The sequence below is a fragment of the Tiliqua scincoides genome, chromosome 11 (assembly GCF_035046505.1).
Source record: "Tiliqua scincoides isolate rTilSci1 chromosome 11, rTilSci1.hap2, whole genome shotgun sequence".
In the NCBI taxonomy this organism is placed as follows: Eukaryota; Metazoa; Chordata; class Lepidosauria; order Squamata; family Scincidae; genus Tiliqua; species Tiliqua scincoides.
In genome coordinates, this window is record NC_089831.1 from 22059921 (window position 1) to 22203674 (window position 143754).

At 44.2% G+C, this 143754-nt stretch overlaps 4 protein-coding genes, 2 non-coding genes and 1 pseudogene across 7 annotated transcripts; 5 read left to right on the forward strand and 2 right to left on the reverse strand.

Moving 5' to 3' along the window:
• Positions 1-29102: 29102 nt before the first annotated feature.
• CLMP (CXADR like membrane protein) lies at positions 29103-39292 on the forward strand. Its single transcript, XM_066639704.1, has 7 exons — positions 29103-29115; positions 30187-30344; positions 32045-32246; positions 32354-32518; positions 33258-33380; positions 34914-35055; positions 38825-39292. The coding sequence occupies exons 1-7, from the start codon at positions 29103-29105 to the stop codon at positions 39117-39119; spliced, it is 1098 nt and encodes a 365-aa protein (XP_066495801.1). The 3' UTR covers positions 39120-39292.
• A 7086-nt stretch (positions 39293-46378) lies between these two features.
• HSPA8 (heat shock protein family A (Hsp70) member 8) lies at positions 46379-53694 on the forward strand. Of its 2 annotated transcripts, none has more exons than XM_066639344.1 (9): positions 46379-46458; positions 49177-49386; positions 49829-50034; positions 50136-50288; positions 50372-50927; positions 51190-51392; positions 51756-51954; positions 52217-52449; positions 53316-53694. In XM_066639344.1, exons 2-9 carry the CDS (start codon positions 49182-49184, stop codon positions 53499-53501), a joined length of 1941 nt encoding a protein of 646 aa, XP_066495441.1. In that variant the 5' UTR covers positions 46379-46458; positions 49177-49181; the 3' UTR covers positions 53502-53694. The 2 variants fall into 2 exon arrangements, with proteins under 2 accessions (XP_066495441.1, XP_066495442.1); XM_066639345.1 differs by lacking the exon at positions 46379-46458 and adding an exon at positions 48245-48330.
• LOC136662673 (small nucleolar RNA SNORD14) lies at positions 51027-51115 on the forward strand. The gene has a single exon (XR_010794992.1). It is a non-coding gene; the product is annotated as a small nucleolar RNA SNORD14 (small nucleolar RNA).
• Positions 52599-52693, forward strand: LOC136662672 (small nucleolar RNA SNORD14). Its single transcript, XR_010794991.1, has one exon. It is a non-coding gene; the product is annotated as a small nucleolar RNA SNORD14 (small nucleolar RNA).
• Positions 53695-96334: 42640 nt separating the features above from the next.
• BSX (brain specific homeobox) lies at positions 96335-102833 on the forward strand. Its single transcript, XM_066639775.1, has 3 exons — positions 96335-96596; positions 100509-100705; positions 102591-102833. Exons 1-3 carry the CDS (start codon positions 96335-96337, stop codon positions 102831-102833), a joined length of 702 nt encoding a protein of 233 aa, XP_066495872.1.
• A 10325-nt stretch (positions 102834-113158) lies between these two features.
• On the reverse strand, positions 113159-141991 carry JHY (junctional cadherin complex regulator). Its single transcript, XM_066639705.1, has 7 exons — positions 141651-141991; positions 138183-138702; positions 125448-125947; positions 122991-123282; positions 116849-116929; positions 114165-114293; positions 113159-113362 (listed from the first exon to the last, which is right to left on the reverse strand). The coding sequence occupies exons 1-7, from the start codon at positions 141989-141991 to the stop codon at positions 113159-113161; spliced, it is 2067 nt and encodes a 688-aa protein (XP_066495802.1).
• LOC136662694 (5S ribosomal RNA) lies at positions 139666-139785 on the reverse strand (annotated as a pseudogene).
• Positions 141992-143754: the final 1763 nt, after the last annotated feature.

Genomic DNA, 143754 nt, shown 5'->3' on the forward strand with positions numbered 1-143754 from the left:
GTAACCGTTCTTGCATCCTGGGAGGCACAGAAATGATATATTTTTATACAACTGGATGTGTACAACATTCCCAATTTCAACTGGGGCCCCAGATAACACACACATTAAGACAGGAAACCCTTGATTTGCTTCCTTGGCTGTTTCTAAGGAGAAGTATCAGGAGAGGACGGTGGCACTTCACCATTCTGTGCATATTTATGAGACGTGCTGCTAGCTGATTTGTACAGTTGAGTCTGCTGAGGACGTATCTTTTTTAAAGAGCTTTGATAAAATTTTAAAGGCAATGGAAATATTTAATAGAGAACTGAATTCTCCATCAGAGCCAGGATGCAAAAGAGCACCAGGAAATGGCATAAAAGAATGGCTCCAGCCTTGTTAACAAGCAACAACATATATCCAGGCACTCTTTTCTTCCCTACCCCCCAATTCTATCCCCAATTCAAAATTTAAAAAGAAAAGAAAAAAATCACAGAGTTTTCAACCCTGAAGGCAAATCACTTTGTGACTTCATTGTTTAAATTTAGGTTTGCAGGGGGGGGGGGGGGATCGTTAGACTTCAAGCAAAAGCCTCAGAGCCCAGGGACTGTCACTTTGGATTACTTCCAGTGCCACTTCCAATTATTTCCAATCACCATTCCAGGGACAAGGGGGAAAGGGAGCCAGATTCTCCAGCATCAGGCATTTTTTCCTCCTGAACAAAACGATTGTTTGCCAAACTGCTGCCAAGAGGCGGGTACTGGATAAATTCTGTTGCTGGATATACTGGGATAACCCAGAGAAAGCCCAACCAAGAGAAATTATACCAAACAGGCATGGTAGTTGGGGGGGGGGGGGATGTGGTCTAGAATCTGATATAAGCACACAAAACAAAATCTGATCAATGTTTCACGGTGGCTTAATTTACACTTCCAATGACACTGGGGGTCTTTCCTCACAACGGAATCATAACCGGTCCCCATTCCTTTCAATCTTACTTTAGGGATTCATCACTTTGACTTTTTAGAAGAATAAAAGCTTTTGCAATTGAAAGTATTACCAATGAGGTTCCATATAGTTAATACGGTAAGGCTAACTTTTAATTAAAATTGACCCCTTGTGTACTGTTAAAAACTCATTCTGCATGATGCCACATAATGCCACAACAGTAATTTACCTCAGACTGGCATCGCCTTCTGCAACACTGGTATCACTTCTACAGTTGATAACATATGCACACTAATGAAATTCTTCCACACAACCAACCAATACCATATAATTTGATTTTCTTATTATAATGTGCTTATATACTCTTATATCCTTTTATTATTTGAGAATACGTATCCAGTGTCTGGAGAACCAAATTAGGCAAAACCACTGGCCAATTCCTTTGCCATTTCTTGCAAAGAATGCCAGACTCCAGGCACTTTGGTCTGATCTGTTCAGCAAGCTACACTTGTTCTTCAGCAAGAGTGTATCTCAGGATAATTGAACACAGGTTCATTTTGCCTTGATTTAAGAGATCCTAAGTAGATAGTCTTGTTTTGCAAACTGAATTACAGTGGTGGACCATGGGGAAGTCTTCAAAAACAAGTAAATAAATACTAGACTATATAAGACACCCTTGCCTTAGAAGAGTGATATTTCAGAAGAGCATGAAGCAAGACAGAGTGTTGTGACATCTTACAGATAATCCAGCCTAATGGTAGCATGAGCTTCAGTCGCAGAAAGCCTACATCACCAGGCATGCTCAAAGATTCTTTATTGCACAACATTTACTTTCAATTGTCTAACTAACCCAGACCTGATGTACTGCTTGCTTTATAGTTACTTTTCAATAGTGCAGGCTCCATGTTGGGTGGGAGCCAAGTCATGGGAAACAAGACTTCAAAATGGTCACCTCTTCTGCTGCTCTCATCCTGTCAATTCATTTGCGCTCTCTTTCTGCACCTAGGTAAAGGTAAAGGTTCCCCCTGGCATTAAGCCTAGTCATGTCTGATTCTAGGGGCGGTGCACATCTCCATTTCTAAGCCGATGAGACGGTGTTTGTCTGTAGACCACTGGTTCTCATGCATTTAGCATCAGGACCCACTTTTTAGAATGAGAAGCTGTGGGGACCCACTGGAAGTGATGTAATGACTGGAAGTGATATCATCAAGCAACAATCCTAGGTTGAAATCCTACCCAGGATTAAGTCCCATTGACTATCATTGTTAAAAGAATATATATAGTAGCTTGTTTAATGAACAGGTCTGTAACATTTCCCCAAATGCAGTCACATACGATGGCAGCATCAAGTCTAATATATTAAAAATAAAAGACTGAAATAAATGAGGACCCACCTGAAATTGGCTCGCGACCCACCTTGTGGGTCCCGACACAGTTTGAGAAACACTGCTGTAGACGGTTTCCGTGGTCATGTGGCCAGCATGACTAGATGCCTAAGCGCACGGAACACTGTTACCTTCCCACCAAGGTGGCACCTATTTATCTACTTGCAGTTTTACATGCTTTTGAACTGCCAGGTTGGCAGGGGCTGAGACAAGCAATGGGAGTTCACCCTGTCATGCAGATTTGAACAGCCGACTTTGCAGTCATCAGGCTCGTTGGTTCAGCGGTTTAACTCACCATGCCACTACACCATTAACCAAAGGGGAGAAGGCAAGCCACTGCCTCTTCACCTTGTTCCTGTCAAGGGGCAGCAGAAGTAGGGCAAAAGGGTTAGAAGTAACCCACTGCTGGCAGGTGCCCAGGGATGCCAACCACTGACATTAGCCCTGAAAATGTTTAACTATTTCAAAAAAGTAGCCAACTCAGGGCCCAATCCTATCCAACTTTCCAGCACTGGTACAGCCGTAATCCAGCCCTGAGGTAAGGGAACAAATGTTCCCACACCTTGAGGAGGCCTCTGTGATTGCCTCCCCACCACAGGATGCAGTGCATGCTCCATTGGCACAGTTGCACTGGCACTAGAAAACTGGATAGGATTTGGCCCTCAGATACTAGAAGATCACCATTTCATTTCTTTAATCCCTCAGGCAGAGAAGGAACAAAGACTCAGGCCTGGCTCCTGACATTTTCAGGTGCTTTAGCAGAGAGAGAGAGAGCAGATCTTTTTTTTAACTGCTGCTTGGGTGCTACTCTCTTTATCATCACACTTTCAGGTGCTTCTCCAGGCTGCGTCTGAAGCAAGCTGAAACCTGTCAGGAAAGTTGGAAACAAGTATTAGCTAATGGCAAACTGGGAGATCCAAGCAGAAGGAATAAAACCTGGACTCTGTGTGTCAGGAGTCTTCTAAGCTGGTGCTGTTACTTGCTTCTGTAGGATCAATGTAATCAAAATAGGTGGGGGGATGCAGCTTCCTATCCTACTACCGTATCCTCGTTTCAAAATTAAACTCCGATGTGGGTCCTCCTCTGCACTGTATCCCACTTTAACAAACTTCACACATGGCACAGAGTGTAAAAGAAGTTCAAATGTGTTCTTTTAAGTCCAGTGTGTGAAAACAGTAGTGTGTGAAAACACGAGAGGTGCTAAATAAGCACAGAAAGGACACGAACTGGGCAGTGGCAGACAGGTTAAGGAAAGTTCTCTTCATTTTTAGGGAGTAAAGCTTCCATACTACCTGACTGTCATCTATTTCATAAAGTCAGGTGAAAAATTCAACAAATGGGAGCCCCTGAATAGAGCTATTTTCACCTTCAGGTCTCTTTTGATCCACCTTTTTGTTGTGAGCAAGCAAAAATGGGCTTGACTAGTATATAGGTTACCTTACTCTTAAGCTTCAAAGCATTGCTCCAACACTGGTTTCCTGGCCTGGTTGGTCCTCCTGGCCACTTGTCAGAAGCCACCTTGACTCTTTTTCTTGTTTTAAATATTCTGTGGTGTCTGAGAACTTTGAATAGCAAATGAACTGAGTGAAAACAAACCATTTTACGTAGATATATTGAATTAAATGTTTCAAAATAAGAGACATCAAACAGCTGCAAAATTTCTCTTGTGGGGGCTGGATCACGGACAGTTGAAAGCTTGAAGCATGGAACGTTCACATGAGGTCCTAAGGGCTCTTCCAAAAGTGAACAGAAGGAATGTATTTTACCATAGGGTACATAACCTATGTATCTTAATTCAGAATGGAAAGTGGACGAAAGCCATGGTCAGTATAGCTCTAACAAGATGTACTAAAGATGTAAAAAAAAAAAATTAAAGTATCAATTTTAGAATCACTTGTAAACAATTTAAATCTCCATCAAAGCTCTTCCCAATTCAACTCACCATAGATCAGTCCATCATGTCACATACAGTTTTGGGAAGGGGAAATGAGAATCGGTCTCCCAAAGACTCAGTTTCTCCACCAGTAAAATGAATTTACTGAAGTTTAAAATCCTCCTGCTAGCCAAATTTGTGATGCTTGTAGAGAAGACAAAAAAAGGTTCTAAGAGTTCTAAGAGTACGAAATCATAGCAAGAGAGGTGATGCTGAAAATGTTAGTCACTGCAGAAACAGGGTGACCTTTTATGAGAAAGTTTGAGGATTCCAAGGTCACTTGCTTTGAAGCTAATGATTCCATAATGCACAGTAATACTCCCTCTAATTACTTGGACTCATTCTCCAATTCAGTAATGCCTTGGGCAGGCTGTTATCCTAGGCTAGTGAATGCATATCCATTAGGAAGCAAAGCTACTGAAAGGAATAGGGTGCATCAATTTCTTGCTGCAGGTTTTTCAGCATGTCACCAAGGCTTTTAACCATTTATGGAGAGTGGACATTTTTCTAAAATCCTAGAGGCAACACAGAGATCATGGTAGTATCAGAAATAACATACTGGCAGAGGCTGCATGCACTGCTGAGTTCACAACACGGAGACAAAAGAAGGTTAGTGATTTATTTCCAGTATCACTTGCCTAGACTATTGTATCTAAAGAGTCAACCAATCAAACAAAACTGCATGACATTGATAGTTCAAACTCTTTAGTAGCATGACCCACCAGACTAATCATACAAAAACCCACAAAATGAGGGCACCCATTTCTCCAAGTTCCATTCACTTATAAGCCTTTGTACTGTGCCCTACCTTGGATCCCTTATGTAAGAGAAAATGTGATCTCAATTCTTACTTCAACTGGAAAAGTGTTTCTCAACTAGTGGTATGGATACCACCAGTGGTACTTGAGGTGGTGTCTGGTGGTACTTAAAGGACCCCAGACACCTGCCGCCCAGCAGCGAGACCAGGAATGTGATGCAACAGACAGTGGTAGGAGACTCAGCTCAGCAGGTAAAGCTCCAAAGCCTGCTTTTCCATGCTCGAAAAAGTCCTCCTGTCCACCCTGAGCCGCTTACTGGTGTTTGTCACATTGCATCTGGCCTCCCAACCCTGAAGTAACTGGTGATATCATCGCCAGTTGGAACTTTGAATAGGTGGACCATGTGAAGAGGTGGAGGGCAAACCTTCAGAAACACTGATCTGGAACTTCCCTCCTAGGAAGAATGGAGGTGGCCTGCAGACTAGCTGCTCAATGATCCACAAGGAACAATGCCATAACTTGTGAAATAACACAATTTATTCTACTGACTGTGAATGTGAAAGAAAGAATGTGAATCTTTCACATATACTGCACAAGGGTCCAGGGTCATTGTGTAAACACATAATTTTTCATTGCCAATCCACTTTTGATTTACTCACTTCTCCATTCTCAGAAAGTCCCCCATATACACATCTGCAAGATTATTAAAGCTTTTTTTCAACTGAATTAAGCTAACTGAAGCTGCATTAATAGTCTTCTTTCCCTCAGTAGATAAGCCTCCCATGGAAAAGCTTTGATAGGAGACAAACATAAGAGAAAGAGAGTTGATAACATTCATGCATGTGGAAGGATTTATTTAACTGGCCCGTTAAATAAATTACTTGAGATGCCAATATTGTCTTCTTCAATGATGAGGGGGTAAGAGACGCAACTGTTCCCAGAGCTCTCCAACTTGTCTATTAAAGGCACAAGACTAAATCTTGCAGCAGAAACATCTTCCCACACTGCAGACCCAAGCCCAAACTAGGGACAAGCAAGTCTTGTTATTGTTTCCCCCAGAGAAATGAAGGTATTATGGGAGTGACATTGCTGCTTACGATGTGTGCACATACATTCCACTCTGGTAGAATTTCATAGATCATATTTTATGGTTATTGCTTCAAAAATCTGTAGAACATTTGACCACGGACAACAGCAGAACAAAAGAGTATGTCCACTCTAGGAAAATCACAATTTTACACCATCTCTTAAAAATAAAAACAAAAGAACAGATGCTTATTGACAGCTGACCATGGAAAACCATGCCCTGTTGTATCTTTACTCACTTTTAGTCAATGAATCTTCTTTGGTAGTGATTTTTTAACTTAGATTTATGATTAGATTCTTGTCCCACACTTTCTCTAGGGAGCTCAGACTGTTGTGCAAAGTATACCCGCCACCTCCTTATATCACTGCAACAACCCTGCAAGGTAGATTAGGCAGAAAGACAGTGAATGGCACAAAGTCACCTGGTGAGCTGAATTCACTGCTTGCAGGGATATGAATTTGGCTCGTTCTGCTTGTGATACTCACTACTATCCCTCTAACAAGCAGCTCCAGGGGGCAGATCTGGCAAGCCAAAATGATGTACTCAACCAAACCTAGTCATGAACTTCAAGCAAACCCCCACTTCAAATTCACAAGTGGTCACACCATCTGGTTGCAATTATCCTGTGCTGAGTCAGAAAGATATGCTCTCTCCAGATCCAAAATCTGGTTTTGAAGTCATTTTTGCTAGAAGGGAGGCAGAGCAAGAGATAAAAGACATTAGAAAGGGGAGCAGGTAGGAAGCCTGTTTGGATTATCTCCTCCTGGAACTTGGGTAATGTATACCTCATGACCACTTTCTCAGGGCCAGATCTTATCCAATTTTCCAGTGCTGGTGCAGCCATGCCAATGGGGCATGCGCTGCATCCTGTGGTGATGGGGGTAATCCAGGTAAGGGAATGTTTGTTCTCTTTCTTCAAGGCTGCACTGCAGCTGCACCGGCACTGGAAAGTTGGATAGGATTGAGTCCTTAGTAAAAGTTGACGCCCAAGAAGTGTTTTTTTAAAACAATAGCACTAGTTCAACCAGTGTTACTCCACAGTGTGGCAGGCAGTATTTGGGCCGCCTGCTAGAGAGACTTTGGGGCACTGCAACATCCAGCCAGGCAGAGATAGCTGGGCGGGTATGCACCATCCATATCTGGTGTGTAGCTCTCTGGCCCTTCAAAAGTGGCAGTTTGGGAACAAGGTTGCAAGGGAAAGCCCCAACTAGTGGTGGTAGTGAAAGGTGGTATTTGGAAAAACTGTACTTAAAAATATAATAAAAAGGTTGAAATGCCCTGGCCCAGGGTATCTCCTTTTTCCAGACTCCAACTTCATCATAACAATGGGCAAGAAAAAACAATTGGCCTATCTGAGAAAACCCAGAATGTAAATTCTGTGATGCATTATGTCCTGCTACAGAAATCAGCAGCATTCCTATAGTTGCATTTGCAACTTCTGTATAAAAGCCTCCCTTCTGCTTTCCAGTTACTGGCATATAAAGGTTTTGTTCCGGTTTTAATGGTATCTGCAACATGCAACAGGAAACCGGCAATGCTGTATTTATAAACAATGAAATACAATAATTTGAAAACAGACTGGAAACACTGAGGAGGACTTGAATGACCAGAAAAGTGCATTTTCACACATTATACACAATGGCTCTTATATTGTGAACATGCTTTTGGCATTCTGAAATGGGAACATAAAACCTAGTGCCTAGAATGTACAAGAAATTTAAGAAATGCTTTCATCCACTTTCTATTCTGCTTTCATACATGGCACAAAAGGAAGGAGATTTGAGCTGCAATCCTGTACTCCAGATGACAAGCTGCACCTGCTGAAATTTTGTCTCCTATACAATTGTTAAAGGTCCAGGATCCCTAAAGTTGAAAAGTTTGCCCACCAGGCAAACAATTGCCTGGGAGCAAGTCCCTTTGAGTTCTACAGAACTTATGTCTGACTGACATGCTTAAGTGTGTGCTGTTAGAAAGGCTTTTTCACCATTACATGTGAAAACAGTCTGAGGGCCCACTCCTATCCAACTTTACAGCAGTGACAAAGTCATGCCTACAGGGGCGTGAGCTGCATCCTGCAGTGGGGGGACACTTACACAGGCCTCCTCAAGATAAGGGAGCTTTTGTTCCCTTACTTCAGGGTTGCATTGCAGCTACAACTGCACTGGAAAGTTGGACAAGATTTGGCCCAGACAGTGCAATGTAGGTGCCCACTAATTCTCATGAGTCCAAGAACTTCTCTCATTACACCATCACTTGGGGAATCCAATACAACAAACATGTTAGAACATGCGGTATCTAAAAAGATGACAACCCCTTTCTTCTACCTTAGAGTAGATGATTCCAGATTTCAAAGGGGTCTAATACCATTAACAGTAATTGGCAGAACAATTCTCGACAAGTATAGCCCTTACAACTACAGTGATACAAATCAATTAAGTTTTAAACTACTGTAATTTTAAATACTTTTCACTTGACCTCAGACTAATGATAAAGGACCCAATCCTATCCAACTTTCCAGCACTGGTGCAGCCATAATGCAGCCTGGAGGTAAGGGAACATTTGTTCCCTTGAAGAGACCTCTGTGACAGCCTCCCCAACACAAGAAGCAGCGCATACCCCATTGGCACAGCATCACCGGCACCGGAAAATTGGATAGGATTGGGCCCAAATTTGTCAGACAGTATACCCAGCAGGACAGTCGCATGAAGGAGAGAACTGTGGCAAATGCTACTTCCCCAAAATGTTACAGTTGGAAAAGCATATTTTGCTTCTACTGAACTTTTAGAAGATAACAGGATTGGAAACCCACATTGGTCCAGGAAATCCTATTAGAAAAGGAAGTTCTACCTATCTTCTTTGGTATAATAACCATCAACAAGAATGTAGATGATTTTTGTTATGCTGTTCCATATTCTCTGAAGATCAAATAGGGCAAAAGTAATAATTGTGCAATGTAACAGAATTACACTTCCTAGCACTATCCAGACCTACTAATTTACATCCCCAGCTAAATATCTCCTCAAATTAACACATTTTATGCATGTGGGCTTTGAAGTGAAAATTAATTTAACATTTAGCACAGTTCAACCTCTTTTTCGGCAGTGGCATTTAGGGAAGGTTTTCAGACCACATGCAATTATTTCTCAGGAGTGCTAAATCTCTGGTTATTATAAAGTATAAAAAGCAACCACAACAAATGTTCTTAGGATATGCTGGGCTGAGGATTTTATAGTTGTTGTTTTGCAATTTAATCTTAAATATGACCAGGAGCAGTTCCTTTGAACCTTGCTATGAATATTACCTCATGTGCACTGAAATCTTTCTGCATCTCAAAAATCTGAAATGCTGCTCTTATGAGCCCTGATTTATCATTTTCACCATTTGCAAATTTTCTGTAGCAGGGAAACTGCCTGTCACACATACTAAGCGACACAGAAAAGCCTTACTTGGGGCACAGTGAAATTATTAGAAATCTTTTAATAAGTAATTTGAAACACCCCCCTCCCCTTTATAAGGAAATGCACCCTTAAAGGGAATCGGACTGGATGAGAGCTATGCAGTAACAGGCTAGGAATTTATATTAGCTGAACATTCCTGATGTTGAAGGGAGAACCCTCCTTGTTCCTTTAAATCACTCCCAATTTTACTTTTCTGTGTCATCACTGCCAGTGCCTATAAGACTCAACCAAAAGAGGCCATCCTGCCCTACCAATGGTGGGGGGGAGTTGAAAGTGAGGAATCCCCTTTAGCAAGGATGTGGCAATCAGATTCATATGTTAAAATGAGGGAGGAGGAGGTGGGTGGAGAAGGGGGAATCCTGGGATAAAATAGTCAGGTCCAGATTGTGAAGGCTGCATTAGGCATTCAGCACTACTTGAGAAGAGCACCTTAGGATGCCATATCAGATATCCATTCCTTGTTTTAAAGGACTGGACCTATATTTCAAGGGTCAGTGGTGAATAGACTCCACAAAAAGACATCCCACAGTGAACATGCAACAGCTCTAGAAAGTCTCAAATGTGAAGGCTATCAAGTCTGGATTGTGGTTTTGGCATGAATAATTGTTATAAGGAACAAACGTGAAACCCTAGATCCTATTGCAAGATCTTTCTTGCTTCAGAAAGCTTACCCAGTGAACACTAATTTTTGTCTAGTCACATGTCCTTGTAATTCAGCAGGTAATTATGCATATACTATGAGCTCTTGCAACTGCTAATCCTTATGTTTTGTGTGCAACAAGGCACTATGTAACTGCACATGTCTAGTAATGTAACCAACAATGTTACTTTTGAATGCATTATAAAATACCTGTAGAAGGCTCTGGAGAGGAATAAAATATTTATTAAGTATGCATAACTATGTTTCATTAAACTTAGACTACAATCCTATGCACACTTTCCTGAGAGCAGGCCCCACTGAACACAATGGGACTTCTGAGTAGACCTGCATGGGAGTGGGCTGCTAGTTCCATTCAGTTGCCATTAAGATTAGCAAAAATCTAAACAAATTAATAGCTCAATGAAATCCAAAGGTACTTTTAAAAAGTATTCATTTTAAAAGTAGCAAAATAGTTTTGTCAAGATAAAATTCCCCAGCCGCCCTCAGCCAGATAAATTCTTTTCTGAAACTTTGTGTAGAAGATTTGCTCATTCTTCCTTCCTGGAAGCCTGTTTGCAAATCCATAAAGAAACAAAATCCAGATGTTATAAACTGGAATAAGGATGTTGTTTTGAGTGAAATGGTCTGAACTGCAGCTGTAACTTAAAACAAAAAACATCATCTGGCACTTTGCAGATTGAACAAACTGAAAGTGTTCTGGCACTGGGTGAAAGGGAGCAATCCAAGGAGCTTCACCAGACTATGGTTTCTCATAAAATCGGTTTCTCAGTCTATAGCGTCTCTGTAAGATTTTTAATTAGGCAGGAATTTTTAATTCCCTTACTGGCAATGCCAGGGATTGAACCTAAGTCCTTGGACATGCAAAGCAGGTGCTGTACCACTGCCACATCATTTCAGGATGCCTAACATGCTAACCCTTTTTAAGCTGTAAAAAAACGAGTGAAAGTGCACCAGTGTGCCTCTCTAAACTTTTCATTTATGCTCCTCAAGTTCACAAATTTATCCGGGTTGTGCCAGTGGCACAAATCAAATCAAATCAAAACCTTTATTGGCATTAACAATAAAACTAGGAGCCAGTGGCACAAGTAGGAGGTGCAGGGGGTGCAGACTGCAGTGGGTGACAACCTCAGGGGGTGTGTGACATCACTAGTGGCCAAAATTTTGGAAACCTGTGGGAAATTTGAGTTTAGGAATACACACCATCATGTTATATATTATTGGAAAAATAATTTCATGTGGAATGTAATGAAACACACCATGTTGAATTATCTGTTTTCCATCAAAGGTTATGTCCAATTCATTAGAAAAATAAAACACAACTGCCTCATGTAACAAAAAGTGGATTTTCTCAACTCAAAACCGATCAATGAGACTGATTTTTTCCAAGAGCCAATGAGTTGTTATTATGATACAGCAGGGAACCAGTAAGGCGTCACTATGAGTCAGTTCTCATTTCCATGTCTCAGAGTTAATGCTCTTATTGCCAGAACTAATCCTTATCTAGCACTAAGGTTGTCAAGAATGTACAAGATTTTAGCTGGACGAATGTATACATTTTCATTACATCCAAAACATGAAACCGTATGTTTTGTTATGGACAAGTATATTAAATGATTTAATTAAAACAAGTTTTAAAAGAAGTTTTTTTCTTCGTCTAAAAGGTATGCACAGGGCTCAAAACTGGCAAGGGAAAATTACTAAAGCTCCCTCTTTCAGCCATAGTTTTACTTACAGCCCCCTCCACTTGCTATTTAATTCTAAAACATCCCACCCCTGCACCTCTGACTTAAGCATACATCTAAGAGCCCAAATCGATGCATGTCTACTCAGAAGTAATACCATTATAGCCTATGGGGCTTATTCCCAGGTAGGTGTGGACAGGATTGCAGCCTAAGCTCTCAGAGATGTGCTACCCCATAGCTTAGGAAATTTTTACCTCTTCTGAATAGCGGTGCCAAAATCAGGCTGGCTTTTAGGCAATTGGGGCAATTTTACACAACTGGGCCACGTGCAAGGTGAGGGCCCTGCATTGCCCTTCCCGCCCACTGCTGCTTCCAAATGGCCTGAAATTGGGTCACTTTTTGAGAAACACTGCCCCATATTATCTTTTGTTTTACACATGCTTGTGCCTATTTATGATCCTTATTCCCATCATCTGCTGCTGTGTAGGGCAGGGAATTCATCTCTTGCAGTGAGATATGCTCCTAAATGAAATTAAAGCAGCAGAGAAACAAAATCCCCATTTGGATGAGCATTCAGCTGTGGATGTTCTCCTCTATTCATTACTTTAATTGGGATGCATATTTGTACCCCAATTCCATCTTTCTCCTGGGGACCCTTGCAAAGTTCCACACTTGTCACAAAGGGATGTGACAAATTTCAGGAGGGTTGGGGGCTCATTTCATGCAGTAGCTGGGTAGGAGTGTTCATGAAATGGCACCCCAATTTGAGCTCAGTGCTAATTAAAGCTTGCACAAGTTGTCCTTGAGCTTGTGATAGGTTTCTACATTAGTTCTTGGTATCCAACAAGATAAGCACCACTGCCTGATGCAGACAGACAGTGAAGAAAGTGGTCTAAGTGTTGACATCATGTGATTTGTGACACTGGGGTTCCACTCTGATTAGCTGACTTTGCTAGTCTCCCTGGAGTCCAGGAGATTTAATGATCTCTTCCTGCCTGTCTCATAATGCAAAAATGTGTAAACAACCAGAGGTTGGCGTGTGGCGTTTTGCTGGGGAGGCTTGTGCCTGGAGAGTGCCGGGGTTAGGGAAAGAAGTTCCTGTATTAAAACTTTGGCATGGGTTTCTTTTCAGTTTGTTTAAACAACACGGCTGTGTGGAGTTTAGCTTGGGGGGAAAGAATGTGAACTGTTTGGGACTGGAGGTTTCTCTGGGCTACGGTAGCTGTCAGATGTATATACACAAGCTATATCAGAGTGAGATGCCTTATTTCTCTTGGCAGTTGTGTGTATTTCACCTGATTACCATTTATAGTAAATGTTTTTTAATGAGCGCTGATGTGCCTGGGCCTGTGCTGACGCAAGAGCAAGATGGGAACTGCTCAAAATTGCAAGGGACTGTACAAGAATCTCATTTGTTGAGGAATTAAACAGAGCTTAGAGAGCAATGAGGGTTCCTCCTCTTACTGCTTACAGTTTTGAATGAACCACAGAGCCTGATAGTCACTGACAGCTATAGCTCAGATCATGACGTAACTTGCCCCTTTTCTAGAGGAGCCCAAGATCAGGACATTCCCTGCCACTGGCAGAAGAAGTCACAGAAGGTCAGCCTAGTATACTGCATAAAGAAGCTAATTTCTTGTTGTGGATGTATATACTTGGATGATAAACTGCTTAAGTGCCTCATGAAGAATGGGATAAACAGATGTTTAGATAAATAAAATTCTATTTACATAAAACAGATTCTTTAAACACTTCTGCATGCAGTTGATTTAATGCAAGACTTAAAAAGGCCTTGCAAGGCACAAAAGCCTACATCAAAGCAGAGACAATACTTTGAAAGCAATTTTATTTGCCAATGCCCCTTGAAACACAATTCCATAGATCAGAAGGTTTGCAACAGAAGGGAGCTATCAGGCAACTGGATGCTTCTTCAGAACTTTTGTCCCACCACTTTTAAGTTCTTGAATAAAACCTATAAGCCAGCAATAACAACATTGCTGGATCAGCAAACAGAAGGCGGTGACATTAAAAGTAATTGACATTAAGATGGCTCTGACATTAAAATTAATCATGTTTGATGGATGCTAGAGACTGAAACTAAAAGGCTGCAGGGTTCAGACCTCACTACATTCTTGCATTCAGACCTCCCCCTATTTTTTCCTCTGTTATGTAGTTTATTTTTTTCCTCTCTCAACTCTGTCCCTGACCATTGTTACTGTATGACTGGGTGACTGTGAATATATACCATATGAGATACTAAGCCTATTTCAAGATTAAAAGGAACCCTATTAAAACCACAGACACAATTTACGCTTGAAGGATTGAAGCCAGATTCCTAAATTAGCTATTCAGAATGCAATTAAATGAAAAGTACTGGGGAAAGCTTCCTGTTTCACTGGTTAATTCCTTTGGTGCAGGGGTGTCCAAAGTTTTTGGCAGGAGGGCCACATCGTCTCTCTGACACTGTCGGGGGCCAGGGGGAAAAAAAGGAATTAATTTACATATGTTTACATAAATGAATATATGAATGAATGAAGGTCTTGCAATAGCCCAAGGCCTATAAAAGGCCTTGCACAAAGCAAGGCTGGCCTCTCCTTTGCTGCCGCTACTGCATCACAGATGTGAAACAACAAGCAGTGGAGGGAGCTCTCATCCCACAGCTCACACGAAAGGTCAAACAGTCATCCTCACACTGAGAGCAGTTGCGTCCGGCCAGTGTGTGCTTCAACAAATATTCAGAGGGCCAGAGGCTCATTGGAGACTGGGGGCTCCCTGAGGGCTGCATTGAGAGACCTCGAGGGCCACAAGTGGCGCAAGGGCCGGGGTTTGGGCACCCCTGCTTTGGTGGATACAATCCAACCTTATAGAAGGAAAATAATATGAGGTTTAAAAAGCCTTTTCTTTTTTCCATGTGATTGTCATACCTAGAGGCTGTTTCTCATCAGATTACAAATTTAGAAATTGCTTACGTGAGAAATCTTCCCTGATTCAGTCTAAAAACACTCCAATTCCATTCTATATTTATTTAAGTATCCACGCTACAAGACCAAGTTTACATGGTGTACTGTTAACCCAGCCAAATTTGCATTATATTCACCATAATTATTCTTTCTCTATATGGTTTTGGCTCTCTGAGGGACATGAGGATTTGGAAAAGGGAAATGATGCATCTTACAAGAATCCACAGCCACCTACACACTGGTTCAGCTTTAAGACAGTTAATGCAGGGGGGAGGGGCAAGTTGCAACTCAGCCAAACTTCTATCTTCTTCCTTCTCCTCTGCTATAGAATAGGTGAGCATGTTTTAAACCAGAAAACCCCTACACAAATTGCCTTTTGCAGTCTTTGGTTCTCCTAGTTCTGCTGGCATATTTGGAAAGCAATCTAACCACCTTTTGGGTTTTTTCACAAAACAAAATGAAGCCTTGGACAGAAATGGGCTTCTCGTTCAGACTACTCTGTAGAACACCCAGGCCAGTACACATCAAATTTGGCATAAACTCTTTTAAGATGTTTACAATGTGAGCTTATGCAGGTCAAGAGGCTGAAGCTATTGTTGTTGGCAACCTTCAGTCTCGAAAGACTATGGTATCGCGCTCTGAAGCTAATGTAACCAGAAAGTGACCAACAGCATCTATCTTTAGAACATAAACACCCACCTAGGAATGGGTGCAGATACTGCTAAAGATGATGCTTGCCACATCAAATTGCACCACTTTGAAGAGGATACTTCTTGTTAAAAAAAACAAAAACATACACACACACACACCATTTAGGAAGGTATAAAAATATTTGCAGACAGACATTTGAGGTTTGCTGTCATTTGCCCTTCTCATGAATTTATTCTTCCTGGCACTGTTGAAAGGGGGCTAATTAAGCTTGTTTGACTCTTGGTTAAATAAGACTCTGCAGATGTGCCCTTTTTGCACGCTCTCTGTATCTTTCTACAATAGTACAATGTGCTCTCTCTCTTTTTTAAACATCTCATAAACTGATACAGAACTATTTAGGTTGAAAGGTGTATCAATTGCTACTAGCAATGATGGCTAACCCAAGGACAACGATATTCCTTTCTCTCTTGCTTGGGACTTCCTAGAGGCAGCTGATGGGTCACTTGCCAAGAGACAAGACACTGCACTAAATGGACCTTTGGTCTGATCCAACAGTGCTTTTCTTATGTTGTTGTATCAGACAAGCAAGATTTAAGATGCTAACAGCTAGAACAGGCAAAGAAATCACATACAGAAAGCCTGGGGACTGCTTGCTGTAGAAAGACATATCTAAACAGCCTAATCCTATGAATGCTTACTCTAAAGTAAGTCCCATAGAAGTCAATGGGGCTTACTCCCAGATAAGGGCACATAATATTGCAGCCAGGCAGCCCAATCCTGAGTATCCCAGAACCCAGGGCTGCAGTGGCACCAAAATGGCTACCGCAGCATCCCAAAGAGCTGGGAAGTACTACGAAGTTGGCTGGGAAGCTTACATTCCCTACCCCATCTATTGACCAGGCATCCCGGATGGGTCTCCTTGGATATGCACCAGCTATTGAGCGGACAAAGATTAGAGAAGACCTGTGTCAGATCTCCCAGGCCTGGAGGGGGGTTAGGACATGGCAGCAGGGGTGTCTTTCCACACCTCCATGGATAATGATCCCTTGGAAGATCAGTATTGGGAAGTGAGGCAGGAAAAAAAATGAAAACCTTCACAGATTTTCACCTCATTTTCCATTTTCAGTTGCAAAGGTTATTAAGGAGACTTGAAGTCCCAATCAAGGAACATCCCACAAGTTATATTGGTGACATAAAGGCTTTAATACAGGCATCACTCTTGCCTTAAAGATGTTGCCAATACCATGGGAGTAAATGCAAAGTCTGGAAACATGTAGCCATTGTATCTCTCTCCACATGATAAAAGTTGGAGTAATTCCTTAATCTTACGGAGGGACTCTAAAACTGGTTTCACTGATTGCTTTAAAAAAGCACGTTACAATCTCAGCATGATAGTATCTCAAACAGTGTCACAGCTTCTTTTCAACAGCACAAAATGTACTGATTTTCCAACACTGAAAGACTTTATGAGAGTAATTTTAGCAAAGCCTTCCCTGAGACAAACTTCATTGGCTTTTGCATCTGCAACTTGAAACTCTGGGCTGGCTCTGCTGTTAGGCAGATGTTGAATTCCTAACTCAGTAGGCAAATGTTGAAGAGGCTTTTTTTTTCCATGCAGTAAAAATGCTGCAGGCAGAAACACACACACTCTCTCCTCGCCCGCCCCCCCCCCCCAACTACCTGGATTTGAAGCATAGTGGGGCAAAATACTAAAGCCTCCTGCCACACTTTCACCACATTTCATAACCCTCTCCCATACACTATTTATTTAAAAAAAATCACTTAAACATCTAGCATTTTGTTTTATTTATTTAAAAAAATTATATACCATCTTTAGGTCCTATGTTCAAGGCGACATACAATTAAAAATACACAATAAATGAGTCAACTCAAAGAATGACATTTTAAAACATTTTAAAAACTATTTTCTCCCAACAAAATTCCAGTGCAATTTCAAGAAGCATGTGTATTTTTGCACAAATGTTTCAAAACATCGAACATTCTCCCTTTTTGTGAGTGTTGATTTATCAAATTAAAGTTTTAAGTTTTCAACTGATTTCAAAATGAAGTGGGGGTGTGTGTCCCCAAATAATAAATGTCTTCTCAGTAGCCATTGGGCCTCCAAGTCACGGACAAAAAAAAAATCTCTACTTTGTATAGGTAAATCAGAATTTAACCTATAGAGCATCGTAACAAGGACTAGGACTTCTCTCAGTTCTAAGTGTGCATGCCAACGCAGAACAAAAAGCAAAACTATTACCCTTCAACCAAAAGTCTGGCTCCTCAGGCTGCCAATGACTAAAGGGTGCAAAGAGTCTAACGTACCTCTTGCAAGAGGTTTTCCTGGGCACAAATGAAACTTACCCCTTCTTCCTGCACTAAGCCTAGCATACACTCCCTTTGACCTTCAGGAGTGTGCCTTAATAACATGGCTGGCCTTTTCACATTTAGTTAGTAGATCTACCTCATAGTTGACCACATGCAGCAGCATTTGTTGTAGTTCAGCATGTTAAAAACATGGTGCTCACTCACCAGAGCTCAATGACATCGTATAGCTCTCAGCTGGAGAGCATCCTTCTGTTCAGGTCACTGATATCAAGATGGTTGTTTGTTCAAAGGTCTCTGCAGCTTCAGCCAGACCTAGGGCAGCCTTCACTCTAAAACTGGGACAAATGCCCAATGAATGCTGTCCTATCCTTTCATGTAAAGGTCACAGAAATACTTCTTGGACATAGGGCGCGCGTGTGTGTTCCTTGTTCAGGGCTTCCCTCAACAGCAGCCTTGGGCTTTTTAGCTTTTACCAGAGGACAAAAACGTCAGAGCAATGAGTGTGCAAAACAAAGCAAGAAAGAAATAGCTTAGAATAAAGACTATGCAGAAGAGAAAAAAGAATGAGACTATAAGAAGATACACTTCAATGAGAGAAATGGGCTTTGAGAAGAAATTTAAATTGGATAATAAGGTCTTAATGGGATACGTAGCTTAGACAGACCAAGATCCAAATGCTGGATAACCAGTATTTTTCAAAAGACCAGTTTAGTGGTGCTGCCTCTAAGGCCAACAGTTGGACACAGAACTTCTGCAGTAAAAGGGACTAGAGCAGTGGTTCCCAAACTTTTTAGCACTTTTTAAAATGACACTCTATTGGGACCCACCTAGGTTTACCAGACTTTCAAAAAAGGAAATCTAGAAAGAAATATTTTGTTTATAAGCAATAATATCCAGAAAGACTCACAAACATTTATCTCCCTATATTTACACAAGCTTTCAAACTGCAGGAGCTCAGCTCCTTGCAGGGCAGTTAGCAGCTACAGCAGCTGATTTTTGAATAACTTTAGAGCTTGAGACAATTAATTATCTGATCTTTCCATCACCCTTTGGTAACCCACCAAAAATCAAAAAACCCAAAATCCAAAAAAATAAAAAATTTCATCATGCTTTGACAACTCACCAATGGATCCCAACCCATTGTGGGAACCACTGGGCTAGAGAATTTTCAGTACCTCTTGGGCATCCCTCATTGCAGTGCCAATCAGACTTGGAGAACCTGAGTAAAGCCCAAATATGACACATACTTTCCTACATCTATAATGGATGATAAAGTGAGACTTTAAACATTAAAGTGAAATAATCTTGACAAAGATGGGCTCACTTTTTGAACTGAACATGTTAGGAAAGACTTTTATATGATCATTCAGGAGTGATGAAAAGCCCCATAACCCCTTTTCTACAGTTCCTTAAATTCTACCACATAGAAGTACTTGAATGATTCATATTATAGCCTACAAGGACCATAAGGCAGAGGCTGTTGCTGTTGTTCAAGTATTTGAGTAGAGCAGTGGTTCTCAAACTTTTTAGCACCAGGACCCACTTTTTCGAACAAGAATCTGTCAGGATTCACCAGAAATGATGTCATTAACCTGGAAGTCATGATGTGATGTCATGGCACCTCCCCCCGTACAACAAATAAATTATAATTAAGCAAATAAGGGCGCGATCCTAACCAAGTTTCCAGCCCTGGCACAGCTGTGCCAATGTGGTGTGTACTGCATCCTGCAGTGGGGAGGCAATCAAGGAGACCTTCTCAAGGTAAGGGCATATTTGTTACCTTACCTTGGGTCTGCATTGCAGCTAGATCAGTGCTGGAAAGTTGGTTAGGATTGCGCCCCAAGTAAATTAAAAGTTTACAATAAGCATAAGTTCAATAACTTATTTAAAATAAAGAGCCACCTTCCTAACCCCCCCAAGCAGTTGCTGATGTGGTTAAAAAAAATTCCCCAAACATCCCAAAGGCTGCAAACCTATCTACACTTATCTAGGAGGAAGCCCCTTTGACTGTCATTGTTAAAAGTATATACATAGTAGCCTGTTCAAAGTACAGATCTGTAACATTACCCCAAATACAGTCACATACCATGGTAGCATCAAATCTAATGTATTACAACTAAAATACACATTGAAATGAATAGGGACCCACCTGAAATTGGCTCGCGACCCACCTAGTTGATCCCAACCCACAGTTTGAGAAACACTGGCCAAGAGGAAAGCTGTGGTCGTGCAAGGATGTTTCCGGTTATGGGGCAAAAAGGAAAGCGACGAAGAACTAAAGTATCAGTCATTCATTTTTATTTCATATTAGTAATGCATATAGTGGGTAAGTTAATGTCATATCCTATGATGCATAATTAATGGAACACAACTGAGCACTTTGCTAGGGTAATATGGAAGTGGTAAAAAGGAACAAGGCTTGTATCTAAGTTCATTAGATTTCAGTAAATGTGCCGAGAAGCAGCAAGATACAATGCAATAAAGTTACTTCTCAAGAACTACTTTACCTGTTAAAATAAGACGTTTCAAAACAAGACATTTTCTAATAAGGAAAGGCAGAATAAACAGCAGTATATTATGATTTTGGATAGAAAACTTGTCTGGCTTTCTTATTTTATCAGTTCCTTGATATAAATTGTGATTTGTCCAGAAGTTACAGCAAGTCCTCACTTAAAGTCATTTTGTTATAAAGTTGATAAGGAAAAAAAAAACATTCCTGGCAGGGGCCACTGTCTGGAGTTTGCAAATTCTCCCCAAGTCTGCATAAGTTTTCTCCAGGCTGGAAAGCTCATATTTATTTCATGTTTAATATAAGAAGTGTTTTCAGTCTTTATTTAGAACGTTGGTAATGTTTTTGTGAACAAAAATATACATAAACAAGAATTAAGTTCCCACAGCATATCTATTGGCATATGGCAGGGCTTTCAAACTAGGGTGTCGCAGCACCCCAGCCTGAGGGCCCTGGCCTCTGCCCCTTTAAGCGGCGGGGGCAGGAGGGAAGGCAGAGATGCGATCCCCAGGATTGCCTCGCTCAGGGGGCTGCAAGGACTGACATGTACTCACCAGTCCCTGCAGCAGCCCTCCCGGGGTGTGGGAAGCCCTGCGCGAGCATCTGCAAGGCTCCCCAGGCTTCTAAAAGTGAAAGTGGAGACTTTGTCCCAGTTACATGGAGAATTCCCCCCAAAGTTTACCAACAATATGTAGCCAAACGTCCATGAAGACCCAGGCGAGGCTCTGACTAAGTCCAATTAACCACAGGCAGATAGAGAGTTAAAAGGGTTTATTAAAGATAGATGGTCACGGGTGAATACATAAGGAAGAAAGAATAAAATAAACATACTTGAAAAATGACTTGGGGATTGGCAATGCCCAGGTGCAGATCTTAGTAAAAATATAAGCAGGCAATTGCAGGCAAACAGAAAGTAATATCATTCCCTAGCACATCTAAATCTCATTGTTCCTTAATTGTACTTATTCCAGCATCAGCTTGAATGACCAATTACAGCTGTCTGATCCTCAGAGAGGCAGGTGAGAACCTGAGCAACCACAAAAGCATTCTTTGAGGGAGCCAAATTGTTAACACACCCAAGCAGCCTCGCACTTCACCTTGAGCAGCCTAGGCTTGACAACAGAACCTCAGTCCCTTGGCTGTTTTACAGTCACCTTGGCACTCTTACTTGCCCTCTGACCTGATCAGGTTGACTCAGATGCCCTGTTGACTGACACATGCCAATTCCAGAATATGGGTTGGCTAGAAACTACTGTTCTTGGGGAAAACAGAAGAAGATAACATAGAATACACAAAGCTACCTGCCTGCTTGATTATGCAGTCTTTCTGCAATGACACAGATTTCAAAGTGTCAAATTGGGAGAAAAACAGGGAGTAGAAGGGCTCAGTCATCACACACCTAGAGGACACATCAGAAGCTAATACAAGAAAGCCTATAATGTCATTGGAACCAGACAGGTTGTTGTACCAGAGTTTTCCCAAGAGGTAAAATACGTCTGAAAGCATTAAATAATACCACAAAGCAACAAGCCTTCTGTATATAAGCAGAGTCATTTTGTCATTCTGAAGAGACCTTTACTGCTCGTGTTGCAGAGTGGCAAGGTTTCTCTACAACAGCTTACAGGACAATTGGGAATGAAGGGAAAAATTTGGAACCATTATTTTAGCATACCTGTGCAGACAAGACTAATTAAATCAGGCCATAGTGCTAGTCAATGGTAATACTGACATAAAACAGAATACAGTTTTACTTCACATGTGTTTGTATTTTGTCACAACACAGGTGTATCACATACTATTTTATAACTCTTCATTGTCCTCTACCCACCTAAATTTTCAACAGCAACCTGAAATGCCTCTACAAAGCATCAGGGAGGCCTTCTGAGGCATGGGGAGGCCATGTGCAACCTCCCTTGACTCAGTCCTCCCAGAAGCAACCAGAAGGCACTTCCAGTCATGTCCAGGAGATCCCTGAGGCCCTCCAAACACAGGATCGGCACCTGCACTAAGTGAAATCTATGGGTGCCAAACCACACAGATAAAGAGGGCCCACTCTACTCAAGCACATACCTTTTTTATGTAGATCGGAGTTCATTGTAGCTGCATAGAGAGTTGTAGAGGTGGTTGCAAGCTTCCAGGATCCCCCCCCCCCGGGAGGCTGCGGGACACTCCCAGGGATATGGGGGAATGTCCCTGGGTCCCTGCAGCGCCGCGATCACTGCGGTGTGGTCAGAGACCCATTCCTGGGCAACTCTTCTTAAGGGGGAATGGTCCAGGTTTGGCTCCCAATAGTGGGTCGCGACCCATGACTTTGGGAACCACTGCCCTAAAGGATTTGAAGGTTGTTCAGATATTTTCTAGATGAGATCATATTTTTTATTTATGGTGCCTTGCCAAAAACTAGCCCTCGTCTCCCACAGTAATACCAGTGTAAAAATGCATTAATATGCCCTCAAAGTTTCCCAAATGTTCTGTACTCGAATAGCAACTTTTGTGATGGAGCCAGGAAAATAGTGATAAGTTCCCCACATACATGCTGGTAAGTCATCCATGTTTTAGACTACAGTGAACACTAGCACAGGACATCAGATTCTGGCCTTATTTCTTCTTCGAATTAGTTTACCCCAACTCTTAGTTCAACTGGGTTTTCTCCCCTAGTTTCACTTGGTTCTTATTAATCCCATTACAGTTCAGATTCCAAATGCCTCTCATCACTGACTGAAAGAGCAAAGAAATGCACATTCATTGTATCTTTGCGCAAGGGGGCCTTTTGAAACCCCAAGCCCAAGCACATATGATTCAAATTAGGCAGGGCTCTGAAACACATTTCCATTGATGGGGCTCAATTGACCTCTGTGTTGAGCACAGCTAGCTGCTCCCTGTGGGAGCTGACAGCAGTAAAATATTTTTTATTCCAGACACTTCTGCCTCTCGACCAAATTCCTGAAGTCTACAGAGCAGCCTAAGAGAGCAAGCTGCAGGCATCATGCATGCAAGAGCGGGTCTCACTCACTCCAAGCGCCCACAGTCTCTGGAGAAGGTGACCTATAGCCTTTTTCCTCTTGCTAGCCAAAGAATACAAAGAGCAGATGTCCCAGTGTGTACACAGTCTGGGCATAACAGACTGATTATCCCACACACTGTTCTAGTCAATCTCCAGTCAATTTTTTTTCAAGAGGAGGGAAAAACCTCTTGAAAAAAAATGTAAAAAAGGATGCCATTTTTGCATTGGCTTGGCTTACAAAATTGCTAAATAGTAAAAAAAAAAAAAAAAAAAAAAAAGGTTTGTAAATGGAAAAATCAAAATGAAGCATGTAAGAATAACTTTTAATGAATCATTTCCCAATAGTGCAGAATGCGGGCCAATGAGTGTTACAGAACTCTTCCAACAGGAACATTCTCCTATATAACTTAAAAGTTTACATACTTCAAGCAAGTCGAAAAGTTATTTTATCCCAGCAACTTCCTCACATTGACTTTACACCCTATGCTGCAACATCTCCAAACACTCATCACATGATAATGGCATCATCTCATAAGTTTTTCCACTCCCATCTGTAGTCATGATTGATGTGGTGTGGGAGTCTAGCAATATGACAGAGCTGCATTACATTTCTTCTTCTATGCATTACAGCACAGGGTGGAAACACTGGGGAGACAAGGTAATGTCTAAATCACTTGGTTCAACAAAATAACCCTTTACATTGTCAATAACATCTTGGATCAACACAGCAACTAGACTGAAAGGGGAGGCATCTAAAAAAAACAGTGCTGAATGCTCCGAAAGACCAAGAGCCAGCCCTCAATTTCTATTGGGGCTGTAATGTCAGCCACCAAACGTCCACTTTCTCTTTCTATTAAAACAGATTGGAACCTATTATTGTCCATGAAAAGGAAAAATAAAACCCAGTTCCTAAACTTTTTCTCCCATTTCCCACTTCATAAGAGTGAAAATTTTCTACATTTGCATAAAAATACTTTAAAACTGTCTCATGACAGAAGCCAGAGGGTGCATGAGTATTTGTTTCCTTTGATGAATACTCTGTTATAAAAGTGCATACTTTGACATATGCAATTTCAAGTGAAAGCAGATAAAGCACCACAGGGCACCAACTTGCTTGTACGAAAGTCCTATGAACAGCAAAATGATTTTTTTTGTTCCTTTCTCCACAGAAGACTTTCTTTAGTGATTTCCTATAGGATTTTATGGGATCAAACTCCCTGTAGATGAAAAGAATTTAAGATGTCTAGGCTGCTAAGGTGAATCCAAAATGCATGCTGACAGAACATTAGTTTGCATGGTTCATTGTAATCCCTCCCCCTTTCAGTTAATTTTTGCAAACATGTTTTGCAGACTCAATTGATCAAGATCCTTATACACTACTCAGAGGGTGGATACAGATTAGTGCAGTCCTTGGTCTTTATGTTTGTTCATCTAGCACTTCCCCACACCTGCAAACTGTTAGGCAAAAATGCTTGGCTTCTTGCCCTCAGCAGGATATACAGACTTCATCAGCATTAGTTATTATCTACTCATATTTTGAGGGGTGGGCAGGCAATGTGAAATATTCCAGCCCATCTATTTATATAACTAACGCTGAGCAGCCCTTACCTCAGAATCACTACAACAGCATTAAATTTATATACAAGTTCTTCAAATCATGAGATTAGCTACAATTAAAAGGAATCTTGTATATATGCAGGTGGGCATGCATGTGCTGATTTGGGGGTGAACTTTGATTTTTGAGACCGTAAAGGATGAATTCACATACAAGTGTGTACTAGTTACTAGGTTCTGCCTTTCATTTTCCAGTATGACAATGGGTGGGCTTGTGTCAGTGAACATTTGGAGATACACAGATACCTCTAAAAGGCTGTCACTGCATCAGCTGGGCATGGTAAGGAGGCAGCTGTCAGAAGCACCTGCCCTCTAGACAAGGCTCCCTCACTCAGACAGTACTGCCGAAGTGCCCTGTAGCAGAATGCTTCTCCATCCCTGTTCATCATAATGACAAACATTTCACAAGTAAAAAAATAAAACATGAAGTTTCTGCTCTTTGCTTTCTTAGTTTCTAAAACATCTTGTCTTGTTTAATCTTGCACCTTCACAATGCTGCAGGCAATTTTTTTTTTGAATGAACACAGAAATCATAATTTTAAAATTTCCCCACTGTCAGCAATTTAGTAAAAGGAGCTTTACCCGAGCGAAGTGTATAGGACAAAGCAGCCCTTAATGCCAACAACTGATACTTTAAAAAAAAATGTTACCTCCTCAAAGACCCATGACATCTGTCCTTTGGGTGAACTCTGCCCTCTTGTGGCACAACTCCTTAAAACTATACTACACTTTTTAAAAAATTAAATATCTACGTCATTGATTTTCATCTTCTCACCCTCAATGCCATCCATGCAGATGCTTCTGGGAAGTAAAACTGCCCAGTGCAAAAAAGTGCTTTGATTTCAAGGGCATCAACTCTCAAATGGCAAGTCAGGGCCCAACTGTGGGAATAAAAAGTCTCATGGCTACATTGCTTAGCTACCAGAAATCTAACAGGACAATGCAAATCCAAGAGCTAAATGCTCGCTTGCTCTCTCTCTCTCTCTTTTTCTCATACATGACAGAGATCATATTCTCTGTTGGAAAAAAATGTACAACCATGTGAACCATCATGTGTGATAACTACATACTATTTTTGCCCTCTCTTTTGGGGGGGAAAACCACTGCATGCTGATTTGCATGAACAGTATGTAGTTATCACACATGATGGTTCACATGGTTGTACATTTTTTTCCAACAGAGAATATGATCTCTGTCACGTATGAGAGAGAGAGAGAGAGAGAGAGAGAGAGAGAGAGTGCGAGCATTTAGCTCTTGGATTTGCATTGTCCTGTTAGATTTCTGGTAGCTAAGCAATGTAGCCATGAGACTTTTTATTCCCACAGTTGGGCCCTGACTCCGGCCTGAATTTATCTTTGACATTTATCCCTCATGTTTTTGCCCTCTCTTTTTTTTTTTGGGGGGGGGGGGGGGAAACCACTGCATACTGATTTGCATGAATTCAGGCCAGAGGATTGCATTTCACTTGATGATATACCTAACATACGTAGTTTATAAGATATACACATACTTTCAGGAGGAAAACGGTAAACATAACTGAGAATGGCAGGGCTTTTTTTCTAATGGAACGCGGGGGGATGGAGTTCCGGCACCTTTTTGCAGGGGCCCCTCCCCTTCGAAGGCATTCTGGGGGGGGGGAGCAAAACAGAGGCAGATTAGACAGGCACAGGATTGGACTCTAAGGCTGCCATCCTATCCACAGTAAGCCCCATTCACTAAAGTGGACTTCTGAGTAGACATGCATAGGATTGGGCTCTTAGGCTGCAATACTAGGCACTTTCCTGGGAGTAAGCTCCATTGACTAGAACAAGACTTACTTCAGAGTAGACATACCTAGGATTGGGCTCTTAATCCTGGCAGAGATAAATATCTGCACCCGTTTTCACATGCTAAGGCAGGTGAAAAGGGATTCTACGTGTGTACAATGTGCTGTCCAGCCTTGCCAGAGATCCTCCTCATCCTTCCCCCACAAGCATGCCCTCCGCCAGCTAGCGTTTGCAGCTCCTCTCCAGCAATGCACAGCAGCTGCTCAGGGCAGCAGAGAACATACAATTGCATGCCAAGCGCCTTCCCAAAGACACAGAGTATTCTGATACCTGAATTAAACCATATTTAATCGCTTGTTTGCAAAAGTAGCTGTTTCTATGTGCACCTAACGACCCCTCTCATGTAAGAATTCCTTTTTTGTTCTTACTCCCACAGTTGCTTAGAGTAATTTTATTACATGGAACTCATGTAAGCCATTTTTTGGAATCCATTCACTGCTTCCTCTCCTTGAAGTAGTGCCACACTACATACTACACGCTACAAGTGCACCTGTACAGTATTTTTCCCCTTGTGTAGAAAAAGTAGCTAGGGGGAAGGGGATGTGGAGATTGACAGCCGAATCCTATGCATGTCTACTCAGAAGTAAGATCATCTTTAGGGGGGGGAAGCACATAAAAAATACTTATTTCTCCAATAAAAAATGGTTTAAAAATAAATGAATGAATGAATAAATAAATAAATAAAAGATTAACAAGTTGTGAGTTCCTGCACCTTTTTTTCCACAAAAAAAGCACTGGAGAATGGAATAAAAATATCCACAAGCAACTCAAAGCCACCATCTTCTTTCTCAAGTCCATGAAGTGCCCCCTTTGTAAATCAACTGATTGCTCTTCACACAAGCAGTCGCCACATGCATTTTGAGATAGTACAACGATGAGAGAGGAATGTACCATGCAAGATATCTGAATGTTAACGTTATTTGGTTAGTGGTTCAAAGTTAATTTAAGCCACTGTTTTGTTAGGAAGCTACCTATTTTGTTAGGAAAATACAAATCTAGAAGAGCTAAGCAAGTACCAAGGAATCGCCATTGCTACTTTACCAAATGACAGCTCCTCAATGAGTAAAGTTCTGTAACTGCCTCTGAGATTAGGACATCCTCAAGTTAAATGCAAGGAAGGGAAATATATGCCAGCATTGTTATTGTCCCTGTTGTCCTCCAAAAAAGGGAAAGAGAAACACTAAGTAGAGAATATTTTCTAGGGTTTTAAAAACAGTGGTCTCCAAATTGCAGACCGTTGCATCCTGGAAAAGCTGACCCCATGCAGCACAGTGCTTTCTATTCTATGCTGCAGCCTCTGTTTGTCGTGCTCCATCTTCCCCCCAGCCTTGTGCCAGCCAGCTGCTTCTGTCTCCTGTTGCCCCAGATGCTTCTGGGCCCAATTTCCCAGGGGACATGGCTGGCCTGTGTGAGACTGGGGGAAGACTGGGCACAATGAACAGAGGCTGCAGTGCAGAACAGGAAGTGCCACACTGAGATGGCTTTTCCAGGATGCCGGATCCAGACCGTGGGCAGCGCTTGGTGCCTGCTAAATTAAAACATACATGAATTAACTCATCAAGAACACACCAACCAACCCTGTTAATGGATCTGGGTTAATTCCTTTTTCCTTAAACAATTTGGCCTCTCTACCTTTTTGGCTGTTTAAAAAAAATAGCAAAAAAAAAAAAACCCACATAAGCAGTTACTAAGGGAAGCGATGGTAACCTTCTCTTTCAAAAAGCAATCTTTTAGAATCAAGGCATACAAAGAAAGCTAGGCCAGGCCCTTCACCTTTTGGTTCTATTCATATTAATTTTCTCAAGCTAAGCATCACAAAAGCATTTGAGGCCCTCTAGCTGTCAACACTGAAACACCAAGCATATATATAAGTGGCAAAATTATCAGCCCCAGATACTTTTCTATTAAAGCCGTTGTTTCCTTTTGTTAAAAAGAATTGGTTGAAATTTTCTTTTTTATTAGATTAACAACTGTAAACAAAACTTGTCAAAGCTTGAAACCTTTGCATATGCCACAATCACACCACACAACAGGGGAAGGGGTTGCTGCCTCAATGAGTAGCCAGCACACTGAACAGTCAAAACAGCCAGTTCCTTCCACACAGCCCATGCGATGAAACAGAATTGCTTCTCTGGGCACAAGTTTCTACCAAAGTGAATGAAGTTAAATGAGCAGATCTAGCTCTAAAATTCCAATAGAGTGAAGAAACCTACAATCAAAACCTATAGTGTACACTTAAGAAGTCCAAGAGTTACTTGAAATTCATGAGTAGCAAGCTAAGGGCGCAATCCTAACCCATTTTCCAGCTCTGACATTAGGATAATGCAGCTCCGAGGTAAGGGAACAAACATTGCCTTACCTTGAGGAGACATCCATGATTGGCCCCCCCCCAACTGCAAGATGCAGTACATGCCCCACAGCACAGCTATGCCAGTACTGGAAAGTTGGTTAGGATTGCGCCCTAAGTGTCGTTGCTTCAAATTTTTCAATTCTATTCTGTCTCAACAATTCAAAGCAATTCACCCCTTAGAACACAGTAAAGTTCAAACATCAATAAAGATGGCATGACAAAATGCACAAGAAAAAGATCATAAATTTAAATCATGAAAAAACAATAATCCCTTCAAGAACCTTTCTTGTGGAGAATGAGAGAGTGGATTCTCTACAGCACTGTTTCTCAAACTGTGGGTCGGGACCCACTAGGTGGGTCGTGAGCCAATTTCAGGTGAGTCCCCATTCATTTCTATATTTATTTTTAATATATTAGACTTGATGCTACCATGGTATGTGACTGCATTTGGGGAAATGTTACAGACCTGTACTTGGAACAGGCTACTATGTATATGCTTTTAACAATGATAGTCAATGGGATTTACTCCTGGGTAAGTGTGGGTAGGATTACAGCCACAGAGGATTGTTAAAAATTCCTGCTTGATGATGTCACTTCTGGTCATGACATCACTTCTGGTGGGCCCTGACAGATTCTCATTCTAAAAAGTAGGTCCTGGTGCTAAATGTGTGAGAACCACTGCTCTACAGCATATAAATTTGCTTGTAAGTCAATGAAGGAGTTGGAATAATATCCTATGAGACATTAAACACCTATGACTGAGTGAGAAATGGCATTTTGTGGTCCTTTAAAAACATTCTAGAACTCCACAGCTAGAGAGAGAAGGCAAAAATTCAGTATCTAAGTGCTGAAAGTAAGATAACAAAGCATCACTCTGAAGACTGAAAAGGAAGCAGTGTGGCCTGTGGTATTTCAAAGATGAGGAAGAGAAGATTTCAGGACATAGAATCCATATGCCTTCAACCGACACAATTGCGGCATGGTATGAAAATGTGAGGGCAACTATTTATTGAGTTAGGACCATTGGCAATATTCAGCTTGATCTTTGTCTTTCAGCATCCTGTTCGACTTGGATGTCACAGGCTCAGACCGAATTTAAGAAGGTGGCTGGAGCAAATGTTACTTTGCCCTGTCACCACCGCTTGCACCTCCTGGAGTCAACAAGCTTGGATATAGAATGGCTGTTACAGGATTCAGAAGCCAAGCACAAAGTGGTAGGTCTGACTCAGATTGCTATAAGTTCACTGTAGGTGCTTACTATACCCAGATAAATTCTAGAATTAACAAAACAAAACCAGTTTGCCCTAACTTATGCTTAAATATGAAATAGATGTGGAACAATGTCTGGCCTTTCCACACTGTGAGCCTCTTGTAAATGCAAAATGATACATGACATCCACACCTTTGGTCACGTTAATGTAAAAAAAACTAGCTAAACAGTGATTATTTTCAATTCACTCCTGACTCAGCACTAGACATTTTAAAAGGCATTTTTTCCATAGTATACTAGCAACACTGTATTTTAAAAGAACTCTTAGTAATGAGCTGAACTTTGGAAGTTTAAATGAGTTGGACATGACAGATACATGGTGGTTACAGATTTAGTAAATGTTCTTTGTTAGCTGATGGGTAAGTTATATGTGTGTGTGTACACAAAAATTTTTCTTGGAGGTATCATTCAATGAGCTCAACTGAAAGTATTTTATGAATAAACAAATCCAGTAGTTATCCACCATCTATGTCAGCAGTTCTCAAACTCTTAGGGAATTTGAGGATTCCCTAAGAGTCCTTGTGGGGGAGCAGGGAAGGCAGTGGGAGTGGGGAGAAGGCAGCAATGCGATCCCCAGGACCGCGTCGCTGCCTCCTCCCTGCACCCACCCCCTAAGGGGAAAAGAGTCCAGGGCCCTCAGGCTAGAGCGTCACAACACTGTAGTTTGAGAAGCCCTGATCTACGTGTAGCGCCATTCCCAAGTTTCAAAGGCCCAAGACAATGCCCAAGTCAGAGGACCTTTATCCCAAGTAACAATGCTCATAAGCAGTAACTAGTCTTAAGCATAACTAGTCTTCCCAGCACAGATGTTAATAGGTATGAACTTAAATTGTCCAATACTATACTAACCACCAAGAACCTAATTGAAAATCCTAATGCCATCTTCTATGCCTCCAGCTCCAAGTATGACCATACTGAAAATCATGGTACTGAAGTATAAAGCTCCTGATGAACTACTATTGGACTCTAATCCAAGTATTGACCTCTTCCTAATACTCCTAGAATTCTTCCTGCAGGGTTTGTTTTTCACAACAGGAAATATAATAGTAAATTATTCTAATCTGATTCACAGTGACTACTTAATTACAATTGAATCAGCAATAGAAAGCACCAGAAGAGGTACATCAGTCATGCTCATTTAATCCAGTCTATCCACCTAAAAACTGAACTAACCACAAAGTATAGTTCTTGGTGGTGGACAAACTCACAGGGGCACCACAGGATGTTCCCAGCAGCCTCTTCTTCCCAATTGTCCTGGGTGCCATCATCCTGCATCACACAAGATCTTGCACAATCCAAGATGACAGCACCTAGGATTACTGGGAAAAGGCTGCCACAAAAGAAGAGCACCATGACCATAGTAAATTTTGGAAACCGCTACCATAAGGCATTACGTAGTTTTAAGTTCTGCTGGTATAATTAAACTGATCCAATACAGATTATTGCTATCAAGGAGGCATACCATTGCAGTTCTCAACAACTTATTATAAATTGTGTGAAAGAATAATATTACTACTGAAGGACAGAAGCTCAAACGGCTGTAATGCCTCCATTATCAGGAGGTTTCCCCTCCACATCCCTACTATAGTAATGGCAAAATAAGAGACAGAGAAATCAATTACTGCCTCTCTCTCTGCCTCTCAGGTGATCACTTCCTCAGGAGGCAACATCTACAAAGATATGAATGAAGAACAAAAGGGTCGTGTTTCATTTGCCTCCAGTTTCCTGAGTGGAGATGCCTCATTGGTGATCTCTCTCCTACAACCAAGTGACGCTGGGCAGTACACATGTAAAGTTAAAAACGCTGGACAATATGAATGGACCCATATCACCCTGAAGGTTCTGGGTAAGGCTGCTACAAAATTATTCAAAATAATCAGTCTTCTGTTAAATATTAAGTGTTTCTAAATTTCAGTTAGTGCAAGGATCTCACATATTTTCTTCTCCTCCCAGAGAAACCTTCCAAACCTAAATGCTGGAAAGAAGGAGAGATGTCTGAAGGCAGAAAAATCAGTTTACAATGCAATTCCATTTCTGGCACTGCACCAATTATGTATGAATGGAAACGGATAGATGAAGAGGGAAAACCAGGGTCCCTGCCACCCATGGCACATATCAGTAAGTCATTGCTGCTTCAAATCCATTCAACTAACTACATAATAACTCTAAAACAAGTTCTCTTGTGGCTGGTAATAGTAGTGGTAATCAGATGCAAATTGACCAGAAAATGGGGTTGGGTCTTCAGTTCAGCAAGGTCTTAACCGGCAAAGCACCTCTATTCCCTATCAGAGCTCCAGAAGGCCTTCTGCACTGAGCCTTGTAGGTGCAGTATGTCAAATATGGAAATGCACAGGGACCAGAATAAAGATAGTCTCCTTTCCCTCTTCTGTTCTCCAAGCTTTAGGGTCCATTCTTACAACTCGTAAAATGACATGCCAAGATAGAAGATGAATAAAAGTGCATTAGGGGCGAAGATGTCGCCTGCTTTTTTCAGTGTATATCCTAGTTTGTTGCTCAGCTCATGGATTGGTGCTACAAGATGACAGAATCCCCATACACTCAGTTACACTTCAGATCCATTTCCCTCACCTCTTGGCATGTCAGTGGCAGAATACTCAAAAATATTTAGAACAATCGCTCACACACTGCAGGGAACAGTATGTGAATGGCAAATAACCAACAGAAACATGCCAATGAGCAATCTAGCCTCTGCATACAGAAGGTCTTCAGGGGGATTCTGAGTGCTTTATTCAGACACAGCAGGATGCCTGACAATTACTCTGTAATGTATTTCTTAATATAATTCCAGATCATTTATGTTTTCTAATTCACTAAAACTTGATTCTTGATTTTCCAGACTTTTCCAATCCTGCACAAGTTCTGATGAAGAATCTCACATGGGTGGCTACAGGTTTATACCAGTGTACTGCCTTCAATGAGGCAGGAAGGGAAAGCTGCACTGTTGAGGTGACTGTGCAGTGTAAGTGGTAATTAAAGAATGTTTTCAGCAGCTACAGCAGCATCTCTAATCAGTTGCTTCAGCTTTCACTAAACAGCCACTGCTCTGCTGCAAAGGTTACACTTTCAATTGCATACCTGTATAACATTCTTCTGAACCTCATTCTATGCTTCCAGAAAGTATAAAATACATGAACAACTGGAAGTGGGGGCAGGGGTTGAAGAACACACCTTGTTTCCCACAATGAGTATATTTTGCTTTCAAGCCTAGGATCCTAATAATCAGCATCCCCTAACAAGTCACTTAAGATGTTAATTTTTTTTCCAATTCACCTTTTCTGTAACATGGATAATAAAAGGTAAACCAAATGTGTTATCACTGCAGATCACTTAGTAAACCTTTGCCACATTACCCACAAACCTATTTGTGCAACCATGATTATTTAAAAAATAGGTGGAAGAACAAGAGCCCCTAGGTTAACCAATAACAATATTGAAATCACACACAGCCCACTAGACCAGGGGTCTCCAAACCGCGGCCTGGGGGCCAAATGCGGCCCGTGGCCAGTATCTATCCAGCCCGCAGCCAGCCTGTGATCTACTGAGAGCCTCTGGTCAGTTGATCAAACACAACCAGAGTTGTGCTTGTGTGGTGGGGGTATGGGGGTCTATTTAAGTGTGTGCTTTATTTCTTGGACTTTGTTGGTGCTTGGAGAAATCCTGGGCATTTAAGCCCATTCATCCACTTACTCATTCATCCAAGTTCCATCTCTAATGTATTTATTTAAATTTTATATTTTTTTTTCCGGCTCTCGACACTGTGCCAGATATTTCAACCCTTGGGTTGAAAAGTTTAGAGACTCCTGCACTAGACAAAAACTGCATCTTCCTATGTACTAAAAAGTTTAGGAAATATACAAAAATGCCCATTTTAGCTACATTTCCAAATCTTTATAGATTGAATGAATAAGCAGTATAGAAAAAAATGACCAAAAGTGCATAAAATGAAAGTTTATTTTTAGTGCATAAAATGAAGTGCATAAAATGAAAGTTTATTTTTATCCTCAAGGATTTTTTTTCTGGTCAGGTATTTCCTATGAAAATATTTACGTAATATATACTTTAGTATTTTTATATTATATATACTTAGAGAATATACATTTCTCCTCTTTAACCCTGACCAAAGCTGATGATCGAGGCAAGAGGGTATTTTCCTGCAAATAAGTAAAAGTGTTAATGCCTTGTATTATGTTGCTTATATTATTTTGTTATTTTATTACTATTGCACTGTTGCTTGTTTACTCCTATTTTTGGGAGTGTGTGTAGTTCTGTTTTACATGCTTAAACATGATTAGACTTAGCAGGGAGAGAGCAACTCCCCCCCCCCCCTCAGTTGCTTGCTGCTGTTTAGATTTAGTAGTAGGGAACGACCTTTTCATTTATTTTGCTAGGTAAACAACTTTGTTTTCCTGTTGAAAAGTAATACATGAATATTTTTATTAATAAATATTGCTCAATGGAAAATATAACACACCACACATTTGTGTATCAACAGATGCATTAAACATGGGCATAGTTGCTGGAGCAGTCTGTGGAATGCTGGTGGGGCCCTCTATAATTTTCCTGACTGTATGGCTTACTATCAAGAGAAAAGAGAAGAAGAAATATGAGGAAGAAGAGACCCCAAATGAAATCAGGTAATTACCTCAATAATTCCCCTAGTTAAGCCTCTACAAACACTGGAAGGCTAAATGTATTTCTCTATCACAACACAGCAGAACAGCCAGGGAATACTGTTGAGCATCCCAGATTCAATCTCTGGCACCCCACGCCCCAGCTTAAAAAGATATCAGTGTTATGAAAGCTCTCTCTGCTCTAGATCTTGGAAATCAGATATAGCACTGAATTACATGGACCAATGGTCTTGTTCAGCATATGTCAGCTTCATATATAACCTTAATCAGCCTCATACTCAGAGCTTACATTTACAGTTGAAAGAGATAATGGCCAGGGAAAGAGATAAGCAATCCTGCAGTGAACACACAAGCCGTCACTTTTTCTTCACATGTTGTCACTAAAACATGTTGTCATTTACTATAGTACTGCCCATAATATATAATTTCTATCCACAGGGAAATATGAACCTTGCTGCAGTGCTGTGTTACAAACCCAGTATGAGCAGACTGAATAAATTATTCAAGACAAAAGTTTCAGGGCTAGATAGTCAGTAAGGGAATGTTTGGGCTGCTAATTCAGGAATGTATGCTCGATGCTGCATGCTTACATCCTAGACCAACTTTTGTAAACCAGTAGGCATTCCTCTGAACTACAGAAGAATTAAGTAACATGTATTGTATGTCACTGGTCAATACCAGTTTAAAACTATTTTTAAAAAACTCTAGATGTTCAGTAACAGCTACAGATGCAGAAAATGGCAACATAATACAGAAAATATATAAGCTATTTGCTCTTTCCCCCAACACAGCTCTTACTATTTTATGTGAAAAGGTCTTACACCCAGAACTAAATCTGAATCGCCTTAGAGTTTCTCAGGGCCAGATTATCCATGGGGTCAACTGAAGCAGTCAATCCAGACAGTAAGCTGATGGGGGCTACTCCTTCTTGCTTGCCTCCACTTCTCCTTTTCTTCCTCCTCCCACTCCATGGATTGGAAAAGGAAGAGGAAAACAGAAGAGGGAGAAATGTCCTGAGTTAGAACTCTGAAAGCAGCAGAGGTTGGCACATCACTGGGTGAAAGGAGTCAGCATTTGGCATTTTGCCTCAGTTATCAGGATGCCCCTCTCTGAAGTTACTGCAAGATAACATTCTTAGCATATGTAAATTAATACTTCAGCTCTCTCCAATCTGGCGCAACCTTTGCTAGATGTTTCTTGAACTTCTGCAGTAGGGCGTTTTCGGAAGTCTCTGAAAGAATGATTCAGCAGACTACACCCTTGGAAGAAAAAAATGAAACTGCTTGCTATCTTTAATTCTACTGAAGACTGCTCACCCTGAGTTCAACTCACGTTGCCATATAATCAAGAAGATGATTCTTTATGTCCTTTTCGTTAAAGAAAACAAAACAGACTCTTTAGCTGAAGTAAATTACTTCTTTAGCTAAGCCCCAGTTTCAAGATACATATTCCTTTCCTATGTCACTCACCTGCACATTTTTCTGTCCCTTGCTTTCAACCTCTCCTTCCTCATTTGTCACTCAGCTCCAACCTCCTTGGACATTTGTCTTTTGTTTCATTTGCATTTTTTTGCCTCTTTCTGTACCTGAAAGCCACAGGGCAACAAAATTATGATATAGAAAGACAGTTGAGATAGGGTGGGGGACAGAAGCACCTAAGCAACCTTGGGTACTTTATATGAAAGTGAGATTAAAATAATAAAATAAAAATAAGCTTGAATGGTTGACTGGGGGCAGAAATACTCTTTCAGAAGTTACAAAAGTGAGTGTAGTACAGGATTTGATGTGAGAATCCAAGACTCACTAGATAAGATGCAAAGCATCTATGACTAAATTTCCTGCAATCTCATCTAGTTGCACCCTCAGGTATGAAATTTACTTGGGTACAGGCAACACACTCTCTCACAGCTTACTTCTCGTAAATTACCACAACGCCTTGGAAGGGCGGGAACCCATGCAAACAAATAAAAGAGTCAGTCAATCATCAAATTATTTTAGCAACTAAATACACATCAGATTTGCTCAACTAAACCAAAAAATGTCGCAATGACTTAAAGTAGTCTGTGGTCCAGTTACAGCAGCAAGTAGTTCAAATTTCACAACTGACTCCACTAAACTAATTCACACACCAAGGAATGACTTATTTACACAACCTATCTTCCTTCATCTTGACCGTTCAGGGTTGCAGTGCCTAGCAAAGTGTTGAGCTACACCCCAGAAACTGTGTTATTGTGGAGCCTTAAAACTTGATACAAATAGGCCCTGCTTCAATACTGGCTAAAAATACAAGGGTACTCTTCTTCTTCTTGCTCCCAGTCCCCCACAAGATTTGTGATGTAACTTACCCTGGCTGATGGGATAAAGTGGCAATAGGTGGCTCTCTTGACTGAAAGAGCCACTCCATCACCATTGCACAAAGCCTAGGTACACAGAGTGGCCCCTGGAAGCTGCCTAACCATGCCAATATAACACTGACCCTTCTCTACCCAGTGCTTTCTGTACTGGACTACTGCAGAGAATGTTAACAGCTTAAAAAATACAATTTTGTATCATATGAAAGACAATTAAGTAGTTGTCCATCAATTACCATTTTCATGCCTAGGGAAAACAACCATATTTTTAAGGAATAAGCTGTAAGATGATAATTCCAGAGACTAGATTGTTCAACAACTTCAATATTTCTCAACTTAGCCTAAAGCTCCCAGTATTGGCCTTACTGAAAAACAGGATTGTTGTGTGGAAAACCCACTAATCCAATTCAAAATGATGGTCATGGCATTTTGGGGGGTCTGACAATTATTGAAAAATATAGTATTGATGTTACAGTACACAGCAGCACAAAGCATGCAGCCTGTAAAATCTCACCAACTGCAAGTCAAAGGAGACCCCTAATAAAATTGTTTTACAGAATGTGGGCAAGTAACATGATGCCCTTCGAGTACAACTACATGAATTAAAACAAGTGTGTGTGCCCCACTGTGGCTCAGATTAGAATATGCAGCAAGTAGACATAAGATGGAATGAAAGTGCATCACACCAGATCAGCCAGTAGTACAAGTTTCTCAGTACTGACAAACTCAAGCAGTTTCTGTTGGTACCCAATCACTAATATGCAATTATAGTAATTAATATACCAAATGTTATGACCAAGAGGAATAAATTATATACCACTGATACTACTTGTTAATTTTGCTAACAATTGATGCTTGATCACACAAACCTCCTGAAAGCAGGTACCCAGTATTCTTTCATCCTCTTAATTTTATAACACTTTGCACACAAACTTAGCATTCCTTCCAATGACACTCTTATTCTTTGTATTAAAAAATCAAACATGATGTTTTGATATGGAAATCAGACATGAGGTTCTGATATAAACATTACAACATTAATTGTGCTCCTTTCACAAATTGTGAATGATACAGAAATATGCAATAACTAGAGATAAAAATCTGATAAAAGCTCCTGAACCTTGTTGAACTTCAAAAGCATTTAGAAATCTCTGATGTAGGACCAGCTCCAGGTTTCAGAAGACCCTTGGCAAACTGTAGAACCCTCCTACTTGGGTGGACCCCAAAAGTGTTACTACACCACCACCACAAAAAGCTGCAGGCCCAGAGGGAGTCTTAGGAACAGCATGGAACCCTTCTAAGGGCTCTGAGCCCTCAGCAGCTACCCAATGATGCAAACCCTGATGCAGATTCTGCTGTGAAATATGGATGTTTCTGGTGCTCATTATTTAGTATGTTAATTATGTTGCCTCTCGATTACAGAGAAGATGCAGAGGCACCAAAAGCTCGACTAGTCAAGCCTGGGTCCTCCTCTTCTGGCTCCAGAAGTTCACACTCTGGTTCCTCCTCAACTCGATCAACAGAAAACAGTGCCTCTCGCAGCCAACAGACATTGTCAACAGAGGCTACCCCTCACATAACTCCAACACAACACTGCCAGGTGGAGACAGATGGCAGGGAAGCTGAGCCAAAGAAAATTAGTCACACCAACTTGATGAAAAAAGAAGCCACACCAACCATGGTGCCTGCTCAGAGTCGGGCTTTCCAGACAGTTTGATTGAGTTTCATCTATGCAGGCTCCAGTCATGTCCAGAACTCACACACACTACCAGCTATGTATGACTAGATTAGCTTGTTTATCTTCCAAGACAACTTTTTTCCTTGCACTCACGCACTGTACAACAAAAACCTTCACTCAGTATTTACTGCATATTCCTGTTCTGAGGCATAGACACAGATTTTTTTAAAAGGGAACTCATGTTGAGTGATTTTCAGTTTGCTTTTTTGTTATTACTTTTTTAAAAGGAAAAGAGAGGGGAATGTTGATTTTTTTATTTTTTAAGCTGCAGATGTAACATACTGGAGTCTGGAACTTTTGTTTGCTTTTTAGGAAACACAAAAAGCATAATATTCCAAAATAATTATGAAAAGAAAAATTCTTTTGTACAGTTCTTTGTGAAATACATAGATGGACAGTTATGTTCTCAACTATGGCACCAGTTTCACTTGTGAACTCATTCTGATCAACTTCAAAGAAAATAGATAGCTGCTTTGCATGAATTACACACAGTGGAAAGCTGTAACACTGAGAGGCAGCTCCGGACTTTGAATTGCTCTGTCTCTCTGGAGGAATTTTCTTTGAATGTGGAAGGGCATTAATCCAAGAAGGTACATAAGCCAGAAAGAGTACACACATTGCCCACTGAGACCAAGCCCAATGCAGCCCTTATTTACACCTATATTAATTGAAAGCAATTCCTAAGTCAAGGGACTGCTATTCATGTGGCTCACTAGAATGGGAGATCAGAACCAAATTCCAAGTTCCCCTTGCAAGTTTGTTAACATTTTTGAAGGTAGATTACTTCCAAAGATTTTTTTTATCCCACACATGAATGCAGAAATCTCTGGGGGGAAAAATATAAATGGTGTATTTCCTGTCTCTATATGGAAAATAGTGACATCCATTTTTAGGATAAATACTGCCAAAGTGTCTTTTCCTTTTGTTCTTTTTCAATAGAGAACATAACAGACAAGGTGGATAAGTTAAATATCCAGGTGAAGGTTTGGAAAATCCTGTGGCAAATAATGATGAAGGCAATGGTTACATACATAACTGTTAACGGCAACACAAAGGCAATGAAAGAAATTGTGTTTGCTTGTCTCACGGGTAGGTTACTGATTTTAGGAATTTAGTATCTCTCTTACAAAAGAAAAACACTTCCTTGGAAACTACTTGTATGACATGATAATGAAGACAGAAACATGCAACTGGCTTGATTTCAAATGTTAGCTGAACATAACCGATGGTCTAAATGTTATAACTGATGGTCTAAAAAACAAAGTTATGCTGTGAATTATTCCATCACAAACTTTATCACAGAATGACTGCCACTGTCAGGAAAAAGTAACTGGTAGGATCACAAGTCTAATTCCCAAATGGTTTTGTTCCCAAGTCAGTAAAAGACCGATACCCACATGGTTCTTTAGAGTGTACCTGTGGATCATAGGGGAATTACCAATTGGTTGACAGTGAATGCTGCAAACAGTACAAAAATTTATAAGGAAGCTGTCTTCTCAAATGACATCAGAGCTAAGCTCTCTTTCAAATAAAGGAAACCCTCTACTGCGGAGAATCCTTCATAAACAAAGTCTCTGCAAATATTTGAGGCATGGAAAGACCAAAGCTCTAGTATGATTAAAATCAGGTCTGTATGAATACTGTTTGTTTCCTTGCCCTTCAACAAGTAAGTCTTATTTTCTTTTTCAGATAAATTAATTAGAAGCTAATGGCATTCATGTTTGCACTTCATTAAGAGTTCACGTCACGAAAATTCTTAATACGAAAAAGTCCAATGCAAGACTTACGAACCACTGAAATATTTAACTAGTGCATTGGCTGTAGGTGATGACAGGGTAGGCAGAAGATCCAGATTTACTCCAAGTTGTTTCTACCAAATTCTTAGTGAGAAAATTCTACAGGCCACATTAGCCAAGGTTTATTGACCCAAATAATGGCAAGGTATGATAAGATAATTTACCAAAGAATGAAAGATATTGAAATTGGCCAAGATACACCCACAAGGTACTATGTGTATCCTTTGAGCCTTATCGTGATATTAAGTCAAACTGCCATTCTTTAATAAGGGAAGTACATGCTATAGTCCAGTGTTTCTCAAACTGTGGGTTGGGACCCACTAGGTGGGTCGCGAGCCAATTTCAGGTGAGTCCCCATTTATTTCAATATTTGCCTTTGAATATATTAGACCATGCTACTATAGTATGTGGCTGCATTTGGAGAAATGTCACAGATCTGTACGTTTAACAAACTATTGTGAAGATGCTTTTAACAATGATAGTTAATTGGACTTACTCCAGGGTCAGTGTGGGTAAGATTGCAGCCCAGGATTATTAAAAATTTTCCTGCTTGATGATGTCACTTCCGGTCATGACATCACTTCTGGTTGGTCCTGACAGATTCTCATTCTAAAAAGTAGGTCCCGGTGCTAAATGTGTGAGAACCACTGCTATAGTCAATACTATTAAGGGAACCCTCAAATATTGTGTAGACCTGAGTGAATTTCAAATATATTAAATGAGAAAAAAATGAATTTTCTGGATATAAGGTGAAGATTATTTCAAGGTAGAGATTATTTCAAGACACCAGGCATTTCATTTTCAAAGGGAATCTAGGTGCAATGGCTTCTGAACTCAACTTTGTACTAAAAGCTCTTTCAGAAGGGAAACTACGCTCGTTTTATGAGAAACCAAATGTTGTTTTGTAAAATACTGTATTTAAGGCATTTACTGTAATCCTATATACCAGTTACTATTTAGCGTGGTTGCCTAAATCTTCTCTAGTTTCGTTTTCTTGATTGATATACCAAGGTTACTTCTCTTCTGCTTGCTATTATTGCTGTACTTGTGCTCAGAATGAGCAACAGAAAGGGAAGCAAATATTTATTATAGATTCCTTTGAATCAACAATTTAGTAAAACTGTTTTCTTGTTTTTAAATAAAGAGGGTGCAGTATTTATACTGCAGTTCAACCAAACATGGACAAGTGTCATTATTTCTACAGTGCAACTAGATTTTCCAAGATAAACTCTGACCTTGCAGCTCTTGCCATTAAGGGATAACAGCTCCTCAAAGTACTGTACTTCATATACAAGCCTCATTAAGAGGGTTGTCCTGATTAACTCCTGGCTAGTTGGTGGAGGAAGATCTGGAATCTGCACTGAACTAGAACAGAACCTGGTTGCACCTCAAAACAGTCTTATTATGCAAATCCTTATTATGCAAATATTATGTGGAACTTTAAAGGTCATGAAATTCAGGGACTGCCATAACATTTCTATGCAGAACTGCAATCCACAAAAAATAAGAATAGAGAGATCCAGTCACAACTGTCGTTACTGTACTAATTTAGACTATCATGTTTTACAGTACCTGTATGATTCATTACAGAATACTGTTTAGACCAGCGATTTTCAACCATTTTCATATCATGGCACATTGACAAGGCACTAAAATTATCTAGATACACCATCAGGTTTTTGACAATTGACAAGGTACACCATGGTGCCAGTAGGGGCTGACATGCCCCATTGGCCCTACTAATAAATGACCTTCCCCCAAATTCCTATGGCACACCACTATGCAATTATTTTTCCTATGTAAAAATAATTATGCAAGTAGTTTTCCTATGGCACACACACCTATGGCACACCTATGGCACACTGTGCCATAACACAGTGGTTGAAAATGGCTGGTTTAGACAAAACTAGCAAGAATAGCTGCAACAAAATGGAAACTGAATTTACACAATCACAAGAGAGTTCTACAGATTCTATACAGTTCTGCTAGGGGAAAAAATAATTGCAAGATGCAAATTCCCATAAGGCCTTATTAGCAGTTATAAACAGATCCTAGCTAAAGTAGTTTTACTATGTCTAAAGAATAACAAGTATAGCAAACACATCTGAACATAAAAAACTAAAAAAACAAAGCCCCCCCCCCCAACTGTGAACAGACCATTCAGTACAGGGAGAACAAACAGAAATCCTAACCAGGCATAATTTTATAATTATGAGTTTGAAGAGCACTACGTTTTATAATGGGCACTCCTGACCATTTGCAGGAGGCATTTTTCTCCCCTCGCCTACAAACACAATAACACAGAGCCCTTATGCCAAGGGATCAGTCAAGTTGCCTGTAAAAACAGGATAAAAAAAATATTTGGGGTTGCACTCCCTCTGAAGGAGCAGGTCCGCAGCTTGGGGGTCCACCTGGACTCGCAGCTGCTCCTGGATTCCCAGGTGGCGGCTGTGGCAAGGGGGGCCTTCGCTCAGCTTCGGCTGGTGCGCCAGCTGCGGCCGTACTTGGATCGTGCAGACCTGGCCACAGTGATCCATGCCTCGGTGACATCGAGATTAGATTACTGTAACGCGCTCTATGTGGGGCTGCCCTTGAAGACGGTTCGGAAACTGCAACTAGTGCAGAATGCGGCGGCCCGTGTGGTTACTGGAGGTAGGCGGTTCGACTCTGTCGGTCCGCTTCTCCAGCGGCTGCACTGGCTGCCCATTCGTTTCCGGGCCCAATTCAAGGTGCTGGTATTGACCTTTAAAGTCCTATACTGCTCTGGACCAGGGTATCTTAGAGATCGCCTGCTCCCGTACAATCCGGCTCGCCCTCTCAGATCATCAGAGAAGGCCTTTTTACAAGTGCCGCCGCCTAGGGAGGTACGTGGGGCGGCTGCAAGAAATAGGGCCTTCTCAGTAGTGGCACCAACGCTATGGAACTCCCTTCCCCTTGACTTAAGAATGGCTCCCTCTCTTGAGACCTTTCGGCAAGGCCTGAAGACCCTTCTGTTTAAACAGGCCTTCTGAGTTCTTGGCCTTTTAACATCTTTTTAACATCTTTTAATATTTTTTACAGGCCTGATTCTTTTATGACTTGCTGCTGCTCTATGCTCTTTTTACCTATTTTTTTTACTCTGATTGCTGTTTTTAGTATGTGTTAATATGTTTTTATTTGTTTTTAAATTGTTTTTAATTATGTTGTAAGCCGCCTTGAGTCCCTTCGGGGAGAAAGGCGGGGTAGAAATAAAGTTATTATTATTATTATTATTATTATTATTTAAATGAAACTTACACTTTTAAAAACAAACAAAAAAGCAACAAAAAATTACAAATAAAACAAAACAAGAACATAGAAAAAGCCTGAATGTGCAGCAAAGATTTGGTGGCAAAAGTAGACCTTTCTAAGAACATCAGAAGAGCCCCACTGGATCAGGCCAAAGGCCCATCTAGTTCAGCTTCCTGTATCTCATAGTGGCCCACCAAACATTTCAGTGAGCATAGAAGACAACAAGAGTTGCACATCTTGGTGCTACTTCCTTGCATTTGGCAGTCAGAGACAGCCTGCTTTTAAAACCAGGAGGTTGCATGTACCCATCATGGCTCGTAACCTGTGATGGATTTTTCCTCTATCAATCAGTCAAATCCCCTTTTGAAAGCATTTAGGCCAGACACCACCACCACATCCTGTGGCAAGGAGTTCCACAGACTAATTACATGCTTGGTAAAGATGTATTTTCTTTGGTCTGTCCTAACTCTCCCAACACTCAATTTTAGTGAACATCCCCTGGTCCTGGTGTTGTGCGATAGAGAAAAGAACACCTCTCCATCCACTCTATCCCCTGCATAATTTCGTGAGTCATGTCCTCTCTTACGCATCTCTTTAATAGACCCAAATACTAGCCTTTCTCGTAAAGGAGGTGGTCCAGCTCTTGAAGGCATCCAGGCCAGATGCCGCCACCACATCCTGTGGCAGGGAGTTCCACAGACTATTTTCCCACTTGGTAAAGAAATATTTCCTTCTGTCTGTTCTGACTCTCCCAACACTCAATTTTTGGGGATGTCCCCTGGTTCTGGTGTTGTGTGAGAGGGAAAAGAGCAGCTCTCTATCCACACTGTTTTCCAAGAGGCAAAGAAGATTGTGCCTCAGCACCTCTCATGTCCAAGGCCAGGAGCCCCAGTTTCTTACAGGAAAGACAACTAGGGGGCGGGCAGAGGCGGCCTAATCCTATGCACTTCCTCTCACAAGTAAGTTCAATTGCAGTCAATGGGGCTTACCCCCAGGTAAATGTGGATAGGATTCTAGCCTGAGAGCCCAATTCTAAGCACTTATTATTAACTTCTACTCAAAAGTCAGTCACACTGTAGTCAATGGGGCTTACTCCCGAGTAAGCGTGGAGAGGAAGGCAACCTCAGAGCCTAGCCCTGTGCATGTTCACTCACAAGATCCATTGTAGTCAATGTAGTCATTGTAGCCAATGGGGCTTACTCCCAGGTAAGTGTGGAAAGGAGGGCAGTCTCTGAGGCCTGTGCAGGTCTACTCAGAAGTAAACCCCATTGTAGCCATAGCCAATGGGGCTTACTCCCAGGTAAGTGTGGAGAGGAAGGCAGCCTGACTCCCCACCATGGGGGCTCCTTTGGGTGAACGTTATACATCTACTTCAGGAACAGGGCCTCTCTCCCCGCCCTGCCTGAGGCCACGTCCTCAGTTGACCCGATCTTGGCCCTCAGCCAGCGCCCTGCGCCAAGCAGACGCCATTTTGTCTCCTTCTCTTTCGCTCCCTAACGCGCTCCCCCTCACTGCCCCCCACTCCACTCCTTCCCGCGCTGAGGTAACGAGCGTCCTGATTGGCTCCTTCACGTCCCGCCTTCCCGCGCGTGAACCGCATTGGTCCTCCTTTCTGCGCGCTTTCCCGCCTTTCTTTCTGCGCTCCCCTCCCCCAGCCTTATCCATGCAGGACCCTCATTCTTAAAAATCATTGGCTGATCCTCACCGCTCTCCTCTCCCCCGCCCGCGCTTATGCAAATAAGGACTGCAATAGAGACAGCCCATTGGTTCTGCCGAGAGTATGCAAATACGAACTGTAATAACGAAAGCTCATTGGCTCAGCGAGGGATGAAGCATCATGGGCTGTCCCGCACTTATGCAAATAAGGACCCCAACAGAGAAACCTCATTAGCTCAGCGAGAGATGACGCGCCATCGCGTGTCCCCGCCCACGCACGCTTCCACCAGCCTGGGAGGGATGAACGTTCTAGAAGGAAGGAGGACAAAAAAGCCGGCCGGCTCCTCGCCTCGCCTGCTTTGTGACGTCACACGCGCCGCGCCCCGCCTCTGCAGCTCTGATTTAGAGGGGAGGGAGGGCAAGTTGACGTGGAAAGAGGCTCAACGCGATTGGTCGGCGGGGCGGAAAGGGGCGGGGCGGTTCTGGAAGGTTCTCCAAGGGTATATAAGCTCAACGGGCAAGCCGGGGAAGTGGCTTTTCTACAGCAATACAGTGAAGGGTGAGCCTTCCTAGTGGCTGGTGTGCAGACGAATCAGGTAATTTTTTGAATTTATATATATATTTATATGTGGTTTTTCATATGCATTTTACTAGGCTTTACTCCTAGCACCCCTCCCAGACTTTGTCTTTGGTTCCTAAATTCTAAGAGGTGCCTGGTAGAAATGCCAATTTTTATATTTAATTGCAGGACTATTTTTAAATGGGCAACATGATATACATTAATGTGTCTCTTTTTGCATTACTTTCCTCGAACCCAGTGGTTCCCACCCTGGGGTTCATGTAAACCCCCCCCCCCCGTACTTGCTGGCACATTTTTAAAGATACTCAAAAAATGATTAAATGGTTAGGAAAAAGCAGGTCTGTATCAGAATACCTTGTGGGGCCGGGAAGGCAGCTAGCCGGCTGCAAAAGCCCCACCACTGTCGACTTTTCGGTCACCAAATGTGGATCACTAATTGGAGAACATAAATTGTTTTAGTTCTTCCAACTACTGATCCATATATGATAACAGCAACTGTATTAGCCCTTTTCTGCCCAGCCCGCGGTGTATACATTTGATCCCTGTTGCAGAAACGTTGGGCAGAAATGGCTTTGTTGCAAGCATTTTACTAATATGAGGGGTATAATTTCTAGAGGTAGGTTGCCAAGGTGTATGAAAAATGGGGGGAACTGCTACTCTCTCTTTAAAAGAAAACCGCTGCACTTTTGTCTTCTAAGAGAAGCTAAATTGTACTGCTTGCCTTTCAATTTCTGTGCAATGTGGAAGGAAGCTGTATTGCAACATAATGGAATCCAGCAGGGCTGGGCAAGGGTGGTGGAGCGAGTGCCTTGGGCTGAAGGGGGGGGGGAGGTAGAAGATAAGATGGCGATGGCTTTATAGGACTGGGGAAACGAGGCTAAACCTCTCAAAGACGATTAACTGCGTAGTCTCGCCTGCTGGGCGGCGTATCCTTTGTTCCTCCCTCAAGTGGGGTGAGTGGGTGGGTGAACTAAGCTGGTTCCAGCCTTTGTTCTAAGCTCCTGTAAGGGAGAAAGGAAGGGAATGGGGGGGTCGCCTTAAGCTGACTCAGCCTTGGCTCTTTTCCTCCCTTCGAGATTTAATACAGTGGCAGTATTTTCAGGCTTCCAGGTGGCTTCCTCTTCGCCCTTCTTTACAGGCAGGGCTCACCCTTCAGGAAGTAGAGCCTCTGCAATGGCAACCTGCCTTTTCGTAGTTGTACAGTTGAAAGGGACAGGAAAAGGGGAATCTATTTGAACTGGCTTTGGAGAAGTGGGGTGGGGGGGAGCTAGGAATCCTTGCTCTCTGAAATAGCCCTGACCTGGGGGGAGGGAAAGAACCATTGGGGGGTTATAAAGCATCCCTCTTGTACATGAGTACAACAATTAAAGGCAGTTTCATGCAAGCTGAAAATGGTTTACAGCCCTATCCTAGGCAGGTCTACACAGAAGTAAGCCCCATTGTGTTCAATGAGGCTTACTCCCAGGAAAATATGGATAGGATTGAAGCCTTGGTTCACTCTTTTCCTCCTTACCCCACACCAAAGGGAGAGGCTTCTGCCTTCCCTTCCCCCTGGAAGGCACCAGTTGCTGCAAAGCAGCTTACCTAATCCGTCTCCATTCTTCCCTCCCACGTGCTCAGCAGCGCGCTCTGCCGGTTCCGGGTGGCACAGGGGCACGTGGTCCAAAGAGGCTCCTCCTGCTTGCTGCTAGAAGCCCCCTCCCTTCGGATAGAATGCCGCAGGGCGTGCTGGGAGGAGTCATTCATTCCCACGTGGATGGTAGCCATTGCTTCCGGCTTAGCCACGTGGTCCCCCTTTTCAAGGTCATCCCATCTTGCCGCATGGCTCCTGCCGTAGACTAACTGTGAGATGATCAGGCTGGAGGGTTGGGAAGCAGCCCAGTGCATGGTGAGATGGAGTAGATGTGGGAAGTATATATTAATTTAAATAAAGTAGAGAAATGTATTTATCTAAATATGTTATATTTAAGTTAAATAATTAAAAATATTTTAATATGATTACGTTTACATTAAAATTTTAATATAACAATTAAATATATTGTATTTAAAAATACTTAATTCAAAACTTGCATTTTTAAAAAAAAATCACAAGAAAATTTCTTTTCCCTTTGTTAAAATTGACTAACACAAAGCAACAAAACCTTAAACATATAATTCAGAGGTGGGCAAACTTTCAACTTTAGGGATCCTGGACTTGTGTAGAAGTGTTTCAGCAGGTGCAGCTTGTCTTCTCTGAAATGAGAAGCTGCAGTTGCTGAAATTCTCTTTTAAAGGTTCAGGATCCCTAAAGTTGAAAGTTTGCCCACCCTGATCTAATTACACACCCAAAAACATGCAGGTAATGAAAATGTACTGTGAGAGTTAATACAGCAAGTATAGAATCATAAATCTCCTAATCAATTACTTAACTGAATTATCTTAACAAAAAATCTTTCATGAGAAGCAGAGAAGAACTTTTAAGGCTTCTCACAACTTTGTATCCATACTGTTAAAATGCATTTTCTCATAAAAAGAGTAAATTTTTAAGCAGGACTTTTGCTAGCAGTACTGCATATATAAAATATGGGTAAATTAACTTGAAACTTTTGTGAGAACAAGGTCTCTTTTGCATACTGAGGAAAGAATTTTAACAATGTTTTAGGAGTGAAATTTTGTAATGGGGGAGGGAGGCTTTCTAGTGTACTTGTTTGAAACTGCTTGGTTAATTTTTGAAAATGTATTAATCTGTCCACAGCTACAATGTCTAAGGGACCATCTGTTGGGATTGATCTGGGCACCACCTACTCCTGTGTAGGCGTCTTCCAACATGGGAAGGTGGAAATCATTGCCAATGACCAGGGTAACAGGACCACGCCAAGCTATGTAGCTTTCACAGATACGGAGAGGCTTATTGGAGATGCTGCTAAGAACCAAGTGGCAATGAACCCCACTAATACAGTATTTGGTAAGAGATCCTATAATACTTATTAGTTATCTGCAGGGCTCTAAAATAACTTTACTAGCATTTGAAACCTCCTTATTCTTGGTTGCAGCAATACTGAGCATGTGGAACTACTCAGCACCAAGTTCAGCTATTAGTCAGGCCCAAATCTTAACCAATTTTCTAGCACTGATGTAGGTATGCCAATGGGGCATGTGCTGCATACTGCGGTTGGGTGGCAGTCCCAGAGGTCTCCTTAAGGTAAGGGATAAACAGCTGCATTGCCCTTACCTTGCTGCTGGAAAATTGGTTAAGATTGCACCCTTAGTTGACATATAGTACTAGAATGGTAGTTTTGCATGTATTTCAGGGATTCTCTACTTTTACAACCAGCAGATATAAATTTGCTTGTAGCATAGAAGTAGCAAGCATGGTAATTGACTCCTGATCAAAATTTCTTTTACAGATGCAAAACGTCTGATTGGTCGCAGATTTGATGATGCTGTTGTCCAGTCAGATATGAAGCATTGGCCTTTTACTGTAGTGAATGATGCTGGCAGACCCAAAGTTCAGGTGGAATACAAAGCAGAGACAAAGAGCTTTTACCCAGAAGAAATCTCTTCCATGGTGCTGACCAAAATGAAGGAGATAGCAGAGGCGTATTTAGGAAAGGTAAGGTCATTAAGAATCAGATGAGGCAGTTCTAGCAGCAGAATTAGTCTGGCACCCTGTGAACTTGTGCACTGTTCTAAACTTGTGTGTTTCTTTTATAGAATGTCACAAATGCAGTGGTCACAGTCCCTGCCTACTTTAATGATTCCCAGCGCCAGGCAACAAAAGATGCTGGAACCATTGCTGGTCTCAATGTGCTCCGGATCATTAATGAACCAACTGCTGCTGCTATTGCATATGGCTTGGACAAAAAAGTGAGTATAGCGAAGGTGATGAGCAAAGGGGAAGACTTAAATAGGATCAACTTTGAGATTTAACTTTATTTCCTTGTTTTTAGGTTGGTGCTGAAAGAAATGTACTGATCTTTGACCTTGGTGGTGGCACTTTTGATGTCTCCATCCTTACCATTGAGGATGGCATCTTTGAAGTAAAATCAACAGCAGGTGACACCCACTTGGGTGGAGAAGACTTTGACAACCGAATGGTCAACCATTTCATTGCTGAATTTAAGCGCAAGCACAAGAAAGACATCACTGAAAATAAGCGAGCTGTTCGCAGGCTTCGTACTGCCTGTGAGCGTGCAAAGCGCACACTTTCATCCAGCACTCAGGCCAGTATTGAAATTGATTCCCTGTACGAGGGCATCGACTTCTATACCTCAATTACCAGAGCTCGATTTGAAGAGCTGAACGCTGACTTGTTCCGTGGCACTCTGGATCCTGTAGAGAAGGCCCTGCGGGATGCCAAGCTAGACAAATCTCAGGTGCATGATATTGTATTGGTTGGCGGGTCCACCCGAATCCCCAAAATCCAGAAGCTGCTTCAAGATTTCTTCAATGGGAAAGAACTTAACAAGAGCATCAACCCTGATGAAGCAGTAGCTTATGGTGCAGGTAAGTGGGACATATACACAAGTCAAAAGTGTTTCAACACTTACTAAAATTGTCTTGCATAGAAGTTGAGAACCCAGAGCCCATTTTAACATTGCCTACTTGCAATGATGACCGGTTCCAAAACCATTCGTAGTTTCCACCAGAAGTCTACTAATGATGGCCTAAATCTTCCTTGGATGTCTGAGCGAGTAGAAATGCAATGTTGCATGTTGGAGATCAGTCTGGTATGAATCACTCATGCAACTGTCTTTTTTTTCCCTAGCTGTTCAAGCTGCAATTCTTTCTGGGGACAAATCTGAAAATGTCCAAGATCTGCTGTTGCTGGATGTTACTCCTCTGTCGCTGGGTATTGAAACGGCTGGTGGTGTCATGACCGTCCTGATCAAACGCAACACCACAATTCCCACCAAGCAAACCCAGACATTCACCACTTACTCTGATAACCAGCCAGGTGTGCTGATTCAGGTATGGACAAGCAGTGTCTAAATCATGCAGTGTTTGACTTGAAGATGTAGCTGTAGTTGCCGCTTAGGGGGAATTTATATATGATTAAAACAAGTCTTTGAGTCATTTTTAAGACTTTTTTATGGTGTTGGTAGTTATGTAGAGGCAGCAGAGGAGTTTGTCTGGCTGCAGTGATGAAGATGATCCAAAACCATTCGTAGTTTCCACCAGAGGGTGAAAAACCAGTGTTGGCAAAAATACCTTCCTTGGATGTCTGAGCGACCAGATGATTCACATACTAGTTAAATGTTTTCTTGCTTTGGTAAAGTACTTATATAATCAACAGTGCTCTTTATTTAACCTTTTATTTTTTTCTCTCATCAGGTGTATGAAGGGGAGAGAGCAATGACTAAAGACAATAACTTGCTGGGCAAGTTTGAATTGACTGGCATTCCTCCAGCTCCAAGGGGCGTACCTCAAATTGAAGTAACATTTGATATTGATGCCAATGGCATCCTTAATGTGTCTGCTGTGGATAAAAGCACTGGCAAGGAGAACAAGATCACAATCACCAATGACAAAGGTAAATTGCACAAGTTTTGCAGTAGGGAAAATGACCTGCACACCAGAAAGTTGGTTTATTCTAGCTGGGGTGTGCCCTTGTCTTCACTTAAACTATGCAACACCTGTTATTTTGGAATGCCTGATGTCATTAGTTTCCCCTACTAGGTGGCCTTACTTTAGTCAAAGAACAGCAATATTCACCCAAGTATAGCTCTAATATTTCAGTGCTTCAAGTAAATGCAGCCTTCGATCTAAAGTGCAAGTACTTTTTCTTTTTAAAGGACGTCTCAGTAAGGAAGACATTGAGCGCATGGTTCAAGAAGCTGAAAAATACAAAGCTGAAGATGAAAAGCAGCGTGACAAGGTGTCATCCAAGAACTCCCTAGAATCCTATGCCTTCAACATGAAGGCAACTGTAGAAGATGAGAAACTCCAAGGGAAGATTAGTGATGAAGACAAACAGAAGATTCTGGACAAATGCAATGAGATCATCAATTGGCTGGATAAGAACCAGGTATGTGGTTTGGTTGGTGACTCAAATGCTAAAAAAAGCTTAAAGATGCTGATATGCAAGTGTTTTTTCAGTCACATGTATGTGTTAAGTGACTACAGGCTAGGGCAGTGGTACAGAGAGGTGGAGTTGACATAAACTGGATAATTTGGTCGCAATGATGAAGATGATCCAAAACCATTCGTAGTTTCCACTAGAGGTTGAAAAACCAGTGTTGGCAAAAAACCTTCCTTGGATGTCTGAGCGACCATTTAATACTAACACATAATGGACCTGGGGTCACAACCTTGCTTTTGCTACCCAGTATAGACTTGTAAGTAAAACTTGTACAAAACGTGGGAGTTGAGGAAGCACTCTTGGTGTATGTGCCCCTTTAATTTTTTTAAAACTTTCTGGGTAGTCCCAAAGTTGTCGCTTCTAGCAGTGTTGCAGTTGTACAAGTTGGCATGAATGAATGAAGAAATTTATTATATAACCAATTGGTCATTACAATATAAAAGTACATATAAAACAAACGATAACAATCCGACCCTCCAAACGCATACAATGAAATTGAAGAATTGAAACCCAACATAGGCTAAAAATGTAGAATATTAAAGTGGTTCCAAAATTGAACAGGCTTCAATAATTTTCAAGATCTTACCGGCTGATAAAAAAAGGAAAAAACCTTTTTTTAACAGAAAATTAGCACGGATCTTTTCCATAAGGGCAAAGCTAGCCATACAAGTTGGCAAGATACTTGATCCCTGTTTTAAATTGATGACTGGTGACTAGGCAAACTTGGTGATAGAGCATCCATGGCTTTCATATTAATGCATAATAATTATGCATTATGCACATTAATGCAAGTTTCTTCTGTTTATATGTAGACTGCTGAGAAAGAAGAATTTGAGCACCAGCAGAAAGAGCTGGAGAAGGTCTGCAATCCCATCATCACCAAGCTGTACCAGAGCGCAGGTGGGATGCCTGGAGGCATGCCTGGTGGGTTCCCTGGTGGTGGAGCTCCTCCCTCTGGAGGGGCATCTTCTGGACCAACCATTGAGGAGGTGGATTAAGCTCTGAAGATGGCATTCCATAGCTGCCCTTGAGGGCTGTGAAGGACTAAATGCAATTACAAAGGGCATTCTTGATATTTTGATCATGTGCACAAGGAGGGGAAGGGCAAAATGTTGCACTTTACCAGTACTGTAAAAAAAACAAAAAACCACAGACTTGACTCCAATAAACTTATTTAATTGGCAACATTAAGATCTTTGTGTGCGTGTGTTTTCTAGCCCTGAATATCAACTCTGCTGTTGTGCTTCCTAGTCAAGCTGGCAATGGCTATGGGGGAAAAAAGCCTGTCTCAAATAAGTCTGCAGTGGTTTGTGTTGAAGGGCTAAACTTCTGGCAATTGCACCAGGCAATCCTGTAAGCATCATAAGATATAATCTGTAGGGTTTGTTAAAGGCTGTCATTTAACGGTTACAACCAGTAACAGTCTTGAGGGGTTAAATAACAGTGTCTGTACACTTTACCCATAGCAATTTGCTACATCTGTACACTACAAAGTTAGGTAAAATTTAATTTTCAGCTTCAACAGATTTCAGAGAAAGGCAGGCAGGCTGAGGTTACCCACAACATAACCTTATATGGAACAACTGGTACCACTCCCTGGGATGGGGCCCAATTAAGCTACTTCATTGGGTGTGGATCTAGTAAATGTATTGATCTAACAAACTGCTAATGAAGGGAACTGAGCTATGTAGTTTGGCCAAAACTCCCTTCAAAGGGTGGAATTTCTTAGTAGTTATGTCTGCTTCTGTGATGCAAATTTACATCCTGCCTACTCCTGCTTGCTTATGGGTCAGATTTTGTGAACATTGGTTGTTAGGCTTCATTCCCTGAGATATTTGTTCCAGAAGCTGCACCTGTAGGCAAAGGGGGTCTGGTGTAGTTAACTCCATAGAATATTTTTGCATGCTGAGAACAATGTCCCTTGCGAAGACATGTTCTGCATGCATCCCCAAAATGATCTTGGGAATGAAAATACCATACGTCTCAGTTTTGGAGACCAGCTCAAGGGATGGAGTACATGCTTGTAGAAATGTTTCTATTGGCGTTATCAACCAGGTTGTCTAAAGAACTAAATCTTACCACTAGTAGCTTGTAAGGAAACTAGCCCTCCCCCCAAGTATTGGATCCATGTTACTGTGGGTGGAACGGGGTGCTAAAACAGGAAGTAAAGCTCCATACAATGCCTATAAGTGAATCTTTGTTCAGTGTGTTTGACCCTAGCTCTGGGAGATCACCATTCTGGAGCAGCTTATGCATCAACTAGCTGACAAACAAGGTGCTATAGTGCTTCAGCTGCCAGTAGATGGAGCTGTTATCCCTCTAAAATAGTGGTGTCCAATGTTTTTTTTCATGGTTTTTTTTTTTAGTACCCCTAAAGGTCTTAGCAAGTACCCCTGGGGCAGAGTGACCAGGTACAATGGAGGACAGAGTACCTATACCTTTAACCATTGTATAGAGGAGGGAATTTTGGCAGGTGCAGCTCAACAGGGTCTAAAAAGCTGCACCTGCCAAAACTCCTATGCAGTGGTTAAAGGTATAGGCACCTGGCCTAGGGCTACATAAAAAATGAATCTTCAAGCCAAGGGTTAAATCATGTTTAAGATCTAGACCTAATGTTTCACTTTTCAACTGGAAAAGCATCTTTGGGGGTTACAAAGAATTTTATATATTTATAATCTGGATAACATCCATTTTTGTATGTCACCTAAGTATGTAATCTGTCTCATCTGTTAGCTGGCCACAGTCTTAATTGCTGGCACCTGCTTAAATTTTAAAGACATACGTATGCCCCTGCCTGTTCATCATTGCCATTTCTATATAGGTATCTCAAAAGTTATATTGTTATAAAAGTTTTATATATTCTAATAAAACTCCTGAATTGGCCTTTTCAGCCACACTAGACGATGTTCCAAAACCACCTTTCAGAGCGCGATACCATAGTCTCTCGAGACTGAAGGTTGCCAACAAACATATATTCTAATATATTTCTGGAAGGCAGGCATTTATTTTGAGTCTCTTGTTTTTGAACTCGAATGGCTTCTCTATAAACTAGTATGGTACTGTTGCAGTGTGGAAAGAACCTGAGTTTGATTAAAATTTATTTGGTAACCAGTTCTCACAGCATGCTCTGCCACTGCTGATTTTTCACTTAGAACAAAGTGGCAGTAGCAATATCATGCCCCTTTTTGTGGTCCTTATGTAGGCTTTTCCACACTTGCAAGGAATAGAATATACAGCAGCTGTGGAAAGTGATGGTCTTTTATCCTTCAGACCAAAACACCTTAGATTTTTGGTAGGCCTATAAATGGGTCTGAAGTTGGCTTTCTGCAATCCAAACTTATCCATGATGTTCAGATATAAGGCAAAAATATTTTTGTTGCAGTTGTCATCTTGTGAGGTTGCTTTTCATTTGGGTCACAATATTCTATTTCACTCTATATCCATTTTGTTAAGTTCTGGATACATGTGCATATTCTCAATGTACAAGACTGCACAAGAAGATGAAAGCAAATGCCCTCCCATTACCCCAGTATTCACAAGCACATTGCTGCTGAACTTGAAGCCTGCACATATAGACCTGCCTGTGGATTTGACCAGAAAATGTTCTCTTTACAACTGCATGCTGTCCAAGCCAAAACAACCACCTCCCCAAAAGTATAAATGCACACCTTTGTCATGATTCCTGTGGTTTTTATGCCTCCCTCCTCAACCACTTTGAAAAACAAAGGAGAAGCAGGTGAATTTGTCTGCCTGCCAGCATCACTTGCTCTCAAACTTGCCATTTGCCCAGCCTGCTGGCTAGGATTATCTCTTCCCCCCCAACCAGGTGGCACAAATGATCCTGAAATTGTGACAAAATGAAATAACCAGGTGTTGAAATGTGACTCCTTACTGACAACTGCCACTGAGGGTCTGTACTCTTCCTCATGCTGACATAATTGGTGTCCCTAGCCCAGTGGTGCTTCCCACGCCCACTTGCCCCTTCTAGTGGAGTTGCCATTTGAAGCTTTCTACATGCAGAAGTATGTACTCTGCAGTTGAATTATGGTCCCTCAGGTGTTTAATACATTCCAGAAAACCAACATCAAAGCCACACCTGGAGCAAAATGTGAATGTCAAAGATCCTTTGGTGTCATTTGAAAGCCTGATTGCAATAGATTCAACCTCCACGCTCAGGCCCCAGTTTAATAAAAGCTTTGGTTGCAGCAATTTTTCATACCTTGCTATAATATTCTCTGTACAGGTCAGACTTGCCCATTTCCTCCTGTGCGCATATCCTTGGACATGCACAGCTAATAGTCCTGTTTTAATTGCTTTAAGCAATGATGATGTAAACAGCCAATGGGTGACCAGGCACACAGGAGTGCCTGAGAAATAATTGCATGCACTTTGAAATACCATCCCCGGATTTAGAGCTACTGTTTTCTAAAGCAGCAGTCAAAGCCCAAATGCTAGTTTTGTCCACCAGGTGTCAGCAGTTGTTAATCTACATGTTGTCTATATAGAGCAGGGATGTCCAAAGTTTTTGGCAGGAGGGCCACATCTCTCTCTGACACTGTGCTGGGGGCTGGTGGGGGGGGGAAAGAAATAATTTACATTTAAAATTTGAATAAATTTACATAAGTTTACATAAATGAGTATATTAAAGATGAACTTATATGAATGAATGTTGGCATCCTTCAGTCTCGGAAGACTATGGTATCGTGCTCTGAAAGGTGGTTCTGGAACAGAGTGTCCTCTCCAGTGCACGAAGCCTGGGTAAAGTAGATATGGAGGATAGACTGTTTCCCAGGCAGCAAATCCCCCCTCTCCACATCGCTGAAATGGTCCAATGGAAAGGCAGAGGCCAATACGGTTGGTTCCAGCGACGTCGCAGGAGTTGCCAGAACAATGACTGTGTTCAGCCATGAACTGCCTCAGGGACTCCGGCTCCGGATTTTGCCTCGAGGTTGACTCCTGAAGCCTTTTCCATAACTGGATGTAGCCACAAGGCAGTGGGGGTTTGGGATCAGAGTTTTCCTTCTCTCAGATGAGCTGCCTTCCCAGGTTAACGAGTTCCATCTACCCAATGAATGAATGAAGGTCTTGCAATAGCTCAAGGCCTATGAAAGACCTTGCACAAAGCAAGGCTGCCCTTTCCTTTGCTGCTGCTACTGCATCACACACATGGAATAGCAAGCAGTGGAGGGAGCCCTCATCGCACAGCTCACGCTAGAGGTCAAACAGTTGCGCTCATGCTGAGAGCAGTTGTGTCGGGCCAGTGTGGGCTCCAACAAATCTCCAGAGGGCCAGAGGCTCATTGGAGACTGGAGGCTCCCTGAGGGCCTCATTGAGAGGCCTTAAGGGCCGCAGGGCCAGGGTTTGGGCACCCCTGATATAGAGAAAGAGAGATTTAATTTGCCAGAACCAGGGTCAAACATACACACAGGTCCAACCTCCTAATCTACAGCTTCAGCACCCGTGGATTGAACTAACTGCAGGTTCTGAACCCATGGTGGAGGGAGAAGAAACCTGAGCTTCCTGACACGGAGGCGTTCTCCAGTCATGTCCAGCAGCCTTTCTGAGGCCCACAGAGACGTGCATGGCTCCTGTGGGCCTCAGAAAGACCTCCAGAGGTGCTGGAAAGGTGCACAAAAACCATAAAACATCTCTAATTACATCCAGAGGTAATAATGGACTGACCCACAGATTTGCTTATCCGCATGTTTCAGTATCCGCAGTGGGTCCATGTATAAGGGATCTGAAAGAAATCCAGTCCTGCTAGTTGGTGATGCTGAGGTTAGAATGTTATAGAATGCAAGACAAACATGGCCAGGGTGACATACACATTTTGCAACAATAATGCTTGATGATCTAGCTAATGATCAGATCCTTGCATCTAGAATGAATATCCCTACTTTTGCCATAGACTCACTGTCAAATTTGGGCAGATCTGTTTTTCTGCCTGTTTCCACTCCGTAAAATGAGAGCCGTAGTGGCCTACCTTACAGGTACATGTTATGAAAACAGATGCAAACAAAGATTGCCAGATGTGCTAGTGATTAAAAATGATGTATGCATGATAAACTTCAGTGGCACCTTGATCAGTAATATGTTCTTACACTCAGTTCACCATCTGTAAAATGGGTGTATTTTATTAGTAAGACCTGTAATGGGATGAAAAGTGGTTATACAGCACAATATGGAGCCTCTTCACGTTTATATAGGTGTACACTTTATAAACTGTGGTGTTTGAAAGCACATCATATGTCATGCAGGTAAACCCATCAGAAAGCCAGAATGGGATCCATTGCTCATGAAGGTGGTCAACCTGTACCTGGGCTATACCACTGCAGGAGGCTCTTACCTGACTCCTGTTTACAAAACAATTTCCTGCACACAGAAAACTAGCATCTCAGGGAGGTCAAGTCGGAACCTTTCTCCTTGATGTTTAATTTTCTAAGGGCAGGTTTTTTGTTTTTATATAGAAACACATTCAGTCTTGTGACACAGATACAACTCCTTGCCACCTGAAGAGGTATAACTCAGACACGGAAGTACCACCAGAATTAGGGGTTTGCTGAGGCTCCCTGTTGGACAAAGCTAGGCTTAGAGCTACACAGCAGACCTATTCACACATCACATTCAATGCATGTACAATCTGTATCCAGTACACAACTGCTTCTTGATCCGTATGTGCGTACACTCTTTTTCGTGTTATCTTCAACACACATACAATAGTACCTGCAGCCTGTGTGCTGTGTTTCCAAGAGGCCCAGTTCCCATGTTGATTTTTAAATGAATGCATTCAAACACAAAATATATATAGACACCTGTACATGTGTATATACACGATAATGTGGGAACAGCCTTCAGTATGGGGGGGGGGGGGAATTCTTAAGATAAGCAGGCCTGGTGGAGCCTGTAAAGGACAGTCATTTTCCCCAACGATTCACCTCCTTGGCAAGAAACAGTCAATTAGCCCCCTCCCCACCTTTGTTTGCCAGGCCAAAAGAGCGTAGTCTTTATATCACCAGCTTCAATTATTGCCTGATTGAAGAGGGCAAAAAGCTAATTCCTTGTTTATTCTGAGGTCGAGAAGCTATTTGATCACATCTGTCTGGGAAGTCTCCTAGACTTTGATTCCAGTCTTCAATCCGCTTCGACACTGCAGAGCCCGTTCCTTTTCCTGGGGATAAGTCTGGCCAGGCGCCTCGAGGATCGGATCACCTGTTTGATCTGGAGCCATTTAGACCCCCTTAGCTGCGTCATAATCTTCATGAAACTCCAAACAATGCACAAACTGAGACTCCCTTTTGTGTTTTACAACCACTTTGGGTCGGCGGCAATATTCTCCCCAACAGTGTTGGCATTACTTTCTCCTCCCTCCCATATTAGGATTATGGCCATTAATTTCAGATTAAAGGCGTAACAGCATTCAACTGGCCAGCTCAGAAGAGGACAAAAGACTGCTGGAAAACAGCATCTTAAATTGGACTTGACTGTTGACTGAATAATTTCCATGTACAATTAAACTTTTTTTTTTTGTTTAAAAAAAAGGAAAAAATAGGAATTTGAATGCACAAGTGTTCCTTGCTGCTTCCTATTCCACAAAAGCAAATTAATCTAGTCTAGGAGTACACTAACAAATGAAAGAATGACTTGGCTAAGAGCTGGTTAAAGTTTCCTTTCTGTTTGGAATATTTTTGCTGACTGAGGGCATTTCCAAATCAACCTGAACAGACTGACAGCCCAATCCTATACACACTTTCCTGGGACTCTGATGGGACTTACTTCTGAGTAGATATGCATAGGATTGGGCTCTGAAGTTCCTCGCTCAGGCATGGATGAATTTGGGTGAGCTTGAACTTGTCGCTATTTCTCAGCTCAGTCCTTCCATCTGTAAAATGGGTATACAGGTGGGGCCTCTCTGTCTTCACTCCACCGTCCCCAAGCCCCTATGCCACTTGGTGCTTCACTCACTTTCACTGTTGGCTGTACAAGTCATTTCAAAAATGGATTATGGCACATTTGCACCAACACTAGCAAAGGTTAGGATTGTTCTGTAAATGTGTTTTTGAAGGAGAAGACATTGTATTAAGAATAGCAAAGTAAAGGAAAACAGGATCACCCCCTAGAAAGATCTAGTCAAGGAAAAGGGTAACAGGATGCTCACGGGGGGGGGGGGAGGGGGGAGATAGGAAATGAAATGTGAACCTTCTTAGTCAGAGTGACTTTACTGATTCTGCAAATGGAGTTTGTGCACTGGAAAATGGCAGAGGTCCTATCAAGCAAGGATTGACACTGAAATATCATTGTTCTTTGTACAGCTTCAGAAGCTGATCCCAAAGGTCTCCTAAGGTCCAAACTGGGGGTAGGATTCTGTTCCAGACTCAGAGGTCCCCGCAAAGCCCTTCCAATCTGAGCCCAACATGTATACTTGTTCGTGCCACTCAAGCAGGCAACCTCAACACCTATCATGTTTTTTAAAAAAATTGAAAGGAAAAAAAGGAAAAAAATTTTCTCTCGTCACTTGCACTAGAAGAAAACATCAAGCACATATAAATGACTGTTGTTAACATAAAAATAGATCATGTCCGAAAACCCAACAGTTTCACATAGCGCAGTGGCTCAGTTATCTTGCAGCTCCATATAAAATGGTGAGACCACAAGCATTGACTTGTTTGTACTGAACTTTTTTATTTTTTTAGAAAACAGTGGCTTGACTTTCCCCAACCCTCGAGAGAGGCAAGAGGTTGATTTCTAATTTCTGCTGCTTAAGTATGATTTATTAATAATAAGGCCTTTAATTAGTAGACAAATGGGTACTCAGGAAGGCGAGGAAGGGAAAAAAAATATGTTCCTTACTTTCCTTCTGCCAGCTTGTTCTTGATTGATTTCCCAACAATACCTAATTCTATTATTTCCAGTGATTTCCCCACGGGCAGTAGTTTATTTCGGTCATCAAATATCTGATGAAATCTTTAGATATGAAATATTAACTGCAATAGCAACAAATCGCATATTGCGCTAACAAGTCACAAGCTACCCGGAGTTGGCGTCAGAGTGTAATTTGAAAGCGAGTGAAGTGATAAAGCCATGTGCACGGCTTTTGTGAGCATGCATTAATGTGCCTTTGACTCGGCTGCCCATTGACAGCAAATTGACTTGTACTAATAGTGTGTAGGAGGGGAGGTGAAGCTTGGGAAGGGGAGGGCTGAGTGAGCGGGGGTGGATTGATGCGGCAAGTAAAGAATATTGACTGGCAAACTGCAGTGCCTTGGTAGCCTTTAATCTACGATTGCCCTCGATGGGAATGTTTTAATGCAACTTTAGCATCAATTGCATTTGCAGGCCAACGGCCTGCCCGCTGCGGAGCACTGCGCAAGCGGCAGAGATCGGAGCCCGCGGTTGCTTCAGAGCTCATCGCTATCGATCACACAGGGCTCAGGAGCCTGAGTTATAATTATTTCATTAAGCTGCTTAATGGTGATCAAATATGAACCCTTTTATCACTCTGTTTAGAGAGAGATAATAAGTTAAAGTTTTTTATTGTTAATCTGGATGGAACTTAAGTCACAGAAACTGCCAGACATTTGCAAAGCATTGTTATTTTATCCTTCTTGAAGGGGGAGGAAGTTTTGCAGAGGGTTTCATTGGGCCTTGGATGAGGAGGCAACTAGATAACTCCCTGAAAGTTAAAGAGCCAAACCCTTGATTCTAAGGACATGATCAGCCCCAAAGTGAAACCAAATACACTGTGGCTGCAATCCTAACCACACTTTCCTGAGATTAAGCCCCACTGAACAAAATAGGACTTACTTCTGAGTAGACCTGGTTAGGATTGTGATTTCCTAATCACATGCAGGAAGGATCAGGAATGTCCATGCCATTCCCCTCCACTCTTTGGCTTTGTTAATATCAATAGCACTTTTGTCCTTGTCTTGCTTTGATCTAGGATTTGTCAGGACATTTGATCATATTCATCTAGGGTTCAATCCAGATAGCAGTTGTGTTTCCCATTTCAGGTGTTCAAGTAACATAAAATGAGGGAGGACAGAGAGAGAAGCCATCTTCATCTTGAGCTCTTTTAAGTAATGGCAGGATTAAATGGAATGACGGATGCTCAGCTTAGCTCTTGGGTAAAGCACACGTCATGCATGTGAGAAGTTCAAAGTTCATCAGCCCATCTCCAATTAAAGGCTCTCAGGTGGAAGATTTCACCTAAGGCCTGCAGAGCTGCTGCCATTCAGCAGGCAGCACTGGGCTAGGTGGACCAGTGCTCTGACTCCACAGAAAGCAGCTTCATGTGTTCTTGTGGGAAATCCTGTAACTGCAGCAGCCCAGAGCAAAATTGTTGGGTTTGGACCCGAGTTCAAATTACTGCTCAGCCATAGACTTGATGGCAGGGGAAGGATTTGTGTAACATCTCTACGTCTGAGAACACTAAGTATACACACGGGCACATCTATATTATGGGCTACCGTTAAAAAAATTCCCAGAACTACAGTACAGGCCACTCTTCATTTTGTCACAGAGGATATATCTCATTATATATATGATTCAAAATAATTTCCCAAACAAAACAGAGTTTCCCTGATTAAAGCCTAGTTTTCACACCAAATGTGGTGGTAAAGCAGTATCTGGTCTGTACCAGTTTAGGCTATAGGTAGAAACTCACAGGTTGGAATACACCTTAGTACAAATCTCCTAAGTATCCCTAAAATCTTTTAAATATAGAAAATCATGCAGAAAATTAGCATCATCCTATTTAGGCTCACACTAGAATGGAAAGTATCCTGTGCGTACCAAAACTTGCTTCTGCAGCAGCTGCAGTCCTGCAGCCGTGTCCCTGAGCTCCTATACACTCCTTCATGGTAAGCAGATCCACAAGCCAAAGGGCTACTGTAGCAAGCCCATTTCCTCCTGGATTTGACTCTGTGTTAAGGAGTGTCATGTATGCATTTCTCAGCCCAACATATGTGGCTTGCCAGTAGCATTCTTATTATTTATTATTGTTTAATATTTGTGTACTGCTGTTCAACAAAAAGTAGTTCACAAAGTGGTTTACATAGCAAAACAAATCAATAAATGACTCCCTGTCCCAAAAGGCTCACTGTCTAAAAAGGAATAGAGAAGACTCACCAACAGACACCATGGTGGGGGGAAGAGGGACAGTCGCACTCCCTCTGCTAAATATAAGAGGAGCACCACTTTAAAAGGTGCCTCTTTGCCCAGTCTTGGTCCTTACACCCACAACTAACAGGGTACACAAGCAAAGCTCTTTGAAGCAGCCAATGCTCCTGGTGGTGGACCAGGGCAAATGAACAAAGGTGTGACTCTGCTTTTTTTTAATCCTGGTTGTTACCAGGTGGGGTTGGATGCTTAGGCTCACCTAGGTTTCTTGACTGGGGAAATTAAGAAACCTAGGTGACCCCAAGCATCCAGTTTCACAGGAGTCAGGAATCTTGGGAATCAGGTGAGCTTCATGGTCCCATGAGTTGACCTTGAGGTCGGTTTGTGGGGGAAAAGAAGGTCAACAATACAGAATAACCTCAATAGGACTAATGTTGCTAGCACATTGGAATGACTCAGCATTCTTGTCCAGATGCTGTGTCAACCCAGGAGCCTCCTTAGGGCTAGGAAGGTTGAAAGTAGGTGGTAAGCAAGAGGGAAATCAAGGATTTTTCACAGCACCTTTCAGAGACTGCATTGGTATTCAAGCTGTGTTTGAAAGCCAATGTATTCATTTTCACCTTTATGTTTTTACACTTTGGCAAGGCTGGGTCCTAATTTTAACTACCTGATTCCTGGTTTTTTTTGTGTTTTTTTTCCCTGGGTAGGTAATGCAGTTCTGTAGACTCCTTTATCAGTATTCTCTGCTGCCTTCCGACAGATGCTCATTTTCTGTTGCTTCAACCCGCGCTGACCTCATTTTCTATCATGGAGCAGCCAAGGAGTTGGTCAAAATTAGTTATATTAGTGGCTCCTGATACGCTCAGTTTATTTGTGAGGCGACAACTATTTCAGCCATTAGGATCTTTCCGTCTCTTATCAGCTTAAATGCACTCACTTATATTCCAAATCACTTCCTAATTTAAAAGCCTATTTGTCTAGATTGTCAGAGGCATGGAAGGAGAGAGCCGGGGAAATAAATAAATAAACAAACAAGCAAACCAAAACACAGAGCACTTACTCTCTGAATATAGGGCTGCACTCCTACGTGCCCGTCCTAATCGCTTTGTCTGTCGTGGAGGCATGTCACCATTCCAGAGATGAAAAATGCAGGCCCTTGCTGAATAGGGAGTTTGGAAGTCCTGGATTTGTGGGGAGGGGAGGAGGAAGGGGGCTGCAGCCTGTACCTCAGTTTCCCCCACCTGAACAGAGAGGCCGAAGAACCAGTCTGCGTTTGGCTGTTGGGCTGATGCTTTAGAACTAATCCAGAAGGGTAGGTAGCCTACTTGAAAAAGCAGGTACCTTTTGCCAGGTCTGGAGTGATGGTTTTGCCAAGGATGTTGCAGTGGAGCTCACAAACTGCAGTTTAGCTATCGAGGTTGTCCCTGTCTGAAGAGGGGTGGTTTGGTTTGATCTTGGTGGTTATGCTGGTGCACAATATAATCCCTTCTTGATGTCCTAGGTTGAGGAACATCTTCAGCGCTCTGAGAAAGGTAGGATATAACTCATTGCAATAAATTAAAAAAAAAAATTGGAGATGCCAGGGATTGAATTTGGGAGCTCCTGAAGGTGCTGCGCTATTGACTGATGCTCTCTTGCCCAAGCTATGCCTCTTATCCTTATATACTTTAACCCAGTGGTCCCCACTGCAGCATCTGAGGGTACCATGGTGAACTCATGGGACGCCACAGGATGTCCCTGGAGTCTGAGAGCCCAATCCTATCCAACTTCCCAGCACTGATGCAACTGCAATGCAACCCCAAGGTAAGGGAACAAATGTCCCGTTACCTTGAGGAGGCCTCAGTGACAGCCTCCCCACTGTGCAGGATACAGTGCACACCCCATTGGCATGGCTGCATCGGCGCTGGAAAGTTGTATAGGCTTGGGCCCTGATTCTTCTTGGCTCCTCTGGGGACTACCATCTTGGCTTGCACAAGATCTTGTGTGATCCAAGATGGCAGTGCTCAGGACAGCTGGGAAGAAGAGGTTTCCTAAACTGAGAGGCACCATGACCATGGTAAGTTTGGGAACTACTGCTTTAACACAACATTGTTTCTCAAGCTCACATCTCAAATGTAGCTGATGATGCAATTGCCTTGATCTTACATGTGGGGGACCAGTGCAGCTTGACCACGAGCACATGTGTGCTGAAGAGGAATGCAGTCATGAGGACTAGAAACTTGTTCACTCCATTAGGAAAAAAAAATCAGCCCATATCCTCAGGATTCTGCAAACATCATGGGATTCCATGATCATAGCAGCACAGATTCCCAGGCCCATGGTTTATGCCACTTAAATGAAATGATAAGGAAGAAGGACTCAAGGCCGATCAATTCTTGTAGACAACCATCTGAGTCATTATGCACACAAAACCAGTTAGAGTGCAATCTCCCCAGTGTTATCACTATTGATCAAATTAAAGGCTGTCCTGGACATTGAGTCAGTTACTAGAGGCCAAGATGGAGGTCAGCTCACAGCCTGACAAACCTAGAATGATTGCAGCCTTGTAAGGAGGAAGTAAGGGCAACCAAGCCCCCCTCCCCCCCAAATTATTGCTTGTTGCTTATATCAGTTTGCAAGCATCCTCTTTAGAGATGTGAAATGGCTTTTGAAACATTTGCCAACTGAAGGCGTTTGCTTAATAGTTTGCAGTGGCTTGTGGCTCCTAGCTACCAGATCCACCTCATTTATTTTGACTAGCAAAAGAATCAGTTTGGAAGTTTGCATGTAGCCAGTGAAGCAGATTGAAAGGTGCATCTGACTTGGAGGAAGGAGGCTTGGACTCCAAGGGCATACTGCTTGCTTTGGGGGAATGGTTGTGGCTTAAACTAGCAGAGTTCTGAGAGGGGCCTTGCTTGCTTTCTTATATGTGCTCTACAGTTCTCACAGTATATTAAATTACTTATTATGGCACCACAAATACGCATATATAAAAAAATAAACAGAGACCACACTTCATAGTATTTGCTAAGCTTCAGCATTTGGTTTGCGAAAACACTGGGAGTTCAGCCACTGATGGAAATGTATTGATTTTTGTTCCCATATTGAATGCTTCAGAATGAAAAAAAGAGAGAAAAAAGATGCAACTCCCATGGTTCCAATTAAAATCACCTGTTAACTTTTAAAAGTCCCTTTTAAAAAGGGTTTAAAAGATTTTCATTTAATTGATTCCATGTAAAATGCCCTTTACAATTACCACTATAAACTAGTTGGTGCCTGCTGGGTAAAATCCTATTTGAGATGTTGATCAAGACTTCTACCCTCCCCACTTTTCATACTGAGTTTTTAAATTTCTTATTGATAGCTTGCACCTGTCAGCAATGGATATTTTTAGTGGCTGCAAAAAAGAAGAAGAAAAGCTTTTAAAAGATTGGAATGGCTTTATTTTGATTGTGTTTGCAAGTGTTAGCTCAGCTGTGAATCACCTTGGATATTCAGGCCCCTGGGCACACCTTAAATCACAGTCAAGCTTAAATTGCTTGACTTCCCCTATCACCCCCCTGATCTCCTTGTCTTACCACATTTCAGTCCAAATATTTGAATGAAGGCTATAATATTGTAGCATAGCGGAACAACCATATATTATGTCCATAATCAACAATTTTGAGATGTTTCTGCTGTTGTGAGCCCAGCATGTCTCCTATAAATCTCCTGTGCTGTTTGAAGGACATCCGAATCTACATCTGTGGATACTGCCTATTCTAAAGTCATGTTCAGCTTTTCTACAGCAGCCACTTTTCAGCAATATTTTGAACACAAGCAGAAAGGCCAGCAACACAGTTCAGCCAAATGATTCTGTCTTGCACCAATCAAGACACACAAACGAAGGACTCTTTAAGACCTCTACACATCCATATGAACAGCATCTTATGCACCTCAAATTCTAAATCCTACTGCATAAGCCTATGCATGCCTACTCAGAAGTAAGTTCCATTATTTTCAACAGGGCTTACTCCTATAGATTAGAGCCATAGTGGTGTAGTGGTAAATTACACCACTATGTATTGATGTATTGGCAACCTTCAGTCTCGAAAGACTATGGTATCGTGCTCTGAAAGGTGGTCCTGGCACAGCGTCTAGTGTGGCTGAAAAGGCCAATCCGGGAGTGACAATCCCTTCCACACCGGGAGCAAGTGCAGTCTGTCCCTGGTCTGTCTCCCTGGCTATGGGCCTTCCTTCTTTGCCTCAGACTGTTGGCCAAGTGTCTCTTCAAACTGGGAAAGGCCATGCTGCACAGCCTGCCTCCAAGTGGGCCGCTCAGAGGCCAGGGTTTCCCACTTGTTGAGGTCCACTCCTAAGGCCTTCAGATCCCTCTTGCAGATGTCCTTGTATCGCAGCTGTGGTCTACCTGTAGGGCGCTTTCCTTGCACGAGTTCTCCATAGAGGAGATCCTTTGGGATCCGGCCATCATCCATTCTCACGACATGACCGAGCCAACGCAGGCGTCTCTGTTTCAGCAGTGCATACATGCTAGGGATTCCAGCACGTTCCAGGACTGTGTTGTTAGGAACTTTGTCCTGCCAGGTGATGCCGAGAATGCACCGGAGGCACCACTGTGTAAACTTTAGTAAATTCTAAAGTTCAGAAGCTTGCTATGACCCCTTCATATGCATATGTCTGCATAGCCACATCCCGTTTTTGGTTGGCAACCTTCAGTCTCGAAAGACTATGGTATAAGCCTACAGCACCAGTATTCCCAAGCAACTTGTTCTCCCATCCAAGTACTAACCCATTAAGATGTACCCTACGCCCACACACAAAATCAACTTTAAATATCATTATTAGAGCATTTTTCTTCTCTTACCACTTATTTCTACTTTGAAACTTAAGATACTCCATTGAAAAAGCTAGCTTTCATACCATCGTTTCATATCCTTGTGTCATTCCTGTTTTAAATCAACGTATGAAAATTGAGAAATGAGATTTAAAAAAATATCTCAGATAAATTTTAAAAGGTATATGTCTCTCCATGCTCACTACACTGTGTACAATAGGACTAACGTAAATTGGCAGAGGATTGTGGCTTTCATGTGATGTCAGTTACATTCTGTCTCTCAAGCAGCTTGTGGGGAAGATGATGGTCTCAAGATTAAGGGTGGCCCAGGCAAATTTTTCAATTTGCCTCCTGCTGAGCCTGAAGAAAAATTCAGAGTTGGCACCTGAGTGCTCCTTCTGATGACATCACTACTCCTGTTGTAGGACAAGTCCTGGAATTCTGCTCCCTGTGCAGCTCCTTCTTGATCTTTTGCACTTACAGTGTGTAAAGGGCAAATTTTGACATTGCTCCTGTGCCTTTCACATTGGAAGAGAGAGAGCGGGAGGTTTACAAATCCTTTGCTTGGTCTTGATGCATGTGAAAAACAGCAGATAAGCCACACATTAAGGACCACCACTCTGGAATTGATGCCAATGCTGGAAGTTGGTTGCGAAAACTAGTGTTAGATTGAGTTCCCAAGACTCTAGTTGCCTCTCCCTTTTCTAAAGAATGCAGGTTTTGATTGTGGAGACATAATTAACCCCCTCCCCAGAGGATTTAAGATGCTATGGGTTGCCCATGATGTACAGTCGCTTCTTTCATTTATTTTTTCCTCTCATCGTCTCTGCTCAAACAGGATTTGCACAGTTTTGTAGTGCTTCAACTAGGAGCTGATAAGTGGAAGAAAAGAACAGAGCATTTCATGGCTCCTTTGCTTCAGTATGTTGTTCCCTGCAAGGAAATAAGGACTAGTAGGCATGAGCTTAAGCCATTTCTGCCCAACGCTGCATATATGCAGCAGGGATCAAATGTGTAGACCTGTGGGCTGGGCAGAAATGAGTTAATGGCAACCTGTGAAGGAGTCCTATCTTTGACAACTGGATCAACTTTTAAAACCAAATTCTCCAGTGAAAATCTCCCTGGATTAGGTTGCTCATTTGGCAAGTCTGACAACATTTGGTCTGTTCCCGAGTGACAACAGATGCGACCCTGTGATCCCCCTTCTTTCTTGTTCATTTAGGGGTGAAAAATTACCAACAAGAACTCAATTACCCTCATACTCTGCGTAGCCTGGCTTGAACAAGAGCCTGCAAAGCCAATACCTTCCTTACATGATCTCACAATAGCAGCATCTGTTTTATTATGAGTGCCTAATTAATCCCAACATTGGCCCTTATTTTATAAGATTGCAATATCTTCCAGGGTGAATCACATTAAACAAAAGAGAGAGAGAGGAATTCACTCTTCTTTCCTTCCCATTTGAGGTCCCATTCCTCAAGTTTCCCTCCCACACACCCATGAACTTTGCTTGTTTGCTTGTTTCTTGTGCATAGAAACAAGCAAACTGCAAAGCTCAGGTGCATATTTTTTGTCCTTTTGCTGCCCATCTTGCTCCTTTAGTTAAATCCTGTTCATTGTTTTCTTTATCGCATTTCAAGTTCTGTTCATTTCTGCAAAGCAAGATCATCAGCATTTCGGCAAGACCATCCATAAGAAGAGCCCCGCTGAATCAGGCCAAGCCAAAGGCCCACCTAGTCCAGCTTCCTGTATCTCACAGTGGCCCACCAGATGCCTCAGGGAGCGCACAAGTCAACGAGATACCAGCATCCTGTTGCCACTCCCTTGTACCTGGCATTCTGAGTTAGTCTACTTCTAAAAACCAGGAGGTTGCACATACTCATCATGGCTTGTAACCTGTGATGGACTTTTCTTAGAAGAAAAGTCTCCAATTCTCTTTTAAAAGCATCTAGGACAGAAGCCATCACCACATCCTGTGGCAAGGAGTTCCACAGACCAGTTACATGCTGGGTAAGGAAATATTGTCTTTTGTCTGTTCTAACTCTCAGCCCGATCCTATCCACACTTTCCTGAGAGTAATCCCCATTGACTCTAATGGGACTTACTTCTGCATAGACATGCATAGGATTGGGCTGCCGCTCAATACTCAATTTTAGTGGATGTCCCCTGGTTCTGGTGTCGTGCCAGAGGAAAAAGAACTTCCCTCTATCCATATTTGCAACATAGGAAGTGGTCAACTTATCTTCCGCATGGGTTGATGGGAGATTGTCCTGGTTCTCTTACATTGTGAAACCTTATCTGAAGTTGACCATTTCATTGGCATGGTAAAGTTCTAGCAGGGGAAGCAAAGGAGCATCTTCTGGGAGATGAGTTTGTATAAAAAAAAGTATTGGCTTTTGCACTGCATCCTGCAGTGGAAATGGAAAAGGTGCAAAAGAGAGCGACTAAGATGATTACGGGGCTGGGACACCTTCCTTATGAGGAAAGGCTATGGCATTTGGGCCTCTTCAGCCTAGAAAAGAGACGCCTGAGGGCGGACATGATTGAGACATACAAAATTATGCAGGGGATGGACAGAGTGGATAGGGAGATGCTCTTTACACTCTCACATAATACCAGAACCAGGGGACATCCACTAAAATTAAGTGTTGGGCGGGTTAGGACAGACAAAAGAAAATATTTCTTTACTCAGCGTGTGGCTGGTCTGTGGAACTCCTTGCCACAGGATGTGGTGATGGCAACTGGCCTGGATGCCTTTAAAAGGGGTTTGGACAAGTTTCTGGAGGAAAAATCCATTATGGGGTACAAGCCATGATGTGTATGCGCAACCTCCTGATTTTAGAAATGGGCTATGTCAGAACGCCAGATGCAAGGGAGGGCACCAGGATGAGGTCTCTTGTTATCTGGTGTGCTCCCTGGGGCATTTGGTGGGCCGCTGTGAGATACAGGAAGCTGGACTAGATGGGCCTATGGCCTGATCCAGTGGGGCTGTTCTTATGTTCTTATGGAGGAGTCAGGGAGGCCTCCTCAGCATAAGAAATATTTGTTCCCTTACCTTGGGGCTGCATTGTGGCTGCATCAGCACTGGAAAATTGGTTAGGATTGGGCTCTAGGTAAATGACAACCTCTTGTCTTGTGGCAGCTCATTTGTATGGCAGTTCAAATTCAAACTAGAGATGCTGCTCTTCCAGTCTTCTGGGAGGCTGCAGTATAAATGTAAGAATTATATAAATATCTGGTTTAAAATTTTTTTTTTCTCATGAAGAAGCTGGTCATCATTTTTACTTCTTTGAGGTTTTGTCCATAAAGGTGGTGTAAACTTTTAACAGTTATGTGCCAGTGGCATGGAACATAACAATTTTAAAAGGGAACCGATGACTCAGCATTCAGATGTCTTAACTGTGCAAAGAAATATTAATAGGGCAATTAGAGAGATTTTCTCAATGACTTAGTTGCCAAATACGAGTTGCCAAATATTGCCAAATATTTGCATGGCTGGAATGCAGATCAACCAATCAGTGCACTTTCGTTATTAAGCCATTTTTATAATCTTGAATATGTTTAGAGCTGCTCTCTGCATATCTGATTGGAATTAATTCCACTGAAGCAATATAATGTTGTTTGACAGCATGTCGTGACCAGGATACTGTGGTCGCCTTGGACTTTCTTGGCCACCAGAATTGTCTGTAGCAAATTATTATTATTTTATTTCTGATTATTATTAAATGTGTTTCTATATTGCCTTTCTACAAAAATAAAATGGCAGGTTGACACAGCAAAATAAATAAAAATGATGGTTCCTTGATCCCTGAAAGAGCTTACAATCTAAAACCAAAAACACAAAAGAGACACCAGCAAACAGCCACTAGAAAAGATGTTACATTGGGATGATTAGAGACAGTTGCTCTCCTCTTGCTACTTTGTGCAATGTAGGCCCAACTTAGGGCACAATCCTAACCAGGTCTACTCAGAAGTAAGTCCTGTTTTGTTCAATGGGGCTTACTCTCAGGAAAGTGTGGTTAGGATTGCAGCCTTAGAGCCCAATTCTGAGGTCGGCACACTGGCTTACCTCTGAAAGTTCCCTTCTCCCGAGGTGCTGCTTTTCGGCGCCGCCACAACCCCGCACCTTGGGCAGCCAGGATTGGGCTGTTGGTCTTTTGATAGCCATAATTTCTTTCATTTATATTCCTCCTTTCTTCCATGATGAAACTCAAGGCATTTATGGGGTTCTCAGACATTCACCCTTGCTAAACTTTCATAGATGTGCTTAGCTTTAGCAAGTGTTGTGTTCTCAGTCCACACCATGGGATTCTGATGCATCTACTGATTTTATTTTCAACTGAATAAAGGACAATTGGAGAGGGGAAGGAATATTGTTCATGCCTTTGGAGAAAAACAAAATTTACTTATTTACCGTAGATATCGCCTATAGTATATGAAATTTCTGCCAAGTAATCAAGCTCCAATTCTCACTTCCCCTTATCTCCAGGTCAGAGGGCAGAGCCTTTCAACTCTGAACAGTTTCCTTTCTGAAGGACAGACAAGGCAGGTGCCAAGTTTCTCAAGCAGCAGGCAGGCACAGCTCCTTAGAAGTAATTTGTTAACCTTTTATTCTCCTTCTGCTGCAGCCTGGTTCTGCTTGGCAAATGCTTGCAAAGCAGGTCTGTTCTTTGAAACAACAGGATGGGACCTTCCTTCCCAAGCTACAATTCAGTGCACCATTACTTAAGAATAACACCCATGGAAAGCAGTGGGTCTACTTCTGAGTAAAAAGGGTTGCAAATGTATGCAGCTGCATCTCTCTGCTGTGAATTGAATTGCACACTCCTAGTTATGTGTTATGGGTAATATGTTGTACATAGAGCTTCTGGCTTAACACACCAGACACCTTAAAGGTGGATTTGATTCATGGTTCTCCTGCAGTGGTTCCCAACCTTTTTCACTTCCCTTGGCAGCCCATTTCCATAAATTGTACCCTTCATATTAGCAAAATGTTTGTAATTAATAATACAAGCCCTCATCTCCTCTCTATGAAAGCCCAGACTTCATGTATTTATCACAGTGCTTTCTCCTTTTATCTGTTTGAAGAACAGAAGACTCTGCCTTTGCACTGTTTTGCACCAGAAGTGTGCTGAGAAATTCTGGGTGATTGATCACTTTCCATATTATGTTTCAGCTTTTTTACTGTGCTGGTTTTCAATCACTGGTGCATACATGAATTGATGACCAAAAACTAGCTATTGGTGGGGCTTTCACAGCCAACTAGCCACCTCCCTTCCTGCCTTGCTGGTCCTTGCAAGGCATTCCTGTCTTGCAAGGCATTCTAGAGGCACACCTGCCTTTTTCTACCATTATTCCATTCTTTTTCAAGTACCCCTAAAGGTCCTGTTGAGTGTCCCTGGGAGTACATGAATATCAGGTTGGGAACCACTGTTTTACTGGTATGTTGTTTACAGTGCACTTACTCTGATAGTGCTTACAAAAAGGTGATGAAGACCAGAATTTAAAAAGAATAAAAATGTATCTTATGATCTTTTATTATGTTTTTAATAAATTAGAGACTACAGTTCTTAGGTAACAATTAGTGGTAGGTTATTTTTCAGGATCTGGCCTTGAGTAAAATCAGACAGAACTATAGTCAGACACTCCTCCTAAGTTTACCCCCGACTTATCCAAGGGTAATAGAAAATTCCATGATTGTTGGCTCAAAACCTGCCCTCGACTTATCTGTGGGATCGACTTATAGGCGAGTGTCCATGGTATTTATTTATTTGGCTTATACTCCGCCTTTCTCCCCAAAAGGCACCAAAGGCGGCTAACAATCAACACATTAAAATACAGAATAAAATGCCCTGAGTTTAACCAAAATGAGATGAGGTCTGTCATGTCTTCCTTTATCCTGCTTTTATATTGCAGATGCTTCATAAGAGCTTCATACGTAGTGACCAACGCTAGGCTAAAATCTGTGCAATCCAAATTCTGCATCAAGAAAATACATATTCTGCACTGTGAATAACAAATACTGGACACTGTCTATTTCCATTGCACAAAGAAGCATGCCATGATGTTTTCAGAGCAATTCTGCTAATGAGATCCATACAAAGGACTTGATCTACAATCAATGACTCATGTTGACTACTGTTTTGATATTTTGTATTGTTTTGTGCTTGTTGATAGTCATTTTAGGGTTTCTTTTGGAAGAAAAAAAATCAGGATGTACCAGGTACTGTAATGCATGACAATAAAATGTTTACTCAGAAGTATGTTTATTCAGTGTTCAATAGGGCTCACTTCCATGAAAGTGTGCACAAGATTTCAGCCTTTATTTTTTAAGAAAAGGACATAATGCCTTGAGTTTAGCCGAAAACGAATGAAAATGAATTTGCTTGAAAGCAAGTCCCAATGGGACCGACTTCCATTGCATCCAGTAATTGCAGAGAGCAAGAACTTCAATCCAAACAAGAACCTCTCCTAACCATGAAGATGTCTGGGCTTTTTCTTCTTTTTTTTTGCCCCTGCCGGTCTATTCACACATCCAGCCCAGCTGAAGCGCTCCATCTTGTGCAAAGTCTCACTAAATAGGCTGAGGTGTTGCATTTCCAGTGGTTGTAAGCTAAATGAAAAAACTGTACCTGTGCATGCCATTTTAAAATGGTTTTCCCACTCTAACAACATTCCCAAATGATGCACTGTAGCCCTCAGGGCCACTGAAAAACTGGAATTGGGCTTGGGGTAAGATACCTGAATGATCCTCTCCCATCCTAAATGCATTTGGGTAGAGTACACTGAAAGTGGATTAAAGCTGTAGTGGAAACGTAGTCCTGGGTCAGCTGAGATTGAGCCTAACCAAATTTATTTTGTAATATACGTATTTGTTTTGTTGTGGTCCGGGCCTGCTGGAAGCCTGGGCCCCAGGGACTTTGCCCCCCCCCCACCTCCTTCCTCTGATGTGGCAGCCCTATACTGTGATCTTAGATACTCTGAACACAGTGAAGCTTACTTCTGAATAAGCACACATAGGATTGATTGTGTTGTAAAAGGTATTGCTCCACCACACCTGAAACTATACCCAGTTTCTGATTCTGTAGAGAATGGACATGGTAACCATGAACATAGTGAATGGGGGTGTTTAGGTGTAAAGCCTGATCTTATTATGCCTGTTGCTTTGGAACAGGTTCTCTCTCAGTCTCCCTTGCAGGGTATTTGTGAAGAAAAAAGACGATAAGGCTTATGAGGCCCTCTGCCATGAAAAGTGCTGTGGAAATGAAGAGTAATGATTAAATTCAGTGCGACTAAATTGGCGTAAATCTCAGTACTTTCCTTTAACTGCATTGGGGTTTATTTGTTCAGTTTTTGAACTCTGCCCATCAGTCGGTGAGAACCAGGCACATTCTAAAAGTGCTAGCAATCTGATGTGGGAAAAGCAAGGGAATTGAAATGTACCTGAAGCAAATGCAGTGGGCAACTCTGGAAGGGGGGGGGGTGTGCCTTGGGCACAAGGGTCTCTTAATGGCAACACATATTGATGTTTTGTTCTGATGGACTCTGAAGTGTCCTTGCATTTTGCGAGAGGTATGTTATTTTGGAAACAGGGTTAAAAGTTGTTACCTTAATTGGAACAAATACTTAAATAGGAAATAAAATAAAATAAATGAAGGCTATGGGGCCTTAATGGAGGGATGAGTGCAGGAGCAAGATGGAATGGCACATGAGTAACGAAGCCTCCCCTCCTTTCCGCAGCACTTAGGTAGTCTCAGCCCCCCACTTCCCAATCACTACAGCTAAATTAGAGGAGGCGGGCACCCTTAATTCCCCCAAACAATCACTTAATGGGAGTCGTATTATTCCGCAAACTAGACGTACTGATCCATTTTATGAGCCATCAATAAACTAAACCTTGGGTGCTTTTAAGATTAAGCCAAAAAGAGGCATTGCTGAAGCACAGTGGTGCAGAGTGGGGGGAGGGGGGGAGAGGAGGAAAGGGGGAAAGAGAGAAAGAGAGTATTTATCTTTACACAAAATTTGTGCCCCAGCAAAGTGCAGGCAGTGAGAGGAATTTCAATTATTTAATCAGAACTAAAATGGAAGCACCTTTAAGTGTTGTGATTGGAGCTAGAGAAGACTAATGTGGGCTGACACTGAAGATGAGTGAAATGGGAAGGAAATGAAAGCAGCTCCTACTTAAATCATGTGGTTACAAACGATAAATTAGTTTCTCAATGCTTTCATTTAAGTGTTTAAGTGGAAGGTTTTATTCTTAATGTAGTGTTGTCACACGAAATAAAGCCCTTACCGGCCTCTAGGCCTGCCTGCTTCCTCCCATCTCTCTCTTTTCTCTTTCTCCTTCTCTGCATGGTGGGTTTGGATGCAAGTAGGCAGAGGGGAGGGGGAGAGGGGAAGGGGGGCCTCACCCCCTCCCCGTAGCATTTTGTATTCTTTTATTAAAACAGAAAAGCAAGATGCTTTCACCACATGCTCATTAAGGTAATAGATGAATGCATCTATTAAAATGCATGAGGCTAAATGAACATAATGTGAGGGCTGGGAAGAAAATTGTATTTGCAAAAAAAAATAATAAAAGTTATTTGGAAACAGCCGTGATGTTGACATAGGATTCGGTATGATGCAAACAGAACGGTGAGAGAGAACTTCTTCTTCATAATACTAGTACCAGGAGGTTCGTCCCAGAAAGGTACTGGTGGGTGATTTAGGATGGACGAAAGGAGATTGTATTTCACACAGCCCATTGTTAGGCTGTGGAACTCATTGCCACAGGATGTGGTGGTGGCCACTAGCTTGGATAGCGTGACTACTAGTCATAATGGCTGTGGGTTCTGCATCTCTGAATATTAGTTGCAGTGGCGTGAAGGATGCCTTTGTCTCCTGCTAACAGGTTTCCCAGACAGCGTGACCAGAATCCTCTTTTTCCAGGATATGTCCTCTTTTTTGACCTCATGTCCTGGAAAAGAACTGAAATATCCTCCTTTCCCTTATTTTCCCTTTCCCTCCTTTCCCCCTGCAGGCGGCGCATAGCCTTCTCGCAATTAATAAATTATATGTAATTTATATAGTTTTGAATTTAATAGTAATATAGTGTTTAAAATTAACCACATGAAATCAATACACAAGTATTTTTAGCTTTTATTTTGCCGTGTCCTACATTTTTTTGATGTCCTACATTTTGGGGTGCCTTGTCCTCTTTGCAGTTATGACATCTGGTCGCTCTATTCTCAGAGCCAGTTGGAAGACCACTGTGGGAAACAGAGAACTGGACTAGATGGAACTTTTGTCCTGATGCAGTAGGATTTTTCTTGTGTTCTTATGTATGTATTGGCAACCTTCAGTCTCAAAAGACTATGGTATTGTGCTCTGAAAGGTGGTTCTGGCACAGCGTCTAGTGTGGCTGAAAAGGCCAATCCGGGAGTGACAATCCCTTCCACACCGGGAGCAAGTGCAGTCTGTCCCTGGTCTGTCTCCCTGGCTATGGGCCTTCCTTCTTGGCCTCTTGGCCTCAGACTGTTGGCAAAGTGTCTCTTCAAACTGGGAAAGGCCATGCTGCACAGCCTGCCTCCAAGCAGGCCGCTCAGAGGCCAGGGTTCTTATATTTTTAGAAGTATATTTATTAAAAAAAACAAAACAACACTTAAAAAAAATGTATTGCCCAGTTAACCAATAATCTGCACCCTGCCCTCCGTACCCTGGAATGCCCCCAAACCTCCCCCTCCTCACAACCAATTTTAAGAGACTACGTAGCATGCCACATTTCTGCCCATTTGTGGCAGTGGCCCAGAAGCACAACACAGTGACCTGACTTTCACCCAGCCTCAATGGGCCTTGCACTGCTGGAATGTGAGTTCCACCAGATAGGACTGGGCCATTTGTGAATTCTTGGTTGATGGAAGCCTAAGAGTTCTTGGGTCACAGCTCATATTTTTAGGTTCAAACAAACATGATCATGCAGCCATGGAGTGAGGTGCTGTCAAAAGGGCATCCCCCCCCCCCCAGCTAGTCTTGAGCCCTACCTTTCTTTTTGACTTGGAGGAAGGTGGCTTGAACTCCAAGGGCATAATGCTTGCATTGGTGGTTCTGGTTATGGCTTCAACTAGCAGAGTTTTGACTGGCTTCTTTCTTTCTTATATGTGTGTTTGTGTGTGCATGTGTGGTGGAGGGCACTTACAAAGAATTTAAAAAACCCACTGGCTCCTATGCAAGGAGGAGCAGTCCCAAGTCAAATTTGACACAGAGGAAGGGATTGGGGAAGAGAAGGCAACAATCAAATGGGGATGGATAGGTGATCATTTCGTTGGCACATATTTAGACTAGTCCTAAGCACCCTGAGAGTCAGACTAGACCTACTATGCCCTGCAGTCCTAATTCTAAGGTTTAATTTTATTGATAAATAGCAGGGGGGGGGGGGGTGGTCCTTGAAAAGTAGCAAAACTGCCTTGGTTAATGTGGGGTGGACTTTAGTACTTTGCATCTGCTGTTCTGATCCTGATTGCATCCCTCACTCCACAAGCTATTTTTAGTAAAAAGAACTTTCATTCACAGCAATGGCTTTCAGTTGAAGCTTCCTCTTCCCCCACACCCCACTAAAAATAGTCCAAAGGGGGTCTGCGATCAGAATCCAAATGATGGCATGGCAGAGGATGAAATCTCCCACTACCTTACTATAGGGCAGGGGTGCCCAAACCCCGGCCCTGGGGCCACTTGAGGCCCTGGAGGACTCCCAATGCAGCCCTCAGGGAGCAGCCAGTCTCCAATGAGCCTCTGGAGATTTGTTGGAGCCCACACTGGCACGACGCAACTGCTTTCAGCATGAGGGGACTGTTTGACTTCTCGCGGGAGCTGTGCGATGAGGGCTCCCTCCACTGCTCTCTGTTTCACGTCTGTGATGCAGTAGCAGCAGCAAAGGAAAGGCCAGCCTTGCTTTGTGCAAGGTCTTTTATAGGTCTTGAGCTATTGCAAGACCTTCATTCATTCATATAAGTTCATCTTTAATATATTCATTTATGTAAACTTATGTAAATTTATTCAAATTTTAAATGTAAATTGATTCTTTTTTTTCCACGGCCCCCTGATGCAGTGTCAGAGAGATGATGCGGCCCTCCTGCCAAAAACTTTGGACACCCCTGCTATAGGGCAATCCCAAGACCTGACACCTGAGGCAACACACCAAATACTGTCTCTTTACCTGGCTGCTCACCAGCTGTTGCCTCTACTCTTTCTCCACTTCTTCCTGTTGTCTGGATTCAAAAAGGAAGAGGGGAATGGAAGAGAAACACACGCTGTAGCCCACCACTCTCCTCCCCTCCAAGCATCCTCTCTCTTTCTGTACCCCTCTTCCTTTTGGATGATTGGATGATGGCCGGATGATGGCTAGATCCCAAAGGATCTCCTCTATGGAGAACTTGTGCAAGGAAAGCGCCCTACAGGTAGACCACAGCTGCGATACAAGGACATCTGCAAGAGGGATCTGAAGGCCTTAGGAGTGGACCTCAACAGGTGGGAAACCCTGGCCACTGAGCGGCCCACTTGGAGGCAGGCTGTGCAGCATGGCCTTTCCCAGTTTGAAGAGACACTTGGCCAACAGTCTGAGGCTAAGAGGCAAAGAAGGAAGGCCCACAGCCAGGGAGACAGACCAGGGACAGACTGCACTTACTCCCAGTGTGGAAGGGATTGTCACTCCCGAATTGGCCTTTTCAGCCACACTAGACGCTGTTCCAGAACCACCTTGCAGAGCACGATACCAGAGTCTTTCAAGACTGAAGGTTGCCAACTAGTCTTCCTTTTTGAATCCAGGGGACCTGAAGAGGAAGAGAAGCAGTGGAGTCAGGGAGATAGAACTAAATGCCCTCCACCTTCCCTCATGGATGGGCTAGCCTTTTGCCCCCCATCCCCTCACTATGGTTTTATTTATCAGTAAAGCTAACTCTGCCATCAACAGGCCTTGCTGAGGGAGAATCAGCATGGCTTCTGTAAGGGTAAGTCTTGCCTCACAAACCTTTTCGAAGTCTTTGAAAAGGTCAACAGGCATGTGAACCCATTGGCATTATATATCTGGACTTTCAGAAGGCATTCAACACAGTCCCTCACCAAAGGCTACTGAAAAAACTCCACAGTCAGGGAATTAGAGGACAGGTCCTCTCATGGATTGAGAACTGGCTGAAGGCCAGGAAACAGAGAGTGGGTGTCAAAGGGCAATTTTCACAGTGGAGAGAGGTGAAAAGCGGTGTGCCCCAAAGATCTGTCCTGGGACCGGTGCTTTTCAACCTCTTCATAAATGACCTGGAGACAGGGTTGAGCAGTGAGGTGGCAAAGTTTGAGACGACACCAAACCTTTCTGAGTGGTGAAGACCAGAAGTGATTGTGAGGAGCTCCAGAAGGATCTCTCCAAACTGGCAGAATGGGCAACAAAATGGCAGATGCGCTTCAATGTCAGTAAGTGTAAAGTCATGCACATTGGGGCAAAAAATCAAAACTTCACATATAGGCTGATGGGTTCTGAACTGTCTGTGGCAGATCAGGAGAGAGATCTTGAGGTGGTGGTGGACAGGTCGATGAAAGTGTTGACCTAATGTGCAGCGGCAGTGAAGAAGGCCAATCCTATGCTTGGGATCATTAGAAAAGGTATTGAGAACAAAACAGTTAATATTATAATGCCATTGTACAAATCGATGGTAAGGCCACACCTGGAGTATTGTGTCCGGTTCTGGTTGCCGCATCTCAAAAAAGACATAGTGGAAATGGTAAAGGTGCAAAAGAGAGCGACTAAGACGATTACTGGGCTGGGGCACCTTCCTTATGAGGAAAGGCTACGGCGTTTGGGCCTCTTCAGCCTAGAAAAGAGGCGCCTGAGGGGGGACATGATTGAGACATACAAAATTATGCAGGGGATGGACAGAGTGGATAGAGAGATGCTCTTTACACTCTCACATAACACCAGAACCAGGGGACATCCACTAAAATTGAGTGTTGGGAGAGTTAGAATAGACAAAAGAAAATATTTCTTTACTCAGCATGTGGTTGGTCTGTGGAAGTCCTTGCCACAGGATGTGGTGATGGTGTCTGGCCTGGATGCCTTTAAAAGGGGATTGGACAAGTTTCTGGAGGAAAAATCCATTATGGGTTAGGCTTCCTTACCACAGAAGTTGGGGACTTGGGTCAAAGCCTTCATGAGACAGGTGGATGTTGAGAACAGAAACTCATTTCCTTCTCTCTGTTTCTGTGATGTTTGATATGAGAACTTGTTTGCCAGCCACTTTCAATGCTCATTAAAACAGAAAGGCAGAGAACAGACATTCTAAAATGAATTAAAAATAATATCTCTCCATTGTGTCTGAATTCCTCCCCTAAGCCCCAACAACAGTATGGAGTAACTGAGATCAAGGAATGGCACAAAGATTAAACACCCCTTTCCAGGAGTAGAACTGCTTTTCTATTTAAAAAAACAAACTGGAGCCCTCCCACAGCCGCATGGGGGGTGATGTCAAGAAATCAGATCCTGGCTCTATATCACATCTGGTTTTTTGGTCCTTACCCACTTTGCTCCATCAGAAGAAGAAAACTTTTTAGGGCTCTTCTAAGACTATGTAGCGAACGTGCTTGATTATGCAGCGATCGTGTTATTTGCTGAGACTGCCGGAGAGTGTATCAATTTAACCTTGGGAAAATTTTTAAGTGATATTGACTAAGATCAGAGGCAGTTTTTAAAATGTCATGCAAGGCAACACTCCTAACTGGAGTGCCTCCTCTTTGGAAATGGACAAAATGGCATTTGCCAAATGTAATCTCTGGTTGAAAAGCAACATTTGAAGATCCATTTGCCTGATGCAAAGAACAAACCTGCCTTTCCACCCCCAAGACCTGTCATCCACTTCTGGAGCACTTTAAACTGAGTACACAGATGCAGAGCAAGTTGAAGCGGTCAAGACTCAATCAAAGACAAAAAAAAAAAGTTATGCATGTAATGTGCGTTACTCAAAGCTTTATTAAATATGTCCCTCCCTGTCCACCCCCCTGCCTTGAACCTGAAGTTAGGCCAGCTAATGCAACCCATATTTTTCTTTGATCCTCAAAACAAAGCTTTATTTGGGGGGGGGGGGATAATCTATATTGTACCTGAATGTAGAAAACCAGAAAGCAAAGGAACCTTTGTTTACCTATAAAACACATCTCTTTCACATTGATAAGAAAACCCAATAAGTTCATTAAAGTCACATAAAGCTTTGACCAGTGCTTTATCCCTGTGCATTACAGCATAGGAAATAGAGCGACTGATTGCAAAATAATTTAATGCACTAAAAACCACGTAAGGAAAACAAGGGAGACTAAAGGGTGGGGGGGGAGGGCAAACAGACCTGATTGAGAGAAAAGTTTGATCCCCTTTGCCATAATGCTAGCACTTCAGATCACTCCGTTATACAGGTGGGCAATAGAATTCAGGACAGACAAAAGAAAGGACTTCTTCATATAATACATTATTAACTTATGAGGATAAGAGTGGCAGCTCTGAGTTCTCTCTGTAGGATAGAGTGGCAGCTGCTGGTTTTGTAGGCTTTCATAAGACATTTGACAGATTAATGGGAGAGGAGAGGTCTATTACTGGCTATTTAGTCATGATGCCTGCGTGAAGCCTCCACATCCTGAGGAAGTATATCTGCTCCCTTTGTGTCCTGTCCATTGGCTTTCCAAAGGCATCTGCTTTACCACTGTGGGAAGCAGGATGCTGAACCTTTGATTTGATCCAGCAGGGCTTCTCTTTTCGTTCCTGCATTGTACTTAAGGGCCAGAATTCACGGACAGACGCTTCCTCTTCCACAAACGTGCCTAAACCAGTGTTATTCAGCTTTGGGATCGGGACCCCACTGGGGCAGCAAAACCTTCATTCTGGAGTCACAGAGACGTCAGGAATGAAAAAGGTTTACGACCGCTGGACTGGAGCAAACCAAGTAAAGAGGGAGGCATCTGGTTTACCCCTTCAGGTACCAGAAGATTTAAGTTTCAGTCCTGTGCAGGTTCTTAGCTATTATTCAATATTTTGCTTTAATGCTTTTTATTGCACTATCCTTAGAGATTTGTGCAAAGTAAGGAAGGTGTTATTGTCTGGTTTGTTTTATCCAGACAATTCTTATTCTTATTAACAGTACTTCTATACTGCTCTTCAACTAAAAGTTCACAAAGTGAACTTCAAAGAACTAACGGCTCCCTGTCCCAAAAGGGCCCACAATCTAAAAAGATGCAAAGAACACCAGCAGCAGCCACTAGAAAAGACACTGCTGGGGTGAGGAGGGCCAGTTACTCTCCCCCTGCTAAATAAAAGAGGAGCACCCACTTGAAAAAGTATGTCTTGCCCAGTTAGAAGGGGTTATTTAGCAACTGTGCTGAAATAGCTTTCACTAGTGCCAGGCTTCATGGTAACTATTTCTGCTCTCTCTAATACGAATATTTGGTTACAGCAAACAGTGCTGGGAGGGTGTAACAAGGGGCAGGGGGGGTAGGCAGATAGGGGGCTGGGATTGATGGTGGGTCCCAGTTTCTGTGTGTGTGTGTGTGTGTCTGTGTCTGTGTGTGTGTGTGTTTGCTTGTATGGGCATGTCACAAAGGTTGAAGACCACTGGTCTAACCCACTTTCAAAGTCATCTGAGGCCCTCACAACATCTTGTGGCAGGAAGTTCCAGATGTGAATTGTGTGGTTTTATGCTCCTCCTTTGGACCGTGCCAAATCTACCACTAGTCAATTTCATTGGGTGACCCCAAGTTAAAGGACTGGGGAGAGAGAAGGGTTAAAGCATCTCCCTGTCCTCTTTCTTTGCTACTTTCACAAACATTCTATTATCCTGTCCCCCCTTCAGTCATCTGTTTTCTATTTCATTGTTGATTCCTTGTGCCCAGTGGAACCTTTGACTCAGGCCTCATACAGCACCCTGTTTCTGAGTTTTGCTGGTGGGTGTGGAGTTTGAAAGACAATTTGTGATGTGACATGATGTCCAAAGGGGAGGAGGGAAAGTCCTATTTGGGACAGCCAGTTGTGCAAGCTCATGATGGTGTGACTAAGAACAAGCTATACAGAACCTGCTTGCACAATTGAAGAACAGGTTGCAAAGTTGAAGAACAGGTTGCATGATTGTCATAAGTGGGTGTCACAAGTGGGTGTCACAGGTGCTCACTGGTAGTGATTCTTCACTTAGAGAAGAGTATGTTGTATCTCCAGGCTGGCTGAAAGCTGTGTCCTCTACCTGGCAGCTGTGCCTCCTAAATCCAGGTCTCCTGGTGAGAAGATACCTGCACATCGTAGAAGCACTTCCTGTTAGTAACAGGCAGATTCTAGAGTAGGAGCCCAAGGAAGGGCTCATCTGAGCCTTAGTCTTTAGTTGAGTTTCTGAACCTGAGAAGTCACATAGCCAGAGCCGAATACTTTACCAGGCCACAGGGCATTTCATTGGTTTGCGAGATCACCCTCTGGACTACCACCACCCCTTCTGGCCAGCTGCAGTGATGGCACCAAAAAGTATCAACAAGCAAGCCTGCAGCTCCCTCTTCTGGTGAGTGACTGAGGAGCCTGGATCTGGTAGTTCCTGGTTCAAGTCCCTGCACAGCCATGTGCTTTATACTAGAGAGTCATGTCACTGCCCCTCAGTGTCTAGCCTACTTCACAGGGTTGTTGTGAAGATAAATGTCAGTGGAAAATATCATGTCTGCTACTAGGGTAGGGTGAAATACTCATATAAATGAAATAAATTGGACTTTCTGGGTGTATTAGAGCCTAACCTTGATGAGTGCGCATCAGCTCACCACTGGCGCATACTGTTGCAAATGTGCTGTAAGGCACATCTGTAACCATTCCTGCTAGCCCAGCGTCAGCCTTAGGCTGGAGCAGCACCGGTGAGAGGCTGGCGGACTGCTACCCGACACTCTGTGTGAAACACCAGGTGTCGGAGCGGTGTGGGGGGGAGGCAGGGGGAGGGTGGGGAGAAGGCGTAACAGGGAGGGAGCGAGGCAGGGGGTGGGATCAGCAGAGCTCCATAGCCCCGTGATGGGCCCCATGGCAAAACACGAGGTATCTTTACTCTGAGCAGGCTAAATAGCGAGCGCAGAGTCAAGTAGCTCCATTGAGGGGCTACTTTCCTTACCTGGAGAACAGGACAAATGTCCTCTTCCCCCCCCCCCTCGGAGCCACTGGTGGCCACCTGGCACACTCAGAATGCCATGTCTGCCATTTTTGGCGCCTCTGCAGCCCTCTGCATTGGGCAGCTCAGGATTGGGCTGTTAGTTACTTCACATGGATAGCAGAAACCCAGGCTGCAATGCTTTGTACGCTTACCTTGAATGAAGTCTCTTACTTTTGAGTAGACCATCACAGGATTGCACTACTAGAAATAACATGATAGTAAAGATAACTCTAGACAGAACATAGGGGAGTGTTATAAATCTGGGACCAAAAGTAGCTCCTTGTTTCCCCTCCCAACTTTCTTCCCCTCCAGGTCCTGAATCTATCCACATATTTCTGTATATTGAATACAGACATTAAGCATTTTTCACAGTACAGACAGTTGCCGTTTTTGAGCACCGAACAGACGCATTCTTGGCAACACACAGTAAATGTCAAAGTCTTGACTGTTCATTAAGTTGGTCAAACAACTTGAACTCTTGCTGTGTTTTCATTTCTCCCATCGTATGAAGGAGAAGGGTAATTCAATTTCTTCCTCTAGTTTAAAAAGCATTTTGAAATCTTGAGTGCATTGATTTATTACATCTCCCTGATTCCGGACATTTGATTTTCTTATACTGAAAGTGCAAACTGAGCAGCAACGTATCAGAGGGGGAAAATGCAGAAACGAAGCAAGCACTGAATCACTGTGTTGATGTTAAGTGTGGGCCCTAAAGATTGTTTCACACTCAGGATGGTGGCAAACTTGGGTCTGCCAACAGCTGAATACTCAAAAGGGAGCCACAGCCAATATCATGCATCGGACGAGTTCACCTGTATGTAAGATGGCAAAAGGATTGCTATCCAGGGCTTACCACATCAATAAATTTCACTTTTTTCCCTCAACCACAGTTATGTATGGAATATTATGCTCTACCTTTATTGTTGTTGTTTTGATTGCAAACTTCTAGAGTCCAGTAAGTACCTAAAAACCTTCATCTTTTTTGATGTGTGATTGTATTTTGACTACATTCTTACCAGTGCAGGATTGGGAGATTTTGAAGTAGATACACACTATAGACAGCATATCCCAGCAACATGATGTACCGCAAAATGTCAGAGAAAGATGGATCTGTAAGGCTAGGGAAGAGAAGCGTCAACCTTCTACTAAGATTGCAAACACCCTGAACTGTGCTTCATCAAATGAAAGCCAGGGCTGCCGGGGGCAGGGAGTGGAATTGCCTGAACAAAAAGCTCTGAGATGTGAATCAAAAAAGCGGGATGATGACAAGATGACCTGAATGGAGGAAAATTAACCAAGTTAATGGGTTATGGCAACAATGGGACAGATCTATAAGAGAAGAAGGGATTAACAAGGATCTCAGTGCACAGATGGGGTTAGCTTTAATAATTACATGGGTCTCCAGGGTTTGAGTCTTGCCCATGTGTACGCCATCGTTGGACATGGATAATTAGAATGTGACCAAGTGAAGAAGGAACCTAATTGAAAAACAGATTCCAAGGAAACATCTGAGCTTCCAATTCAACCTCTCCCAGTATCCTGTTGGGTGGGACAATGAGTGGGTCACTGTCATGAATTTGACTAGGTGATCCTGTGAATACTTGGTGCCTACAATCGCCTTTTTAAAGCCTGTTGTGGTCTGATTCAGTGAAACACTAATACACAATGGCTTGGATTCAAAGGTGCCTTTCTGCCGAGTGCGGTGGTTCCCAAACTTTTTAGAGGCCCTCAAGCAGCAATTTTCAACCTTTTTCATCTGATGGCACGCCTGATAAGGCGCTACAAATGTCAATTGCATTGCAGGAGGATACTGTGGTAGCTTAGTGGTAGGGTACGTTATTTCCATGCAGAAGCTCCCTACAATAGGACAAAACTAGACAAGATATTGGGAGCTATGCAGGGACTTGATCCAAACTAGGACTGTGTCTTGGAAGTAGGGAATGTTTAACCCTTTATGTGCCTGTTATTTTTCCTGCTAAAAATCCCCCCAAAACTCCTATGGAAAAAAATCCCCCAAAATGCCTTTTGCTACAGTGGCAACCAGGTTGTTACGGGGTGCTATGGCAGCACTGGGTAGTTTTTTTGGCAGGAAAATGGCATGGAACCAAAACATCAAATACTCCCTTCCTCTGAGCTGTGGGTCTAATCTGGGTAAAGGTCCTACACAGTTGTCATTTTAAACTTTGAAATCAACCGTAATAGAGAAAATGACACATTTCAATTTACTCTTATTTGTCTCAGAGTCCTTGCAATCCCCAGTGACAGGACTCAGTTAGTAGAGCTGGGACAGACCTGAGCACTTGGACAGACCTGGGAGGTTGCCAGTCAATGCAGACAGTGATGAAAGCAAAAGCTCTCTCCATAGATCTAAGGTTTGTACCTCTTGCTTTTCCTTATGAGGAAACCAAGAAGTGGTCTGCTGATGAGGCTCAGTCATGATGGCTTTTGGAAAATGCAAGAATCTGGAGCCTTGTAGGCATCCTTTTTGGTTATATACTGTTGTTACAAACTTGCATTTTGATGTTGTGTTTCAGCCGAGCAAAAGAGTTTGTCCTTAAGGCAATGCCTGATTGCAGTGTGTCTGTGATTTGCCAAAAGTAATGATGCTCCTTAATGGTGAAGAAGACTCCCTAGGAGTCTCCCTAGGAGTGTTTCACAAACTGTGGGTCTGGACCGCCTAGGTGGGTTGTAAGCCAATTTCAGGTGGGTCCCCATTCATTTAATGTGTGTGTCATTTTTAATATATTAGATGCTACCATGCTATGTGACTGCATTTGGGGAAATGTTATAGATCTGGACTTTTAACAGGCTACTACGTATGCTTTTAACAATGATAGTCAATGGTGCTTACTCCTGGGTAAATGTGGATAGGATTGCAGCCTTTCAAATGTTTGGGGATTTAAAAAAAAACAAAAACAGATCAGCAATTGCTTGGGAGGCTTTGGAGTGTTCTTTATTTTAAATAAATTTTTTAACTTATACCTATTGTAAACTTTTAATTTAATTACTTGATTGATTGATTGATTGATTGACTTGATTTTGTTTGTCAAAAATTTCCTGCTTGAATCTATCTATCTATCTATCTATCTATCTATCTATCTATCTATCTATCTATCTATCTATCTATCTATCTATCTATTTTCTGATTTTTATAAGACCCTTTCTCTAAAGAGCTCAGGGTAGTATACATGGGTCCTTCCCTCTTTTTGTCCTCACAACAACCCTGTGAGGTAAGTGAATTTGAGAGTCTTCCGGCCATTACATCACTTCTAGTTTAATGACATCATTTCTGAGGGATCCCGACAAATTGTCATTCTAAAAAGTGGGTCCCAGTGCTAAAACTTTTGTGTACAACTGCTGTAGAAGAATGGGGGATGCCATCAGAGCCTTGCCTTACTTTTGTAAAAAGTAGCTTCAATGTTCTGGTGGGTTCTGGGTGAGACAGAGATCCTGGAATAGAAGTTAAAGGGAGCTGAAAGAGACCATTACATTTCTGGGTGCAGGACTGCCTCTCCAGGGATCTAATGTAACTTCTTGTTGCATGCAGGAGTGCTCTGCTATTTATCTCCATCAAAATGTATATTTGTAAATAAAGCAGTTGTTACAAAGACCCCAGAAGCCACCAGTGATCTCTCCTCCAAAGTAAACCAGAATCCTGTCAATGCTGTCCCCAGAACTTCTCACACTTGGGGAAACAGGAAGCACTTTTGAATTAAACTTCATCACCACGAGGCCAGAGACAGGTTTACTATTTGAATGGGAGACCAAGATGATCCATTCTTCACACTGAAGTGTCTCAAGGGCCACATAAAAACCAAAGGGCCCTATTTGGCTAGCCTGCCTCCTGCCTTCTAGACTGTAAAAAGCACCCTTTCCTTTCTTCTGCCTTTCCTCCTTTTTCTGGACAAGAGATTGATCTGTAAGCACTCTGTGGTGTTCCTTTTAACCTTCGTCCTTGGTCCCAATGTTGAGCGTGCGCTCTCTCTCTCTCTCTCTCTCTCTCTCCCTCTCCCTCCCCCCACTCTAGGCTTGGCTGAAGTCCCATTTCTTTAATCTTTGAATCTTCTTTGAAAAAGAAATATCACTGATGGCTGAAGGGAAGCTCCAGCCTTCCCCAAGAAGAAGTAATTGCATTAGATGAAATGGGGAGGCAAGCCGCTTACCTCTCTCCTGGCCAGGGCTGCTTCCATTAATAAGTTGGGTTTTTAAGCTGGTTTCATCACCATTAATTCATCTCCCTTCCCCATTTGCCCCTAAAAGAAAACTTGTTAGCCCATTGGCTTTCTAAAGTACCCAACCAAATCCTGGAGTGATGTAGGAACGAGCTGTTCAAGGCAGAGGGGAGTTTCAGGAAGGCAACAAAGGTCTGGTCTCCTGTCCGAGCAGGCTGTTGTGTAGGTGTGAAGTACCTGAACTTCACATCACCTCAAACTGGTGCAACTCTCTTGGTACATGAGTGGTTGGATGAATAATGTTTCTTTGGGCTCAATCCTAATGGACCATAGTTCCAGTGCTAGGTATTGTAAATGTGTTATAAAGCGCATTTACAGCACCCTCAGAGTAAGGAGTGCTGGCACTGGGTCAGCGCCAGTTGGCGCTGGGTCCACCACCAGGAGGAGGATGCCACCCAGAGATGTGGGACTGCCTGGAGGTGGTGCGGTGTTTCAGGGCAGGGGGTAGACATTTTGGGGCGGGGAGGGCGGGGCACCATTTTGGTGCCACTATTCCTCTGGGCCAGGGGTGCCCAAACCCCGGCCCGGGGGCCACTTGCGGCCCTCAAGGCCTCTCAATGCGGCCTTCAGGAAGCCCCCAGTCTCCAATGAGCCTCTGGCCCTCCGGAGATTTGTTGAAGCCCCCACTGGCCCAACGCAACTTCTCTCAGCGTGAGGGCAACTGTGTGACCTCTCGTGTGACCTGTGGGTTGAGAGCTCCCTTCACTGCTTGCTCTTTCACATCTGTGATGCAGCAGTGGCAGCAAAGGAAAGGCCAGCCTTGCTTTGTGCAAGGCCTTTTATAGGCATTGAGCTATTGCAAGACCCTCATTCATTCATATAAGTTCATCTTTAATATATTCATTTGTGTAAACTTATGTAAATTTATTCAAATTTTAAATGTAAATTAATTCTTTTTTCCCCCCCCGGCCCCTGACACAGTGTCAGAGAGCTGATGTGGCCCTCCTGCCAAAAACTTTGGACACCCCTGCTCTGGGCACTAGGAAGTTTAGGATTGGGCTGCCCGCCATTTGTGATGTTAAACCTGCAAACTGAAACCAAAACACAGCTACTGTGGAGTACGTCCCACTGAACTCAACTGGATTTTGTACGTGCTTAGGATTGCACCTCATTGTTATCAGTTACAATTTAGTGCTTGTATGTATAACAAAACTCTGAATACATATGAATGCTTGTATAGGAGAGAGACCTTAAGTGTTCAGATTCAGAGGTCCAGGAATAGGAAACTGGACTACTGGTTCAGGCAGCTCAGCTCAGTTCTAGCTAGACAGATTAGCTCAGGGTGTCAGACTTTCATAATCATACCTGGACATTCTGGGGATTGGGCAGGAGGTCTGGTCTAGAGGGTAGAGCCTCCATTTGCCTGAAGATAACATCCACAAGGTCACCGGTTCGAGGCCACCGGCACCGTGCGACCTTGAAGCAGCTGACAAACTGAGCGAAGTTATTCCATCTGCTCTGAGCGTGGGAGGATGGAGGCCAGGATGGAGGCCAGATCAGAACAAAACATCTGAATTGTTGTGGCTCTTGAAAGATAGAGCCTTCTTTCAATTGTAAAAATCCCTACGGGGATTTAAATAGCCTGCCTATGTAAACCGCCTTGAATAAAGTCTTGAATAAAGACCAAGAAAGGCGGTATATAAATACCTGTATTATTATTATTATTGAACCTGGTGCTTCCTACATACAAAACAGGGTTCTCTACAGCAGATCAACAGGTCGTTGTCCTATTAGAAAGCCAGTTTGTAGAAGATGGGATCTAAAGAAACACAGGGCTAATTCTGTGCATGGTACATGCAGGAGGGGGGGTGGCTGAATCTTTGTTGAACAGAAACTACCCCATCCTCAAAGCCACATAGCAAGACTCTTGTGCAACTGAGTAGCACCTTTTCCTATCCCACGTCCTGGCCGGGGAGATCTGACATGGGTCTCTTTGAATCTGTGCCTGCTCAAAAGCTGGCGTAGATGTGAGGAGATCCATCAAGACTGCCTGGCGATTACATAAGCATGAGCTCCCTTACCCTGAGTAGACCCCGCACTGCTTCCCAACCCAGCTGGTTGTAGTGGTAGCCATTTTGGTGCTGCTGCAGCCCTGGGCACTGGAAAGCACAGTGTTAGGTGTTAGTCCAACTCCCAAACCACAGACACCATCCTTGCTTCCTTTGCCCTGTGGATCGCAATGTATAGGATTAACCACAAAAACAGCACCCACAATAATCAAGTGTCAGCAATTTTCTAGGTGCTGTGCCTCAATTTAAAAAATGACACCGGCCCTGCTTGCAGGTTTTCAATCTAATGGGATGTTGCTGAACACGGCAAGTTGAGTGCGCATCCCAATATACATTGCCTGTGCATCAGTGACTTAAGCAGAACCCGATTTCCACAAGTGGATCTTCTTTGTTGGACTGGGGCAACTGGTTTCACCACAAGCTTCTGGTTTCACTTCTTTAAAACAGTGTTCTCAGGCTCATCAGTGCTGAAATAAAGCAGAGTGACCTCTGGAAGAGCGAAATACTGTGGTCTATTTTCCGGAGGCCCTTTTCATTATTCTCCCGACAAACATGAGGGAGTTAGAGTAACATTAACTCATGTTCTCTGAGTTGCAGGTTCATTAAACTATCATGATTGCCACTTCTATTATTTTCGGGGTTTTGCCATTTATTTACCATTTACCAGCTCATACATATGGATGGCGTGGTTTACACTTCCTGGAGAACTGTACTTTTCAGCCTAATTGATTCTGGTAATTAATTTGTTCTACCTGCTGGATCAGATGGAACGGCTGTCCATGCGCCCAAGGATTACCACTTGTCTTTTCTAACATCCCTCCTAATTATCTAATAGCATGGGTCACAAGAATTCTGGCTCTGTTAAAACATTTTGACTATTAACAGCCCCTGACTGGAATTGTGATGACAACTCGATTTGGACAAATTAGAGCTTAAAATTGGGAGATGGAGGAGAAGTGGCTTCTTTTAATTTCCCTGAATTTAACATCAATAATTAGAGCAATTTTCTGAGATGCGAGCTGAAATTATGTCGGCTATGATGTGGTGTATCACCCTAATTTCAGCAAATTGACTCTGGGGAAATGAATGTTACAGATTAGGAGAGGGGCAAAAAAGCACAAACAAGCAGGGGGAGGGAGAGAGATGAGAAAGGAGGAGGGAAAAAAAGATAATAAGGGTGAAACATAAGATTAAAAGGAGAATGAGTTGGAATAAAATCCCAACAGGATAATGGTTGGGAGAAGCAAGGAGGGAATTAGAATGACAGCAGGATAGGATATCATGGCACTTTGATACATCAGCTGCAAAAGGAGGAAAAGGAGGGGTCACTTTAGCTCCAACTTTTAAAAAAAACTGAAAATGTTTTTGGTTAATTAAAAAAAAACAATTATTGCTTATAGCCATGGTTAGGACAGACAGAGCTCCAGCTACAATGGATCAGAACATAACACTGAACTGTAAACAGTTTTTAGAATGGTATAAATAATGCCATAAATAATAATGGCATTGTTGTTGGCATCCTTCAGTCTCGGAAGACTATGGTATCGCGCTCTGAATGGTGGTTCTGGAACAGAGTGTCCTCTCCAGTGCGCGAAGCCTGGGTAAAGTACGTATGGAGGATAGGCTGTTACCCATGCGGCAAATCCCCCCTCTCCACGTTGCTGAAATGGTCCAATGGAAAGGCAGAGGCCAATACGGTTGGTTCCAGCGGCGTCGCAGGAGTTGCCAGAACGTGACTGTGTTCAGCCATGAACTGCCTCAGGGACTCCGGCTCCGGATTTTGCCTCGAGGTTGACTCCTGAAGCCTTTTCCATAACTGGATGTAGCCACAAGGCAGTGGAGGTTTGGGATCAGAGTTTTCCTTCTCTCAGATGAGCTGCCTTCCCAGGCTGACGAGTCCCATCTACCCGGTGGCTGTTTAGTCACCTCTTACGACAAGTACAGCCAAACTGAGGGCCTATTCTTATCCCCAGAATAGGGGATAAGAATTAATAATCCCCAGAATTAATGCTATTCTTAATGGCATTAGACCTGGAAGATCCAGGTTTGAATCCCCCCTCAGTCACAAAGCTTCCTGGGTAATCTTGGGCCAGTCACTTTCTCTCAACCTCACCTACCTCACAGGGTTGTTGTGAGGACAAAAGGAGGAGAGCAGCTGTGTACACTGCCCTGAGCTCCTTGGAGGAAGGGCAGTATAAAAATACAAAAAATAAAAATAAATGATGGCATGCAGGACATTAAAAATCAAAAACCTGCATTAGTAATTTTGTGAGAGGTAGAGCATGTAGAATTTGCATGTGAAATGTTCCAGGTCCAATCCCTGGAATCTCCTGTCTTAAAAATGGTGGGTGATGAGAAGGACCCCTGACTGGTGAACTAATGGCAGTCAGAGGAGACAGCACTGGGCAGGATAGGTGAACAGTCTGACTCAGTATTGGGCAATTTTGCCTGTCTTCATTCCTGGTCAATCATGATGATCTCTATATGTACCCCATTATCACCATAATCTAACCAGTTTACAGTGCACCTAGGAGAAGAACATCTAAAGTACTTTGTGTGCCCAAAAATGTATACTGAGATAACTGATAAAAGATCTTTCTTTCTTTCTTTCTTTCTTTCTTTCTTTCTTTCTTTCTTTCTTTCTTTCTTTCTTTCTTTCTTTCTTTCTTTCTTTCTTTCTTTCTTTCTTTCTTTCTTTCTATATCCTATCTTTTGTGAACAATGACTAACAATATGAGTATGACTGGGAAAAGATTGTATTATATCAGATTTGCTTGTGCACGTCTAACTAGAGGTCTTTTGGCATCAGTTGCTTTATTATCATGAATTAGCAGTGGCAACAATTCCTTTAAATTTACCCTAATTTCCACTAGATAAAATTTGGACTTTCCCTGCACTTTTGAAGGTTTTCATTTTTGGGTACAGTCCAGCCATAGTTAAGCACTTGATAGTCCTTAATCAAATTTCCTGGGAAGCTTCAGCATGTACTTCATTCTCAGCATTGAAATCAATGGGACATATAGCTCATTCCTGTATAGTCAGTTCCACTGAGTTCAATGGGCCTTGCTCTCAGCTAGGTATGTATAAGATTGCAGCCTTCCAAAGCAGACTAAGAGTGCAAGCCTATGCAGGTCTACTCAGCCCCATCATGGTCAATGGGGCTTCCAGAAAAGTGTGGATAGTATTATAGCCATAGTCAGCTGAACTTTGAGCAACTCTATGTCTGTTACCTCTGCTGTTATCCACTCTTACTCTGGAGCTGCATTCCCAAGCATATATACACATATTTGGAAACAAGCTCCATTGAATTGATGGGTAAACATGCCTGGATTTGGAGCATTAGTGATTTGGGGAGTCATATCATACAAACCTCCTCAAAACCAATGCAAATATGTTATAGTTTCAAAAGTGCTTCCTTTGTTTATGGGGCCCACTCTGTTGGGCTGTTGATAATATACTTTTGACCTGCACAAAGTAACTTTCCATCACCATCTTGTTGATCCTCTCAACAGAAGGTGAATCAAGATGGAGACCATCCCAGAGATTCCCAGCCAACATTCCAGCCTGGGTCTCCCATCCAAATCCCAACCACCATCACAGGGCCAACTGGGCAATGGAATGGTCTCCAGTGGACTCCATCCTTGCCTGTTTCCATGGGGCAGCTAAAGCCTATTCCTTTCCGCAGTCTCTGAATCAGACCTGCTGAAGCTCTGATTGCTACTCTTCCCCCTATTTTAACATATGGGTTGGTTTTCCTGGGCCCATTTTTATCAAGCTGTTAGTCTTGCATGAGGCTCTTCGGCACACTCCTAACCAACTTTCCAGCACTGAGGTCAGGGTGGTGCTGCTCTGAGGTCAGGGAACAAACATTGCCTTACTTTGAGCAGGCCTCCGTGGCTGCCCCCCCCCACAACTGCAGGATGCAGCACCTGCCCCATGGGCATGGCTACCAGTGCTGGAAGGTTGGTTCGGACTGCACCCTCAGTTGAGGATGAAGCAGGGTCGAAGTGTGTCCAAATGAGACGAGTCTGCGTGGGCCCAGTGGGCAGTGGTGCCTGGTGGGTGCCTGCGTGTGCCTCAAAATACAGGGTGAGAAGAGCCGGCACAGGGGCTGCCTGTCCTTTCTGCACGTGGATGTGGTTGAGAGGGAGGAGGAGGAGGATCGGGGCAGCCCCCTCCCCGCCTCCCGCCCCTCCTCTTGGACCCCCTTGGCTCGCCCGAGCGGCCGGAGGCTTCAGCACCACGGCCAGCGACGCGTCCCTCGCCAGTCCTGCGGGGGACTCCGGGCCAAGCGGGCTCCCCCTCCTTGCTCGCCTGCCATTGGCTCGCGGGAGACCCCCCTCTGGAGCGGCCCTCAAAGGCTCCAGCCCGACCCCCCCCCCCCAAAGCTCCAGATCCACCTGGTGGCTGAGCAGGGTGGCTTGGAGAGGGGCAGCCGGCCGGGAAGCCTCCGCGCAGCCAGCTCTGCTCCTGGCCCGCAGGCGGGAGGCCATGAACCTCAACTTCACGGCGCACGGGGCGCCCCCCTCGCAGAGGACGACCTCCTTCTTCATCGAGGACATCCTGCTGCACAAGCCCAAGCCCCTGCGGGAGGTGCCCGCCCCCGAGCCCTTCCCCGGCCCGCTGGCCTCCAGGGTGCCCCTGCTGGACTATGGCTACCCCCTGATGCCGCCCCCCGCCCTCCTGGCGCCCCACCCGCACCACCCGCTCCAGAAGCCCGAGCACCACCACCCCTACTTCCTCACCACCTCCGGTAAGCCTCTGGGCTGGCTGGGTGGGTGGGGGTCTCTTGGCGGTGCCGGCTGGAGGTCTCCTGGGTGCTCAGCCTGGAGGAGCCCCCACAGGTGTCTGCACCACGGGGGGGGGGCAGAATCTGCAACCTGCCCGCTTTCCCCTGGAAGCGAGGGCTGCTGTCCGATGGGCGCTCCCGCAGAGGCCACCCCGGAGCGGGGGCTTGGGTGCTCTCTGCCCGACAGCACTTTCTCCCCTCTCGCTCAGCAGCCCATTCCCACACCGGCTGGGGGGTGTTTCGTGTGAACGCAGCCGCCCCAACGTGGTTTCTGGCCCCCTTTCCAAAGGGGCGCTGGTCCCGGTCCATCCAGGCCACCCAACTGAGAGCAGCTTTCTGGGTGACAGCGAGAGAAGTTGGGGAACTTGGGTGCAGCTTCTCCGGTGGCCTTTTGGGTTTCGGAGGGGTCCGGCCCACCTCCTGCCCCCTCTGCGGCCCTCTGAAGCATCCTCCGCAGTCTCAGGTTCGATCAGGGTGACCAAATCCCACCGAGGACAGAGTGCCTGTGTCTTCAACCGCTGCAGCTCAACGTGGAAGGGTCTCAAAAGCGACACCTGCCCAAATCTCCGCGCCTAGACACTGGTTGAAGGTAGAGGCACTTTGTCCTCCTTTGGAAACAGTAAGACACCCCTGGCATCGCATGCCTGGGCAAAGGAGGAGAGGAGGGCCGGGCTGCCACACCGGCACATGGACCGGGACCATCCGTGCTTCCAGGGGTTTGCAGAATGCAAACCAGAGCCCGTAGTTTGAACATTCGTCGGAAAAGGTAGTATTGCTTACTTTTATTGGTTATTAGTATTAGTATTTATTATTAGTATTTTTGTTAAGAACAAACAATCAAACAAACAGAGAGGGTTTCTTTTTTTTCCTGCCACTTTTTGGAAAGGTTCTGGGGAGAGGAAGAATCCGAGAAAGCTCCTGATGGAACCTTCCCCCGGCCTCGCTTTGCACCCCATCAAAGACGGAATTTTCGCCTGAACTCACCTGGAGCGTTATTCCAGCTTCGAAATCTGGGGGAAACGAGCCTGGGAGCCCCGGGCAATTTGAGAGGGGGAGAGAAGCGACTTCCCCTCTTGGATTCCCGGAGCCCCCAATACTTCCCCTTTGAGGGACAGCAGCCCCTTCCTGATTTACCCGCCATCCATCGAGATATCTGTTTAGTAAGGGCCCAATCCTATCCAATTTTGCAGTGCCGGTGCAGCCAGGCCAATGAGGCAATCCCAGAAGCCTCCTCAAGGTATGGGAACATTTGCTGCCTTACCGTGGGGCTGGCAAGTTGGATCGAATCGGGCTGGTTCGCGAAGAAATGAAGTGAAGGAAAGGAAGACAAGGCGTTGAGGAGACCAAGTTGATTTTTGTTTCCGTTTCTCGCTCAAACGGAGTCATCATCAGAAAGGAAACACTGAAACGTGGCACAAAATGGCCCTGGAAAAGACATCTTTTTTTTTTTTTTGTCCTTAGGGATTGCAAAGCGCCCCAGATAAATTTGTTCAAGGGTGTGATGGTTTCCTTAAGATATTTTGATTTGTTTCCTTGAAGAGATTCTGATTTGAACCTTCCAGGAATGCAGGTCCAAGATTACGTTGCCTTAAAAAAAAAAATAAAAGTCAGGCAGGACAATTGCACAAGGGTCAGAAATGAAAATAAATTAAAATTATTTTTTTTTAGAAATGAAAAGAAAAAATACCAGAGGTGAGAGACACCCGGATCAGATGGATCCAACCTGCCTTTGTGTGAATGCAAAGTACATCCTGGATGATATCATTCACAGGGCCAAATCCTATCCAGCTTTCCAGCTCTGGGGTAGCTGTGCCAACGGGGTGTGGTGGGAGGGTAGTTGCAGAGGCCTCCACAAAGTAAGGGAACATTTGTTCCCTGCACCCGGGCTGGAAAGTTGGATAGGATCGGGCCCTAAAGTCATTAGCTTATGCAGACATGTCCCATACCACGAGCCAAGGGTTTGTTCGTGCTTAAATGCGAGGCACCTCCAGTCTAGTAGGTGCAGATGACCATTTGACCAGGTATGTTCCTTCCCACCCAGTTGCCCCCGATGTGCGTGGTCAAATTCACCTGCAGTTAGTTACGCGCTTTCCAGGTACCCATCAGTGAGACGATGGTGGCAGTCAGGAAATTGGGCAGCGGTTTGGCAAGAAAGGAAGCCAAGGGAAAAAAAAACAGAAGGGGGGAGAGTAGCTGTATGGACCGGACCAGAACCACTTGAAGACCAACCGTAGCATTTCTGGGCCTTCTGCGCAAGGGAGGGGAACTTGAAGGGCAGGCAAATTCCAGAAATACTGACACCCAAAGTCTCTTGGCCGCTTGTACCGGGAGAGACCCTCCCACCACCAGAAGCCGAGTCCTGGAATTGGGCCCCAGTCAGGGTGAGCAGGCGCCTTCTTTTCCCAGGACATGTCCTCTTTTTGAGCCTTGTGTCCTGGAAAAGAACTTAAATGTCCTCCTATTTCCTGAGTGGGACCCTGCAGGCAGCGCACAGCCTTCTTGTAATTAATAAATTATATGTAATTGTATGTAATATATATGTGCGTTTTAAATTTCAGAAGAATATAATGTTTAAAATAACCACATGAAATCAATACCCGAATGTTTTCAACGTTTATTTTGTCACGTCCTACATTTTTCTTGGATGTCCTACATTTTGGGGGGCCTGGTCCTCTTTTGGGGTTTTGACATCTGGTCACCCTGGTCCCAGTGGGGACCCTTTTGCTGGAGGTCAGTCGCAGCCGGGTCGGCCTCCCACGGATTGGGACCGCGGCAGACAAAAAGGTGCAATCCTCTCTCGTGGTCCCCCCCATCCTGAGCCACGACGAGGGCCCCGATTCGGACGCGATGGGCTCATCAGGCTTGAGATGCCACCGGCAGCTTCTTCGCCCTGTGGGGTGGACCCTTCCAGGGGGAAACCTGGAGCTGTCCTAGACAAGGCACGTTTTGAGTCCAGTGGAGGAGTCCACGTGGCAGGGAGATGGCCCAGCAAAGGCGCTCTGGGGGATCTGACACAGAGCAGGACCACTGGGGTGGGGGGCTAGTCCCAGGTGGGCCCCAGGGCACACTGAGCAGGGATCCGCACTGAGGCGCCTGGAGCGCGGCTGCTGGAGCCCACAACATCATGCCTGATGATGATGATGATGATGATGATGATGATGATGATGATGATGATGAAGAATTTGTTGTGCTGCTTTCTATGGCTATTTAATAATTCCTGCTAGTGGGAGGAATTCTTGCAACCTGGAGGAAGGTTAAGAGTAGAGACACGAGGATCTTCCCCTCCCCACCGCTCAGGGAGGCACAGCTTTGCCTGCCTTGTGCCTTTGAAACCATCGCGCCCGGAGCTGTTTGGGCGGCCGTGGAGGGTCCCAAGAGGCGGTTCTTCTTCCCTTTACTCGGGAGAGAGGAGCAGGGCGCGGTCCTCCGGGGTAGCGGAGATCATTCGAAGTTCAGGTCCAGCCAGGGGGCTGCGTGAGCGGCTCAGAGCCCAATCCTGGGCATGTCCAATCAGAAGGAAGTCCCATTCTAGTCGATGGGTCTTACCCCCAGGTAAGCGTCGATAGGATTGTGGCCCCAGACTCCCCTGAGAATGGAAGTCGTAGAGGAGAGAGGCCTCTCGAGGGAGCCTCCCTGGACAGGAGCAGTCTACCCCCTTACTGGAGACAAGCAGGAGGGCTGCGCAGCCGCCTCGCTTGCAGGTTTCGTGAGCCGGTCTCTGCTGGCCAGGAGTGCCCTGGCCGGAGTCAGGAGGATGCCCCTTGGGTGGGGGTGATGGGGGGTCTCCCTGCTTGGAGGCGCGGGGGGCTGCGGGGGAAGAGCCCCACGAGTCTCCAGCCCCCCCCCCTCAGCCTTGTGGTGGTGTCCCCCCTGCAGTGGTGCCGATGCCCGCCCTCTTCCAGCCCCACCCGCACGCCGAGCTGCCGGGCAAGCACTGCCGCCGCAGAAAAGCCCGCACCGTCTTCTCCGACTCGCAGCTGTCCGGCCTGGAGAAGCGCTTCGAGGTCCAGCGCTACCTGTCCACGCCCGAGCGCGTCGAGCTGGCCACGGCCCTCAGCCTCTCCGAGACCCAGGTAAGGCCACCTGGGCAGGGGGCCGTCCATCCTGACCTCCCCCCCAGCACCTGCCCCCAAGATCTGCCCCCCCCCGAAGCAGGGTCATTCTAGCAGGGACATGCAGTGGGTGGGGAGGCAAGTGAGGTAGTGCCTCCCCACTGGAGTCCTTCAGAAAGCCCCGCTGCCCTTTGAGATGCCCAAGTACGCTCAGCCCTTGTGCAGAGCCTGGCCCCGCACCCCAGCTCCCGCAGAGCGCCTGGGGTGGAGTGTGCTTTCAGGGGGCAGCAGTGCTTTTCAAAGAACTAGCGAGGAGGCTCTGCCTCAACTGCCTCGCGGTGGGTTGAGTGGGCTTGAGAACCTCGCAGGCTGGCAGTGCTTTTCAAAGGACTTCAGTGGGGAGGCTTTGCCTCACCGGCCTCACACATGGCTCGAGTGGGCTTGAACACCTCACGGAGTGGCAGTGCTCCCAGCGGGGAGGCTCTGCCTCACCTGCCTCCGCAGATCCCTGATTTCTGCGTAGGGTGCTTGACACTCTGTGCTGGGCAGTACTCTGCCCTGGGAGGGGGCTGTCTAGGATTCCCTCTTTGTCCTGGGCCCCCTTTCAGTGGGGAAAGTCAGACTACAGGCCAAAAAGCAGGAAGAATTTGAAATGAAATGAAAAGGCGAACAATGACCTAGAGAAGTTCGACAGCCAGGTGGAAAGCCCCGCACTGGGCAGAGAAGAGAAACAGCCCGATCCTATGCATGTCTACTCAGACGTGAGTCCCATTATCATCAATGGGGCTTACTCCCAGGAAAATGTGGCTAGGATTGTAGCCTGAAGTTGCCATCCTAAACACACTTTCCTGGGAGTAAATTCCATTGAACGCAAAGGGGCTTACTTCTGAGTAGACACACTTAGGCGTGTGCTCTTGCAGTCCAATCCTAGGCAGTTCTACTTGGAAAAAAGTCTCATTGAGTTCAGTGGGGCTGACTCCTAGGAAAGCATGCAGAGGATTGCAGCCTTAATTCAGAGAGAGAGAGAGAGAGAGAGAGATTCCCTGCCCCAAGGAGACTGCAGTATCTCCCAACAATAGGTGAGGAAATAGGGGGCACAAGGACACTGCGGGGCTAAGGAGGAATGAATTGGAGCAAATAGAGGGACGTGCAGACCCAGCTGATGCGTGTTTACTCGGAAGTAAGTGCCGCCAACTTCTACTCACTCCGTTAAGCGCTCAGACGATCACAAGGAGTGAGGTTCTGTTTAGGGATGAGGGCTGCAGCTCGGGAGACGCTGCAGCCAGCCCTCCATTCACACGTCCGGGGGTCCGGGAAGGACGATGGACGTGACGTGGCTTTGAGCAACTTGGGCACCAGTTTCCCACCTGCACGAGGCAAATCTGGGACGGGGAGGGGGAGGCTCAGAGTCCAATCTTCTGCACGTCTACTCAGAATTAAGGAGCATTATAGCCAACGGGATTTACTGCTAGGAAAGCATGGATAGGATTGAAGCCTCAGTCCTCTCCAGAACTGCGGGTCAGGCGCTCGCCAAGAAGTTTCAGGCACGGTTGTACGGAAGGGGCAGGCGTGTCACGGGGAGCCCAAGCCCAGGCTTGTCTACTCAGAAGTAAACCCCGTTGTCTTCAGTGGGGCTTACTCTCCGGAAGACGCGCAGAGAACATTGCAGCTTCCCCTCCCCCCAACTGGAGTCACAAATGGCAAACCCTGGACCTGTTTAAGGCAACACGTGTGTGTGTGAGTGCGAGTGACACGAGTCAACCCCTAGGGACTCCGGCCACGGGGTGGGAGGACGTTTTGGTGTTGGCTGCAGCCAAAGGGGGGCTTCTGCAGGTGATGCCCCCGCTCCACCCCCCTCCTGCCTTGTGAATCGGGTCTGGACCCCCTTGCGCTCCCCCCTCCGCAGGTGAAGACCTGGTTCCAGAACCGGCGCATGAAGCACAAGAAGCAGCTGCGGAAGAGTCAGGACGAGCCCCCCAAGGGCGCGGGGGGCGCCGACGAGGGCACCCAGCAGCCGGAGGGGGCACTGCCCTCGGACAGGTCCTCGGCCGGTGTCGCCCCCCCGCAGGCCTTCCTGCTGGAGGAGACCGAGGACGAGGTGGACATCGTGGAGGGGGCCGAGCTGGGCGAGGGTCCCCGCCTCATCTAGGGCGCTGCCAGGCCCGGGCTCCGGACTGAACGTCGGAACGCGCCCGCAGGGTGCACGGAGAGGTCCAGCGCACTCGCACACCAGCACCGGGCCGGTGGGGAAGGAGCCCCCCGCCACAGTGGGGAAAGCCCAGCCCAGGAAGGTCCGACGGGAGCCCCTCCAGCCCCCTGCCCCTCCTGGGGGTGATTTTCCTGCTCCCACCAACCTCGCACGTCTGAACGGGGTGGGGAGCGGGTCGAGGTCCGGAACCTGGGAAGACGGACCCACCGAAGCCAGAGGGTAGTTGCAGACCACGAGGAGGCACCGGAGGGAAAGGATGAGATGGGGGGGGGGGGAGAGATCCAATCTGAACGACTCTTTGGTTGGGGTGACCCGAACATGGAAGGCACACTGGTGCTCTGACACGATTCCCACGTTCATCCAAGGTGGGGTCTCTGCCTTGGGGAGAGTTGATGCCGTTTGCGCGGAGGGTCCGGTGTCCGGGGGGGTGGGCTCAGATGGTCGCAGCACCTCGGCAGAAAACGTCCCCCACTTTCTGACGAGATGCCACGAGAAGACACGTGAAAGCACTTCCAGGAAGGACTATCTCCAGGCCATGATGCTTTCTAGGGGCCAATCCTATCCACCTCTCCAGCTCGGCAATGCACCCCAGAGGGAAGGCAGCAAATGCCCCATCCCTTGAGGAGTCCTCCCCACCACAGGCTGCAGTGCACGCCCCAGGGACACAGCTGCACTGGCCCTGGAAAATTGGGTAGGATTGGGCCCTAGGGCTTCCAAGAGCCCCGTCCCCAACCAGACAGCTGGAAAGGAAGGGCCCCGATCCAGCCCGAGTTCTGCTCTTTAAGCCACGTCGACTTCAAAATGAGTGAGTCACACGCGTGTGTAAGGAGGTCGGAGAGGTGCTGAAGGGTCCGCAGATCGGGGCCGCGCTGTCTTGGTCATTGCTGGGTTGGTTTTCGAAGCGCTTTCTCCAGACAGATTCCTGCCCCACCAAAGGTGACACTGACACAAAGAGAGGCCTTCAAGGCCTTTGAACGTGTTGCCTGCAGCGATGATAGCAGCGCTGAAAAAGTGAGGAGGAGGAGGATGAAGAGCCATGGAGAAGGCGGAGGTCAGAAGCAAAGCAGTTGGGACCAGTGGCGTAGCTAGAGGGGGGGCAAAGCACTAAGTTTTGCAGGGAGCCTCACCGCAGCTTGAAAGCGGCCCCTCCCCAATTTTGGAACCAGGTGTGTATGCATAAGAAGAGCCCTGCAGGATCAGGCCCAGGGCCCATCCACAACGGCCCACCAGATACCTCAGGGAGCACGCACAAGACCACTTGCATCTGCTGCCACCTCCCTGCACCTGGCATTGCATTTACACTCACCCCCCCCCCCCAGCAAAGACACCAGATTGCTATTGGGTTGAACTGGTGTTACTTTATTAAACACTGTGACCAATTTTTAATGCAGGGAACCTGCTGAATATCCCTTCCTTTCCTTGCCAATCTGGGGTAGGTGAAAAAAAAAAAACTGCCATCTACGGCCAAATTCTGACTTGACCATCATTTTGCTCCCCCCACCCACCCAGAATGGCCCCAAAGGGGAGGTGGAGGGACCCCTTGCACACTACGGTGAGGTTCCCTGCAAAACCCGGTGCTTTGCCCCCCTCTAGCTACGCCACTGGCAGGCTTTATTTCTGTGGCTATTTTCTGGTCTAACCCCATGACTATAGCTCGTGCCCTCCGCCAGTTGATGGCCACAACTCCTTGCAAAGGGTTGCACTGGTGTGTCAGCAGAAGGCCTCACGAGTCTTGGGGCACTGACACATGCGCTGTTGTAGGGTAAGTTTGACTTCAGTGGTGCTTCTGCTCAGGACAGTGTGGATCTGTCCAGGGTTGCAGCCTCAGAGAGGAAGCCCCGTCCAGCCTCTTTGCAATGGGCTGCCATGTAATTGACCAACAAGGCAATGTCCTACCTCCTCAGCTTTTTGGGCCCAAACTTCAGGTCTTGGATTACACCCAAGGGGGCTCTCCTTATACCTGAGGAGGCTCTCCTTACACCCACTTTCTTGGGTGTAAGAAGGGCCACGTCAGGTGAAAACAGGTGGGGTGCAGCTGGGGTGCATTTCCATGGACTAAGATGGGGCATTTCCACCACACCTGCTACCCCCACACCACACATCCCTAACAGCATGTGGGGCATTCTGCAGTGGGGGGGGGGGTTTGTCACGCAGACCTCCTCCAAGTCAGGTTTGTGTCCTTTCCTGGGGGCTACATTGTGGCTGCATCAGCGCTGGAAAGTAGGATAGAACCATTTGTTGGATGATGAAGCTGTAACAGCAAGCAGTCCAACACCCTGGGCATGTCTTCTCGGAAGTAAGCTGTACTGTGTTCAGTAGGGAAGGGTGCCCCAAGTCCCAGCCTAAGAAAATTAGGCTAGAGTCACGCATGAAAATAGCCTTTTTATTTTAATGTTGATAAAAATATTATAGCAAAAAAAAAAAAAAAAATTAAAACAAAAAAGCATTAAACAACAATAAAATAAAATAAAAAGGGCCTATTTATTTTAATGTTTTAGAAATCAACCCGACTAAAATCTTTCCTGATGTGCTTAGATGGGTTCCTACATTCTGGGGGACGAAGTGAGAGAAGCAGGTTTGTTTTGGATATCAGCCACTTGGAAGGGGATTCCGAAGGTGAGGGGTGGCCAGCCCCCCATCTCCCCCCACCCCTGCAGCATTCGGCTAAATGTTCAGGCTTTCCTTTTGGACACTTTCTCTCTCTTTTCCATGCTTTCTCTTCCTTTATATCGGACTAAACCCATTTCTGCCCAGCCCACAGGTATACACATTTGGTCCCTGTTGCATACCTGCAGAAATGGCTTAGGTTTTGGTCTCATGTACCTTCTGTCTTTCCGAGGGAAAGAGTCCAGTTTTTCCTCCATCCGCACAATTTCACAGAGTCGTGAATACAGAAGCTCATTGACTGAAATGTTTCTGTTTCTTTCCCCCATTTTTTGGGGTAGACTATATCAATGAGAATGTAATAAAGACCACACTTAGGAAAGCCAGCCAGCCAGCAGTGTCCACCCTGGGCTTGTGTGATGGTCTTTCTGCAGTTCTTCTGAAAACGGCAGACGCAGCCCAGGCTCTCCAGTTACTCAGATGTTGGTCCCATTAGGTTTGAGGGAGCTTACTCTTAAGTAGGGGTTCATAGGGTGCAACCTTCCTTTCCTATGATCAGTGCACCTGTTGTATGCAGAATGGAGGGAGAGTGAGTTTTAATTCTGAACCCCATGGGGTTGCTTGAGATTTGTGACCATCAAGAAGCTCAGTACTTCACCTCCTGCAGCCACAATTCATGTTTTCTGAAAAGGTGAGTGTCCTTGAGGCAGGATTTGAACTCATTTAACTGCAATGGAACCGGCTCCAAAGAAATCACCTTGTCTCTACTGGTGGAAAAAAGATCTTGGTTATGACTCCAGTGCTAAGATGATCTTATGGCAGAGCCCATACAAACTGATTTATTGGAATTCCTTCATGGTCATTACAATTCCAGTGTAGGGCTAGGTTGTTCAGTCAATTTATATATTAAAAATATACCTAATCAACTGAAAAGTGCTCCTGATCAACTGGATTGCAGATTCTCTTTAATAACAAAAACCAACCAAATATGGCTTATAATACATGCATGTTTAGACACTGTGGATGGCAAGTCCCATCATCAAAAAGGCACTCCTCATTTTGTTACACACAGCAGCAAATGCCTCTTCTGAGATTCTGAGATGCCTATGCATGTCTTCTCAGGAGTAAGCCTCACTGAGATTAATGGGACTTACTCCCAGGTAAGCATGTATGGGGTTGCAGCTTTGGGCATCATCTAAAAAACAGAGTATGCCTATTTCTCCATTACTATTAATTCTACCCATTTATACAAATTTAACAACTAAATAACAAGCAATTGATATAAACTCAAACAATCAACTAAGGTGTTTTAAATCAAGCGACAGCCAGCCCTACTTTCGTTAAACGTGTGTGCATTTATTTATTATGAACCAAATTTATATGCTACTTTTCTGCTATGCATCCAAAGTGGTGTACAATTTTAAATACATAAAGCAGTATATACACTGTGTGGATATATATTTATTTTATTCAAAATTAACTATATTTGTGTTCTCAAAGTAGTACACCTACTTCACCATCGGAGTTGACAGAATGTAGCTGTGAGGGTGGTGAATAGTCCCCATATTATTGCATGTATGTGTGTAAAGCATAGATTTCTTTTGCAAGTCACAGTTTGTGGCTGTGATAAGACTGGAATTAGGGACCTCCAGTTAATAGTTGATGTGGTCAGTTGTGGTCAACACTGTCAAAAATGTCCAAGGATGGATTTGGGATGCAGTGTGCAGCAGCCACAGGTCACCTATGCCTTCAGAGGAGAACCTACCCCTGTCTGAACAAACATCCTGACTTGATCCTCACCTCACTACATGAAAATAGTTTTGCTGTGACTGGGAATGAGGGTTAAACCCAAGAGATCCAGGTTTTCTATCATTGGGGCTTATATTCACACCATCAGTTCAGGACCTACAGAAAGTTATAGAGCAGTGACTCAAACTTTTTAGGACCAAGAGCCACTTTTAAAGACGACACTCTGTGGGGACCCGCCAGAAATTGGGTCACAACCCGCCAAGTAGGTCTCAATTCACAGGTTGAGAAACAGTGTTATAGGAAATTCTGGAATGCATACTTAGTTCATGTGCAGCGCTGGCCAGACCAGTTGGACCTCCTTGTTGCTCCACTTAAACTATAGGGCTGTAGTTCAGTAGCAGTTATGCACATGGATGCTTCCCAGTTCATTCGCAAGCATTTCCAGGTAAGCTGGAGAAGGCTGCTCTTTGACTCCCTGAAGAGCTACTGCCAGTCAATTGAGACCAGGGTAAACTAAGTGGCCCAATGATTGACACTATAAGGCTGTGTCATATATTCACCTAAGGGTGGGTACAAATATTCCACAAAATAGGAATGCTGCATTTTTTTCCCTTGAAGGCTGAGCCCGGCTTCCCCTCACTGCCATAATGCATTTTACAGACATACTCACCAATGGTGTGAAAATGTCTGGCTCCTTCTCTCATGCTTTAGGCAGATGGCCTAAGTATGACTGAACTCAGGAAGCAAGGCACTTTGAGGTGTTTTCAGCAAATCCTGCTGTGCACAGTGTTGATTGCCTAGAGCTGGTAACGTCACCAACCCAGTGCCTTTTAAAACCATTTAAAGCAGCATAATTTTATTTTTGAGAAGGCAGGAACACGCACCACTTTGTGTTCAAATGTTCATTCTTCCCTGATTGTACATTTGAACACAATGTGGGGAGTCCACTTCTGTACTCAAATTATATATAATGATGTAAAACATCACTCAGATTATGGATATTTGCAGGGCTAGTACATCCATGAGTCTGATTGAGGAGGCTACTGCAGGCTGAGGCTTGATGGCTTCATCTGATTGTCCACCTCCACCTTTCTCCTTCTGCTTCCTGAATGCAGAAGGAAGAGAGGAGCAGAAGTGTGGGGGAGAGGACAGTGGTGGGCTGGAGGAAATTTAATGGCCCTGAGAAGTCTCACAGCCCAATCCTATGCATGTCTACTCAGAAGTAAGTCTCATTAAAGTCAATGGGGCTTACTCCCAGGAAAGTGTGGATAAGATTGGGCTGTCAGTCTGCTCTTTTAGTATTTATATGCACCCTGAGAGTGTAGCTGAGAGGGTGCCTGCCCTTCCCTGTAGCTCCATGCTGCACAGGCAAACCACTCTTTCAGAGAAGCTTGTCTACCAGTATTGATCTTCTTACAGAAGAACTTGAGCAAATGCTTCCAAGGAACCACAGGGCTCCTTGGAACACAGTTTGAAAGCCATGGATTTAAAGCTGAGACAAACTCAGGGTTAAATCCTAAAGATGGTGCATCGTGGGCACACAAGAAGCAGCCCCTTTGACACAGCCCCTTTGACACATTTAAAAGGGCAGCCTGACCTGTTCTGTTGGATAATAAGTTAATGTTTTCCATATCTTACTGTAATTGTAGCATAGCTAAATTCTCTCATTCAGAAAAGAAGGATAGGACTATGGAGGATATAAATAATGTTGCAACAAGAGGACAATATTGAAAGCAGGAGCAAGTTAAAGTGCAGGGAGGCTCTATTTCAAACATTATTCCAGGGTATCTTTCTGCCTCTGGTCCAACATGCCCTCTAGATGTGGAAGATGTCTTCTGTTTATGGAACAGCAGTTTTTTTTCACAAGGCACTAGAATGTTGTTCAAAGCAAACAAAATGAAATCCAAAAATGTTCACTCACTTGTGCAAGCGATATGCAAGAGCAGGTGAAATCTCTTGCATAAGAATTGTGTGAAGCCTAGTGAAACCATAGTGCTTGTGAACACTTGCACAGATGTTTGCAGAGCAGTGCTAATGGCTGTTTTCCTTCCAGTCATGGTTCTTTGGATCCGATCCCATTTCCAGCTTGTTTATACATGTACAAGTTTTTTTCATTCAAATTCTCACAGCGGTTTACAATGTAAACAATATCATCATTTAATTTTTTTCCTCTCTGGCTGGTATTCACATCCAATCATATCTTGCTCTGCCCTGATAGTTTTCTGAAGTAAAGAGATTTCCTGTTTTGTCTGCCAGCCAGGATAATAATTTAAATCTTCCTCAAGCAGCAGTTACTCCCTTCTTGCAGACTTAGGGAGTTTTAAAGAAAGAAAAAACATACAAGGAAGTATATTACGTAAGGCATTCATTAAAGAATTGGTTTCCTTCTCTATTGGAAGTCCATTTGGGCATTTTCATAGATTCTGTTAGGGTACCTTAAAAAGAAAAAGCTTTTGGAATTAACAGCATGATCCTATGCATGTCTACTCAGAAGTAAATCTCATTGAATTCAGTTGGAATTACTCCCAGGAAAGTGCATATGGGATTGCATACAATGTCTAATAGACATTGAGAAATGTACTCCACACCCTTTGGTAACTTTTAACTGCTCAACCACATAATAGGATATTCATTGTGTCTGATGTCTTTTCGAAAGCTGCCTGGGGAAGCTGGTTTCTAGGAAGACACCCCCCGCCCAGAGATGTCCCCCAACATGATAAAATGTCTTTAAACCCAGGAGCCCCCATTCAAATATCTTAGATTGCTTCTAGTAGTCACTTGGAGATTGCTACTGATTCCTAGTGACTCCCAGTCACTCATGGAGGGTTGGCAACCCTAAGAATGACTTCACTCTGCAGGCAGCCCTACTGGTCAGTGTCATCTATATGGACTGGCAGCTCTCCAGAGTTTCAGAAAGGATTCTTTTCCAGTCACATCTGGAGATACCTGGGATTGAACCTGGGACTTCCTCTATGCAAGACCCGCACCCTACCACATCAAAATGGTCAAAAGCAGACCCAAGACTTTGGAAGGTGATACAAGAAAAATGTGCCTCTCCCTATGACATGCATTTTCAAGAACTACAGGCTCTAGGTTTTCTTAGTTCCTGTGCATAGACAAGAAGATCCAACAGAGACTGGAGGGAGGGATAAGTGCCAAGGGGCTACTGCAGATCTAGTTTACAAGCACTAGCACATATGAGACTCAATGAATTAGTAGTTTGGTCCTAGAAGATCTGACAATTCAGTTCCATGGACAATTCAGTCTCCATGCCATATGGCTATAAGCACCCCAGGCAGCCAGAAATGGCTGAAAACACAGGCAACGAAAGGGTACCAATCCATCCTCCACCTTTCAAAACAGAGAAGGCCTCTTGTGCACTGTAAAATTGTGCTAAGAAAAATGGTGTTTGGGCCCTGCTTAAGAGATGAATGCCGGGGAGATATTTTTGAAAATAAACTATGTATTTTAATGCACCGTTAAAAGTTAATAAATTAGCAATGGGGGTATAGTCAGTGGGGGATCATGGCTATATTGTTGGAACTGGACGACAGAAGACTTGGTCTTAATGTGCCATGGGTTATGAACACGACCCTGGGTGATCTTGAGCCCATCACTTTGTCTCAACCTAACCTACCCTGCAAGCTTGTTGTGAGCAAAAAGGAATCCCTATCCATCTATGCCACCTGGGGTTTCTTGAAGGTAGTGTGGGATATAAATGTGGATAATTATAATAAAAGGGCTTATGGAGGTCAAAGTAATGGCCCTGAAAAACTGCAATTGTCCACGTCCTTTTCAGCACCACGTCCCTATTACTTGATGATGCTCACAAGGAAGGCACTGTCAGTGCAGAAAGTGTTCCGTTAAAACATTAAGGATGTTCTGGGAGCATGGATGCATTTGCATTTGATCCTAATGATAAGGCCATCAGCTCATTTTCAGGGGAGCAGGGGATACTTCAACTAAATCCTTGGATCAAAGCAAAAATGCCCGCCTGCCTTTTCTAATCAGAAAAGGGATGCTAATTTAGAGCCCTTAATGAGGGATGGTGAAAGGCTCCTTCAATTAACTAAATTCTATGGCTGGCGAAAATACTAAATAATAATAATAATAATAATTAAAAAAAAATAGGCACAAAGAGTCAGGCTGGAAAGGCAGAAATGCTCATTGAATCAGAAAGGTTCAGCTTTCATTACCTCCAGCATCTGGGGCTAAATATGAAGGACGAATCTCATCAAAGGGTGTGTGTGTGTGTAATGGGTTAAATTGAGGATATAATCTAATTAAAATATTAGATGCGAGTAAATAGTTCTTTGATATCCCTCTAAAGGTTTCATTAAAAATAGGTTCTCGAGCTTTGTATTAGGGGGGATTAGCACTTTTAATCAGAGAAACAACAAGTTTAGGGCCCTAATCAGAAATGCTTCAAAGCGCTACCATTTCGGTTACCCATTATTATCCACCGAGGAGAAGAAGCTCTTACAGACGAAATATGGAAATGTACGTAGGTTTGCCGCTTTACAGGCTGTGCCTGGGAAAGCTAAGTGAGCATAAGAGGGTAATGAGAGAGAGGGCACACACTGGCATAGATCCAGGGGGGGGGGTCTAGGGCACAGGTGATGCAGAGCATCCCAATCACATACTGCAAAGGGTGCCCAGGCCATGGGCTTAGTGTAAGTACTTCCAGCCTGGCAGAACAGTGAAAGAGGTAAAAAAGAGCAGCTGGGTGTATCTGTGAAGGGGCCCAGAAACAGGGCAGCTTTCAGAAGGTGGAGGCATGAGTTTCAGGGGAGAAGCAATGGAGAAGAGGAGAGGTGCTTTGTGTTGCATTACAGATAGCAAGATCTTTGGGGCACAGACCTGTTCCCTTATGCCTTGCAGAGTGCCCTTGTTATATAAAGAATGAGACCAGAAGGGCTATCACCTGGAAGAAGACACAATTTTGTTCTCAGCTGCCTCTGAGTGTAGAGCTAGATCCAACGGGTATAAACGGCAAGAGAGGAGATTCCGGTTGGACATCAGGAAGAAATTCTTGACGGTCAGGGCAGTTCGGCGTTGGAATGGATTGTCAGGGGAGGTGGTGGATTCTCCCAAGCTGGAGATATTCAAGCAGAGACTTGAACAAGCACCTGCTGGAGATGCTCTGGAAGGATTTCCTGCTACAGGCAGGGGGCTGAACTAGATGACCTTGTGGGTCACGCCCAACTCTATGATTCTATGAAATGCTGCCAGTTAGCTTGTCAAGGGGCACTGCAAGGGTCTTCCCACAAGTGGTAAGTCCCACCTGTTTGTCAAGTCCTGGTTTGAAAGGTGTGGGCAAATGAACGGATGAACTTGTACAGAGTCAGGCCTTTGATCCAGCTAGGTCAATACTGTCCACACAGAGTTTCACACAAGGAACTTTCCCAGCCCTACCTGGATATAAATATCTCAAATATCTCAAATAACATTAAATTAAAGCTGGGCTAGGATCCTTATCCTTGACATGCTAGTTTTCTACTTGTGGGGGGTTTTGTGATATGGAGGAGTGTTCTGTTGTATGCAGTTTGAAAAGGGTGCAGGCCATGAAGGGCTTTGCTGCCTCTGCTGCTGTTTGTGCTACCTATTTGCCAAAGGCCAAACAAAGGATTTCTGATGGAAGGAAATGAAATAGGAACCAAAAAATCAAAGAACAATTGCAGAACATTGAACATTTAACTCTTTAATTTGTAACTATAACATTTTACAAAAATAAGTGAGGTTGAGCAAATAGAGTGAAGGGATTTCGCATCTTGAAAACTAACCTTGCAATAGCAAAAGCTCATCATTCAACATCAGTCCTTCGGCACCTCAAGATAAGACAAGGTGCAGATTGAAAGCAGTTCAGCTCTTAGCTGCTTGGTAGACTTACAGTCCCTGCTGGTTTTGGCTCCTCATGAAATGTGAAGGGTTCTGAATGCAGCTACAACTTGCTTCTCCTTTTCATGCCTGTTCTGCAGAGATTCCAGAGATGAAATGGGAGGAAGATTCTCTCTGCTTGAAGTGCGTTCCAACCTTTTTTCGTTTGTAGGTTCTTGCTCCGGTGGCCTCAATGGGGCAGGTTTTGGCCTAGGAATCATCTTGGCATACTCTAGGGCCTGAAGGTAAACAAACCAAAATGAGATTCCCAGTTGAGATGTGTTGCATTTTGCCAGGACAGCTAGATTGCCAAAAGCTTTAGACTCTAAAGTTTAGAGCAACAGGTGCTCCCATTTACCTGCACGAAGGAGTGATGGCACAATCAGCCTCCACCTCATGTCTTGGAACTCTGCTCTTCTTTGCAAAGCAGTGGGGTGGGGAGAGGTGGTGAGTTTCAAGGGAGAAACAGTGGAGAAGAGGAGAGGTGCCTTGTGGTGCATGATAGATAGCAAGCCCTTTGGGGCAAGGACCTGTCCTCTTATGCCTTGTAATGTGCCCTAGCTAAATAACCTGTTATTTTTAATGTAACATAATATTAAATTTGGCCTGCAAGGTGCTGGCTTGAACCTTTATGCAGTCTTGGTCCTTATGGCCTCCAGCTAAGGACTATCTGCTCCTGTTTCATCCAGCCAAGTTTTGACAATCTGCCCTGGGGACTGGGCTCAGTTTGCACAGAACAATAGGTTAGAACAGAACAGTAGGACAGAAATATTTAACAAAATAATTCAAACATTCGTGTAAGCACTTGATAAACTGTTGGACGGTATAATTCTTCCTTTACTCCCTCCCTCCCAGACATTGTTGTTAGACAGCTGGCAAGAACAAATTGCCCCACACAGACAGGCTCCTCATGGAACTGGCCCAAACTGTACACCCACCAGCATCTAGACAACTGGGCAACAGGCCAGTGCCTCTGTCTCCAAAGCCTACCCCTCTTTCCACCCTGCATGCCCCTTTCCTAGGAGCCGTGGTTCCCCCTACCTTCTGCCTTGACTGTGATGATTTGTTCTCAGGTCTGGTTGGCAGCGGCTTCCGGGCATTCACAAGGTTGGCCATGTTATGTTCCTGAACTTGTCTGGCATATTCCTTTTGCTGCCTGATCTTTTCAGACTGTTGGGAGACAAAGAGCAGTGACTGGAAGGCTGGTTATTGCACTGGAAAATTGTCAGGAGGCGGTGGTGAGATGGAGGACTGAGAGAGAGAGGCTACAAGGCTCTCAAGAGATGGACTTTGACTGGCAAGACCTGGGTGATCAGCAGCACAGAGATTCAGCACAACACAGCATCAGTGCTCAGCAACAAAGAGCTCCTTGGGTAGCCTCAGGACAGTCATGGTCTCAGCCTAACCTACCACACAGGGTTGTTGTGAGGACACCACTCTGAGCTTTTGGGAGAAAAGTAAGGCTATAAATTATGACAAATGACTCACAGTGCAATCCTACATGTGTCTAAGCAAAAGTAAGCTTTGTTAAGTCCTATAGAAATTGCTCCCAGGTAAATCCTCAGCTGATGTTTTGTAGAAAAGGGCAGCTGATCTAAATGGTCAGGGAGCCGGGGACACTTTGAGTTCTTCAGTTTAGAGAGAAGGAGGGTCAAGGCTGCAATTCTAAGCACACTAACCTGAGAGTAGGTCCCATTGCACACAGTGGGACTTACTTCAGAATTGGTATGTCAAGGTTTGTGCTGCCAGATGGGGTAGAGGTCTGTAAAATGGTGCATGGGGTGGAGAAAGTGGGCAGAGACAAGGTTTTACCCCCTCTGTTCATAATCCTAGAACTTAGAAATTCTCCCAGTCCAAACTGCCCGCTCTGCCTGGCTTAAGGTAAGGCTGATGAATCAGAAGTTCACTGCAGCTCCTGGTGATCTTCCTATAAATGTCTTATTGCTGTTGCCTTATCAGGAGAGTAAAAGGGACGGCCTGGATTATCTCCTACCACATATTGGCTCAGAACATCTTGTAAAAGGCAGGGAGGGCGGGCGGGCACAGGAGAGGTTTCTTTCAGGCTCCTTCTCAGATGATTGGCCTCATCTTTTCTTTGGTCCAGGAACACCTGATGTTTCCTAACAGGCCATAATGTGCATTCAGCGACTCGCATTTGCTCTGCTGTGTTTACTTTCATTTTTTCCCCCCTGTCTGTGATAAAGCCAGGGCCGTCTGAATTCACAGGCCAGCTCAATTGCATTAAAGTAATGCACACTTGAACCTGCCGAAGAGAATAAACTTGGGTGTACTTATCTGCAATTGGAATTCTCCGCAGGTGAGCATCAACTAATGGATACCTTGGCGGACGGGTTAAGAGAACGGCAGCTTGGACACAGGATCTGTTTTGAATGCACCAGGGGTTTGCTATATATTTTCCTCCTGAGGAATAGAATGACAGGGAGGGAAGGGAGCAGAAGACCATCTAGTCTAACCCGACAACCGCACAGACTCTCTTTCTCTGTCTCCGTTAGGTACCTCACACTATCTGAATCACAGCATTGTCAGAGAGAGAGAGAGAGAGAGAGAGAGAGAGAGAGAGAGAGAGAGAGAGGATGAGTAAAAGTAAATGTAATTCCAGGTGCAGTAAAAGGAACTTAAAGGACTCAAGCCAATTATCTAAGCCACTGTTTTCAATCTTTTTTGTGCCATGGCCCTAAATAAATAAATAAATAAAGTGTGAGACTAGGGACCCAATGTGAATCCAGCCTGTTTGTCCCCAATGCCTGGTTTTTGGAGTATGGCTGCCTCTGAGCATGCTGGCACACTTATAGCCACCAAGAGACCTCCATGAATTTGCCCAGTCCTTAGACCTCTCTCATCTGGCAGTCACTGCCACATCATGTGACCATGAATTCACATATCAATTATGAACACGTATTTCTTTCTTGTGTGCCTTGCCAATGTATTTATCTGTTGTGAGTGACATTTATGTTCTGCCCTTCCTGCAAGAAGCTCCTGATGGTGTACGTAATTCTACCCCTTATTTTATCCTTGCAAGATCCTTGTGAAGTAGGTTGGGCTGTGACCAAGGCAAGGTTACCCAGTCTGCTTCCTGACTAGCTGCATTGGGTGAGCCGATCTTCTGTATTCTGTGCTCAGTGTTGTGATGATTATTACCCCCCAAATTTGTCCAGGTTAGCGATTTTCAACCACTATGCTGCGGCACACTGGTGTGTTGTGGACAGTCCACAAGTGTTCTGTGGGAGTTCGGGGGACTTCCATTTATTTGTAGGGTCATTGGGGAATGTGAGCCTCCCGCCAGCAGAGCAGTGTACCTTGTCAATTGTCAGAAAAACTGACGGTGTGCCTTGACAAAGTTAGTGCCTTCTCAGCGTGCCATGAGATGAAGAAGGTTGAAAATTGCTGCTCTAGGCAATTCACACAGATTAGAAAGCAACACCGAGAAGGCAGGAGCCACATAGCAACTCATCCCAGCCAGGCAGACGAAGGGGTCCTTCCTGTCCTGCCTGCTGTAGCCGGGAGAATGGCTGTGACTATCATTCTAGCATTGTGAGAGGGGTGAGGGAGAAGTGTTTTTCCCTGTTTGATGCCTCCAGGCCACTGCTGATTTTATAAACTTCTTCTGCCCTCAGAGCTCATCTTTTTTCATTCCCGCTGTTCCCTCTGCAGAGCAGTGACACAGGGCAGCAAGAGGGCGTGAACGTGCAAGGCTTTCTGCTCACTTTCTCTCTTATGGTTGCGTAGTCAGGTCCAAGGCCCCCGAGCTTCACATCCATCTTCACGTACCCTTTTGTCCTGGGACCCTAAGCAGTGGAGAGATAAAATTAGTTTTGCTCCCTGAATGGACAAGCAAAGGCCTTCCACTTTCAGCACCAAAAGACTTCTTTTACTGATGGCTTAGGAATCAGCAATTATGGCTGGAGCACAGCTCAATGAACAGCCTGGGATCAGGGTCGCTGGAGGACTACTGGCTCTCACACCAGCTGACCTTAGGATCTTCATCAGGTTGGGGGTAGTGCAAAAATGGTACCCTTTTTGGCTACCAATGACATATTTCTAGAGGTGGGAGAAAATGGTGACAATGAAATGAAAACAGATAACAAAGCTTTCTCATTTTTGTGAAACAAACAAACAAACAAAAAAACTCAAATCAGCAAAAAAAGAGAGGTTTTATTTGGTTTTTATTTATTATTTAATGTGGGGGTGCATGGGTAATGACTGTGGCTGCATCTGCTGACACTATAGCACCTATATCACCCACCTAGTACTCTTTTAAAGCAATTTAAAATTTATGATTATAATATAAATTTTGAATAAAAACCACATAACACTGCTTTCCGCACATAACTTTTGGAAAATACTGAAATCCACAAAAATCATTTTCTTTCACCTCTATGTATTTGAGATGTACAAATCACTCAGGAGACACTCCTTTGCCTAGTGCCTAGGAGTAGGTAGGAGTCACAGAAGTCAATGGGACTACTCATGAACGCATTTGCAGGACTACAGCATCTATAGTTCAAAAGCCCCATTAAACAGAGAAGGGTAAGCAGGAACATAAAGCACCAGTCATGGAGGAGAGTTTGCCTGGTAGCAATACATATGTCAGTTTGTACTAGAGCTGGTTGGTCTCATGCAGGACATCAACATGCGCAATCCCATAGTTCCTCCCTCCAGGTATCTCAAACTAGCTCATAATTATTACAGGCCAAGGGCTTGGATTTGCAGGCATCAGCTTGACAAGAACCCTGGTTTGACTCTGGGACAGCCTGAGCAGCGGAGGGAGAGAAGGTCGCTGTGGGTAAATGTCAGAGCTGTTGACTCCAGGGAAGAAGCTTCAAGGTACATTAGGAGTTTCTCTCCACTACTATATTCCCTGTGGAATTCCTCCAGTTTCATGTTAAGATGGTTGACCTTGTTCCCCCTCCCAGAGGACAAAGATGACAGTCTGAATGAGGGGGTGAGAAAGGAAAGAAATCTGCCCCGCAGTCACTGTCCTAATCCAACTAACTCCTTCTCAAGTGCAGTCAAGCAGCAATCCACAAACAGCCACAAAAGTCAATGCAGAGGGGCAATTATTTCAGCTTAGCCCGTCTGCTCTGAGGCCAGGAGCTGCCCCCCAAAACACGGCAATTTGTCACGGGTTCAGGAGAATATTTTCAAACTGACTCCAGCGCTCCAGCATTACAGGTACTGGATGGAACCTGGACAGGCTCCAAAGAATCAAGGAGGGTAGTTGCAAGAAACAGTTAAATCTGTCAGCAGGACACAGGGCCGTAGATAGGGGGGGCCGGGGGGGTTGCCCCCCCAGCCAGCAGTATGCCCCCCCCAGCATTTTTTCCAAACCTGTCCTCTTTATTTAATCTGGTGTCAGTTGGGGGTGATTTGAAGCCCTTTTTGCCACATTTTTTTGTGCACAGGAAGGTGCTTCTGGCAGGGATTGGGGAGGAGAGAGAGAGAGAGTGCATGTGTGTGGAGTGAGCAGAACAGGGTCCTGGGGGGTTCCTTGGAAGTTATGACCTCTGGTCACCCTGCCCCCATCCAGAGCACATGGAGAGTGGGGCTGGTCAAGAGCAGCTACAAGAAGGTTGGGAGAGATTTCTTCTTGTACTGGCTGGGGAAAGGGAGGGTGCTGTTTCTTCTACTGTGAAACATGCTAATTGCTGCAATGGTACTGCTGTGGGGGGGGCAGGGAGAAATGTTTCTGTTTGGAGAAATCATGGGGGCAGGTTCTTGCCTTTCAGATATATTTTTAAAATTAATGGCTGCTGCTTGGGGGCTGGGAGACCCTTTTTCTGGTGGGAGAAAACCTGGAAAGCATTTGAGCTAAAGAGAACCAAGAACTTAAGTGTGGGAAAGGTTCTAAGCAGGGGTGGATCCGGGGGAGGCCATGGGTGGATACCCCCCCCCCCAACTGTCCTGCCAGCAAGGAAGGGCACCCACCAGGATGGAGAGCAAAATCAGGTGTCAGGGGAACACCCACTGGGCAGGTGTCAAGGAGATTGGCTGGAATGGGAGCCCAGGTCTACCCACCTAGCAAATAGCTGCAGAGGCTTGAGGGGGGACATGATTGAGACATATAAAATTATGCAAGGGATGGCTAGAGAGATGTTCTTTTCCCTCTCACATGACACCAGAACCAGGGGACAGCCACTAAAATTGAGTGTTGGGAGAGTTAGAACGAACAAAAGAAAATATTTCTTTACCCTGTGTGAATTAGTCTGTGGAACTCCTTGCCACAGGAAGTGGTGATGGCAACTTGCTTAGATGCCTTTAAGAGGGGATTGGACAAATTTCTGGAGGAGAGTCCATTACAGGTTACAAGTCATGATAGGTATGTGCAAGCTCCTGATTTTAGAAGTAGGCTACCTCAATGCCAGATGTAGGGGAGGGCACCAGGATGCAGGTTGTGTCTTGCTGTTTTTTGTGCTCCCTGAAGCATTTGGTTGGCCACTATGAGATACAGGAAGCTGGACTAGATGGGCCTTTGGACTGATTCAGCAGGGCTCTTCTTATGTTCTTATGTAGGCTATAAGCTCAATCAGTAGCTCAGGTCTACCTAAGCAGGCCTCCAAGTCCAGGTGGGAGCCCAGACCCAGGTCTGCCTGCCAACAAATGTCCACAGAAGCAATAAGCTCAAGCAGGAGTCCAGGTCTATGCGGCAGGTAAATCTGGGCTCCAAGTCCAGACGGGAGCCAGGTCTACCCACCCAGCAAATGGCCACAGAGGCGATAAACTCACTCTCAAACTCCAAGTCGAGAACCCAGGTCTACCTGCCTGGTTGACCTGGGCTCTGAAGGTAGTGCTCACAGCCCCCTCCCAAATACAGACACTGGATCCATCCCTGGTTCTAAGGAGATTCAACTCAGAAAGCTGGGAGAATTCAGCTCAACCAGGTAGAGTCAATACATTCAAATCTTCTGTACTTTGCTTTTTAAAAGTAATGAATATTGTAAAAAAAACTAGTGTTCCAATGGTGTTACTGTATTTGACTAGCATTATCTTTCCTCTTGCTTTTATGTAAATAAATTTTATTTTAATATGTATCAACGCATCAGCAGTGTGTCATCGACAAATGTTATATAGTTGCTAGATAGGCACTATATAGGTGATAGATAGGTGCTAGAAAGTGCTATATAGGTGTTAAATAGGCACTAGATAGGTGCTAGATAGGTTAGATAGGCGCTAGATAGGCACTATATAGGTGTTAGACACTATAGGCGCTAGATAGGCGTTAAATAGGTGTTAGATAAGTGCTGGATAGGTGTTAGATAGGCGCTATATAGATGCTAGATAGGTGTTGCATAGGCACTAGATAGGCATTATATAGGTGCTATATAGGTGTTAAATAGGCACTAGATAGGCGCTATCTAACACCTTTCTAGCGCCTATATAACACCTCTCTAGTGCCTATTTAACACCTATATAGCACCTATCTAGTGCCTATCTAGCACCTATCTAACATCTTTCTAGCACCTATCTAGGCGCTAGATAGATGTTAGATAGGCACTAGATAGGTGCTATATAGGTGTTAAATAGGCACTAGATAGGCGCTAGAAAGGTGTTAGATAGGTGCTAGATAGGTGTTAGATAGGTGCTATATAGGTGTTAGATAGGTGTTAGATAGGCACTAGATAGGTGCTATATAGGTGTTAAATAGGCACTGGACAGGTGTTAGATAGGCGCTAGATAGGCACTCTATGGTAGATAGGCATTATATAGGTAGATAGGCGCTATATAGATGCTATATAGGTGTTGCATAGGCACTAGATAGGCATAATATAGGCGCTAGATAGGTGCTAGATAGGAGCTAGATAGGCACTAGATAGGTGTTAAATAGGCACTGGACAGGTGTTAGGCGCTAGAAAGGTTAGATAGATAGGCGCTAGATAGGCACTAGATAGGCACTAGATAGGTGTTATATAGGCGCTAGATAGGTGCTCTATAGGTGCTAGATAGGCTTTATATAGGTAGATAGGCGCTATATAGATGCTAGATAGGTGTTGCATAGGCACTAAATAGGCATAATATAGGTGCTAAATAGGTGCTAGATAGGTGTTAAATTGGCACTAGATAGGTGTTAGATAGGTGCTAGATAGGCACTATATAGGCAGATAGGCATTATATGGGTGTTAGATAGGTGCTAGATAGGCGCTATATAGGTGTTAAATAGGCACTTTCAACACAAGTAAATACTACCTGCATCCCAGTGATATGTTTTACTTTTGCAGGGTTGCAGGCCTGTGTATTGCACTGGTGTGTAAATGAAAGGATTTGTTGCATGTTATTTCTATGTAGGCAATACATTTTACGTTGCATGCAGAGATGCATTTATTCTATGCAAATTATTGTTACTTTGCTTTACAGCTAATGAATGCATCTTTAAAAAAAAAAAACCACCACATTATTTTCTCTTCATGAAATCTGGGGGAGTTTCGGGTATTTGATGTTTCTCCAGACTTATCCTTTCATTTTGCCCACCAGTATAGATACCTGACCCCCTTGATATTGCTCCCCTTGAAAAAATAGTTGCCCCACCTCTAGCATCCTGGCTACGGGCCTGGCAGAACAGCAAGAATGTCTGGGCAGGCAGCATCAGAAAGCCTGCAGCCTTTGAAAGACTGTAGTTGATTCCTTGAAAAATTGGGAGGGGTGTGTGTGTGTGAGGGGGGCTGGGGTTTTGAGCCGATGAGCAAAATGGGCTTGCCAAGGACAGGCCACCAGGCTTCCTGATTCAAATGATGTCAAATGCATTGTTAAGAGGCATGCCCAAGACAAGTAATTTCTTCTTTGAAATAAACAGCTATCAGGGGGCTGTGATACTACTCATGATGTGGCAGAGGGTGGAGTGGCCCAGCAGAAAAGTATTACGCTTCACTCCCTATGGATTTGCTTTTTGTTGAGGACAAGAAGTGGATCTCTTTGCCATAGGATGTGGTGATGGCATCTGGCCTGGATGCTCTTATAAGAGGATTGGACAGATAGATGGAGGCAAAGTCCATCACAGGTGACAAATCATAATGGATATATGCAACCTCCTGGTTTTAGAAGTAGGCTACCTCAGAATGCCAGATGCAAGGGAGGGCACCAGGATGCAGGTCTCTTGTTGTCTTGTGTGCTCCTTGAGGCATCTGGTGGGCCACTGTGAGATGCAGGAAGCTGGACTAGATGGGCCTTTGGCCTGATCCAGTGGGGCTCTTATGATATTATGTTCTTATGCCCTTCATAACCATGCCTCTTAATCATGTGCGTATTTACAACAATGAACCCTTTCACCTTAATATTGTATTTGGCTATATTTGAAACCCTGGCACAAAAGCATTAAATGAACTCTCTGTGTTCGTCCGGATGACACACTCTGTAAAGGGAAGATATCTGTGGCAAATGGATTGACCAATGGAGACATTAACAATTTTTTTAAAAAAAATGTGTCTGATTGGTTGATTTAAATGCTTTTAACTGATTAAATATGTCCCAATTTACTGAGCAGCAGATTAAGAAGAAATATATTATTTTTAAGATCGGTGAGAACTGCAGGTGGCAAGCCCCATCGTAGAAGAGGCATTCCCCCTTTTCTTTCACACAGGAGGCAGTGCCTCTCCTATGTCTGACTGGACACATGTGTACCATCTAAAAGCAAAGTCCACCTGCTTCTGTCTTCAGAGTTCTTGTCTCGGCCCCTCTTAATCAATTAATAAACCAGATATTGCGTAAGGTTCCTGTAACGGGGCAACATCCCTACTCTTTTGCCATTGTTCTGAACCTGCAACTCTCACCTGGAATTTCTCATTGCCCCTTCCTTCTCAGTTGCAACCAGACCTTGCTGGGGAAAAGATGGCTCCATATGACATCCTGCCAACTCACCTTGCTGTTCTCTTTCTCCTTCCTCGCCTTGAGCTTTTCCCTCTGATGCAAGTAGCCTTCGGAATTCCAGCGGCTCAGAATGGATTGGATCCCTTTATCACCCTCCATATTGAGCTGTGGGTCACTTTCTCCCCGCTGTACGATGGGAGGAAACAAGCCAGAGAACTGGCTTCGGGCAAGGTGATCCCCCGCCAGTTGGGAGAGTTCTTGGTGATGCCGCTCCGCTGCCTGGATGAGCTGGGTGTATGGGGAAGGGGGTCGTATCGGGTTGCAAGCAGGTGCCTGGGATGGCCTGAGGAAACAACAGCAAACACAGGGAAGACAGCGTGTAATTAGTCTATGGAACTCTTTGCCACAGGAAGTAGTGATGGCATCTTGCCTAGATGCCTTTAAGAGGGGATTGGACAAATTTCTGGAGGAAAAGTTCATTACGGGTTACAAGCCATAGCAGGTACGTGCAACCTCTTGGTTTTTAGAGGCAGTCTGCCTCTGATTGCCAGATGCAGGGGAGGGCACCAGGACACAGATTGTGTCTGTTGTCTTGTGTGCTCCCTGAAGCATTTGGTGGGCCACTGTGAGCTACAGTAAGCTGGACTAGATGGGCCTTTATCTGATCCAGCGGGGCTCTTCTCGTGTTCTTATGTAAGACAATGAAAAAGGAAACCATTTTTTTTCACTCAGATGAGAAGCCCATAAAGTGTTCAGATTATCCTGCAGGGCAATGAAGACAAAAGAGGCAGGTATATGGTCTCTATACATGGAGGTTCTACTGAGCTATCAAGGCTGATGATAATAGCTGTGAGCAAACCTGTCCTCTATTGATTTGTTGTCTGTCCTGATTTAAGTGGTGATGGTTTTTGTTTTTGACCCAAAACAAATCTCCAAAGCGATTTTCAGGTTGAAAATGGAACAATATCAATAATGGTATTTAAAATAAGAAATCAACATATGACTCAGCTGTAATATACAACATCACCTTCTGCAATAAAACCGTTTCCTGGATGCCTACAAACTAATAAAGGAGGAGAAAGACGAGCCTTCCTAGGCAGCAAAAATTAAGCACCATGGTGACACTACAAAGAAGGCCCTGCTATCTGCTACCAACCTCTGCACCTCTAACGGGGGCATCGAATGGAGAACAGGCACTGCAACTGACTGGTGTGCTCAGGCCTGGTGTGCTATGAGAACAGGTCAGAAGGCGATCCCTGAGATATCCAAGTTGGAACAGAGTTCAGGGCTTTGAAAATTAAAACAAATGCCTCAAACTGGAACCAGAAACCAGCCTGGATTCGGTAAAATCAACTGCAAGATTGGAACGATATGCACCACAGGGCTTGTCCTGGCTGACAGTCTGGTGGCCACAGGCTGGACTATACATCACTGGAGGAAAACATTTTTAACATTTTAGAAATAGCTCTATCGTAAATGAGGGACATTTTGAGATAGTTGCATTGGAAAACGTGAGTTATGCTGCAAGGTTTGTACCGATGTGAAGTGCTCATTAGTACAGGACTAGGCATGAGCTGCAGAAGCAACTCATATTTTCCAATACAAATAGAGAGAAGCTGAGGGGGTGCTGATGTATAATTCCTTTTTTCCTGGTCCTCAGCAGCCTATACTCTTTTAATCAGGGGAGGGCAGGAGGTCTGGTCTAGAGGGTAGAGCCTCCATTTGCCTGAAGATAACATCCACAAGGTCGCCAGTTCGAGGCCACTGGCACCGTGCGACCCTGAAGCAGCTGACAAGCTGAAGCCGAGCTATTCCATCTGCTCTGAGCGTGGGAGGATGGAGGCCAGGATGGAGGCCAGATCAGAACGAAACATCTGAATTGTTGTGGCTCTTTAAAGATAGAGCCTTCTTTCAATTGTAAAAATCCCTACGGGGATTTAAATAAGCCTGCCTATGTAAACCGCATTGAATAAAGTCTTGAAAAAAGACCAAGAAAGGCAGTATATAAATACCTGTATCATCATCATCATCATCATCATCATCAGTGGCATAACTAGAGGGGGTGCAAAGCACTAAGTTCTGCAGGGAGCCTCACCGCAACGTGCAAGTGGCCTCCCTTTGGAGCCATTCCAGATGGGGGGAGCAAAATGAAGGGACCTCCATTTTGCTCCCCTGCCCGGAATGGCTCTGAAGGGGAGGGGGGAGCCACTTGCAAGCTGTGGTAAAGCTCCCTGCAAAACTTAGTGCTTTGTATCCCATCTGGCTATGCCACTGCTTTTAATAGCGTTAAATGATAGTGTCTAATAAATCACTAAACGGTGTCATAAACCTTGTCCTTACCCTGAGGTCCCAGAAGCACAGCTGCCAGGTATCTTTGCTGTCTTCACGCTCTGAGATGAAAGTTCCACATTTGCTGGCTGCTGAAGACCAGCATCGTAAGAATGTAAAAAATGTTTGTGTCTTAGGAAGTTCTCCCTGGAGCCAGACAGGGATTTTGAAATAGCGCACCTACATGGATATCGCTGGTGTCCAGAAGCGTCATCAGGACCGTGTGGGTATTTCTTGCCCTTTTTGTTAGAAAACTCAGGGAAGTTTTCATAGGAACTTGGCTGAAGGGGATTCCTAGCCAAAGTCAAGCACGTGGAAGTTTGGTTGTCATTCTGGTGAACAATATAGTCTGAGTCCGTGTGAAATTGAGTGTCCCGACGATCTGTTGTGGAATGATTGATAACAGAAGTCCGGAGGGGAGCGACAGCTGGATTTGGATATGACCCACAAGGCACCAAATGTCTGCTGTCCTCAAAATCAGCTGCTTCTCTATAAGAGTTGGAACTCAAGCAAGTGTTCTCAAATTCCAACACATTGTGATGTCTGTTGTACTGGCTTCTTGGCTCTACTTGGATTCCCAGTGAATGCTGGAGAGACCTCCCACTTAAAGAGCTTTCTTTCAAGGAGGTACGAGGGCTTGAGCTTGTTCTTCCCATCTGAAGTCCTGGACATGAATGAGCCTAGAATGAACAATCAGGTTTATTCAGACAGTGGCAGAAAGTGGTTTTGTATTCGTTGTACAACAACAGTGAAACACACAGTGATTGATAATGTAGGTCAGGGGTCTCCAAACTCCGGCCCGGGGGCCAGATGCGGCCCGCGGTGTGCCTCTATCCGGCCCATGGCCAGCCTCTGATCCACTGAGAGCCTCTGGCCCAGTTGACCAAACACAGGCAGAGTTGTGTTTTGTGGGATGGGGGAATGGGGGTCCATTTAACTGTGTGCTTTATTTCTTGGGCTGTGTTCATTCTCAGAGAATTATTATTAATTATTAACAGTATTTATATACCGCTTTTCAACTAAAAGTTCACAAAGCGGTTTACAGAGAAAAATCAAATAACTAAATGGCTCCCTGTCCCAAAAGGGCTCACAATCTAAAAAGATGCAAAGGAATACCAGCAGACAGCCACTAGAACAGACAGTGCTGGGGTGAGGTGGGCCAGTTACTCTCCCCCTGCTAAAAAAAGGAGCACCCACTTGAAAAAGTACCTCTTACCCAATTAGCAGGGGTAAAGTAAAGGGGTAAAAGCAGGGGTAAAGAGAAGTCCATTTGAGCCCATTCATCTAAGTTGCATCTCTAATGTGTTTATTTAAATTTTATATTTAATTTTTTTCTGGCCCTCAACACTGTTCCAGATATATGATGCGGCCCTTTGGCCAAAACGTTTAGAGACCCCTGATGAAGGTAAATACAGAGAGACCTTGTGAAACTCTGAGTATATGCACACCATCCTGACTAAGGCTGTTAATGTTTGGTAAATGTTCTTGCCTTCAAATGTTTAAAACAATAAAATATTTTTACTTTTTCAGCTGGTGCGTTTCATGCAAGAGCTAAACTAGATGGATACTGTGATATTAGAATGAATCGAATATATTGAGCAACAGCCAGGAGTAGCACCAGCTGCAGAATCGCGAGGCCCTGCTTTGAGACTGCCAGCCAGAAGCCCCCTGAGTCAGCCCCAGCCATGGACGCCCCTCCTGAGCCCGACTTCCATGAGGATCTTATCCCTTCTATGCCCAAGGGTTTGTGCTCCCCAGAGTCCACTCATGACTGCTGTCAACAAACCAGGTGAGATCAGAGGGCCAGTGGCGGACTAGACTCCAGGTCGGAGGTTGTCCATTCCACAGGAAGGGAGTGTTGTGTTGTACCTCCAGCCCTCCTGCTGGCCCGCCTTGATCTTGTGTGGTTGCAAAGTGCTTTACGGCGCTTTTGAGCCAGTGTGCACCAGCAGAATGTGTGTTCTGCTACTGCAGGCCCTCATTGGGATTGGGTGGTCAGGAGCTACCCTCAATTAATAGGCATTCGGGCCTCTTCAGCCTAGAAAAGAGATGCCTGAGGGGGGACATGATTGAGACATACAAAATTATGCAGGGGATGGACAGAGTGGATAGGGAGATGCTCTTTACACTCTCACATAACACCAGAACCAGGGGACATCCACTAAAATTGAGTGGTGGGAGAGTCAGAACAGACAAAAGGAAATATTTCTTTACTCAGCGTGTGGTTGGTCTGTGGAACTCCTTGCCACAGGATGTGGTGATGGCATCTGGCCTGGACGCCTTTAGAAGGAATTGGACAGGTTTCTGGAGGAAAAATCCATTACGGGGTATAAGCCATGATGTGTGTGCGCAACCTCCTGATTTTGGAGGTGGGCTATGTCAGAATGCCAGATGCAAAGGAGGGCACCAGGATGAAGTCTCATTATCTGGTGTGCTCCCTGGGGCATTTGGTGGGCCGCTGTGAGATACAGGAAGCTGGACTAGATGGGCCTATGGCCTGATCCAGTGGGGCTTTCTTATGTTCTTAGGATAATAGATTAAAAAAAACTGTACATACATTTTTAAAATACAAATACTTGTAAAAATTGCAGATGACAAGCTCTGTCTTAAAAGAGATAAAGCTTCTCTCCCTTTTCTATCACGGGGACGACTACACACCCCTTCTGAGATTATGCTAAAAGAAACTTCATTGAAGCAAGGAAGGAGGTTTCTTGCTGCAGATCAATTGCTTTTGACTGTGGGCAAATAATAAACTGATTGACTAAGGTTTTTTAAAAGCAGATGACCAGCCTGGAAAATAGATTGACATTTGTGTTTACAGATGCATCCATGTGAGGCAAATTGAGGGCTGACCTAAGCTGGCACAGCCCCTTCCCACCATCCTTGTGCAAAGGAACATGTGATGAGTGCCCTCCATGCAGAGATCTGGGCATATAGGGGTCTTATTCGTACCATCTTCACCCCTATTTTTTCCCCCCAAGAAGAAGGATGGTGTGGTTTTGCCCTTGTGCATACGGGATACCACGAGGAGCGCTAGCCATGCCATACATTAATTGAAGTGTATGGTGGGGAGCAGTGGCGTACAACTGCCCCTCCATCACAGAAAGGAGTGGCCAATTGAGTGAGCGCCTAGACCCTGTTGCCATCCTGTAGCCACAATGCATTGGGGAAAAGGGGTTTGCTTTTCTTTTTTTAAAGCTTCATCAACTTCCAGTTAAGGCCTCAGGTGCCACTTCTCATGAGGTGAGATGCGGGCTCCCCAGCGGCACTGCACAAAGCCCGTCTCAATCCATTTAATCTTTGTCTGCACTGAACTCCTCCATTTCATCCTCTGGCCTCACCAGGGCTCCTTTGTTAGCGTCACTTGCATTTACAACAGAGTGTATGTACTCAGAGTAACTGCTTAATGGTGGGTATTAAGTCACATATAGAGCAGAATGTTTTAGTTAAAGCTTTAACACTGGGGAATCCTGCCTCCTGGTGCCAAGACGGTAACTTGTTAGCCAGACCTTTTCTGTCGTGATTAATGTTTGTAGGTAGAAGTGACTCCTGTGCAGCAACCTGACAGTCTCAGTGTGAATCAGGGCCGTGCCGTAATCCAATGATCGAGCCTCCCTGCTCCGATGAATTGCAGGGTGTGGTAGTAAAATAAAATAAATTAAATCACTTTTCAGGAAGGAAACTGTATTGTGTTGCCATCACAGCACAATGTTCCTCTTCCCTGGTCTGTCTTCTAAGGAGAGAACAGCTGGAAACTCAAAACAATCTTCTCAAAAGAATTGGAAGCACAAAATCCAATTAAAAAAGAAAAAGAAAGGAGCTAGCTTTTGAAAGCAGTCAAAGTTCAGAGCCCCAGCAGCACGTAGCCAGGATATACTCAGAGAGCAATCCTAAGGTAAGGCTCTGCAGGTGCAGTGGGCACTATGCCAGTCTAGAGTGTCACAAGCATGCCATAAAGCACATTTGTGACTACTCGTGAACCAGCTGTGCCAGCAGGAAGGCCTGGACTGGCCTGCTGGTGCTGAAACCAAGCCCCTGGCACTGGCAGAGGTAAGTAAAGTGCTGAGTGATGCAGGAGCTGGGAGAGGATGGCAGGGTGGTGTTCCAGAGGCGAGGAGAAGGAGGTGTAAATAGGGCAGGGGTGGGTAAATGGGACTGGGGTGGGACAGGCCCAGGAGGAGGGAATCAGTGGACAAGACACAGGCCTGCCAGCTTTATTGCTAGCACAGATCCAAGAATCCCACTGGGCACATTGGGACTTTATCCAAATGTCCCCTTACCTCAAGTAGACCTCCAGCCTCCTCCTAACCTGCACTGGATACAGCATTGGCCATGCGGTCCAGCTGCACCAGTGTAGGTTAAGACTGAACTAACTGGGAGCAGCTACTCCAAGGGAGGGCGACACCCCCAGGCCTGGTTCACACACACACAGACATTAGACACGACTTTAATGTGTGAACTAGTTCTTTGAAAAGCATTGTGCTTCTGGTGATGCTATCGGTTTGATTTCTCTCCCTCCCTCCTTCCGAGCACCCTGTACAAGGCCCTTTCCCCTCCTTTTAGCCTCACTAGAACCTTTATCAGGTGGAGAGAAAGTGATCAGCCACCCAGTCACTGGGGGATCTCCCATTCGTAGCCGAGCACTCAAGCCACAGTTGGAATTAATATACGGTATTTATGACACCGCCCATTCACAGATATAAATCACCTTCTTGATTGCTGCAGTCATCAAGGGATGAATATGCATCAGTGAACCTGCCCAGACACTAGTCCTCAAAGTCAAAAGGTGGTGCTTTTTTTGTTTAAACCCCAATAAAGAATTTTATTGCTCGTTTTCCTTTGACTGGAAAATAACTTACTAATGATGCAAGGGACTGGGTGCCCTTTCCTCTCTCTCACTGTGAGATGATTCGGGCCCCAATCTGTTTATCCTCAGTGGGAGTTGACTGTTCCTTCAAGTATGGCACTAATTATTTATTTTGCAAATCCTTACTCCATTTTCAATTGTGTGCATTACAGCTACGTTTGTCTTTTATTCTAAGAGCATGAGACCAAATGAGTCCGTTAAGTCTTATATTGTTCCATCCCCTTTTTGCATTACACTCTGAGAAAGAGCCTAAATTAATTACAGTGTTCTCTTGTCTCTCGTTTAGGTTCTGCTTGAAATGTAGTTGTGTACCAATTAAACCGCTTATGTCCAGATAAGTAAGGAAGCTTGGCACAGTGAAGCCATCATCCCAGAGGCTGTCTAGTTGATTACATCTTTCATCCTGGTCAAGATCCCAGTCGTTGGAAAGCAGAATTCAAACTGTGCACAAATAATCTGCATTTCTGGAGATTAGAAGTCAAAAACTAAGTGCATGTGTGCAATTCTGCTAAATTTGTATCAAATACTGCCCATGGCACAATGCCCTGGTTCAGAAATCTGGCCAATCCTTTCTTACTGGCACAGTTAGAAAAGTAGCCCAATAACACTGTACTATTCTTGCAAGCCAATCCTGGAAACAGCTGTTTTAGCAGATGAACCTAGGAAGACTGTCACTCTTACTACTGAAGGAGTGCTTATCCTATGATCACGTGAAGAGCCCTGATGGATTGGGCCAAAGAGTCACCTAGTTCAGCATCCTGTTGCCCTCAGTGGCCACCCAGATGCCCAAACAAAAGGCTGGCAAATGAGAAGGCAAGAACCCTTCTCCAAACCAACTCCCTCCTCCAGCAGCTGGCATTCAGGGCTATCTCTTTCTGAATCTGGGGTTTGGTATCACACTTATAGCCAAAGATAGACCTATCCTCCTCGAATGTGGCTACTCTTTTCAAACCATCTAACCTAGCAAATTACCAGTTCCTAACCATGGTAATTTTCTGGAAAGAAAAAGAAAGGATGGAAAAGTTTTAGCACATGGACCGCACCCTCAGTGGAGTAGTTAAGAGGGCTCTGGAGTCACAGTACAGGGTTCTGGGTACCTTCTCCTGCGCCCCCTGCAGGCACTTGAAGTGGCTGCAGGCCACTCTGAGCAGCAGATCACTTTTTCATGCAAAAAAATGCTTTTTTTCTGTGAAAAAAGTGGTTGGCCAGTCAGAGCTGTGTGCAACCGCTCCGAATGCCTGCAACCTGGAAGTAATTGGCTGTGAAGTCTTCACATCACCGTGATTACTTCTGGATAAGGCACTGGGGGTGACGTTGAACAGCTCTGTGCGCCAGAGAGTGCGCATCTTCCAATTAAAACTTTCATCTGTTGGGCATGTCTCTGATCATAAGAACATAAACATGAAAACATAAGAACTGGATCAGGCCATAGGTCCATCTAGTCCTGTATCTCACAGCGGCCCACCAAATGCCCCAGGGAGCGCACCAGATAACAAGAGACCTGCAAGTCTTCCTGGGAACTGTAGTTAAGAACCTAAGAACAGCCCCACTGGATCAGGCCATAGGCCCATCTAGTCCTGTATCTCACAGCGGCCCACCAAATGCCCCAGGGAGCACACCAGATAACAAGAGACCTGCAAGGCTTCCTGGGAATTGTAGTTAAGAACCTAAGAACAGCCCCACTGGATCAGGCCATAGGCCCATCTAGTCCAGCTTCCTGGATCTCACAGCGGCCCACCAAATGCCCCAGGGAGCACACCAGATAACAAGAGACCTGCAAGGCTTCCTGGGAACTGTAGTTAAGAACATAAGAACAGCCCCACTGGATCAGGCCACAGGCCCATCTAGTCCAGCTTCCTGTATCTCACAGCGGCCCACCAAATGCCCCAGGGAGCACACCAGATAACAAGAGACCTGCAAGGCCTCCTGGGAATTGTAGTTTAAGAACATAAGAACAGCCCCACTGGATCAGGCCATAGGCCCATCTAGTCCAGCTTCCTGTATCTCACAGCAGCCCCCCAAATGCCCCAGGGAGCACACCAGATAACAAGAGACCTGCATCCTGGTGCCCTCCCTTGCATCCGGCATTCTGACATAGCCCATTATCATGTCACTCCAGAAACTCTGGGGGTCTTCAGAACTGTGTGACCTGTTGCTTTCCCCCTATCCCCCTCTAGGAATGGGGGAGCTCTTATTTTCTCCTTGTTCATATAAGGCTCAGTCAGTGAGATCCTTCCAGGGGGAGGAAAAATGAATCAAAAAAGCACATCAGTGGCTTAGAGCGGCCCACAAAGGAGCAAGTTGGTAGCCTGACACCATTTGTGTGTCCCACTGCAAAGAACCAGAAGATGCTGGTTTACAGCGGGACACAGAGGAAGAATCCCATCCAATATGAAACCGTGTGCAGTTCAAACGCCTTATCTTCAGGGATATGTAGCTCATGTAATTAATATCCCTGATAAGACACATTGATCCAAGTACTAATTAATGACAAGACGAATCAGCTCTCACAGTGCTGTAGGATGGTTCACAAGTAAGACACCACCCCAGAGTCTGGCTCCTTTGGGGTAAGTGGGGAGAGGCAAAGTTCCTGTTGGGGGAAAAAAATGTTTCTAGTAGCAAAACACACTGCACTTCCCCAGTGCGCTGGGCAGGTGGAGAATACTTCTGCCTTGCCTCTTTGAAAGATGGAAGAGGACCCAATTTTGACCCGCTTTTTTTTCCCCCCCTCTTTTCGGGCGAACTGTTCTATTAATGCCAATCAAATTGAGAAAATGATCAAATGAAATTGCATTTTGAGCATCATAAGCTGTGTAATGTCTATTCTGTTAAATTGAGGCCCGTAATTGCTTCTCTGCTGAAAAGATACAACAAAGACAGCAATCATGGCATGTCATTATCCCGGACTAGACAACCCGGCCTTTGCCGGGAGAACTTCAAAGGCTCGTGGTTCTCGAATTGCATTTGGCTGCTATTGTTGAAGCTCAGGCAATCTTGATTAGGTGTTTACACGGAGGTAAGGCACAGTGCACAGAGAGTCTGAGTGCCTTGGTCTAGAGCCATTAAAAAATTGTACATTATGTTCCTCGCTTTGAAGTAAGGGGTTTGTAGGGAGGAAAGCAACTCGTACTGAGTACAGCTGAGCTAGATAGGTCCAGCTACTTCTCTCTCTCCCCCCCCCCCTTTTCTCAAAGAAACTCATCATCAGGTTCTTAGAGAATCAGACAGCACTGCAAAAGAAGTTGATGCTTTAGAAATACTCTGTGAATTAGGGAAACATCCGCTTCAACCCAGCTCAGCCCAGCGCAGGTGTGTATATACACATTTGACGACAATAACAGATACAGCAACAGCAGCAATAACCAGCATTTATATAGCATTTCCCCTTAATGTTCAAACATGCTGTATGTCTGCACATTATGTTCTTTTAGGACACTTTTTTCAGCGTACACTCAACTGAGGAACAAAGTTGGCTCTTGGTTTGAATGTGCCCTTGGACAAAAGACCCATGTTTGCTGCTAAATAACGTGTGGAAAGACTCCCAGGAATCCTTACAACAGTACAGTCGGCCTGTAATATAAGTCCAGTGTTAGGACAGATCACACAGCGGTGACGAGGGTGAAAGAGACGAGACCAAGGTTAGCGAGCATGTTTAGATGTAGACCTGAGATTTGTATCAGTGACTTCCTAGAAGGGTCGGCCTTAGGAGCCGCGGGGCCCAATTGCAAACATTTTTTGAGGTGCCCCTGGTTCACAGCTGAGGTCTGTATAAATAAAATTTATTATAGACTGTATCTCGATGGAAGAATGGAAAGCAATCAAAATGTGTGCTTAAAACTGCATGCGAGTAAATGGACCAAATGGATCCAAGCACATCTTATTATAAAAACTACATACAAGTAAGCCTACAAGCAAACAAACAAATGTGTAGATTACCTTTGAAAAGTAAATTGGTAATAATAGTAGATTATCGCAGCATGGGCTTCTGTTAGGCATGGGACCCAACTGGGAGCAATTGGTCCAACTGGTTTGCTTCCTAGCTCATAATTCATTGGCTCTATATATAATGCAAAACTATGGTTTAATGATAATAAGTCCTGTGCTTATGTACTCCCTGTTTCCCCTTTACATTCAGTAAACTGCTTTCTAGTTTTAATAAACCTTAGCTTATTAAAACTCAGTTTTCCCTCCAAGTCAGGATTACTGGTTTGCAAACTTAGTTTAGACGGCGTGTAAAAACCATTGTTTGCTGGGTCAGATGTAACTGCAAACTATGGTTTGATCAATCCAGGAAGTAATAGAGAAGGAACGTGTAAAGAGAGGAAGAAGAGGGAGGGAGGAGTGTAGAAGCCCAGGACACATTGCCATAGAGTCAAACCATGGTTTGGCATTACACGTGAACCTGATAATTTTCTTAACCATTATCCTGCACTAGCTGTGCAAACAACAACAAATACTTTCCATATAATATGATATGCCGAAATGACTGTGTAGCTGGCAGATGTGATTTCAGGGTCAGTATTTGTGAACCTCTGAGAATTCGCAGAGAAGGGGGAAGTGCCTGAATATTGGAAATTTCTGCACAGGTTTTGTTTGTAAGGATAACAACAAGATAAGGTTGGTTAACTGGTCTAACATACTAACAGTTATTTCTAATCTCTGTTGAAGGAGAACATTATGTTACCATTTTGCTTCATCTCAATAACGTACGCTTCAGAGGCTGTAAGCCGAGCGATTGAAGAACAGTTATTAATGTGTATTTCACTGGCCACTGGAAGCACTGCCTCTTGAGATGTCCTTATTTTGCCATGACTTATTAAATCCCAGTTGGAATCCCTACCAGCTTAACCCTCGCAACTGGGAGGTAGCCCAGTGAGAGAGAAGCAGAGAGTTTTCATGAGCTGTGACCAAGACTGGCATAATCGCCCCCCCCCTTGAGATATATGAGTGATTCTTGAGAAAACACGCAAAGTTTTGAAGACTCAGAAGCATTCTCTCTTACAGCACAGCAATTGGTCCCACACTGATCTGTTTGGAAGGAAAATGGGGCTACCAAGAAACAAAAGGAATCTTTCTCCACCCCAAGGGGGAACTCGAGGTAAGCACAAGTCTCTTTCTTTTAATACTGATGCTCCAAAAGAGAAACAGGTTCCCGAAAAGAACTGGGCAGAGGACAACTATGCGTGCATGCTGCCTTCCTGCTGTTGTAGAGGCCTAATAGCACAAAGGCACAATGATAGCAAAAGTCCTTGCTCTACTTTTTGACTCTTGGAGCTGGGGCACCAGATAGGGAGATTCACTTGCTCAGGACTGGCATTATGGGCTCGCCAGATTGGGCAATGGCCAACAGCCCACACCCACAGAGTGCCCTCCTGGCTGGGTTGAGCCCTGAACCCAGTATCAGTGGCAGTGGAAATGTTCCCTATTGGTGCAGAGCAGGGCTGGGGACACCCCGAGGACCCAGTGCAGGGCACTGCTCTAGAGTCACCAGCAGCCTGGTGCCAGGATTGCTCTTGCTTACTTTCTAGTTTAGTGGCAGGCAAGGAAACCTCTCTAGTTGGCATCCAGGCTGAGGATCCATTTTGCAGAAGGTCCCACTTTGCATTTCACAAAGAGTTGCTAAATATAATTATATTAAATATAATGTAATCCAAATAATTGCTAAATCTTCTTTACTTTGGTGTGCCTGCGCTGTGCTCTCCAAGAGAGGCAATTTACTCCAGTGGTAATATAGTTCACTTTTGTACTATCTGCTTTGCCAATTCAGCGGGGACCAGGGAAGAAATCAAGTCCATTATGAACCATTTATTAGTCATGATTATTATTAGCTCTTAGCTAGGACACTTAAATGGAACCTCCATATTAAAAGGCAGTATAGCTGCAAGGGTCAGAGGCTCAGGACAAAGAATGAGGGAGGCCCCGTGCCTGAGATCTTTCCAGAAGTATCTGATTGGCTTTTGTTAAAAACAGGATTCTAGACTCAATGAACCCTGACTACTGTCCAGCTAGACCAAGGATGTCAAACTTGTTTCATACCGAGGGCTGAAGTTAGCATTCATGGTACCTGTTGAGGGCCAGACATGATATCATTAAGTAGAAAGTGACATAATTAAGCTAATGACAGAAGAGAAAATGTGCAAACCTTTGTTCATATTTTCAGGATATGAGAGAGCCCAATTATCAAGCTGGGCGAGCCCAATTATAACGGGGGCCAAATAAATTGCTTCCAGGGGCCGCATCCAGTCTGTAGGCATTATGTTTGATACCCCTGAGCTAGACAGTTCTTAAGCTGCAACCCTATACACACTTATCGGGGGGGGGGGGTAAGGCTCACTGAACCCAGAGACTTTTGGCAAGATGTGCCTAGGATTGTGCTGTTATTGTCTTTTGTGGGGGGCAGTCCAGACAGGATAGAAATGTGCTTGTTTGCTGCTGAAATAAAGTGCTACTCTTTGAGAACAGAAGTATGACTGCAGCCATCATCATTCTAAACCTTTTATATTGCTCCACTTTTCCAGAATAAAAGCTTTTTATATACTGGAATAAGGGACAAACTTTAAAAGAAAGGATCATGTTTCTGAAAGCAAAAGAAGGGGCATTGCACAACCCAATAGCAGATGATCTGCAAAAATAACAGATGCCTTTCCTCTCCAGTGCTGGTCAATAAAGAAAAACTTAGCAACATATATTTTATCGGGCTTCAATCTAGGTGAGCAATATGGGTCAGCGATATAAACCAAGATGCAAAGCCTGGGATAGGGAGAAGAAACTGTCCAGACTCCCAGCTGCCCATAAGGTATTCCTCTGGCGCCCCCTTGTGCATGCAGGTGATCATAGCAACTTTGAGTGGATTTGAGTCACAAACTGTACAGCATCATTTAATCTCAACGGTTTTTCAAATTAGAGATGATCAAATTAACTGCAATCTAGAGAAAATGTGCTTCCAGTTAGGAAATTAAAATGCAAGTCTATTAATGCAAGAACGTGCGTGCAGAGACAGTCCCCCACCTAACTAGTTAGCATTTTGCGCTTTAACGAAACAGAATATAGAGACTACACCTGCATGCATATTCAACCTCCTTTCCTACCTTCTTTATAATTCCTTGGCTCCTGAAAACTGCCGGGCCAAACTAGACATGCATGTAAATTTGTGTGCCTCTTGTGTTTTTGTAATACAACCACGCAGGCGGGCACAAGAGAAGGGGGAAGTTCACTTTTCCTCCATGTGCCACTTTCAAGTTGAAAATACCTCTCCCCCTCCGCCCAAGAAGCAATTAGCCCTTGAAATGCCAATAGGAGGCACTTCAGGGGAAGATTTTTGGTTGGAAAAACTTGCAAGGGGCAGGAGTGAGCTTCCAAGCCGAGCTTGTAAAAACATGGCAAGTTGATGGGAAAAAATCACCATGCAGAGAAGCAACATGGGTACCACCCAGAAGACATGGCATGAAGACGTTTCCATTAGGGGGAGTCACTGTAAGCACTTTAGAAAGAGTGCTGGTGAACTGCGACAGCTAAGGATACAATCCAAGACACGCTTACCTGTGAAAAAGTACCACTGTGCTTAGTGGAACTTTCTTTTGACTGGACATGCAAAGGATTGCACTTGCAAGAGGGCAAGGAAGATGGCTGGAGTTCAGTGGTTGATATAGATAGTCCCAGGTTAAATCCTGGGCATCTTCCATTAAAGCAGCATTTCATAACCTGGCAGTGAATATCTAGAGTGTGGCAAGTGAAGACGTTTGCCCTAGGGGCCACTTGAAAGAGGTGTGTGTGGTGTGTAAACTTACCCATAATCTACCAATGGTGCATTTTTGCACCAGTTTCAAGACCTCCCCAAAGAGGCAAATTCCTGCAGAAAAAAATTTGAGGTGTTTCCATGCAAAGTGCTCTGAACACTGAAAAGCCCCATAGCTACACTTGGACTTCTTGTTATCTAGGGCCAAGAAGAATGGTAGAGCAATGCATGGACGGGAGACCACTGGGAGCCCTGAAGAAAAGCTGAAATGTTAATCACTTTTTAAAAAGGCAATTTCTAGATTTTCACCTACCTGTCTTTGAGGGCCTTCCCTTTGCCTCTTACCATGGAGGTGCAGGTAGGTGTTGCGTGGAGGGGTTGGCAACCCCAGAGTGAGCTTGTTCTTCTCCACAAAGTCTTTCTCTAATCTCTGTTCTTTAAATGTTCTAGCTTGAGCAGAAGACCAATCACTGCATAGACTAGAAGTGCTGTTGTAGTGGCAAGCCACTCCCAATATCCTTCCACCTTCACCTCTGTTTTCATGCAGTTGATAAGATGGATCACTGACATCTGTGGATTGGTCACAAGGGTCAGGGGACTCTCTGTCAAATATGGATGGTATGTTTTGTGTTTGGTCTTGTTGCTGCTGGTTCTTGTCCGCAAATCCAAACTGGGGGGAGCTGCAAGTTGAACTAAGAGAGAGGGCTGGTGAACTTTGGTCGTTCTCCTGGTGTGACGCCTTTAATTCAGAAAAGGCCACTCCTTCTTTACTATTCTTCCAGTTGGGATTGTATCGCAGTTCAGCGTATTGGTCTACAACTTCTTGTTTGTTACTGAAAGTAGAAACCCAAAAGAAATTCCATCTTTAAACACCAGCCATTTATAGAGTCCAGTCCTCTTCTCTAGAGTAACTCAAACAGATGCAATGATTCTACTCATGGGTGTGTAAATGCATACAAAGGTCTAGAAGTGGTGAGACCTGGTTTCAAACTCTCACTCAGCTCACTGGGTGACCTTGTGCTAGCTGCATCTTCCAGTCTAACCTTCCTCACTGGGTTATTGTGAACGTAAAAGGGAGAGGCAAAGAGAACCACAGATGCTACCCTGAGCAACCTGAAGGAAAAGTGAGATAAAAATGTCTTGCATAAAATAGCTAATGACAAAAGCGTAATTTGAACTGGAGACTTCTGAGTTCAATGCCTCTCAAGAGCCCTTCACTGCAAACCAACATTGACTGCCTAACTTCGGTTGGCAGGACTAAGAAAGTCAATCAGAGATGGCAAAACAACTTGGCACTACATTCCTGTCCTCTGTTTGCACAGAGTGCATACTCTGCCAGAACAGGCTGTTGCAAACATGTCATAAAGCACATTGCGACAGCATAAGAGTTAGTAGCACTGATGGGAAGATCTGCACCATCCCACTGGCACCAGCGCAGTCCTTGACACCCGTTTAGAACATGTAAGCGCTGTCCTGGCCAGTGGAGGGGTGGGAGTGACAGGGCATGGGATGGGCAGATTGGGCTTGAGAGGGTGGTAGGATCAGCGGGCGCAGTGCACTCCATATCTTAACCCCCTTCCCAGACAAGATCCACCAACATGGATTCACTTGAACTTGTGCTGGTGATTTAGCAGGTGCAGGTCCAAGTAGAACCCACTGCCACAGCTCGGGCTTTCTCCGGGCCAAGAAGACAAAAGAGACCTCCTGACTGCAAAATTCGCTCCTGGATACATTGCAAGCCCTGCTGGCCCTGCTGCACTGGTTGGCAACCTTTAGTCTCGAAAGACTATGGTATAAGCCTACAGCACCCGGTATTCCCAGGTGGTCTCCCATCCAAGTACTAACCAGGCCTGACCCTGCTTAGCTTCCGAGTTCAGACAAGATCAGGCATCTGCAGGGTAACAGTTGGTGCAGGGGAATTTCAGTAGGATTGCGCTGCCCAGTCGAAAATGTTGGTCATTGTCCTTATAGGCCATCAGGCTCATCTTAGTTACCAGCTCTCATGAGCTTAATGTATATTGTGACTCACTACTTGTAATAATCCATTAAACTTCAGTTAATTCCTAACTAGTCACAGCAGGGACCGGAAATTATTACACCCATCCCTATAGGCCTCGTGATTGCAGCAGCAGCCCTAGACCTCTCCATGTTTATTCATGAATGTAAATGATATGCACGAGTGATGTGTGTTTGGAACCAGCATAAAGCCCAGAAATGTGCGATGGCTGGCTAAAAACAATGGCAGTGCTTTAGACCACAGGAATAGGATCTTGGAGAGGCACTCTGCTTACAAATCCAAGAGCACAGGCTCAAACTGTGTCGTGTGCTCTGGGGTCACCACAATGAATTCAAATGGGGGTGTGGAGCTCCATCTCCAAGGCTATCATAAACAAAAGGAGGGTCCTCTCCGTACCCCCTGTGCTCACCCCTGACCCCCCTCTCAACAAGGGCACCGTGAACTCTCAGTGCGCAGTGCGGGGAGAGAACGGATGCAGGGGAACCTCTTCAAATGCCTAGCTAAGTAATGGATGCAAAAGAGGTGCATCATAGAAATGCGGCATGATATTTGACGCCCGCTAATGGACTCCATTTGGGCGCATACTGTGATAATTTGAAAGAACATAAAATCAAATTCCCATTTAATGAAGAGCTCCACACTCTGTCAGAAAAGCACCCCCTCCAACTCAGGAGCATGTTTCCTACACAATTAACATCCTTTTCCATTTGCAATAAAAATATTCCGTAACTAGCCACTTTGCCTGTTGAACAAGTATATGTAAGCATGCTGTTAATAATTTGACTTTTTTTTTTGCCATGTTGTCTTTCTAAGCAGATAGTTAAATAGAATGTGGTTATCTTTAAAAACAATTCAGTTTAATTTAATCCTTTTAAACAATTCTCTCAAATTTACGTGGCATTAAAGCTTCAATATCCGTGATAAATCCAATTTCTATTTGCAAAGAATAGAAAAGCGAATGCGTCTTTAAAAGCAAACGAGGGTGGCAAACAGCCACTCTGGAATTTTTTAATTTTGTACTTACGCATTTATTGAATAAAAACATGCAACTATTCTATTGGCTTTTTAGAAAAAAATCTTTTTAATTGCAACGTTTTCTAGCATAAATAGGTGCTTCTGAACATCCCCTAAAGACTACAGTCCAAAGCATAATGACTTGAAATTAATGGAATTTAAGATTAGAAACCCAAACATATTTACTAGGGTACAAACTCTGCTGAGCTCAGTGGCTAGCTCAGATGATAATCTCCAAGCCATGGTGTCCAAACTCAGGAAACCGTGTTTTATTCTAACTGTGCTTAATTTGCAAACCAAAATCTGAAATTATTGTTTGATCCTGGTTTATCTGAAGTGACAGCTAGAGTAAAGCCACAGGGCCCAATCCTATCCAACTTTTCCCAGCACTGCTGCAGACACAGTGCAGCCCCAAGGTAAGGGAACAAACATTCCTTTATCTTGAGGAGGCCTCCCCATCACAAGATGCAAGGCACACCCCCTTGGCATGGCTGCACTGGCACTGAAAAATTGGATAGGGTTAGGCCCACACTTTTCACAGTCTGTATGTAACGGGAAACAGTGGGTCATACAAAACCAAAAGCAGTTGCTTCTGGCTAGCTTCTGCTGGATACAGTCTGCTGGATTAAATGGGCTGTTGGCCTGACCCAGCAGGGCCTATATTATATTGGCTCCCCTTTGTCGGCTAGCCTGACCAAAACGAGAACCTGGGAGCCATTGTATCTATATGTTACTAAGGAACTTCTTCACCTTTTATTACTACAGTTCTCCTTTCCGCTTGGAATCTGTATTTCCTCCCCGTCTCCTTCTTCACTCACACCTTCCTCCTCCAGGCTGTCTTCCTCAAAGCTTTGGTACTCAAGCTCATCTTTCTGCTTTACCAGCTCTTCCCTTTTACAGACCCGCTTCTGAAGTTCAGTCTGATACTGTAGTTCCTGAGCAAGGCTTTCGGAATCAGACTCCGGAGAGTCACGAATACGTGAATGGAAATCTTCCTCGCTCAGAGACAATCCTTCCAATGCGGTTTTCAGAAAGGAGTAATGGACGTGTGGCTGAACCAGTCCTTGATGAGGCAGGCTGTTCTTACTCATGTTGTAAACTGTTCCAAACTAGCAAAAAAAAAAAAAAAATATACAAATGAGCTCCGAGATAAGCACGGTTTTACTTCTGTGGGGAGAAAAAAAGGCAGGTAATATTTGGGCTATGAGAGTTAAATGGGTCATCTGCAACATTAAATCGATTTAAAAAACTTTTCGTTGACTTCAAATGTGTCCCTGTTTAACTGAGCTGATTTTTTTTGAACTATTGTTTTAATTATAAGTACTGATAAATACAGATGGCAAGCTCCAGCTCAAAGGAGGCACTCCCTTGCTTGACATTTTATGCTGCCTCATTTCTGTTTGGTTTTCAAAACTGTGAAATGATCATTTTTGAAAGAGTTGCTGGTCTAATTAAAAACAACAAAAACCCTGTTGTATGCCACCTTGGCAGCATCTGGCCCAAATGCAGCACATATATTTTAAGATAAACAAACAGAAGCTTGCATTTGTGCAATGCCTCTCCTCTTTCTCCAAACCCCTTCCAAAAACCCATCTTTTCAGTGAAGACCCTTAGACCCTATCCCTTACTGTAACAAAGCGGAAACAACTCCCCTGTCAGATCAGGGGAGACCTTTATAACTAGGGTTACCAGATAAAAAGGTGGGGAGAGTGCCTACACCTTTAACCATTGTATTGAAGAGGGAATTTTGGCAGGTGCAGCTTTTAAAACCCTTCCATATTGAGCTGCACCTGCCAAAATTCCCCTCTGTTTCTGATAACCCTATTTATAACTCCCCCACCCCATTCTTCTTATGAAAGCATGCATATAGTTTGAGGAGTACTAAGCAAAGAAGCACCAGATTGCCGTGGTTGTATCTGTGCATTTCCCCTGGGGGCTGGGGATAAGAATAGGCCCTCGGTTTGGCTGTACTTGTCGTAAGAAGCGACTAAACAGCCACCGGGTAGATGGGACTCTTCAGCCTGGGAAGGCAGCTCATCTGAGAGAAGGAAAACTCTGATCCCAAACCTCCACTGCCTTGTTATGTTATCCAGTTATGGAAAAGGCTTCAGGAGTCAACCTCGAGGCAAAATCCGGAGCTGGAGTCCCTGAGGCAGTTCATGGCTGAACACAGTCACATTCTGGCAACTCCTGCGACGCCGCTGGAACCAACCGTATTGGCCTCTGCCTTTCCATTGGACCATTTCAGCGACGTGGAGAGGGGGGATTTGCTGCATGGGTAACAGCCTATCCTCCATACCTACTTTACCCAGGCTTCGCGCACTGGAGAGGACACTCTGTTCCAGAACCACCATTCAGAGCGCGATACCATAGTCTTCCGAGACTGAAGGATGCCAACAAGAGGATCTGTGCATGGATGGCACCAGAGGCTGGCCAGGTGAGTCGCTGGTTCAGGAACCATGAAACACTGCAGGTCCACTCTGCCATCCCCTGAAACACCCCAGGACCCACCTTTCCGGGGAGCAGTGGGAGAACGCCATGTCCAACATAACACGTTGCCCTTACTTGTGTCTTGCAAAGGGGCTTCCTCAGAGGCCTGCTATCAGGCAGGCAGGGACTCCAAGCAGTGGCATTGCTAAGAAGTGCGGGTCACACCAGGGATGTGTGACACCACTACTGGCCAAACTTCTTAAAATTGATATTTTCAAATCATACCATCATGTTATATTTCATTCAATGTGTAATTTCATGCAGAATGAAATATCTCTATTCAAAAAATGTTATAGCCAAAAAGCCAGCAGGAAAGGGAGCGATGGAGCCTCACCAGACATTGCCCTGCCCACTGAATGGGAGG

What these genes read in the sequence shown, in the direction of transcription:
- CLMP (XM_066639704.1), top strand. An exon ending in TATCACCCTGAAGGTTCTGG is followed by an intron (nt 32,247 to 32,353) that starts GTAAGGCTGCTA and finishes TTCTCCTCCCAG; the next exon opens with AGAAACCTTCCAAACCTAAA. An exon ending in TGTTGAGGTGACTGTGCAGT is followed by an intron (nt 33,381 to 34,913) that starts GTAAGTGGTAAT and finishes GTGTATCAACAG; the next exon opens with ATGCATTAAACATGGGCATA.
- BSX (XM_066639775.1), top strand. Translation starts at nt 96,335, where the DNA reads ATGAACCTCAACTTCACGGCGCACGGGGCGCCCCCCTCGCAGAGGACG. An exon ending in CTACTTCCTCACCACCTCCG is followed by an intron (nt 96,597 to 100,508) that starts GTAAGCCTCTGG and finishes TCCCCCCTGCAG; the next exon opens with TGGTGCCGATGCCCGCCCTC. An exon ending in TCAGCCTCTCCGAGACCCAG is followed by an intron (nt 100,706 to 102,590) that starts GTAAGGCCACCT and finishes CCCCCTCCGCAG; the next exon opens with GTGAAGACCTGGTTCCAGAA.
- HSPA8 (XM_066639344.1), top strand. Translation starts at nt 49,182, where the DNA reads ATGTCTAAGGGACCATCTGTTGGGATTGATCTGGGCACCACCTACTCC. An exon ending in AGCAGTAGCTTATGGTGCAG is followed by an intron (nt 50,928 to 51,189) that starts GTAAGTGGGACA and finishes TTTTTTCCCTAG; the next exon opens with CTGTTCAAGCTGCAATTCTT. An exon ending in CACAATCACCAATGACAAAG is followed by an intron (nt 51,955 to 52,216) that starts GTAAATTGCACA and finishes TTCTTTTTAAAG; the next exon opens with GACGTCTCAGTAAGGAAGAC.
- JHY (XM_066639705.1), bottom strand. Translation starts at nt 141,991, where the DNA reads ATGAGTAAGAACAGCCTGCCTCATCAAGGACTGGTTCAGCCACACGTC. An exon ending in GAGAACTGTAGTAATAAAAG is followed by an intron (nt 138,703 to 141,650) that starts GTGAAGAAGTTC and finishes TTCTACTTTCAG; the next exon opens with TAACAAACAAGAAGTTGTAG. An exon ending in ACGCAACCATAAGAGAGAAA is followed by an intron (nt 114,294 to 116,848) that starts GTGAGCAGAAAG and finishes GTCTCCCAACAG; the next exon opens with TCTGAAAAGATCAGGCAGCA.